At 54.9% G+C, this 144,179-nt stretch overlaps 2 long non-coding RNA genes across 2 annotated transcripts in view; both read left to right on the top strand.

Annotated features, from left to right (window-relative positions):
- The window catches only part of LOC148139361 (uncharacterized), a 6,845-nt gene extending 2,100 nt beyond the window's left edge, over positions 1-4,745 (top strand). The window contains exons 2-3 of the long non-coding RNA XR_015753601.1: positions 457-631; positions 4,432-4,745. This is a non-coding gene — a long non-coding RNA (uncharacterized LOC148139361). The remainder of the gene's footprint in view (positions 1-456; positions 632-4,431) is intronic.
- A 41,441-nt stretch (positions 4,746-46,186) lies between these two features.
- On the top strand, positions 46,187-101,605 carry LOC148139360 (uncharacterized). Its single transcript, XR_015753600.1, has 4 exons — positions 46,187-46,315; positions 53,427-53,529; positions 94,341-94,521; positions 100,916-101,605. It is a non-coding gene; the product is annotated as an uncharacterized LOC148139360 (long non-coding RNA).
- Positions 101,606-144,179: the final 42,574 nt, after the last annotated feature.

The following is a 144,179-nucleotide window of genomic DNA, read 5'->3' as shown; positions in this document are numbered from 1 at the left end:
GCACTGTCGGAGGGTCAGTGCTGAGAGAGTGCCGCACTGTCAGAGGGTCAGTGCTGAGGGAGTGCCACACTGTCGGAGGGTCAGTGATGAGGGTGCGCCGCACTGTCGGAGGGTCAGTGCAGAGGGAGTGCCGCACTGTCGGAGGGTCAGTGCTGAGGGAGTGCCGCACTGTCGGAGGGTCAGTGCTGAGGGAGTGCCGCACTGTCGGAGGGTCAGTGCAGAGGGAGTGTCGCACTGTCGGAGCGCCGACAGAGTGGGAGATTCTCAGAGCGAGGGAAGCAGAGACGGAGAGATCGTGAAACAGTGAGAAAGTAGGGATGGATGGAGCGACAGTGGGAATAGAGGACAGAATGTGGGAGAGAGAGTGGGGGTGGGAGTGAGTGGGAAGTGGGGTTGGAATTGGGATTGTGGTCTAACAGACTGGGATCACTGACCCTGAACCTGTGTCTCCATCAGAGAATGCATCCGCCTCGTACAGGAAATCCGTGTACGATCCCAGTGCTCAGGGCACTTTCCTGGGAGAGTACACCAGCCTGCAGGATCGCCTCCGGACATTTTATGATCGGATGAGAGGGGCGATTCGGGAATTCCTCACCGATTTAAATTTCAGCAACTTTGCAGACAAACTGCGGTGAGTGTGTCTTCCCCGGACCACCCTGTATCATTGCTGAGTGTGTCACATCATTACACCCTGTCCCTCCCTCACCCTGGATTAGTGCTGAGTTTGTTAACACACATTGGGAACACTATGCACTGTTCCAGTCTCCGTATCCCTCAGTTAGACCCACACTCGGAGCACTGTGCACAGTTCCGGTCTCCATATCCCTCAGTCAGACCCACACTCGGAGCACTGTGCACAGTTCCAGTCTCCGTATCCCTCAGATAGACCCACACTCGGAGCACTGTGCACTGTTCCAGTCTCCGTATCCCTCAGTTAGACCCACACTCGGAGCACTGTGCACAGTTCCAGTCTCCGTATCCCTCAGATAGACCCACACTCGGAGCACTGTGCACTGTTCCAGTCTCCGTATCCCTCAGTCAGACCCACACTCGGAGCACTGTGCACAGTTCCAGTCTCCGTATCCCTCAGCTAGACCCACACTCGGAGCACTGTGCACAGTTCCAGTCTCCGTATCCCTGAGTTAGACCCACACTCGGAGCACTGTGCACAGTTCCGGTCTCCATATCCCTCAGTCAGACCCACACTCGGAGCACTGTGCACCGTTCCAGTCTCCATATCCCTCAGTCAGACCCACACTCGGAGCACTGTGCACTGTTCCAGTCTCCGTATCCCTCGGTTAGACCCACACTCGGAGCACTGTGCACAGTTCCAGTCTCAGTATCCCTCAATTAGACCCACACTCGGAGCACTGTGCACTGTTCCAGTCTCTGTATCCCTCAGTTAGACCCACACTCGGAGCACTGTGCACAGTTCCAGTCTCAGTACCCCACAGTCAGACCCACACTCGGAGCACTGTGTACAGTTCCAGTCTCTGTATCCCTCAGTTAGACCCACACTCAGAGCACTGTGCACAGTTCTAGTCTCAGTACCCCACAGTCAGACCCACACTCGGAGCACTGTGCAATGTTCCAGTCTCTGTACCCCTCAGGTAGACCCACTCTCGGAGCACTGTGCACAGTTCCAGTCTCCATATCCCTCAGTCAGACCCACACTCGGAGCACTGTGCAATGTTCCAGTCTCTGTATCCCACAGTCAGACCCACACTCGGAGCACTGTGCACAGTTCCAGTCTCCGTATCCCTCAGGTAGACCCACTCTCGGAGCAGTGTGCACAGTCCAGTCTCTGTATCCCTCAGTTAGACTCACACTCGGAGCACTGTGCACAGTTCCAGTCTCTGTATCCCTCAGTTAGACTCACACTCGGAGCACTGTGCACTGTTCCAGTCTCCGTATCCCTCAGTCAGACCCACACTCGGAGCACTGTGCAATGTTCCAGTCTCCGTATCCCTCAGTTAGACCCACACTCGGAGCACTGTGCACAGTTCCAGTCTCCGTATCCCTCAGTCAGACCCACACTCGGAGCACTGTGCACAGTTCCAGTCTCCGTATCCCTCAGTTAGACCCACACTCGGAGCACTGTGCACAGTTCCAGTCTCTGTATCCCTCAGTCAGACCCACACTCGGAGCACTGTGCACTATTCCAGTCTCCGTATCCCTCTGTTAGACCCACACTCGGAGCACTGTGCACAGTTCCAGTCTCTGTATCTCTCAGTTAGACCCACACGCGGAGCACTGTGTACAGTTCCAGTCTCAGTATCCCTCAGTCAGACCCACACTCGGAGCACTGTGCACAGTTCCAGTCTCTGTATCTCTCAGTTAGACCCACACGCGGAGCACTGTGCACAGTTCCAGTCTCCGTATCCCACAGTCAGACCCACACTCGGAGCACTGTGCACAGTTCCAGTCTCCGTATCCCTCAGTCAGACCCACACTCGGAGCACTGTGCACGGTTCCAGTCTCCATATCCCTCAGTCAGACCCACACTCGGAGCACTGTGCACAGTTCCAGTCTCAGTATCCCACAGTCAGACCCACACTCGGAGCACTGTGCACGGTTCCAGTCTCAGTATCCCTCAGTTAGACCCACACTCGGAGCACTGTGCACAGTTCCAGTCTCCGTATCCCTCAGTCAGACCCACACTCGGAGCACTGTGCACGGTTCCAGTCTCCATATCCCTCAGTCAGACCCACACTCGGAGCACTGTGCACAGTTCCAGTCTCAGTACCCCACAGTCAGACCCACACTCGGAGCACTGTGCACAGTTCCAGTCTCAGTACCCCACAGTCAGACCCACACTCGGAGCACTGCGCACAGTTCCAGTCTCAGTACCCCACAGTCAGACCCACACTCGGAGCACTGTGCACAGTTCTAGTCTCCGTATCCCTCAGTCAGACCCACACTCGGAGCACTGTGCACAGTTCCAGTCTCAGTACCCCACAGTCAGACCCACACTCGGAGCACTGCGCACAGTTCCAGTCTCAGTATCCCACAGTCAGACCCACACTCGGAGCACTGTGCACAGTTCCAGTCTCAGTACCCCACAGTCAGACCCACACTCGGAGCACTGTGCACAGTTCCAGTCTCAGTACCCCACAGTCAGACCCACACTCGGAGCACTGTGCATAGTTCCAGTCTCCGTATCCCTCAGTCAGACCCACACTCGGAGCACTGTGCACAGTTCCAGTCTCAGTACCCCTCAGTCAGACCCACACTCGGAGCACTGTGCACAGTTCCAGTCTCAGTACCCCACAGTCAGACCCACACTCGGAGCACTGTGCATAGTTCCAGTCTCCGTATCCCTCAGTCAGACCCACACTCGGACCACTCTGCACAGTTCCAGTCTCTGTATCCCTCAGTCAGACCCACACTCGGAGCACTGTGCACAGTTCCAGTCTCAGTATCCCACAGTCAGACCCACACTCGGAGCACTGTGCACAGTTCCAGTCTCAGTATCCCTCAGTTAGACCCACACTCGGAGCACTGTGCACAGTTCCAGTCTCCGTATCCCTCAGTCAGACCCACACTCGGAGCACTGTGCACAGTTCCAGTCTCAGTATCTCACAGTCAGACCCACACTCGGAGCACTGTGCACAGTTCCAGTCTCCGTATCCCTCAGCTAGACCCACACTCGGAGCACCGTGCACAGTTCCAGTCTCCGTATCCCTCAGCTAGACCCACACTCGGAGCACTGTGCACTGTTCCAGTCTCCGTATCCCTCTGGTATACACCACTCCGAGCACTGTGCACAGTTCCAGTCTCCGTATCCCTCAGTCAGACCCACACTCGGAGCACTGTGCACAGTTCCAGTCTCCGTATCCCTCAGTCAGACCCACACTCGGAGCACTGTGCACAGTTCCAGTCTCCGTATCCCTCAGTCAGACCCACACTCGGAGCACTGTGCACAGTTCCAGTCTCCGTATCCCTCAGTCAGACCCACACTCGGAGCACTGTGTACAGTTCCAGTCTCCGTATCCCTCAGTCAGACCCACACTCGGAGCACTGTACACAGTTCCGGTCTCCGTATCCCTCAGTTAGACCCACACTCGGAGCACTGTACACAGTTCCGGTCTCCGTATCCCTCAGTTAGACCCACACTCGGAGCACTGTGCACTGTTCCAGTCTCCGTATCCCTCTGGTATACACCACTCCGAGCACTATCTGGTCTCTGTATTCCAATCCAGTCGGAGAGGAGCTTGGCCATCGTGTACATGAACTGGATAGTTTCCTATTGCGACGTGAGCATTGACCATCGCTGAGCTGACCTGCTCTCACACCCTGCCCCCCCCCTCCCCCTCCCTGCCTTGGCAGTGCCTCTTGGGCCTCTTAGTAACCCTGTTGCACAGTGATGCCTCTCCCAGTGGAATTGAGCTCCAAGGTGATGCCAGGAACTAACTCTGGTCTCTGTTACAGGCGATTCGGAGAGCACATGAAGGAAGCTTGGAGGGACCTTTTATTCTCGTGAGGAGCATTGTCTGGGGTTGATTCTCTCACCCTCCCCGCTCAGGAACATTCCGGAAGATCCCCAATGAGTAACATTGCCTTGCAGCTTCACTCTGTCACACTCTCCCAGCTCTCTCTCTCTCTCTCTGTACTGAGTGACACACAGCAGTCACTGTCAGGGTGAGGGCCCCTCCCTGGGGCTGGGCTGGGCTGGACAGCAGCTTTCTCTGTTCCCTGTCCACAGGGAAGTTTAACGGTTTGGAAATTAAAACCTTTTACAATCACCAGCCTCTGAAGTGTCTTCTTCAGTCAGCAGGGAACATTAACGGGAGTGAGATTGCACCAATGTTCATCTGGTGTGAGGGATAGCAGCACGCGCACACTCACACGCAGACATACACTCACACACGCACACACAAACTCTCACACACACACTCACACGCAGACATACACTCACACTCACACACAAACTCTCACATACACACTCACACACACACATACACTCACACACACACTCACACACACACTCACACACGCACACACAAACTCTCACACACACACTCACACGCAGACATATACTCACACTCACACACAAACTCTCACATACACACTCACACGCACACATACACACACACACTCACACACACACAAACTCTCACACACACACTCACACGCAGACACATACACACTCACACGCACACATACACTCACACACACACTCACACACACACACAAACTCTCACACACACACTCACACGCACACATACACTCACACACAAACTCTCACACACACACTCACACGCACATATACACTCACACTCACACACAAACTCTCACACACACACTCACACGCACACATACACGCACACACAAACTCTCACACACACACTCACACGCACACATACACACACACTCACACACAAACTCTCACACACACACTCACACGCACACATACACTCACACACTCACACACAAACTCTCACACACACACATACACACACACACACAAACTCTCACACACACACTCGCACACACACATACACTCACATACAAACTCTCACACACACACTCACACTCACACATACACTCACACACTCACACACAAACTCTCACATACACACTCACACGCACACATACACTCACACACACACTCACACACACACTCACACACAAACTCTCACACACACACTCACACGCAGACATATACTCACACTCACACACAAACTCTCACATACACACTCACACGCACACATACACACACACACTCACACACACACTCACACACACACACACAAACTCTCACACACACACTCACACGCAGACACATACACTCACACACGCACACACAAACTCTCACACACACACTCACGCAGACATACACTCACACTCACACACAAACTCTCACATACACACTCACACGCACACATACACTCACACACACACTCACACACACACTCACATACACACACAAACTCTCACACACACACTCACATGCACACATACACTCACACACAAACTCTCACACACATACTCACACGCACATATACACTCACACTCACACACAAACTCTCACACACACACTCACACGCACACATACACTCACACACTCACACACAAACTCTCACACACACACATACACACACACACACAAACTCTCACACACACACTCGCACACACACATACACTCACATACAAACTCTCACACACACACTCACACTCACACATACACTCACACACTCACACACAAACTCTCACATACACACTCACACGCACACATACACTCACACACACACTCACACACACACTCACACACAAACTCTCACACACACACTCACACGCAGACATATACTCACACTCACACACAAACTCTCACATACACACTCACACGCACACATACACACACACACTCACACACACACTCACACACACACACACAAACTCTCACACACACACTCACACGCAGACACATACACTCACACACGCACACACAAACTCTCACACACACACTCACGCAGACATACACTCACACTCACACACAAACTCTCACATACACACTCACACGCACACATACACTCACACACACACTCACACACACACTCACATACACACACAAACTCTCACACACACACTCACACGCACACATACACTCACACACAAACTCTCACAAAACATACTCACACGCACATATACACTCACACTCACACACAAACTCTCACACACACACTCACACGCACACATACACTCACACACTCACACACAAACTCTCACACACACACTCACACGCACACATACACACACACACACACAAACTCTCACACACACACTCACACTCACACATACACTCACACACTCACACACAAACTCTCACACACACACTCACACATACACTCACACACAAACTCTCACACACACACACTCACACGCACACATACACTCACACACAAACTCTCACACACACACTCACACGCACACATACACTCACACACAAACTCTCACACACACACACTCACACATGCACAAACTCTCACACACAAACTCACACTCACACACTTACAGAGACACAGACACATACTCTCTCACACAAACTCACACAGAGACACAGACACACACAATCTCACACACACACACACACACTCACACACAAACTCACACTCACACACACTCACACAGACACAGACACAGACACACACTCACAGAGACACAGACACACTCACACAATCTCACACACACACAGGCACACCAACACACACACACACCAACACACACCCTCACTCACACACAGTCATACTCACTCACACACAGTCACTCACACTCACTCACACACACTCACACTCACACACACTCACACTCATTCACACACAAACACACACACTCACACATACACTCACACACACACACTCTCACACACACACTCTCACGCACACACACACTCACACACGCACTCACACACAGAGACACAGACACAATCACACACACAGGGAAACAGACACACACACACACTCACACACGCACAGAGACACAGACACACTTACACACACACACCCACACACTTACACACACACAGACACACACTCTCACACACACTCACTCACACTCACACACACTCTCACACACTCACTCACTCACACACACACTCTCACACTCACCCACACACACTCAGACTCACTCTCACATCCATCTATATCGGGGCACACACTCACAGAGCCTGTGCAGAGAGAAAAAGAGTTCACATTTCTGACTCCCCCCAAAGCCCGTATCCCTCAGTTAGACCCACACTCGGTGCACTGTGCACAGTTCCAGTCTCCGTACCCCTCAGTTAGACCCAACTCCCCTCGTGACTCCCCCCAAAGCCTGTCCCACCATCGACAAGGCCCAAGGCAGGAGGGTGAGGGATTACTCCCCACTTGCCCCTGGAGGGGGGCAGCTCCAACAACACTCGAGAAGCTCGACACCATCCAGGGACAAAGCAGCCCCCACACCCACAAACATCCCCTCCCTCCCCCACCGACGCTCAGTAACAGCAGTGTGTACCATCCCCTCCCTCCCCCAACCGACGCTCAGTAACAGCAGTGTGTACCATCCCCTCCCTCCCCCAACCGACGCTCAGTAACAGCAGTGTGTACCATCACCTCCCTCCCCCCCACCGACGCTCTGTAACAGCAGTATGTACCATCCCCTCCCTCCCCCCACCGACACCCAGTAACAGCATTGTGTACCATCCCCTCCCTCCACCCACCGACGCTCAGTAACAGCAGTGTGTACCATCCCCTCCCTCCCCCCACCGACGCTCAGTAACAGCAGTGTGTACCATCCCCTCCCTCCCCCCACCGACGCTCAGTAACAGCAGTGTGTACCATCCCCTCCCTCCCCCCACCGACACCCAGTAACAGCATTGTGTACCATCCCCTCCCTCCCCCACCGACACTCAGTAACAGCAGTGTGTACCATCCCCTCCCTCCCCCCACCGACGCTCAGTAACAGCAGTGTGTACCATCCCCTCCCTCCCCCCACCGACGCTCAGTAACAGCAGTGTGTACCATCCCCTCCCTCCCCCCACCGACACTCAGTAACAGCAGTGTGTACCATCCCCTCCCTCCCCCACCGACGCTCAGTAACAGCAGTGTGTACCATCCCCTCCCTCCCCCACCGATGCTCAGTAACAGCAGTGTGTACCATCCCCTCCCTCCCCCACCGACACTCAGTAACAGCAGTGTGTACCATCCCCTCCCTCCCCCACCGATGCTAAGTAACAGCAGTGTGTACCATCCCCTCCCTCCCACCACCGACGCTCAGTAACAGCAGTGTGTACCATCCCCTCCCTCCCCCCACCGACACTCAGTAACAGCAGTGTGTACCATCCCCTCCCTCCCCCACCGACGCTCAGTAACAGCAGTGTGTACCATCCCCTCCCTCCCCCCACCGACGCTCAATAACAGCAGTGTGTACCATCCCCTCCCTCCACCCACCGACGCTCAGTAACAGCAGTGTGTACCATCCCCTCCCTCCCCCCCCACCGACGCTCAGTAACAGCAGTGTGTACCATCCCCTCCCTCCCCCACCGACGCTCAGTAACAGCAGTGTGTACCATCCCCTCCCTCCCCCCACCGACGCTCAATAACAGCAGTGTGTACCATCCCCTCCCTCCACCCACCGACGCTCAGTAACAGCAGTGTGTACCATCCCCTCCCTCCCCCCCCACCGACGCTCAGTAACAGCAGTGTGTACCATCCCCTCCCTCCCCCCACCGACGCTCAATAACAGCAGTGTGTACCATCCCCTCCCTCCCCCCACCGACGCTCAATAACAGCAGTGTGTACCATCCCCTCCCTCCCCCCACCGACGCTCAATAACAGCAGTGTGTACCATCCCCTCCCTCCCCCCACCGACGCTCAGTAACAGCAGTGTATACAATCCCCTCCCTCCCACCCACCGACGCTCAATAACAGCAGTGTGTACCATCCGCTCCCTCCCCCCACCGACGCTCAATAACAGCAGTGTGTACCATCCCCTCCCTCCCCCCACCGACGCTCAATAACAGCAGTGTGTACCATCCCCTCCCTCCCCCCACCGACACTCAGTAACAGCAGTGTGTACCATCCGCTCCCTCCCCCCACCGACCCTCAGTAACAGCAGTGTGTACCATCCCCTCCCTCCCCCACCGACGCTCAGTAACAGCAGTGTGTACCATCCCCTCCCTCCCCCCACCGACGCTCAGTAACAGCAGTGTGTACCATCCGCTCCCTCCCCCCACCGACCCTCAGTAACAGCAGTGTGTACCATCCCCTCCCTCCCCCACCGACGCTCAGTAACAGCAGTGTGTACCATCCCCTCCCTCCCCCCACCGACGCTCAGTAACAGCAGTGTGTACCATCCCCTCCCTCCCCCACCGACGCTCAGTAACAGCAGTGTGTACCATCCCCTCCCTCCCCCACCGACGCTCAGTAACAGCAGTGTGTACCATCCCCTCCCTCCCCCACCGACGCTCAGTAACAGCAGTGTGTACCATCCGCTCCCTCCCCCCACCGACGCTCAGTAACAGCAGTGTGTACCATCCCCTCCCTCCCCCACCGACCCTCAGTAACAGCAGTGTGTACCATCCCCTCCCTCCCCCCACCGACGTTCAGCAACAGCAGTGTGTACCGTCCCCTCCCTCCCCCCACCGACACCCAGTAACAGCATTGTGTACCATCCCCTCCCTCCACCCACCGACGCTCAGTAACAGCAGTGTGTACCATCCCCTCTCTCCCCCCACCGACGCTCAGTAACAGCAGTGTGTACCGTCCCCTCCCTCCCCCCACCGACACCCAGTAACAGCATTGTGTACCATCCCCTCCCTCCACCCACCGACGCTCAGTAACAGCAGTGTGTACCATCCCCTCCCTCCCCCACCGACCCTCAGTAACAGCAGTGTGTACCATCCCCTCCCTCCCCCCACCGGCACTCAATAACAGCAATGTGTACCATCCCCTCCCTCCCCCACCGACGCTCAGTAACACCAGTGTGTACCATCCCCTCCCTCCCCCCACCGACCCTCAGGAGCAGCGTTGTGTACCGTCCCCTCCTTCCCCCACCGACGCTCAGTAACAGCAGTGTGTACCATCCCCTCCCTCCCCCCCCGACGCACAGTAACAGCGTTGTGTACCATCCCCTCCCTTCCCCACCGACGCTCAGTAACAGCAGTGTGTACCATCCCCTCCCCACCCCCCACCGACGCTCAGTAACAGCAGTGTGTACCATCCCCTACCTCCCCCACCGACGCTCAGTAACAGCAGTGTGTACCATCCCCTCCCCCCACCGACCCTCAGTAACAGCAATGTGTACCATCCCCTCTCTCCCCCATCGACGCTCAGTAACAGCAGTGTGTACCATCCCCTCCCTCCCCCCACCGACCCTCAGTAACAGCAATGTGTACCATCCCCTCTCTCCCCCATCGACGCTCAGTAACAGCAGTGTGTACCGTCTCCTCCCTCCCCCCACCGACCCTCAGTAACAACAGTGTGTACCGTCTCCTCCCTCCCCCCACCGACCCTCAGTAACAACAGTGTGTACCGTCTCCTCCCTCCCCCACCGACGCTCAGTAACAGCAGTGTGTACCATCCCCTCCCTCCCCCCACCGACGCTCAGTAACAGCAGTGTGTACCATCCCCTCCCTCCCCACACCGATGCTCAGTAACAGCAGTGTGTACCATGACCTCCCTCCCCCACCGACGCTCAGTAACAGCAGTGTGTACCGTCCCCTCCCTCCCTCCCCCCACCGACGCACAGTAACAGCAGTGTGTACCATCCCCTCCCTCCCCCCACCGACGCTCAGTAACAGCAGTGTGTACCATCCCCTCCCTCCCCCACCGATGCTCAGTAACAGCAGTGTGTACCATCCCCTCCCTCCCCCCACCGACGCTCAGTAACAGCAGTGTGTACCATCCCCTCCCTCCCCCCACCGACCCTCAGTAACAGCAGTGTGTACCATCCCCTCCCTCCCCCCACCGACCCTCAGTAACAGCAGTGTATACCATCCCCTACCTCCCCACAACGACACCCAGTAACAGCATTGTGTACCATCCCCTCCCTCCACCCACCGACGCTCAGTAACAGCAGTGTGTACCATCCCCTCCCTCCCCCACCGACGCTCAGTACCAGCAGTGTGTACCATCCCCTCCCTCCCCCCACCGACCCTCAGTAACAGCAGTGTGTACCATCCCCTCCCTCCACCCACCGACGCTCAGTAACAGCAGTGTGTACCATCCCCTCCCTCCCCCCACCGACACTCAGTAACAGCAGTGTGTACCATCCCCTCCCTCCCCCCACCGACGCTCAGGAACAGCAATGTGTACCATCCCCTCCCTCCCCCCACCGACCCTCAGTAACAGCAGTGTGTACCATCCCCTCCCTCCCCCCACCGACGCTCAGGAACAGCAATGTGTACCATCCCCTCTCTCCCCCACCGACGCTCAGTAACAGCAGTGTGTACCATCCCCTCCCTCCCCCCCACCGACGCTCAGGAACAGCAATGTGTACCATCCCCTCCCTCCCCCCACCGACCCTCAGTAACAGCAGTGTGTACCATCCCCTCCCTCCCCCCACCGACGCTCAGGAACAGCAATGTGTACCATCCCCTCCCTCCACCCACCGACGCTCAGTAACAGCAGTGTGTACCATCCCCTCCCTCCCCCCACCGACACTCAGTAACAGCAGTGTGTACCATCCCCTCCCTCCCCCCACCGACGCTCAGTAACAGCAGTGTGTACCATCCCATCCTTCCCCCCACCGACGCACAGTAACAGCGTTGTGTACCATCCCCTCCCTCCCCCACCGACGCTCAGTAACAGCAGTGTGTACCATCCCCTACCTCCCCCACCGACCCTCAGTAACAGCAGTGTGTACCATCCCCTCCCTCCCCCCACCGACGCTCAGTAACAGCAGTGTGTACCATCCCCTCCCTCCCCCCACCGACCCTCAGTAACAGCAGTGTGTACCATCCCCTCCCTCCCCCCACCGACGCTCAGTAACAGCAGTGTGTACCATCCCCTCCCCCCACCGACCCTCAGTAACAGCAATGTGTACCATCCCCTCTCTCCCCCATCGACGCTCAGTAACAGCAGTGTGTACCATCCCCTCCCTCCCCCCACCGACGCTCAGTAACAGCAATGTGTACCATCCCCTCCCTCCCCCCCACCGAGGCCCAGTAACAGCAGTGTGCACCATCCCCTCCCTCCCCCACCGACGCTCAGTAACAGCAGTGTGTACCATCCCCTCTCTCCCCCATCGACGCTCAGTAACAGCAGTGTGTACCATCCCCTCTCTCCCCCATCGACGCTCAGTAACAGCAGTGTGCACCATCCCCTCCCTCCCCCACCGACGCTCAGTAACAGCAATGTGTACCATCCCCTCTCTCCCCCATCGACGCTCAGTAACAGCAGTGTGTACCGTCTCCTCCCTCCCCCCACCGACCCTCAGGAACAACAGTGTGTACCGTCTCCTCCCTCCCCCACCGACGCTCAGTAACAGCAGTGTGTACCATCCCCTCCCTCCCCCCACCGACGCTCAGTAACAGCAGTGTGTACCGTCCCCTCCCTCCCCCCACCGACGCTCAGTAACAGCAGTGTGTACCATACCCTCCCTCCCCCCACCGACGCTCAGTAACAGCAGTGTGTACCATCCCCTCCCTCCCCCCACCGACCCTCAGTAACAGCAGTGTGTACCATCCCCTCCCTCCCCCCCACCGACCCTCAGTAACAGCAGTGTGTACCATCCCCTCCCTCCCCCCCACCGACCCTCAGTAACAGCAGTGTGTACCATCCCCTCCCTCCCCCCACCGACGCACAGTAACAGCAGTGTGTACCATCCCCTCCCTCCCCTCACCGACGCTCAGTAACAGCAGTGTGTACCATACCCTCCCTCCCCCCACCGACACTCAGTAACAGCAATGTGTACCATCCCCTCCCTCCCCCACCGACCCTCAGTAACAGCAGTGTGTACCATCCCCACCCTCCCCCCACCGACGCTCAGTAACAGCAGTGTGTACCATTCCCTCCCTCCCCCCACCGACGCTCAGTAACAGCAGTGTGTACCATCCCCTCCCTCACCCCACCGACGCTCAGTAACAGCAGTGTGTACCATCCCCTCCCTCCCCCCACCGACGCTCAGTAACAGCAGTGTGTACCATACCCTCCCTCCCCCCACCGACACTCAGTAACGGCAGTGTGTACCATCCCCTCCCTCCCCCACCGACCCTCAGTAACAGCAGTGTGTACCATCCCCACCCTCCCCCCACCGACGCTCAGTAACAGCAGTGTGTACCATTCCCTCCCTCCCCCCACCGACGCTCAGTAACAGCAGTGTGTACCATCCCCTCCCTCACCCCACCGACCCTCAGTAACAGCAGTGTGTACCATCCCCTCCCTCCCCCCACCGGCGATCAGTAACAGCAGTGTGTACCATCCCCTCCCTCCCCCACGGACCCTCAGTAACAGCAGTGTGTACCATCCCCTCCCTCCCCCACCGACGCTCAGTAACAGCAGTATGTACCATCCCCTCACTCCCCCCCCGACGCTCAGTAACAGCAGTGTGTACCATCCCCTCCCTCCCCCCACCGACCCTCAGTAACAGCAGTGTGTACCATCCCCTCCCTCCCCCACCGACGCTCAGTAACAGCAGTGTGTACCATCCCCTCCCTCCCCCACGGACTCTCAGTAACAGCAGTGTGTACCATCCCCTCCCTCCCCCCCACCGACGCTCAGTAACAGCAGTGTGTACCATCCCCTCCCTCCCCCCACCGACCCTAAGTAACAGCAGTGTGTACCATCCCCTCCCTCCCTCCCCCACCGACGCTCAGTAACAGCAGTGTGTACCATCCCCTCCCTCCCCCCACCGACCCTCAGTAACAGCAGTGTGTACCATCCCCTCCCTCCCCCCGCGACGCTCAGTAACAGCAGTGTGTACCATCCCCTCCCTCCCCCCAACCGACCCTCAGTAACAGCAGTGTGTACCATCCCCTCCCTCCCCCCACCGACGCTCAGTAACAGCAGTGTGTACCATCCCCTCCCTCCCCCCCACCGACGCTCAGTAACAGCAGTGTGTACCATCCCCTCCCTCCCCCCACCGACGCTCAGTAACAGCAGTGTGTACCATCCCCTCCCTCCCCCCACCGACGCTCAATAACAGCAGTGTGTACCATCCCCTCCCTCCCCCCCACCGACGCTCAGTAACAGCAGTGTGTACCATCCCCTCCCTCCCCCCACCGACGCACAGTAACAGCAGTGTGTACCATCCCCGCCCTCCCCCCACCGATGCTCAGTAACAGCAGTGTGTACCATCCCCTCCCTCCCCCCCACCGACGCTCAGTAACAGCAGTGTGTACCATCCCCTCCCTCCCCCCACCGACGCACAGTAACAGCAGTGTGTACCATCCCCTCCCTCCCCCCACCGACGCACAGTAACAGCAGTGTGTACCATCCCCTCCCTCCCCCACCGACGCTCAGTAACAGCAGTGTGTACCATCCCCTCCCTCCCCCCACCGACGCTCAGTAACAGCAGTCTGTACCATCCCCCCCCACCCCACGGACCCTCAGTAACAGCAGTGTGTACCATCCCCTCCCTCCCCCCCCCCCGACGCTCAGTAACAGCAGTCTGTACCATCCCCTCCCTCCCCCCACCGACACTCAGTAACAGCAGTCTGTACCATCCCCTCCCCCCCCACCGACACTCAGTAACAGCAGTGTGTACCATTCCCTCCCTCCCCCCACCGACGCTCAGTAACAGCAGTGTGTACCATCCACTCCCTCCCCCACCGACGCTCAGTAACAGCAGTGTGTACCATCCCCTCCCTCCCCCCACCGACGCTCAGTAACAGCAGTGTGTACCATCCCCTCCCTCCCCCCACCGACACTCAGTAACAGCAGTGTGTACCATCCACTCCCTCCCCCACGGACCCTCAGTAACAGCAGTGTGTACCATCCCCTCCCTCCCCCCACCGACACTCAGTAACAGCAGTGTGTACCATCACCTCCCTCCCCCCACCGACGCTCAGTAACAGCAGTGTGTACCATCCCCTCCCTCACCCCCCCTCCCGCCCCCCCCGACGCTCAGTAACAGCAGTGTGTACCATCCCCTCCCTCCCCCCACCGACGCACAGTAACAGCAGTGTGTACCATCCCCTCCCTCCCCCCCACTGACGCTCAGTAACAGCAGTGTGTACCATCCCCTCCCTCCCCCCACCGACACTCAGTAACAGCAGTGTGTACCATCCACTCCCTCCCCCACGGACCCTCAGTAACAGCAGTGTGTACCATCCCCTCCCTCCCCCCACCGACGCTCAGTAACAGCAGTGTGTACCATCACCTCCCTCCCCCCACCGACGCTCAGTAACAGCAGTGTGTACCATCCCCTCCCTCACCCCCCCTCCCGCCCCCCCCGACGCTCAGTAACAGCAGTGTGTACCATCCCCTCCCTCCCCCCACCGACGCTCAGTAACAGCAGTGTGTACCATCACCTCCCTCCCCCCACCGACGCTCAGTAACAGCAGTGTGTACCATCCCCTCCCTCACCCCCCCTCCCGCCCCCCCCGACGCTCAGTAACAGCAGTGTGTACCATCCCCTCCCTCCCCCCACCGACGCACAGTAACAGCAGTGTGTACCATCCCCTCCCTCCCCCCCACTGACGCTCAGTAACAGCAGTGTGTACCGTCCCCTCCATCCCCCCCCGACGCTCAGTAACAGCAGTGTGTACCATCCCCTCCCTCCCCCCACCGACGCACAGTAACAGCAGTGTGTACCATCCCCTCCCTCCCCCCACCGACGCTCAGTAACAGCAGTGTGTACCATCCACTCCCTCCCCCACCGACGCTCAGTAACAGCAGTGTGTACCATCCCCTCCCCCCCCACCGATGCTCAGTAACAGCAGTGTGTACAATCCCCTCCCACCCCCCACCGACCCTCAGTAACAGCAGTGTGTACCATCCCCTCCCTCCCCCCCCGACGCTCAGTAACAGCAGTGTGTACCATCCCCTCCCTCCCCCCCACCGACGCTCAGTAACAGCAGTGTATACCATCCGCTCCCTCCCCCCCACCCCCCACCGACGCTCAGTAACAGCAGTGTGTACTGTCCCCTTCCTCCCCCCCCGACGCTCAGTAACAGCAGTGTGTACCATCCCCTCCCTCCCCCCACCGACGCTCAGTAACAGCAGTGTGTACCATCCCCTCCCTCCCCCACCGACGCTCAGTAACAGCAGTGTGTACCATCCACTCCCTCCCCCCACCGACGCTCAGTAACAGCAGTGTGTACCATCCCCTCCCTCCCCCCACCGACACTCAGTAACAGCAGTGTGTACCATCCCCTCACTCCCCCCACCGACGCTCAGTAACAGCAGTGTGTACCATCCCCTCACTCCCCCCACCGACGCTCAGTAACAGCAGTGTGTACCATCCCCTCCCTCCCCCACCGACGCTCTGTAACAGCAGTGTGTACCATCCCCTCCCTCCCCCCACCGACGCTCAGTAACAGCAGTGTGTACCATCCCCTCACTCCCCCACCGACGCTCAGTAACAGCAGTGTGTACCATCCCCTCACTCCCCCCACCGACCCTCAGTAACAGCAGTGTGTACCATCCCCTCCCTCCCCCACCGACCCTCAGTAACAGCAGTGTGTACCATCCCCACCCTCCCCCCACCGACGCTCAGTAACAGCAGTGTGTACCATTCCCTCCCTCCCCCCACCGACGCTCAGTAACAGCAGTGTGTACCATCCCCTCCCTCCCCCCACCGGCGATCAGTAACAGCAGTGTGTACCATCCCCTCCCTCCCCCACGGACCCTCAGTAACAGCAGTGTGTACCATCCCCTCCCTCCCCCACCGACGCTCAGTAACAGCAGTATGTACCATCCCCTCACTCCCCCCCCGACGCTCAGTAACAGCAGTGTGTACCATCCCCTCCCTCCCCCCACCGACCCTCAGTAACAGCAGTGTGTACCATCCCCTCCCTCCCCCCACCGACCCTCAGTAACAGCAGTGTGTACCATCCCCTCCCTCCCCCACCGACGCTCAGTAACAGCAGTGTGTACCATCCCCTCCCTCCCCCACGGACTCTCAGTAACAGCAGTGTGTACCATCCCCTCCCTCCCCCCCACCGACGCTCAGTAACAGCAGTGTGTACCATCCCCTCCCTCCCCCCACCGACCCTAAGTAACAGCAGTGTGTACCATCCCCTCCCTCCCTCCCCCACCGACGCTCAGTAACAGCAGTGTGTACCATCCCCTCCCTCCCCCCCCGACGCTCAGTAACAGCAGTGTGTACCATCCCCTCCCTCCCCCCACCGACCCTCAGTAACAGCAGTGTGTACCATCCCCTCCCTCCCCCCACCGACGCTCAGTAACAGCAGTGTGTACCATCCCCTCCCTCCCCCCACCGACCCTCAGTAACAGCAGTGTGTACCATCCCCTCCCTCCCCCCACCGACCCTCAGTAACAGCAGTGTGTACCATCCCCTCCCTCCCCCCACCGACGCTCAGTAACAGCAGTGTGTACCATCCCCTCCCTCCCCCACGGACCCTCAGTAACAGCAGTGTGAACCATCCCCTCCCTCCCCCCACTGACGCTCAGTAACAGCAGTGTGTACCATCCCCTCCCTCCCCCCATCGACGCTCAGTAACAGCAGTGTGTACCATCGCCCCCCTCCCCCACGGACCCTCAGTAACAGCAGTGTGTACCATCCCCTCCCTCCCCCCACCGACGCTCAGTAACAGCAGTGTGTACCATCCCCTCCCTCCCCCCACCGACGCTCAGTAACAGCAGTGTGTACCATCCCCTCCCTCCCCTCACCGACGCTCAGTAACAGCAGTGTGTACCATCCCCTCCCTCCCCCACCGACACTCAGTAACAGCAGTGTGTACCATCCCCTCCCTCCCCCCACCGACGCTCAGTAACAGCAGTGTGTACCATCCCCTCCCTCCCCCACCGACACTCAGTAACAGCAGTGTGTACCATCCCCTCCCTCCCCCCACCGACGCTCAGTAACAGCAGTGTGTACCATCCCCTCCCTCCCCCACCGACGCTCAGTAACAGCAGTGTGTACCATCCCCTCCCTCCCCCCACCGACGCACAGTAACAGCAGTGTGTACCATCCCCTCCCTCCCCCCACCGACGCTCAGTAACAGCAGTGTGTACCATCCCCTCCCTCCCCCCACCGACGCACAGTAACAGCAGTGTGTACCATCCCCTCCCTCCCCCCCACCGACGCTCAGTAACAGCAGTGTGTACCATCCCCTCCCTCCCCCCACCGACGCTCAGTAACAGCAGTGTGTACCATCCCCTCCCTCCCCCACCGACACTCAGTAACAGCAGTGTGTACCATCCCCTCCCTCCCCCCACCGACGCTCAGCAACAGCAGTATGTACAATCCCCTCCCTCCCCCCACCGACGCTCAGTAACAGCAGTGTGTACCATCCCCTCCCTCCCCCACCGACGCTCAGTAATAGCAGTGTGTACCATCCCCTCCCTCCCCCACTGACACTCTGTAACAGCAGTGTGTACCATCCACTCCCTCCCCCACGGACCCTCAGTAACAGCAGTGTGTACCATCACCTCCCTCCCCCCACCGACGCTCAGTAACAGCAGTGAGTACCATCCCCTCCCATCCCACTTACACTCAGTAACAGCAGTGTGTACCATCCCCTCCCTCCCCCACCGACGCTCAGTTACAGCAGTGTGTACCATCCCCTCCCTCCCCCCACCGACGCTCAGTAACAGCAGTGTGTACCATCCCCTCCCTCCCCCCACCGACGCTCAGTAACAGCAGTGTGTACCATCCCCTCCCCCCCCACCGACACTCAGTAACAGCAGTGTGTACCATCCCCTCCCCCCCCCCCCACCGACGCTCAGTAACAGCAGTGTGTACCATCCCCTCCCTCCCCCACCGACGCTCAGTAACAGCAGTGTGTACTATCCCCTCCCTCCCCCCCACCGACGCTCAGTAACAGCAGTGTGTTCCATCCCCTCCCTCCCCCACCGACGCTCAGTAACAGCAGTGTGTACCATCCCCTCCCTCCCCCCCACCGACACTCAGTAACAGCAGTGTGTACCATCCCCTCCCTCCCCCCACCGACCCTCAGTAACAGCAGTGTGTACCATCCCCTCCCTCCCCCACCGACGCTCAGTAACAGCAGTGTGTACCATCCCCTCCCTCCCCCACCGACCCTCAGTAACAGCAGTGTGTACCATCCCCTCCCTCCCCCACCGACACTCAGTAACAGCAGTGTGTACCATGCCCTCCCTCCCCCACCGACGCTCAGTAACAGCAGTGTGTACCATCCCCTCCCTCCCCCACCGACCCTCAGTAACAGCAGTGTGTACCATCCCCTCCCTCCCCCCACCGACGCTCAGTAACAGCAGTGTGTACCATCCCCTCCCTCCCCCCACCGACGCTCAGTAACAGCAGTGTGTACCATCCCCTCCGTCCCCCACCGACCCTCAGTAACAGCAGTGTGTACCATCCCCTCCCTCCCCCCACCGACCCTCAGTAACAGCAGTGTGTACCATCCCCTCCCTCCCCCCACCGACGCTCAGTAACAGCAGTGTGTACCATCCCCTCCCTCCCCCCACCGACCCTCAGTAACAGCGTTGTGTACCATGCCCTCCCTCCCCCACCAACGCACAGTAACAGCAATGTGTACCGTCCCCTCCCTCCCCCCCGACGCACAGTAACAGCAGTGTGTACCATCCCCTCCCTCCCCCACCGACGCTCAGTAACAGCAGTGTGTACAATCCCCTCCCACCCCCCACCGACCCTCAGTAACAGCAGTGTGTACCATCCCCTCCCTCCCCCCCCGACGCTCAGTAACAGCAGTGTGTACCATCCCCTCCCTCCCCCCCACTGACGCTCAGTAACAGCAGTGTGTACCATCCCCTCCCTCCCCCCACCGACGCTCAGTAACAGCAGTGTGTACCATCCCCTCCCTCCCCCACCGACGATCAGTAACAGCAGTGTGTACCATCCCCTCCCTCCCCCACCGACGCTCAGTAACAGCAGTGTGTACCATCCCCTCCCTCCCCCCACCGACGCTCAGTAACAGCAGTGTGTACCATCCCCTCACTCCCCCCACCGACCCTCAGTAACAGCAGTGTGTACCATCCCCTCCCTCCCCCCACCGACACTCAGTAACAGCAGTGTGTACCATCCCCTCCCTCCCCCCACCGACACTCAGTAACAGCAGTGTGTACCATCCCCTCCCTCCACCCACCGACGCTCAGTAACAGCAGTGTGTACCATCCGCTCCCTCCCCCACCGACGCTCTGTAACAGCAGTGTGTACCATCCCCTCCCTCCCCCCACCGACGCTCAGTAACAGCAGTGTGTACCATCCCCTCACTCCCCCCACCGACCCTCAGTAACAGCAGTGTGTACCATCCCCTCCCTCCCCCACCGACGCTCAGTAACAGCAGTGTGTACCATCCCCTCCCTCCCCCCACCGACGCTCAGTAACAGCAGTGTGTACCATCCCCTCCCTCCCCCCACCGACGCTCAGTAACAGCAGTGTGTACCATCCCCTCCCTCCCCCACCGACACTCAGTAACAGCAGTGTGTACCATCCCCTCCCTCCCCCCACCGACGCTCAGCAACAGCAGTATGTACCATCCCCTCCCTCCCCCCACCGACGCTCAGTAACAGCAGTGTGTACCATCCCCTCCCTCCCCCACCGACGCTCAGTAATAGCAGTGTGTACCATCCCCTCCCTCCCCCACTGACACTCTGTAACAGCAGTGTGTACCATCCACTCCCTCCCCCACGGACCCTCAGTAACAGCAGTGTGTACCATCACCTCCCTCCCCCCACCGACGCTCAGTAACAGCAGTGAGTACCATCCCCTCCCATCCCACTTACACTCAGTAACAGCAGTGTGTACCATCCCCTCCCTCCCCCACCGACGCTCAGTTACAGCAGTGTGTACCATCCCCTCCCTCCCCCCACCGACGCTCAGTAACAGCAGTGTGTACCATCCCCTCCCCCCGCACCGACACTCAGTAACAGCAGTGTGTACCATCCCCTCCCCCCCCCCCACCGACGCTCAGTAACAGCAGTGTGTACCATCCCCTCCCTCCCCCACCGACACTCAGTAACAGCAGTGTGTACCATCCCCTCCCTCCCCCCACCGACACTCAGTAACAGCAGTGTGTACTATCCCCTCCCTCCCCCCCACCGACGCTCAGTAACAGCAGTGTGTACCATCCCCTCCCTCCCCCACCGACGCTCAGTAACAGCAGTGTGTACCATCCCCTCCCTCCCCCCCACCGACACTCAGTAACAGCAGTGTGTACCATCCCCTCCCTCCCCCCACCGACCCTCAGTAACAGCAGTGTGTACCATCCCCCCCCTCCCCCACCGACGCTCAGTAACAGCAGTGTGTACCATCCCCTCCCTCCCCCCCACCGACACTCAGTAACAGCAGTGTGTACCATCCCCTCCCTCCCCCCACCGACCCTCAGTAACAGCAGTGTGTACCATCCCCTCCCTCCCCCACCGACGCTCAGTAACAGCAGTGTGTACCATCCCCTCCCTCCCCCACCGACCCTCAGTAACAGCAGTGTGTACCATCCCCTCCCTCCCCCACCGACACTCAGTAACAGCAGTGTGTACCATGCCCTCCCTCCCCCACCGACGCTCAGTAACAGCAGTGTGTACCATCCCCTCCCTCCCCCACCGACCCTCAGTAACAGCAGTGTGTACCATCCCCTCCCTCCCCCCACCGACGCTCAGTAACAGCAGTGTGTACCATCCCCTCCCTCCCCCCACCGACGCTCAGTAACAGCAGTGTGTACCATCCCCTCCGTCCCCCACCGACCCTCAGTAACAGCAGTGTGTACCATCCCCTCCCTCCCCCCACCGACCCTCAGTAACAGCAGTGTGTACCATCCCCTCCCTCCCCCCACCGACGCTCAGTAACAGCAGTGTGTACCATCCCCTCCCTCCCCCCACCGACCCTCAGTAACAGCGTTGTGTACCATGCCCTCCCTCCCCCACCAACGCACAGTAACAGCAATGTGTACCGTCCCCTCCCTCCCCCCCGACGCACAGTAACTGTGTTGTGTACCATCCCCTCCCTCCCCCACCGACGCTCAGTAACAGCAGTGTGTACAATCCCCTCCCACCCCCCACCGACCCTCAGTAACAGCAGTGTGTACCATCCCCTCCCTCCCCCCCCGACGCTCAGTAACAGCAGTGTGTACCATCCCCTCCCTCCCCCCCACTGACGCTCAGTAACAGCAGTGTATACCATCCGCTCCCTCCCCCCCACCCCCGACGCTCAGTAACAGCAGTGTGTCCTGTCCCCATCCTCCCCCCCCGACGCTCAGTAACAGCAGTGTGTACCATCCCCTCCCTCCCCCCACCGACGCTCAGTAACAGCAGTGTGTACCATCCCCTCCCTCCCCCACCGACGATCAGTAACAGCAGTGTGTACCATCCCCTCCCTGCCCCCCACCGACCCTCAGTAACAGCAGTGTGTACCATCCCCTCCCTCCCCCCACCGACGCTCAGTAACAGCAGTGTGTACCATCCCCTCCCTCCCCCCACCGACACTCAGTAACAGCAGTGTGTACCATCCCCTCCCTCCCCCCACCGACACTCAGTAACAGCAGTGTGTACCATCCCCTCCCTCCCCCACCGACGCTCAGTAACAGCAGTGTGTACCATCCCCTCCCTCCCCCCACCGACGCTCAGTAACAGCAGTGTGTACCATCCCCTCACTCCCCCCACCGACCCTCAGTAACAGCAGTGTGTACCATCCCCTCCCTCCCCCCACCGACACTCAGTAACAGCAGTGTGTACCATCCCCTCCCTCCACCCACCGACGCTCAGTAACAGCAGTGTGTACCATCCGCTCCCTCCCCCACCGACGCTCTGTAACAGCAGTGTGTACCATCCCCTCCCTCCCCCCACCGACGCTCAGTAACAGCAGTGTGTACCATCCCCTCCCTCCCCCCACCGACGCACAGTAACAGCAGTGTGTACCATCCCCGCCCTCCCCCCCACCGACGCTCAGTAACAGCAGTGTGTACCATCCGCTCCCTCCCCCACCGACGCTCTGTAACAGCAGTGTGTACCATCCCCTCCCTCCCCCCACCGACGCTCAGTAACAGCAGTGTGTACCATCCGCTCCCTCCCCCACCGACGCTCAGTAACAGCAGTGTGTACCATCCCCGCCCTCCCCCCCACCGACGCTCAGTAACAGCAGTGTGTACCATCCCCTCCCTCCCCCCACCGACGCACAGTAACAGCAGTGTGTACCATCCCCGCCCTCCCCCCCACCGACGCTCAGTAACAGCAGTGTGTACCATCCCCTCACTCCCCCCACCGACCCTCAGTAACAGCAGTGTGTACCATCCCCTCCCTCCCCCACCGACCCTCAGTAACAGCAGTGTGTACCATCCCCTCCCTCCCCCCACCGACGCTCAGTAACAGCAGTGTGTACCATCCCCGCCCTCCCCCCACCGACGCTCAGTAACAGCAGTGTGTACCATCCCCTCACTCCCCCCACCGACCCTCAGTAACAGCAGTGTGTACCATCCCCTCCCTCCCCCACCGACCCTCAGTAACAGCAGTGTGTACCATCCCCTCCCTCCCCCCACCGACGCTCAGTAACAGCAGTGTGTACCATCCCCTCCCTCCCCCCACCGGCGATCAGTAACAGCAGTGTGTACCATCCCCTCCCTCCCCCACCGACGCTCAGTAACAGCAGTATGTACCATCCCCTCACTCCCCCGCCGACGCTCAGTAACAGCAGTGTGTACCATCCCCTCCCTCCCCCACCGACGCTCAGTAACAGCAGTGTGTACCATCCCCTCCCTCCCCCACCGACGCTCAGTAACAGCAGTATGTACCATCCCCTCACTCCCCCGCCGACGCTCAGTAACAGCAGTGTGTACCGTCCCCTCCCTCCACCCACCGACGCTCAGTAACAGCAGTGTGTACCATCCCCTCCCTCCCCCACCGACGCTCAGTAACAGCAGTGTGTACCATCCCCTCCCTCCCCCACGGACTCTCAGTAACAGCAGTGTGTACCATCCCCTACCTCCCCCCCACCGACGCTCAGTAACAGCAGTGTGTACCATCCCCTCCCTTCCCCCCCCCGACGCTCAGTAACAGCAGTGTGTACCATCCCCTCCCTCCCCCCACCGACCCTAAGTAACAGCAGTGTGTACCATCCCCTCCCTCCCTCCCCCACCGACGCTCAGTAACAGCAGTGTGTACCATCCCCTCCCTTCCCCCCCCCGACGCTCAGTAACAGCAGTGTGTACCATCCCCTCCCTCCCCCACGGACCCTCAGTAACAGCAGTGTGAACCATCCCCTCCCTTCCCCCACCGACGCTCAGTAACAGCAGTGTGTACCATCCCCTCCCTCCCCCCACCGACGCTCAGTAAAAGCAGTGTGTACCATCCCCCCCCTCCCCCACGGACCCTCAGTAACAGCAGTGTGTACCATCCCCTCCCTCCCCCCACCGACGCTCAGTAACAGCAGTGTGTACCATCCCCTCTCTCCCCCCACCGACGCTCAGTAACAGCAGTGTGTACCATCCCCTCCCTCCCCCCACCGACGCTCAGTAACAGCAGTGTGTACCATCCCCTCCCTCCCCCCACCGACGCTCAGTAACAGCAGTGTGTACCATCCCCTCACTCCCCCCACCGACGCTCAGTAACAGCAGTGTGTACCATCCCCTCCCTCCCCCCACCGACGCTCAGTAACAGCAGTGTGTACCATCCCCTCCCTCCCCCCACCGACGCTCAGTAACAGCAGTGTGTACCATCCCCTCCCTCCCCCCACCGACGCTCAGTAACAGCAGTGTGTACCATCCCCTCTCTCCCCCCACCGACGCTCAGTAACAGCAGTGTGTACCATCCCCTCCCTCCCCCCACCGACGCTCAGTAACAGCAGTGTGTACCATCCCCTCCCTCCCCCCACCGACGCTCAGTAACAGCAGTGTGTACCATCCCCTCCCCCCCCACCGACGCTCAGTAACAGCAGTGTGTACCATCCCCTCCCTCCCCCCACCGACGCTCAGTAACAGCAGTGTGTACCATCCCCTCCCTCCCCCACCGACACGCAGTAACAGCAGTGTGTACCATCCCCTCCCTCCCCCCACCGACGCTCAGTAACAGCAGTGTGTACCATCCCCTCCCTCCCCCCACCGACGCTCAGTAACAGCAGTGTGTACCATCCCCTCCCTCCCCCCACCGACGCTCAGTAACAGCAGTGTGTACCATCCCCTCCCTCCCCCACCGACGCTCAGTAACAGCAGTGTGTACCATCCCCTCCCTCCCCCACCGACGCTCAGTAACAGCAGTGTGTACCATCCCCTCCCTCCCCCCACCGACGCTCAGTAACAGCAGTATGTACCATCCCCTCCCTCCCCCCACCGACGCTCAGTAACAGCAGTGTGTACCATCCCCTCCCTCCCCCACCGACGCTCAGTAACAGCAGTGTGTCCCATCCACTCCCTCCCCCACGGACCCTCAGTAACAGCAGTGTGTACCATCCCCTCCCTCCCCCACCGACGCTCAGTAACAGCAGTGTGTACCATCCCCTCCCTCCCCCCACCGACGCTCAGTAACAGCAGTGTGTACCATCCCCTCCCTCCCCCACTGACACTCAGTAACAGCAGTGTGTACCATCCCCTCCCTCCCCCCACCGACGCTCAGTAACAGCAGTGTGTACCATCCCCTCCCTCCCCCACCACCGACGCTCAGTTACAGCAGTGTGTACCATCCCCTCCCTCCCCCCCACCGATGCTCAGTAGCAGCAGTGTGTACCGTCCCCTCCCTCCCCCCACCGACGCTCAGTAACAGCAGTGTGTACCATCCCCTCCGTCCCCCACCGACGCTCAGTAACAGCAGTGTGTACCATCCCCTCCCTCCCCCCACCGACGCTCAGTAGCAGCAGTGTGTACCGTCCCCTCCCTTCCCCCCACCGACGCTCAGTAACAGCAGTGTGTACCATCCCCTCCCTCCCCCCACCGACCCTCAGTAACAGCAGTGTGTACCATCCCCTCCCTCCCCCACCGACGCTCAGTAACAGCAGTGTGTACCATCCCCTCCCTCCCCCACCGACGCTCAGTAACAGCAGTGTGTACCATCCCCTCCCTCCCCCACCGACACTCAGTAACAGCAGTGTGTACCATCCCCTCCCTCCCCCCACCGACCCTCAGTAACAGCAGTGTGTACCATACCCTCCCTCCCCCCCACCGACGCTCAGTAACAGCAGTGTGTACCATCCCCTCCCTCCCCCCACTGACCCTCAGTAACAGCAGTGTGTACCATCCCCTCCCTCCCCCCACCGACCCTCAGTAACAGCAGTGTGTACCATCCCCTCCCTCCCCCCACCGACCCTCAGTAACAGCAGGATGTACCATCCCCTCCCTCCCCCCACCGACCCTCAGTAACAGCAGTGTGTACCATCCCCTCCCTCCCCCACCGACGCTCAGTAACAGCAGTGTGTACCATCCCCTCCCTCCCCCCACCGACCCTCAGTAACAGCAGTGTGTACCATCCCCTCCCTCCCCCACCGACGCTCAGTAACAGCAGTGTGTACCATCCCCTCCCTGCCCCCCACCGACCCTCAGTAACAGCAGAGTGTACCATCCCCTCCCTCCCCCACCGACGCTCAGTAACAGCAGTGTGTACCATCCCCTCCCTGCCCCCCACCGACACTCAGTAACAGCAGTGTGTACCATCCCCTCCCTCCCCCCACCGACGCTCAGTAACAGCAGTGTGTACCATCCCCTCCCTCCCCCCACCGACGCTCAGTAACAGCAGTGTGCACCATCCCCTCCCTCCCCCCACCGACGCTCAGTAACAGCAGTGTGTACCATCCCCTCCCTCCCCCCACCGACGCTCAGTAACAGCAGTGTGTACCATCCCCTCCCTCCCCCCACCGACGCTCAGTAACAGCAGTGTGTACCATCCCCTCCCTCCCCCCACCGACGCTCAGTAACAGCAGTGTGTACCATCCCCTCCCTCCCCCCACCGACGCTCAGTAACAGCAGTGTGTACCATCCCCTCCCTCCCCCCACCGACGCTCAGTAACAGCAGTGTGCACCATCCCCTCCCTCCCCCCACCGACGCTCAGTAACAGCAGTGTGTACCATCCCCTCCCTCCCCCCACCGACGCTCAGTAACAGCAGTGTGTACCATCCCCTCCCTCCCCCCACCGACCCTCAGTAACAGCAGTGTGTACCATCCCCTCCCTCCCCCACCGACGCTCAGTAACAGCAGTGTGTACCATCCCTTCCCTCCCCCCACCGACACTCAGTAACAGCAGTGTGTACCATCCCCTCCCTCCCCCCACCGACCCTCAGTAACAGCAGTGTGTACCATACCCTCCCTCCCCCCCACCGACGCTCAGTAACAGCAGTGTGTACCATCCCCTCCCTCCCCCCACCGACCCTCAGTAACAGCAGTGTGTACCATCCCCTCCCTCCCCCCACCGACCCTCAGTAACAGCAGTGTGTACCATCACCTCCCTCCCCCCACCGACCCTCAGTAACAGCAGTGTGTACCATCCCCTCCCTCCCCCACCGACGCTCAGTAACAGCAGTGTGTACCATCCCCTCCCTCCCCCCACCGACCCTCAGTAACAGCAGTGTGTACCATCCCCTCCCTCCCCCACCGATGCTCAGTAACAGCAGTGTGTACCATCCCCTCCCTGCCCCCCACCGACCCTCAGTAACAGCAGTGTGTACCATCCCCTCCCTCCCCCACCGACGCTCAGTAACAGCAGTGTGTACCATCCCCTCCCTGCCCCCCACCGACACTCAGTAACAGCAGTGTGTACCATCCCCTCCCTCCCCCACCACCGACGCTCAGTAACAGCAGTGTGTACCATCCCCTCCCTGCCCCCCACCGACACTCAGTAACAGCAGTGTGTACCATCCCCTCCCTGCCCCCCACCGACACTCAGTAATAGCAGTGTGTACCATCCCCTCCCTCCCCCACCGACGCTCAGTAACAGCAGTGTGTACCATCCCCTCCCTGCCCCCCACCGACACTCAGTAACAGCAGTGTGTACCATCCCCTCCCTCCCCCCACCGACCCTCAGTAACAGCAGTGTGTACCATACCCTCCCTCCCCCCCACCGACGCTCAGTAACAGCAGTGTGTACCATCCCCTCCCTCCACCCACCGACCCTCAGTAACAGCAGTGTGTACCATCCCCTCCCTCCCCCCACCGACCCTCAGTAACAGCAGTGTGTACCATCCCCTCCCTCCCCCCACCGACGCTCAGTAACAGCAGTGTGTACCATCCCCTCCCTCCCCCCACCGACGCTCAGTAACAGCAGTGTGTACCATCCCCTCCCTCCCCCCACCGACCCTCAGTAACAGCAGTGTGTACCATCCCCTCCCTCCCCCACCGACCCTCAGTAACAGCAGTGTGTACCGTCCCCTCCCTCCCCCACTGACCCTCAGTAACAGCAGTGTGTACCGTCCCCTCCCTCCCCCCACCGACGCTCAGTAACAGCAGTGTGTACCATCCCCTCCCTCCCCCACCGACCCTCAGTAACAGCAGTGTGTACCATCCCCTCCCTCCCCCCACTGACACTCAGTAACAGCAGTGTGTACCATCCCCTCCCTCCCCTCACCGACGCTCAGTAACAGCAGTGTGTACCATCCCCTCCCTCCCCCCACCGACGCTCAGTAACAGCAGTGTGTACCATCCCCTCCCTCCCCCACCGACCCTCAGTAACAGCAGTGTGTACCATCCACTCCCTCCCCCCACCGACCCTCAGTAACAGCAGTGTGTACCATCCCCTCCCTCCCCCAATGACCCTCAGTAACAGCAGTGTGTACCGTCCCCTCCCTCCCCCACCGACCCTCAGTAACAGCAGTGTGTACCATCCCCTCCCTCCCCCACCGACGCTCAGTAACAGCAGTGTGTACCATCCCCTCCCTCCCCCACCGACGCTCAGTAACAGCAGTGTGTACCATCCCCTCCCTGCCCCCCACCGACACTCAGTAACAGCAGTGTGTACCATCCCCTCCCTCCCCCACCACCGACGCTCAGTAACAGCAGTGTGTACCATCCCCTCCCTCCCCCCACCGACCCTCAGTAACAGCAGTGTGTACCATCCCCTCCCTCCACCCACCGACGCTCAGTAACAGCAGTGTGTACCATCCCCTCCCTCCCCCCCACCGACGCTCAGTAGCAGCAGTGTGTACCGTCCCCTCCCTCCCCCCACCGACGCTCAGTAACAGCAGTGTGTACCATCCCCTCCGTCCCCCACCGACGCTCAGTAACAGCAGTGTGTACCATCCCCTCCCTCCCCCCACCGACGCTCAGTAGCAGCAGTGTGTACCGTCCCCTCCCTCGCCCCACCGACGCTCAGTAACAGCAGTGTGTACCATCCCCTCCCTCCCCCCACCGACCCTCAGTAACAGCAGTGTGTACCATCCCCTCCCTCCCCCACCGACGCTCAGTAACAGCAGTGTGTACCATCCCCTCCCTCCCCCACCGACGCTCAGTAACAGCAGTGTGTACCATCCCCTCCCTCCCCCACCGACGCTCAGTAACAGCAGTGTGTACCATACCATCCCTCCCCCCCACCGACGCTCAGTAACAGCAGTGTGTACCATCCCCTCCCTCCCCCCACCGACCCTCAGTAACAGCAGTGTGTACCATCCCCTCCCTCCCCCCACCGACCCTCAGTAACAGCAGTGTGTACCATCACCTCCCTCCCCCCACCGACCCTCAGTAACAGCAGGATGTACCATCCCCTCCCTCCCCCCACCGACCCTCAGTAACAGCAGTGTGTACCATCCCCTCCCTCCCCCACCGACGCTCAGTAACAGCAGTGTGTACCATCCCCTCCCTCCCCCCACCGACCCTCAGTAACAGCAGTGTGTACCATCCCCTCCCTCCCCCACCGACGCTCAGTAACAGCAGTGTGTACCATCCCCTCCCTGCCCCCCACCGACCCTCAGTAACAGCAGTGTGTACCATCCCCTCCCTCCCCCACCGACGCTCAGTAACAGCAGTGTGTACCATCCCCTCCCTGCCCCCCACCGACACTCAGTAACAGCAGTGTGTACCATCCCCTCCCTCCCCCACCACCGACGCTCAGTAACAGCAGTGTGTACCATCCCCTCCCTCCCCCCACCGACCCTCAGTAACAGCAGTGTGTACCATCCCCTCCCTCCCCCACCGACGCTCAGTAACAGCAGTGTGTACCATCCCCTCCCTCCCCCCACCGACGCTCAGTAACAGCAGTGTGTACCATCCCCTCCCTCCCCCCACCGACGCTCAGTAACAGCAGTGTGCACCATCCCCTCCCTCCCCCCACCGACGCTCAGTAACAGCAGTGTGTACCATCCCCTCCCTCCCCCCACCGACGCTCAGTAACAGCAGTGTGTACCATCCCCTCCCTCCCCCCACCGACCCTCAGTAACAGCAGTGTGTACCATCCCCTCCCTCCCCCACCGACGCTCAGTAACAGCAGTGTGTACCATCCCTTCCCTCCCCCCACCGACACTCAGTAACAGCAGTGTGTACCATCCCCTCCCTCCCCCCACCGACCCTCAGTAACAGCAGTGTGTACCATACCCTCCCTCCCCCCCACCGACGCTCAGTAACAGCAGTGTGTACCATCCCCTCCCTCCCCACACCGACCCTCAGTAACAGCAGTGTGTACCATCCCCTCCTCCCCCCACCGACCCTCAGTAACAGCAGTGTGTACCATCCCCTCCCTCCCCCCACCGACCCTCAGTAACAGCAGTGTGTACCATCCCCTCCCTCCCCCACCGACGCTCAGTAACAGCAGTGTGTACCATCCCCTCCCTCCCCCCCACCGACGCTCAGTAACAGCAGTGTGTACCATCCCCTCCCTCCCCCCACCGACCCTCAGTAACAGCAGTGTGTACCATCCCCTCCCTCCCCCACCGACGCTCAGTAACAGCAGTGTGTACCATCCCCTCCCTGCCCCCCACCGACCCTCAGTAACAGCAGTGTGTACCATCCCCTCCCTCCCCCACCGACGCTCAGTAACAGCAGTGTGTACCATCCCCTCCCTGCCCCCCACCGACACTCAGTAACAGCAGTGTGTACCATCCCCTCCCTCCCCCACCACCGACGCTCAGTAACAGCAGTGTGTACCATCCCCTCCCTGCCCCCCACCGACACTCAGTAACAGCAGTGTGTACCATCCCCTCCCTGCCCCCCACCGACACTCAGTAATAGCAGTGTGTACCATCCCCTCCCTCCCCCACCGACGCTCAGTAACAGCAGTGTGTACCATCCCCTCCCTGCCCCCCACCGACACTCAGTAACAGCAGTGTGTACCATCCCCTCCCTCCCCCCACCGACCCTCAGTAACAGCAGTGCGTACCATACCCTCCCTCCCCCCCAGAGACGCTCAGTAACAGCAGTGTGTACCATCCCCTCCCTCCACCCACCGACCCTCAGTAACAGCAGTGTGTACCATCCCCTCCCTCCCCCCACCGACCCTCAGTAACAGCAGTGTGTACCATCCCCTCCCTCCCCCCACCGACGCTCAGTAACAGCAGTGTGTACCATCCCCTCCCTCCCCCCACCGACCCTCAGTAACAGCAGTGTGTACCATCCCCTCCCTCCCCCACCGACCCTCAGTAACAGCAGTGTGTACCGTCCCCTCCCTCCCCCACTGACCCTCAGTAACAGCAGTGTGTACCGTCCCCTCCCTCCCCCCACCGACGCTCAGTAACAGCAGTGTGTACCATCCCCTCCCTCCCCCACCGACCCTCAGTAACAGCAGTGTGTACCATCCCCTCCCTCCCCCCCCGACACTCAGTAACAGCAGTGTGTACCATCCCCTCCCTCCCCCCACCGACCCTCAGTAACAGCAGTGTGTACCATCCCCTCCCTCCCCCACTGACCCTCAGTAACAGCAGTGTGTACCGTCCCCTCCCTCCCCCACCGACCCTCAGTAACAGCAGTGTGTACCATCCCCTCCCTCCCCCACCGACGCTCAGTAACAGCAGTGTGTACCATCCCCTCCCTCCCCCCACCGACCCTCAGTAACAGCAGTGTGTACCATCCCCTCCCTCCCCCACCGACGCTCAGTAACAGCAGTGTGTACCATCCCCTCCCTCCCCCCACCGACCCTCAGTAACAGCAGTGTGTACCATCCCCTCACTCCCCCACCGACGCTCAGTAACAGCAGTGTGTACCATCCCCTCCCTCCCCCCACCGACGCTCAGTAACAGCAGTGTGTACCATCCCCTCCCTCCCCCCCACCGACCCTCAGTAACAGCAGTGTGTACCATCCCCTCCCTCCCCCACCGACGCTCAGTAACAGCAGTGTGTACCATCCCCTCCCTCCCCCCACCGACCCTCAGTAACAGCAGTGTGTACCATCCCCTCCCTCCCCCACCACCGACGCTCAGTAACAGCAGTGTGTACCATCCCCTCCCTCCCCCCACCGACCCTCAGTAACAGCAGTGTGTACCATCCCCTCCCTCCCCCACCGACGCTCAGTAACAGCAGTGTGTACCATCCCCTCCCTCCACCCACCGACGCTCAGTAACAGCAGTGTGTACCATCCCCTTCCTTCTCCCACCGACGCTCAGTAACAGCAGTGTGCACCATCCCCTCCCTCCCCCCACCGACGCTCAGTAACAGCAGTGTGCACCATCCCCTCCCTCCCCCCACCGACGCTCAGTAACAGCAGTGTGTACCATCCCCTCCCTCCCCCCACCGACGCTCAGTAACAGCAGTGTGTACCATCCCCTCCCTCCCCCCACCGACCCTCAGTAACAGCAGTGTGTACCATCCCCTCCCTCCCCCAACGACGCTCAGTAACAGCAGTGTGTACCATCCCTTCCCTCCCCCCACCGACACTCAGTAACAGCAGTGTGTACCATCCCCTCCCTCCCCCCACCGACCCTCAGTAACAGCAGTGTGTACCATACCCTCCCTCCCCCCCACCGACGCTCAGTAACAGCAGTGTGTACCATCCCCACCCTCCCCCCACCGACCCTCAGTAACAGCAGTGTGTACCATCTCCTCCCTCCCCCCACCGACCCTCAGTAACAGCAGTGTGTACCATCCCCTCCCTCCCCCCACCGACCCTCAGTAACAGCAGTGTGTACCATCCCCTCCCTCCCCCCACCGACCCTCAGTAACAGCAGTGTGTACCATCCCCTCCCTCCCCCACCGACGCTCAGTAACAGCAGTGTGTACCATCCCCTCCCTCCCCCACCGACGCTCAGTAACAGCAGTGTGTACCATCCCCTCCCTCCCCCACCGACGCTCAGTAACAGCAGTGTGTACCATCCCCTCCCTCACCCACCGACGCTCAGTAACAGCAGTGTGTACCATCCCCTCCCTGCCCCCCACCGACACTCAGTAACAGCAGTGTGTACCATCCCCTCCCTCCCCCCCACCGACGCTCAGTAACAGCAGTGTGTACCATCCCCTCCCTCCCCCCACCGACGCTCAGTAACAGCAGTGTGTACCATCCCCTCCCTCCCCCCACCGACGCTCAGTAACAGCAGTGTGTACCATCCCCTCCCTCCCCCCACCGACGCTCAGTAACAGCAGTGTGTACCATCCCCTCCCTCCCCCCACCGACGCTCAGTAACAGCAGTGTGTACCATCCCCTCCCTCCCCCACCGACGCTCAGTAACAGCAGTGTGTCCCATCCCCTCCCTCCCCCCACCGACGCTCAGTAACAGCAGTGTGTACCATCCCCTCCCTCCCCCCACCGACGCTCAGTAACAGCAGTGTGCACCATCCCCTCCCTCCCCCCACCGACGCTCAGTAACAGCAGTGTGTACCATCCCCTCCCTCCCCCCACCGACGCTCAGTAACAGCAGTGTGTACCATCCCCTCCCTCCCCCCACCGACCCTCAGTAACAGCAGTGTGTACCATCCCCTCCCTCCCCCACCGACGCTCAGTAACAGCAGTGTGTACCATCCCTTCCCTCCCCCCACCGACCCTCAGTAACAGCAGTGTGTACCATCCCCTCCCTCCCCCCACCGACCCTCAGTAACAGCAGTGTGTACCATCCCCTCCCTCCCCCCACCGACACTCAGTAACAGCAGTGTGTACCATACCCTCCCTCCCCCCCACCGACGCTCAGTAACAGCAGTGTGTACCATCCCCTCCCTCCCCACACCGACCCTCAGTAACAGCAGTGTGTACCATCCCCTCCCTCCCCCCACCGACCCTCAGTAACAGCAGTGTGTACCATCACCTCCCTCCCCCCACCGACCCTCAGTAACAGCAGTGTGTACCATCCCCTCCCTCCCCCACCGACGCTCAGTAACAGCAGTGTGTACCATCCCCTCCCTCCCCCCACCGACCCTCAGTAACAGCAGTGTGTACCATCCCCTCCCTCCCCCACCGACGCTCAGTAACAGCAGTGTGTACCATCCCCTCCCTGCCCCCCACCGACGCTCAGTAACAGCAGTGTGTACCATCCCCTCCCTGCCCCCCACCGACACTCAGTAACAGCAGTGTGTACCATCCCCTCCCTCCCCCACCACCGACGCTCAGTAACAGCAGTGTGTACCATCCCCTCCCTCCCCCCACCGACGCTCAGTAACAGCAGTGTGCACCATCCCCTCCCTCCCCCACCGATGCTCAGTAACAGCAGTGTGTACCATCCCTTCCCTCCCCCCACCGACACTCAGTAACAGCAGTGTGTACCATCCCCTCCCTCCCCCCACCGACCCTCAGTAACAGCAGTGTGTACCATACCCTCCCTCCCCCCCACCGACGCTCAGTAACAGCAGTGTGTACCATCCCCTCCCTCCCCCCACCGACCCTCAGTAACAGCAGTGTGTACCATCCCCTCCCTCCCTCCCACCGACGCTCAGTAACAGCAGTGTGTACCATCCCCTCCCCCCCCCCCCACCGACGCTCAGTAACAGCAGTGTGTACCATCCCCTCCCTCCCCCCACCGACCCTCAGTAACAGCAGTGTGTACCATCCCCTCCCTCCCCCCACCGACCCTCAGTAACAGCAGTGTGTACCATCCCCTCCCTCCCCCCACCGATGCTCAGTAACAGCAGTGTGTACCATCCCCTCCCTCCCCCACCGACGCTCAGTAACAGCAGTGTGTACCATCCCCTCCCTCCCCCACCGACGCTCAGTAACAGCAGTGTGTACCATCCCCTCCCTCCCTCCCACCGACGCTCAGTAACAGCAGTGTGTACCATCCCCTCCCTCCCCCACCGACGCTCAGTAACAGCAGTGTGTACCATCCCCTCCCTCCCCCCACCGACCCTCAGTGACAGCAGTGTGCACCATCCCCTCCCTCCCCCCACCGACGCTCAGTAACAGCAGTGTGTACCATCCCCTCCCTCCCCCCACCGACGCTCAGTAACAGCAGTGTGTACCATCCCCTCCCTCCCCCCACCGACGCTCAGTAACAGCAGTGTGTACCATCCCCTCCCTCCCCCCACCGACGCTCAGTAACAGCAGTGTGTACCATCCCCTCCCTCCCCCCACCGACGCTCAGTAACAGCAGTGTGTACCATCCCCTCCCTCCCCCCACCGACGCTCAGTAACAGCAGTGTGTACCATCCCCTCCCTCCCCCCACCGACCCTCAGTAACAGCAGTGTGTACCATCCCCTCCCTCCCCCCACCCACACTCAGTAACAGCAGTGAGTACCATCCCCTCCCTCCCCCCACCCACACTCAGTAACAGCAGTGTGTACCATCCCCTCCCTCCCCCCCACCGACCCTCAGTAACAGCAGTGTGTACCATCCCCTCCCTCCCCCCACCGACGCTCAGTAACAGCAGTGTGTACCATCCCCTCCCTCCCCCCCACCGACGCTCAGTAACAGCAGTGTTGTACCAGCTACAAGACCCACTGTAGAAACTCACCAAAGACCCTCAGGCAGCACCTTCCAAACCCACGGCCACTTCCATCTAGAAGGACAAGGGGCAGCAGGTACATGGGAACACCACCCCCTGCAAGTTCCCCTCCCCTCACCTTCCCGACTTGGAAATATAAAGGCCGTTCCTTCCTGGGTCAGAATCCTGGGATTCCCTCCCTCAGGGACATTGTGGGTCTCCCCACAGCACATGGACTGCAGCGGGTCAAGGAGGCAGCTCACCCCCACCTTCTCAAGGGGGGGGGCAACTAGGGACAGGGGGGCAATAAATACTGTTCTCAGACGGAAACACCCACATCCTGCAAGTGAAATTAAAAAACTGCGTGCTGTTTTAAATACAGTGATTACTGCATTTGACTGTGCACTAACACTCAGGTCAAATGTTCAACTCCAGAGAATGTTCAGTCTGTGGAATAACTTCATCAGTTATTTGTATTTTTTTAAAAAGTTACCGGACATATTGTCGTCCAGAGACGAGAGTGCGGTGCTGGAAAAGCACAGCCGGTCAGGCAGCATCCGAGGAGCAGGAGAATCAATGTTTCGGGCAAAAGCCCTTCATCGGGAGCCACCTCATTCCTGATGAAGGGCTTATGCCCGAAACGTCGATCCTCCTGTCCCTCGGATGCTGCCTGGCCTGCTGTGCTTTTCCAGCACCGCACGCTCGACTCTGGCTCTCCAGCTCCTACTCACTCTCCCCACGCTGCAGTCCAGCAGCGAGGCTGGTCTTGTGTCAGTTCACCGCGTTTGGGGAATCCCTGGGGCCAGATGCCACCGTTAGCAGACGTTTCCAAGGGCTACGTACAGGTGTGACGGGCTGAATGGCCTCTTCCCATATCCTTTGAGGGAGCAGAGTTGTTGGAAATACAGCCTTGGGTCCACGCGAGGGAGCGCTGACACCAGATTCTCAGCTCCCTCCCTCTCCCTCTCGCCCGGACTCTGTCTGTCTGTCTGTCTGTCTGCTGTTCCTGCTCCCCCCACCCTGCCCCTGCAGCACCCTCTCATCCTGTTCCATGATTTCTGTTTTCGCTCTCGCTCTCCTCAGCTGAGTGAGCCCCGGGCTCTGCCACCCCTTTGATCTGTAATCCGGTGATTACTGGATTCAGTGAACAGTAAGACAGGGTTTAATTAGAGGCTCTCTCTGACATCGCGAAGTGAAAACAATCACAGGTTCCTGCACGACTTCGAGGGGGGAAGCAGACAATGTTTACCCGATATTTTGGGCACCAGGGTGGCCCAGTGGTTAGCACTGCTGCCAGGGACCCCGGTTCGATTCCAGCCTCGGGTGACTGTGTGGAGTTTGCATATTCTCCCCGTGTCTGCCTGGGTTTCCTCCCACAGTCCAAAGAAGTGCAGGTTAGGGTGGATTGGCCATGGGAAATTGTCCCATAGTGCTCAGGGAGGTGCAGGTTAGTGTGGATTGGCCATGCTAAATTGTCCCATAGTGCTCTGGGATGTGCAGGTTAGGGTGGATTGGCCATGCTAAATTGTCCCATAGTGCCCAGGGATGTGCAGGTTAGGGTGGATTGGCCATGCTAAATTGTCCCATAGTGCCCAGAGGTGTGCAGGTTAGGGTGGATTGGCCATGCTAAATTGTCCCATAGTGTCCAGGGATGTGCAGGTTAGGGTGGATTGGCCATGCTAAATTGTCCCATAGTGCCCAGGGATGTGTAGGTTAGGGAGGATTGGCCATGCTAAATTGTCCCATAGTGCCCAGGGATGTGTAGGTTAGGGAGGATTGGCCATGCTAAATTGTCCCATAGTGCCCAGGGATGTGCAGGTTAGGGTGGATTGGCCATGCTAAATTGTCCCATAGTGCCCAGGGATGTGCAGGTTAGGGTGGATTGGACATGCTAAATTGTCCCAGAGTGCCCAGGGATGTGTAGGTTAGGGAGGATTGGCCATGCTAAATTGTCCCATAGTGTCCTGGGATGTGCAGGTTAGGGTGGATTGGCCATGCTAAATTGTCCCATAGTGCCCAGGGATGTGTAGGTTAGGGAGGATTGGCCATGCTAAATTGTCCCATAGTGCCCAGGGATGTGCAGGTTAGGGTGGATTGGCCATGCTAAATTGTCCCATAGTGCCCAGGGATGTGTAGGTTAGGGAGGATTGGCCATGCTAAATTGTCCCATAGTGCCCAGGGATGTGCAGGTTAGGGTGGATTGGCCATGGGAAATTGTCCCATAGTGTCCAGGGATGTGTAGGTTAGGGAGGATTGGCCATGCTAAATTGTCCCATAGTGCCCAGGGATGTGTAGGTTAGGGAGGATTGGCCATGCTAAATTGTCCCATAGTGCCCAGGGATGTGCAGGTTAGGGTGGATTGGCCATGCTAAATTGTCCCATAGTGCCCAGGGATGTGTAGGTTAGGGAGGATTGGCCATGCTAAATTGTCCCATAGTGCCCAGGGATGTGCTGGTTAGGGTGGATTGGTCATGGGGAATTGTCCCATAGTGCCCAGGGATGTGCAGGTTTGGGCGGATTGGCCATGGGGAATTGTCCCATAGTGCCCAGGGAGGTGCAGGTTAGGGTGGATTTGTCATGGGGAATTGTCCCATAGTGCCCAGGGAGGTGCAGGTTAGGGTGGATTGGTCATGGGGAATTGTCCCATAGTGCCCAGGGAGGTGCAGGTTAGGTGTATTAGGGGTAAACATAAGGTCAGAGGAATGGGTCTCCTGAGAAGGGCAGTGTGGACGTGTTGAGTCGAAGGGTCTGTGTCCACACTGTAGGAATCCTATGAAGAAAACACTACATTTTGCGTTCTGATCTATTTCCCTGAAGTACTTTGGTGAGGTAGGATTTAGTGCACAAAACAATACCGTTCACTGTCTCTCGGTACAATGTGTCAATAAGAAAAGACATTTGGATAAGGACATGAACAGGAAAGGGTTGGAGGGAGGTGGGTCAGGAGCAGGCAGCTGGGGCTAGTTTCGTTTGGGACCATAGACTGGTTGGACCAAAGTGTCTGTTTCCGTGCTGGAGGACTCTGACCCTAAATCAAATCAAATATCAAATTCCTTTTTGAAAACAGTTTGGTCTCAGTTGCTTTCTTTGGCAGGGGTTCCCATGGACTCCCACTCTCTGGGTGAAATTGTTTCTCCTCATCTCAGTCCCACCCTGTACTCTTAGACTTTAACCCCCCCACCCCGGTTCTGGACACCCCTAGGCAAAAGGGAACAGCCTCCCTCTGTCTAACCCGGTTAGAATGTTCGAGATTTCCCCCCTCATTCTTATCCACGGACTCCCCAATCCCATTGGATATAGCCTTAACTGGTTAAACCTCTTCTCATACATCAGTCCTGACATCTCAAGAATCAGTCCGCCAGAGAAATTTGACAAGACCGAAGGTTGCGAGTGGTGCTACAGAAATGCAGGTCAATCTCCCTTCCTCTCTTTCTCCCTCTCCCTCTCCCTCCCTCCCTCTCTCTGTCTCTCTCTCTCTCTCCTGGACCACATCACCCCTCACACACACACACACACACACACACGATGCTGCTGCCAAAAACAACTCGTTTTGTCGCTGGTGTGGGATCTTGCTGTGCGCCCCAGTCCTCTTTTCTTTACAGCAATAATGGGCGAACAGCTTTAAGCGACCGAGCATGGTCTTCAGGGAAGGGGCAGTGAAGACACTGGGCAGTGTAGGCCTCAGGCCTCAGAGTACCAATTTCCTCAGCCCTGTCTTGGTCCAGAAATGCCTCCATGTTGAATTAAATGCCATGAGGTGCCTCAACTTGAATGTTACTCGCAGGCAGTGAGGTAACGAGCCTCTCCATGCCAACGATTAGCTCTTGGAGACACGGTTTTAAGATGAAGAATTCTCCCTTTTGAAATGGACAATTGAGTTGAGCTGATTTATCTTCTCTCTCAGGAGGTCAGGAGTCTACAAAACGCTCTTCCCCAGAGACTAGGTCGGTGAAAATATTCCAGGTGGCCTTAGGACCCCATGGTTACGGTGAGGGAGGTGTGTGGGTAGAGGGAGCGAGAAGACAGGGAAATGCAGCGAACACCACATCAGATGATAGAGCAGGGTGAAAGGTCCAAACACCCTCCTTCTCTGGCCCTTGTGTCCCTCTAACACTGAGAACTTTCCTTTTTAAATTCGGGGGCCTGTAATCGGGGACGGAGTGGGCTGGGAGAACGAACACTCTGAAGCCTGAGGCCTACTCCCATCACTCCCTCCTGGAGGACTGTGTTCAGTCATTGATGGGCTGGGGCAGCCACAAGGTCAGGGAGAATTCATCCCTTTCTTCTGAGAGCTTGTAATCTGTTTTATACATTAAAAAGAAAAAAAGGCTATTTGCGAGGGGTGTACTTAAAGGCGGATGAGAAACTGGTGTCCCAGCCCTAGGGCCGTCCTGCAATCATTGAGCACCAACGATAATTAGGGAGAGCGATTTAAGTGGCATTGCCAAATTATGAGGCCCAATACAGTCGATGGGCTTTCATTAATGGGATAAATATAACTGTATTGTGCGTCTTTCTGACCCTGGGTCACGCAGCCTGTGACGCACTCTGACTGTGAACAAACACCTCAATCTCTTGTCCAGATTTGGCCGTGGATTTACCACCATAAGGAGCCTGACTGTAGGCCGGAATCATTAAAATCTGACAGAATCACACCACCGCATCCGACTCCCTCAAACTCTCGGTATCCTGGACACATCAGGAGCTGAGGGACTCCATCAGGAAGTGGCCCCCGCTGTATCTGCATTATCCAGTTCACCTCCAGGGAGCTCATCAGCTGTGGAAGTCCTCACCCAGCTTGTTGTTATCTACAGCCGGCACAATCCCAGCTCACTCCGGCCTGCCCAGCAGAATTCTGCTCCTCCGTCACTCATAGAATCCATGGACTCCCTACAGTGTGGAAACAGGCCCTTCGGCCCAATAAGTCCACACTGATCCTCCGAAGGGTAATCCACCCAGACCCATTCCCCAATTACTCTACATTTACCCCTGACTAATCCACCCTAACCTGCACATCCCTGGACACTATGGGACAATTTCCCATGGCCAATCCACCCTAACCTGCACACCCCTGGGCACTATGGGACAATGTAGCATGGCCAATCCACCCTAACCTGCACATCCCTGGGCACTATGGGACAATTTAGCATGGCCAATCCACCCTAACCTGCACATCCCTGGGCACTATGGGACAATTTAGCATGGCCAATCCACCCTAACCTGCACATCCCTGGGCACTATGAGACAATTTAGCAGGGCCAATCCACCCTAACCTGCACATCCCTGGGCACTATGGGACAATTTAGCATGGCCAATCCACCCTAACCTGCACATCCCTGGGCTCTATGGGACAATTTCCCATGGCCAATCCACCCTAACCTGCACATCCCTGGGCACTATGAGACAATTTAGCATGGCCAATCCACCCTAACCTGCACATCCCTGGGCTCTATGGGACAATTTCCCATGGCCAATCCAACCTAACCTGCACATCCCTGGACACTATGGGACAATTTAGCATGGCCAATCCACCCTAACCTGCACATCCCTGGGCACTATGGGACAATTTAGCATGGCCAATCCACCCTAACCTGCACATCCCTGGGCTCTATGGGACAATTTCCCATGGCCAATCCACCCTAACCTGCACATCCCTGGACACTATGGGACAATTTAGCATGGCCAATCCACCCTAACCTGCACATCCCTGGGCTCTATGGGACAATTTCCCATGGCCAATCCACCCTAACCTGCACATCCCTGGACACTATGGGACAATTTAGCATGGCCGATCCACCCAAGCCTGCACATCCCTGGGCACTATGGGACAATTTAGCATGGCCAATCCACCCTAACCTACACATCCCTGGGCTCTATGGGACAATTTCCCCTGGCTAATCCACCCTAACCTGCACATCCCTGGGCACTATGGGACAATTTAGCATGGCCAATCCACCCGAACCAGCACATCCCTGGGCACTATGGGACAATTTCCCATGGCCAATCCACCCGAACCAGCACATCCCTGGGCACTATGGGACAATTCCCCATGGCCAATCCACCCTAACCTGCACATCCCTGGACACTATGGGACAATTTCCCATGGCCAATCCACCCGAACCAGCACATCCCTGGGCACTATGGGACAACTTAGCATGGCCAATCCACCCTAACCTGCACATCCCTGGACACTATGGGACAATTTAGCATGGCCAATCCACCCTAACCTACACATCCCTGGGTACTATGGGACAATTTAGCATGGCCAATCCACCCTAACCTGTACATCCCTGGACACTATGGGACAATTTAGCATGGCCAATCCACCCTAACCTGTATATCCCTGGGCACTATGGGACAATTTAGCATGGCCAATCCACCCTAACCTGTACATCCCTGGGCACTATGGGACAATTTAGCATGGCCAATTCCTCCCTAACCTGCACCTCTTTCGAATATGGGAGGAAACTGGAGCACTCGGAGGAAACCTACACAGACACGGGGAGAATGTGCAAACTCCACACAGACAGTCGGCCGAGGGTGGAATTGAACCTGGGACCCCGATGCTGGGAGGTAGCAGTGCCAACCATTGAGCCACCGTGCCACCCTGCCTGGTAATTTTAGCTTCTTGACTCCGAAATCGGACTCACTTCAGGCCTCCATCATGCCCATCACCCCTCTCATGCACTGGTCTACAATGTCCACTGGGCTGTCACTAAACTTACTGACAATCCCTCCTGAGTCATCCCTCCCTATCTCTGTAACCCCCTCCAGCCCCTACACCCCCTCCCTATCTCTGTAACCCCCTCCAGCCCCTACACCCCCTCCCTATCTCTGTAACCCCCTCCAGCCCCTACACCCCCTCCCTATCTCTGTAACCCCCTCCAGCCCCTACACCCCCTCCCTATCTCTGTAACACCCTCCAGCCCCTACACCACCTCCCTATCTCTGTAACCACCTCCAGCCATACACCACCTCCCTATCTCTGTAACCCCCTCCAGCCCCTACACCCCCTCCCTATCTCTGTAACCCCCTCCAGCCCCTACACCCCCTCCCTATCTCTGTAACACCCTCCAGCCCCTACAACACCTCCCTATCTCTGTAACCACCTCCAGCCATACACCACCTCCCTATCTCTCTAACCCCCTCCAGCCCCTACTTCCCCTCCCTATCTCTGTAACCCCCTCCAGCCCCTACACCCCCTCCCTATCTCTGTAACCCCCTCCTGCCCCTATACCCCCTCCATATCTCTGTAACCCCCTCCAGCCCCTACACCCCTCCCTATCTCTGTAACCCTCTCCAGCCCCTACACCCCCTCCCTATCTCTGTAACCCCCTCCAGCCCCTACACCTCTCCCTATTTCTGTAACCCCCTCCAGCCCCTACACCCCCTCCCTATCTCTGTAACCCCCTCCAGCCCCTAAACCTCCTCCCTATCTCTGTAACCCCCTCCAGCCCCTACACTCCCTCCCTATCTCTGTAAGCCCCTCCAGCCCCTACACTCCCTCCCTATCTCTGTAACCCCCTCCAGCCCCTACACACCCTCCCTACCTCTGTAACCACCTCTTGCCCCTACACACCCTCCCTACCTCTGTAACCCCCTCCTGCCCCTACACCCCCTCCCTATTTCTGTAACCCCCTCCAGCCCCTACACCCCCTCCCTATCTCTGTAACCCCCTCCAGCCCCTACACTCCCTCCCTATCTCTGTAACCCCCTCAAGCCCTTACACACCCTCCCTACCTCTGTAACCCCCTCCAGCCCCTACATACCCTCCCTACCTCTGTAACCCCCTCCAGCCCCTACACACCCTCCCTACCTCTGTAAACCCCTCCAGCCCCTACACACCCTCCCTACCTCTGTAACCCCCTCCAGCCCCTACACCCCCTCCCTACCTCTGTAACCCCCTCCAACCCCTACACCCCCTCCCTACCTCTGTAACCCCCTCCAGCCCCTAAACACCCTCCCTATCTCTGTAACCCCCTCCAGCCCCTACACCCCCTCCCTATCTCTGTAACCCCCTCCAGCCCCTACACCCCCTCCCTATCTCTGTAACCCCCTCCAACCCCTACACCCCTCCCTATCTCTGTAACCCCCTCCATCCCCTACACCCTCTCCCTATCTCTGTAACCCCCTCCATCCCCTACACCCTCTCCCTATCTTTGTAACCCCCTCCAGCCCCTACACCCCTCCCTATCTCTGTAACCCCCTCCAGCCCCTACACCCCCTCCCTATCTCTGTAACCCCCTCCAGCCCCTATCCTCCCTCCCTACCTCTGTAACCCCCTCAAGCCCCTACACCCCTCCCTACCTCTGTAACCCCCTCCAGCCCCTACACCCCTCCCTATCTCTGTAGCCCCCTCCAGCCCCTACACCCCCTCCCTATCTCTGTAACCCCCTCCAGCCCCTACACCCCCTCCCTATCTCTGTAACCCCTTCCAGCCCCTACACCGTCTCCCTATCTCTGTAACCCCCTCCAGCCCCTACACCCCCTCCCTATCTCTGTAACCCCCTCCAGCCCCTACACCCCCTCCCTATCTCTGTAACCCCCTCCAGCCCCTACACCGTCTCCCTATCTCTGTAACCCCCTCCAGCCCCTACACCCCCTCCCTATCTCTGTAACCCCCTCCAGCCCCTACACCCCTTCCCTACCTCTGTAACCCCCTCCAGCGCCTACACCCCCTCCCTATCTCTGTAACCCCCTCCAGCCCCTACACCCCCTCCCTATCTCTGTAACCCCCTCCAGCCCCTACACCCCTTCCCTACCTCTGTAACCCCCTCCAGCGCCTACACCCCCTCCCTATCTCTGTAACCCCCTCCAGCCCCTACACCCCCTCCCTATCTCTGTAACCCCCTCCTGCCCCTATACCCCCTCCCTATCTCTGTAACCCCCTCCAGCACCTACACCCTCTCCCTACCTCTGTAACCCCCTCCAGCCCCTACACCCCCTCCCTATCTCTGTAACCCCCTCCAGCCCCTACACCCCCTCCCTACCTCTGTAACCCCCTCCAGCCCCTACACCCCCTCCCTATCTCTGTAACCCCCTCCAGCCCCTACACCCCCTCCCTATCTCTGTAACCCCCTCCTGCCCCTATACCCCCTCCCTATCTCTGTAACCCCCTCCAGCACCTACACCCTCTCCCTATCTCTGTAACCCCCTCCAGCCCCTACACCCCCTCCCTACCTCTGTAACCCCCTCCAGCCCCTACACCCCCTCCCTATCTCTGTAACCCCCTCCAGCCCCTACACCCCCTCCCTACCTCTGTAACCCCCTCCAGCCCCTACACCCCCTCCCTATCTCTGTAACCCCCTCCAGCCCCTACACCCCCTCCCTACCTCTGTAACCCCCTCCAGCCCCTACACCCACCTCCCTATCTCTGTAACCCCCTCCAGCCCCTACACCCCCTCCCTATCTCTGTAACCCCCTCCAGCCCCTACACCCCCTCCCTATCTCTGTAACCCCCTCCAGCCCCTATACCCCCTCCCTACCTCTGTAACCCCCTCCAGCCCCTACACCCACCTCCCTATCTCTGTAACCCCCTCCAGCCCCTACACCCCCTCCCTATCTCTGTAACCTCCACCAGCCCCTACACCCCCTCCCTATCTCTGTAACCCCCTCCAGCCCCTACACCCACCTCCCTATCTCTGTAACCTCCTGTAACCCTGAGTTTGAAACACACACACACACGGGAGATGTTTTTCCCTCCTGGAACGTTCCGGGGAAAACATGTAATTGAGCTTCAAAGAGACGGCTGTGGGAAGAGGCAGATGGAGCCCAGTATTATCGTGGAGCCAGACACACGCTGGAATGGACCCAGCATTGAGATGAAGCCCTTTATTTCAGGGTGTGCACTCTTCCCCGAGACAGGGAGCACAGCAACATGTGACTGCTCCCAACACTCGCCAAGCCCAGGGCTCGCTCGCTCTCTCTCTCATTTTCCATCTCGGTAATTGGTAATAATTATTATTGACAGTGGCACATCAGATATATAACCGTGGGGACTCAGACTGAGCAGATGGTGCCTGGATTCCTACAGCAACAACCATGTGAGTTATCCACGGCTTGTTACCCTTCTCTCTGTCTCTCTCTGTCTCTGTCTCTCTCTCTCTCTGTCTCTGTCTCTGTCTCTCTGTCTCTCTTTCTCTCTCTCTCTCTCTGTCTCTGTCTCTCTCTCTCTGTCTCTTTTTCTCTCTCTCCCTCGCTCTCTCTGTCTCTCTCTCACTCTCTCTCTCTCTCCCTCACTTTTTCTCTGACTCTCTCTCTCTCTCCCGCACTCTCTCTGTCTCTCTCACCTCTCTCTCTCTCTCCCTCTCCCTCGCTCTCTCTCTCTGACTCTTTCTCTCTCTCTGTCTCTCCCTCTATCTCTCTGTCTCCCCTGCACCATCTCCCTGCCTGTATTCCAGATGAAGGGCTTTTGCCCGAAACGTCGACTCTCCTGCTCCTCGGATGCTGCCTGACCTGCTGTGCTTTTCCAGCACGTCTCTAATCTTGATTCTGATCTCCAGCATCGGCAGTACCCACTTCTGTCTGGCGGTAGTGTACTTACTTCTGAGCTAGGGGATCAGGGGATCAGGTCCCACCTGGTCCAGAGGAGCGACATACTGTCGCTGCGCAGAATGTCACTGGGATAGGATCTGAGCTACAGGGAGAGGCTGAATGGACTGGGGCTGTTTTCCCTGGAGCGTCGGAGGCTGAGGGGTGACCTTATAGAGGTTTACAAAATTATGAGGGGCATGGATAGGATAAATAGGCAAAGTCTTTTCCCTGGGGTGGGGGAGTCCAGAACTAGAGGGGCATAGGTTTAGGGTGAGTAGGGAAAGATATAAAAGAGACCTAAGGGGCAACTTTTTCACCCAGAGGGTGGTGCGTGTATGGAATGAGCTGCCAGAGGATGTGGTGGAGGCTGGTACAATTACAGTATTTAAAAGGCACCTGGATGGGTATATGAATAGGAAGGGTTTGGAGGGATATGGGCCGGGTGCTGGCAGGTGGGACTAGATTGGGTTGGGATATCTGGTCAGCATGGACGGGTTGGGCCGAAGGGTCTGTTTCCGTGCTGTGACTTTTTCAGAGAACGCTGGGGCTTTAGTTGGTGGGGAGCAGGGTCAGGGGGGACATTGGATGGGGGCTTTTGGAATCCCTGGGGTGTTGAGGGTGTTCCCAATCGAGAAAGGCCCTGTCTCTGTGGAGGTGGGGTAACAGGAGGGTCACTCACCTGAGAGACAAGGGTTTGGAGAGAGAGGGACCACAGGAGGGGATGGGAAAGGGGGGAGAGTGATCTGGGAGTGAAAGGGAGTGGGGAGAGGGGAATGTGGGAAGGGGTAAACTTTACAGGGGCGTGGAGGAGAAACCCCAAGGGGCTGGGTGGAGATAGATCTCTCAGAGAGCTAGTCCAGAGCCGATGGGAGGATTGGCCTTGGTGTGCGCTGGGTAGGGAATGCTGGATCCCACATGGTGAGAAGGTGAGAGGGATTTCTCGGACACAGCTTCAGTCTCCTGTTTGACCCACTGTGGGTCGGTGCAGTTCTCTGTCTCTCTCGCTCCCTCTCTCTCTCTCTCTGTCTCTCTGTCTCTCTCTGTCTCTCTCTCTGTCTCTCTGTCTCTCTCTCTCTCAATCTCTCCGTCTCTCTCTGTCTCTCTCTCTGTCTCTCTGTCTCTCTCTCTCTATCTCTCCGTCTCTCTCTGTCTCTCTCTGTCTCTCCGTCTCTCTCTCTCTCTCCCTCTCTGTCTCTCTCTCTGTCTCCCTCTCTGTCTCTCTCTCTCTCTGTCTCTCTCTCTGTCTCTCCGTCTCTCTCTGTCTCTCTCTCTGTCTCCCTCTCTCTCTCTCATTCTCCCTCTCCTTCTGTCTCTCTCTCTCTCTCTCTCTGAGTCTCTCTCTCTGTCTCTCTCTCTGTCTCCCTCTCTCTGTCTCATTCTCCCTCTCCTTCTGTCTCTCTCTCCCTCTCCTTCTGTCTCTCTCTCTACCTCTCTCTCTGTCTCATTCTCCCTCTCTCTCTGTCTCATTCTCCCTCTCCTTCTGGCTCTCTCTGTCTCTCTCTCTCTCTCTTCCTCTCTGTCTCATTCTCCCTCTCCCTCTGTGTGTGTCCCTCTCTGTCTCATTCTCCCACTCCCTCTGTCTCTCTCTGTCTCTCTCTCTCTCTGTCTCATTCTCCCACTCCCTCTGTCTCTCTCTCTCTCTCTGTCTCATTCTCCCACTCCCTCTGTCTCTCTCTCTCTCTGTCTCATTCTCCCTCTCCTTCTGTCTCTCTCTCTCCCTCTCTCTCTGTCTCATTCTCCCTCTCTCTCTGTCTCATTCTCCCTCTCCTTCTGGCTCTCTCTGTCTCTCTCTCTCTCTCTTCCTCTCTGTCTCATTCTCCCTCTCCCTCTGTGTGTGTCTCTCTCTGTCTCATTCTCCCACTCCCTCTGTCTCTCTCTGTCTCTATTTCTCACAGTCTCCTGTGCTCACTTTCTCTCTCTCTCTGTCACTGATCTCTCTCTCTCTGTCACTGATCTCCCTCTCGCTCTGTCACTGATCTCTCTCTCTCTCTCTGTCACTGATTAGATTAGATTACATTACAGTGTGGAAACAGGCCCTTCGGCCCAACAAGTCCACACCGACCCGCCGAAGCGCAACCCACCCATACCCCTACATTTACCCCTTACCTAACACTACGGGCAATTTAGTATGGCCAATTCACCTGACCCTGCACATCTTTGGACTGTGGGAGGAAACCGGAGCACCCGGAGGAAACCCACGCAGACACAGGGAGAACGTGCAAACTCCACACAGTCTCTCTCTCTGTCACTGATCTCTCTCTCTCTGTCACTGATCTCTCTCTCTGTGTGTCACTGATCTCTCTCTCTCTCTCACTGATCTCTCTCTCTCTCTCACTGATCTCTCTCTCTCTGTCACTGATCTCTCTCTCTGTGTCACTGATCTCTCTCTCTCTGTCACTGATCTCTCTCTCTGTGTCACTGATCTCTCTCTCTCTCTCACACTGATCTCTCTCTCTCTGTCACTGATCTCTCTCTGTGTCACTGATCTCTCTCTCTGTGTCACTGATCTCTCTCTCTCTGTCACTGATCTCTCTCTCTGTCACAGATCTCTCTATCTCTCTCTGTCATTGATCTCTCTCTCTCTGTGTCACTGATCTCTCTCTCTCTCTGTCACTGATCTCTCTCTCTCTCACTGATCTCTCTCTCTCTTACTGATCTCTCTCTCTCTCTGTCACTGATCTCTCTCTGTGTCACTGATCTCTCTCTGTGTCACTGATCTCTCTCTCTCTGTCACTGATCTCTCTCTCTGTCACTGATCTCTCTCTCTCTCACTGATTTCTCTCTCTCACTCTCTGACACTGATCTCTCTCTCTGTCACTGATCTCTCTCTCTCTGTGTCACTGATCTCTCTCTCTCTGTCACTGATCTCTCTCTCTGTCACTGATCTCTCTCTCTCTCACTGATTTCTCTCTCTCACTCTCTGACACTGATCTCTCTCTCTGTCACTGATCTCTCTCTCTCTGTGTCACTGATCTCTCTCTCTGTCACTGATCTCTCTCTCTCTGTCACTGATCTCTCTCTCTGTGTCACTGATCTCTCTCTCTCTCTCTGTCACTGATCTCTCTCTCTCTCTCTCTCTGTCACTGAACTCTCTCTCTCTGTCACTGATCTCTCTCTCTCTCTGTCACTGATCTCTCTCTCTCTGTCACTGATCTCTCTCTCTCTGTGTCACTGATCTCTCTCTCTCTGTCACTGATCTCTCTCTCTCTCTGTCACTGATCTCTCTCTCTCTCTGTCACTGATCTCTCTCTCTCTGTCACTGATCTCTCTCTCTCTCTGTCACTGATCTCTCTCTCTCTGTGTCACTGATCTCTCTCTCTCTGTCACTGATCTCTCTCTGTGTCACTGATCTCTCTCTCTCTGTCACTGATCTCTCTCTGTCACTGATCTCTCTCTCTCTGTCACTGATCTCTCTCTCTGTCACTGATCTCTCTCTCTCTCTCTGTCACTGATCTCTCTCTCTGTCACTGATCTCTCTCTCTCTGTGTCACTGATCTCTCTCTCTGTCACTGATCTCTCTCTCTCTGTGTCACTGATCTCTCTCTCTCTGTCACTGATCTCTCTCTCTCTCTCTGTCACTGATCTCTCTCTCTCTGTGTCACTGATCTCTCTCTCTCTGTCACTGATCTCTCTCTCTCTGTGTCACTGATCTCTCTCTCTGTCATTGATCTCACTCTCTCTCTGTCACTGATCTCTCTCTCTCTCTCTGTGTCACTGATCTCTCTCTCTATCACTGATCTCTCTCTCTCTCTCTGTCACTGATCTTTCTTTCTCTGTCACTGATCTCTCTCTCTGTCACTGATCTCTCTCTGTCACTGATCTTTCTCTCTCTGTCACTGATCTCTCTCTCTGTCACTGATCTCTCTCTCTCTGTGTCACTGATCTCTCTCTCTCTGTCACTGATCTCTCTCTCTCTCTGTCACTGATCTCTCTCTCTCTGTCACTGATCTCTCTCTCTCTCTGTCACTGATCTTTCTCTCTGTGTCACTGATCTCTCTCTCTCTGTCACTGATCTCTCTCTCTGTGTCACTGATCTCTCTCTCTGTCACTGATCTCTCTCTCTCTCTGTCACTGATCTCTCTCTCTCTGTCACTGATCTCTCTCTCTGTGTCACTGATCTCTCTCTCTGTCACTGATCTCTCTCTCTGTCATTGATCTCTCTCTCTCTCTCTGTCACTGATCTCTCTCTCTCTCTCTCTGTCACTGATCTCTCTCTCTCTGTCACTGATCTCTCTCTCTTTCTCTGTCACTGATCTCTCTCTCTCTGTCACTGATCTCTCTCTCTCTCTCTCTCTGTCACTGATCTCTCTCTCTCTGTCACTGATCTCTCTCTCTCTCTCTGTCACTGATCTCTCTCTCTCTCTGTCACTGATCTCTCTCTCTCTCCCTGTCACTGATCTCTCTCTCTCTCTGTCACTGATCTCTCTCTCTCTGTCACTGATCTCTCTCTCTCTGTCACTGATCTCTCTCTCTCTCTCTGTCACTGATCTCTCTCTCTGTCACTGATCTCTCTCTCTCTCTCTGTCACTGATCTCTCTCTCTGTCACTGATCTCTCTCTCTCTCTCTGTCACTGATCTCTCTCTCTCTGTCACTGATCTCTCTCTCTCTCTGTCACTGATCTCTCTCTCTCTGTCACTGATCTCTCTCTCTTTCTCTGTCACTGATCTCTCTCTCTCTGTCACTGATCTCTCTCTCTCTCTCTCTCTCTGTCACTGATCTCTCTCTCTCTCTCTGTCACTGATCTCTCTCTCTCTCTCTGTCACTGATCTCTCTCTCTGTCACTGATCTCTCTCTCTGTGTCACTGATCTCTCTCTCTCTGTCACTGATCTCTCTCTCTCTCCCTGTCACTGATCTCTCTCTCTCTCCCTGTCACTGATCTCTCTCTCTCTGTCACTGATCTCTCTCTCTCTGTCACTGATCTCTCTCTCTCTGTCACTGATCTCTCTCTCTCTCTCTCTGTCACTGATCTCTCTCTCTCTGTCACTGATCTCTCTCTCTGTCACTGATCTCTCTCTCTCTCTCTGTCACTGATCTCTCTCTCTCTGTCACTGATCTCTCTCTCTCTGTCACTGATCTCTCTCTCTCTGTCACTGATCTCTCTCTCTGTCACTGATCTCTCTCTCTCTCTGTCACTGATCTCTCTCTCTCTGTCACTGATCTCTCTCTCTCTGTCACTGATCTCTCTCTCTCTCTCTGTCACTGATCTCTCTCTCTGTCACTGATCTCTCTCTCTCTCTCTCTCTGTCACTGATCTCTCTCTCTCTGTCACTGATCTCTCTCTCTCTCTCTGTCACTGATCTCTCTCTCTGTCACTGATCTCTCTCTCTCTCTCTCTCTGTCACTGATCTCTCTCTCTCTCTGTCACTGATCTCTCTCTCTGTCACTGATCTCTCTCTCTCTCTCTCTCTGTCACTGATCTCTCTCTCTCTGTCACTGATCTCTCTCTCTCTCTCTGTCACTGATCTCTCTCTCTCTGTCACTGATCTCTCTCTCTCTCTCTGTCACTGATCTCTCTCTCTCTGTCACTGATCTCTCTCTCTCTCTCTCTCTGTCACTGATCTCTCTCTCTGTCACTGATCTCTCTCTCTGTCACTGATCTCTCTCTCTCTCCCTGTCACTGATCTCTCTCTCTCTCTCTCTGTCACTGATCTCTCTTTTGCTCGGTCTGTGATCTGTTAAGGGTGGCACGGTTGCTCAGTGGTTAGCACTGCTGCCTCACGGCACCAGGGACCCTGGTTCGATTCCAGCCTTCGGGCGACTGTCTGTGTGGAGTTTGCCCATTCTCCCCGTGTCTGCGTGGGTTTGATCCCACGGTCCAAAGATGTGCCGGTCAGGTGAATTGGCCGTGGGAAATTGCCCGTAGTGTTAGGTGAAGGGGTAAATGTAAGGGAATAGGTCTGGGTGGGTTGTGCCTCGGAGGGTGTGGACTTGTTGGGCCGAAGGGCCTGTTTCCACACTGTAGGGAATCTAGAACTGATCTCGGTCTCTCTCTCTCTCACTCACTCACTTTCTCTCTCTCTCTCTCACACACACACACTTTCTCTCACTCTTTCTCCCTCTCACACTGTCTCTCTATCTCTCTCTCTCTCTCCCTCTCTCTAACTCACACTCTCTCTCGGCCTCTTTCTCTGTCCCTCTCTATCACTCACTCTTTCTCTCTCTCCCTCTCACCCTCTCTCCCTCTTTCTTTTTCTCTCTCTCTCCCTTCCTCTCTCTCTCTCTCTCCATCTCCCATTCACTGAGTAACCCTTCTCCCCCTCAGTTGGGAATGTGACCTGTTTTGCTTGAAGTGCATTTGGGATAAATTTCCAGAGTTTAGGACTATCTGAGGTGGCCGGTATTTCTGCGTGGTAATTATTTCTTGGGGGTTTGGGGGTAGGGGGGTGGTTTTAATGGACAGCAGGCAGAGAGGTTGACAGGGTCTGTCAGCAAACACGTCAAGCTCAGGCTTCGGGCCTAGTTTAACCGAGGCCTAGCTGGGACCCCTGAAAATTAGCCTGAGCGTTCGCTTGAGGGTAAGAGGGGCATCATGCAGCACCTTCGGCCCCTCTGGAAAGGGCTGTGGGTCATCACTGGTGATAGACTCTCTCTCTGATCACCTAGGCCTTTCTCTTTTCAGAATTAACAAGGCCGAACAAAATTGACTTCCTGAGGATTTCCAATCATGAAGCTGACACTGATCGCCCTAGCTGTGTCTGTCGCCCTGTTAGCTACTCTTACTGGTAAGCAGAGTTATAGAGAGATATAGCACGGAAACAGGCCCTTCGGCCCAACATCTCCATGCCAACCAGACAACAGGAATGAGGGGAGAGAGGGAGAGAGAGAGGGTGTGATACAAGAATGGGGCAGAGAGAGAGAGAGCGATACAGGAATGAGGGGAGAGAGAGAGGGTGTGATACAGGAATGGGGGAGAGAGAGAGAGCGATACAGGAATGAGGGGAGAGAGAGGGTGTGATACAGGAATGGGGGGGAGAGAGAGAGAGAGATACAGGAATGAGGGGAGACAGAGAGCGATACAGGAATGAGGGCAGAGAGAGAGCGATACAAAAATGAAGGGAGAGAGAGAGCGCGATACAGGAATGAGGGGAGAGAGAGAGAGAGTGATACAGGGATGAGGGGAGAGAGACAGAGAGCGATACAGGAATGAGGGGACAGAGAGAGTGAAGCAGGGATGACGGGAGAGAGAGAGCGATGCAGGAATGAGGGGAGAGATAGAGAGAGTGATACAGGAATGTGGGGAGAGAGAGAGCACAATACAGGAATGAGGGGAGAGAGAGCGTGAGACAGGAATGAGGGCAGAGAGAGAGAGCGATACAGGAATGAGGGGAGAGAGAGAGAGAGTGATACAGGGATGAGGGGAGAGAGACAGAGAGCGATACAGGAATGAGGGGACAGAGAGAGTGAAGCAGGGATGACGGGAGAGAGAGAGCGATGCAGGAATGAGGGGAGAGAGAGAGAGAGTGATACAGGAATGTGGGGAGAGAGAGAGCACAATACAGGAATGAGGGGAGAGAGAGCGCGAGACAGGAATGAGGGCAGAGAGAGAGAGCGATACAGGAATGAGGGGAGAGAGAGAGAGATACAGGAATGAGGTGAGAGAGAGCGATAGAGGAATGAGGGAAGAGAGCGCGATACAGGAATGAGGAGAGAGAGAGAGAGCGATACAGGAATGAGGAGAGAGAGAGAGAGTGATACAGGTATGAGGGGACAGAGAGAGAGCGATACAGGAATGTGGGGAGAGAGAGTGAGACAGAGAGTGATACAGGAATGAAGGGACAGAGAGAGAGAGCGATGCAAGAATGTGAGAAGAGAGAGCGATACAGGAATTTGGGGAGAGAGAGCAATACAGGAATGAGGGGAGAGAGAGAGCAACACAGGAATGAGGAGAGAGAGAGTGAAACAGGAATGAAGCGAGAGAGAGGGAGAGAGAGAACGATACAGGAATGAGGAGAGAGAGAGTGATACATGAATGAGGGGAGAGAGAGTGAGTGATACAGGAATGAGGGGAGAGAGAGAGAGATACAGGAATGAGGGGAGAGAGAGACAGAGCGATGCAGGAAAGAGGGGAGAGAGAGAGAGAGATACAGGAATGAGGGGCGAGAGAGACAGAGCGATGCAGGAAAGAGGGGAGAGAGAGAGAGATACAGGAATGAGGGGAGAGAGAGACAGAGCGATGCAGGAAAGAGGGGAGAGAGAGAGAGAGATACAGGAATGAGGGGCGAGAGAGACAGAGCGATGCAGGAAAGAGGGGAGAGAGAGAGTGATACAGGAATGAGGGGAGAGAGAGAGCGATACAGGAATGAGGGGAGAGAGAGAGCGATACAGGGATGAGGGGAGAGAGAGCGCGATACACGGATGAGGGGAGAGAGGGAGAGAGAGTGATACAGGAATGAGGGGAGTGAGAGAGAGCAATACAGGAATGAGGGGAGAGAGAGAGAGTGATACAGGAATGAGGGGAGAAAAAGAGAGAGATACAGGAATGAGGGGAGAGAGAGAGAGAGAGAGAGAGCGATACAGGAATGAGGGGAGAGAGAGAGCGATACAGGAATGAGGGGCGGGAGAGAGAGAGAGCGATACAGGAATGTGGGGAGAGAGAGAGAGCGATACAGGAATGTGGGGAGAGAGAGAGTGATACAGGAATGAGGGGAGAGAGAGAGAGAGAGCGATACAGGAATGAGGGGAGAGAGAGAGAGAGTGATACAGGAATGAGGGGAGAGAGAGAGCGATACAGGAATGAGGGGAGACAGAGAGAGAGATACAGGAATGAGGGGAGAGAGAGAGAGCGATACAAGAATGAGGGGAGAGAGAGAGAGAGTGATACAGGAATGTGGGGAGAGAGAGACAGAGCGATGCAGGAAAGAGGGGAGAGAGAGAGAGTGATACAGGAATGAGGGGAGAGAGAGAGCGATACAGGAATGAGGGGAGAGAGAGAGCGATACAGGGATGAGGGGAGAGAGAGCGCGATACACGGATGAGGGGAGAGAGGGAGAGAGAGTGATACAGGAATGAGGGGAGTGAGAGAGAGCAATACAGGAATGAGGGGAGAGAGAGAGAGTGATACAGGAATGAGGGGAGAAAAAGAGAGAGATACAGGAATGAGGGGAGAGAGAGAGAGAGAGAGAGAGCGATACAGGAATGAGGGGAGAGAGAGAGCGATACAGGAATGAGGGGAGAGAGAGAGAGAGAGCGATACAGGAATGAGGGAAGAAAGAGAGCGATGCAGGAATGAGGGGCGGGAGAGAGAGAGAGCGATACAGGAATGTGGGGAGAGAGAGAGAGCGATACAGGAATGTGGGGAGAGAGAGAGTGATACAGGAATGAGGGGAGAGAGAGAGAGAGAGCGATACAGGAATGAGGGGAGAGAGAGAGAGAGTGATACAGGAATGAGGGGAGAGAGAGAGCGATACAGGAATGAGGGGAGACAGAGAGAGAGATACAGGAATGAGGGGAGAGAGAGAGAGCGATACAAGAATGAGGGGAGAGAGAGAGCGATACAGGAATGAGGGGAGAGAGAGAGCAATACAGTTATGAGGGGGGGGAGAGAGAGAGAGAGAGAGATACAGGAATGAGGGGAGAGAGAGTGAGAGCGATACAGGAATGTGGGGAGAGAGGGAGCGAGACAGGAATGAGGGGAGAGAGAGAGTGTTACAGGAATGAGGGGAGAGGGAGAGAGAGATACAGGAATGAGGGGAGAGAGAGAGAGAGCGATACAGGAATGAGGGGAGAGAGAGAGTGATACAGGAATGAGGGGAGAGAGAGAGTGATACAGGAATGAGGGGAGAGGGAGAGAGAGATACAGGAATGTGGGGACAGAGAGAGAGATACAGGAATGAGGGGAGAGAGAGAGAGAGATACAGGAATGAGGGGAGAGAGAGAGAGTGATACAGGAATGAGGGGAGAGAAAGTGCGATACAGGAACGTGGGGAGAGAGAGAGTGATACAGGAATGAGGGGAGAGAAAGAGAGAGAGCGATACTGGAATGAGGGGAGTGAGAGAGCGATACAGAAATGAGGGGAGAGAGGGAGAGATACAGGAATGAGGGGAGAGAGAGCGATACAGGAATGAGGGGAGAGAGAGAGAGCGATACAGGAATGAGGGGAGAGAGAGAGCGATACAGGAGTGTGGGGAGAGAGAGAGTGATACAGGAATCTGGGGAGAGAGAGCGATACAGGAATGAGGGGAGAGAGAGAGAGAGCGATACTGGAATGAGGGGAGAGAGAGAGCGATACAGAAATGAGGGGAGAGAGAGCGATACAGGAATGAGGGGAGAGAGAGAGAGCGATACAGGAATGAGGGGAGAGAGAGCGATACAGGAATGAGGGGAGAGAGAGAGAGCGATACAGGAATGAGGGGAGAGAGAGCGATACAGGAATGAGGGGAGAGAGAGAGAGCGATACAGGAATGAGGGGAGAGAGAGCGATACAGGAATGAGGGGAGAGAGAGAGAGCGATACAGGAATGAGGGGAGAGAGAGAGCGATACAGGAATGAGGGGAGAGAGAGAGCGATACAGGAGTGTGGGGAGAGAGAGAGCGATACAGGAATGTGGGGAGAGAGAGCGATACAGGAATGTGGGGAGAGAGAGCGATACAGGAATGAGGGGAGAGAGAGAGAGCGATACAGGAATGAGGGGAGAGAGAGCGATACAGCAATGAGGGGAGAGAGAGCGATACAGGAATGAGGGGAGAGAGAGCGATACAGGAATGAGGGGAGAGAGAGAGAGCGATACAGGAATGAGCGGAGAGAGAGAGAGATACAGGAATGTGGGGAGAGAGAGAGAGCGATACAGGAATGAGGGGAGAGAGAGAGATGGAGAGATACAGGGATCAGGGGGGAGAGAGAGAGCGAAACAGGAATGAGGAGAGAGAGAGAGTGATACAGGAATGAGGGGAGAGAGAAAGTGATACAGGAAGGAGGGGAGAGAGAGAGAGAGAGATACAAGAATAAGGGGAGAGAGAGAGAGCGATACAGGAATGAGGGGAGAGAGAGAGAGATACAGGAATAAGGGGAGAGAGAGAGAGCGATACAGGAATGAGGGGAGAGAGAGAGAGAGGAGAAAGTGAGGTCTGCAGACGCTGGAGATCAAAGTTGAAACTTTATTGCTGGAACAGCACAGCAGGTCAGGCAGCATCCAGGGAACAGGAGATTCGACGTTTCGGGCACAGGCCCTTCTTCAGGAATGAGCAGAGAGTGTTCAGCAGGAGAAGATAAAAGGTAGGGAGGAGGGACTTGGAGGAGGGGCGTTGGAAATGTGATAGGTGGAAAGAGGTCAAGGTGAGGGTGATAGGTCGGAGTAGGATGGAGGCGGAGAGGTCAAGAAGAAGATTGCAGGTCAGGAAGGCGGTGCCGGGCTGGAGGGATCCGGCTGAGACAAGGTGGGGGGAGGGGGGATGAAGAAACTGGTGAAGTCCAAGTTCATCCCCTGCGGTTGGAGGGTTCCCAGTCGGAAGATAAGACGCTCCTCCTCCGACCGTCGCGTTGTTGTGGTTTGGCGGTGGATGAGTCCAATGACCTGCATATCCTCGGTGGAGTGGGAGGGGGAGTTGAAATGCTGTGCTACAGGGTGATTGGGTTGGTTCGTCCGGGTGGCCCAGAGGTGCTCTCTGAATCGCTCCGCAAGTAGGCGGCCTGTCTCCCCAATATAGAGGAGGCCACACCGGCTGCAGCGGATGCAGTAGATGATGTGGGTGGAGGTGCAGGTGAATCTGTGGCGGATATGGAAGTTTCCCCTGGGGCCTTGGAGAGAAGTGAGGGGGGAGGTGTGGGCGCAAGTGTTGCACCTCCTGCGGTTGCAAGGGAAGGTGCCGGGAGTGGTGGTTGGGTCGGTGGGGGGTGTGGATCTGACAAGGGAGTCGCGGAGGGAGTGGTCTCTACGGAAAGCTGATAGGGGAGGGGAGGGAAATATATCCCTGGTGGTGGGGTCCATTTGGAGGTGGCGGAAGTGACGGCGGATGATGCGCTGTACATGGAGATTGGTGGGGTGGTAGGTGAGGACCAGTGGGGTTCTGTCCTGGTGGCGGTTGGAGGGGCGGGGCTCAAGGGCGGAGGAGCGGGAAGTGGAGGAGATGCGGTGGAGGGCACCGTCGACCACGTCGGGGGGGAAATTGCGGTCCTTGAAGAAGGAGGCCATCTGTGTTGTACGTATTTTGAACTGGTCCTCCTGGGAGCAGATGCGGCGGAGACGAAGGAATTGGGAGAATGGGATGGCGTTTTTACAGGGGGCAGGATGGGAGGAGGTGTAGTCCAGGTAGCTGTGGGAGTCGGTCAGTTTATAGTAGATGTCCGTGTTGATTCGGTCGCCTGAGATAGAAACAGAAAGGTCTAGGAAGGGGAGGGAGGAGTCTGAGACGGTCCAGGTGAATTTGAGGTCGGGGTGGAAGGTGTTGGTAAAGTGGATGAACTGTTCAACCTCCTCGTGGGAGCACGAGGTAGCGCCGATACAGTCATCAATGTAGCGGAGGAAAAGGTGGGGGGTGGGGCCAGTGTAGCTGTGGAAGATGGATTGTTCCACATATCCTACGAAGAGGCAGGTATAGCTGGAGAGAGAGAGCGATACAGAAATGAGGGAGGAGAGAGAGAGAGCGATACAGGAATGAGGGGAAAGAGAGAGCGATACAGAAATGAAGGGAAAGAGAGAGCGATACAGGAATGAAGGGAAGAGAGAGCGCGATACAGGAATGAGGGGAGAGAGAGAGAGCGATACAGGAATGAGGGGAAAGAGAGAGCGATACAGGAATGAAGGGAAGAGAGAGAGCGATACAGGAATGAGGGGAGAGAGAGAGATACAAGAATGAGGGGAGAGAGAGAGAGTGATACAGGGATGAGGGGAGAGAGAGACAGTGATACAGGAATAGGGAGAGAGAGAGCGATACAGGAATGAGGGGAGAGAGAGAGAGAGAGAGCGATACAGGAATGAGGGGAGACAGAGAGAGATACAAGAATGAGGGGAGAGAGAGAGAGAGATACAGGAATGAGGGGAGAGAGAGAGAGAGAGATACAAGAATGAGGGGAGAGAGAGAGAGCGATAAAGGAATGAGGGGAGAGAGAGAGAGTGATACATGAATGAGGGGAGAGAGAGAGAGAGAGAGTGATACAGGAATGAGGGGAGAGAGACAGCGATACAGGAATGAGGGAAGAGAGAGAGTGATACAGGAATGAGTGGAGGGATAGAGGGAGCGATACAGGAATGAGGGGAGAGAGAGAGAGCGATTCAGGAATGAGGGGAGAGAGAGAGAGATGGAGAGATACAGGAATGAGGGGAGAGAGGGAGATGGAGAGATACAGGAATGAGGAGAGAGAGAGAGAGAGAGTGATAGAGGAATGAGGGGAAAGAGAGAGCGATACAGGAAAGAAGGGAAGAGAGAGAGCGATACAGGAATGAGGGGAGAGAGAGAGAGCGATACAGGAATGAGGGGAAAGAGAGAGCGATACAGGAATGAGGGGAGAGAGAGAGAGAGCGATACAGGAATGAGGGGAGATTGAGAGATACAGGAATGAGGGCAGAGAGAGTGATACTGAAATGAGGGGTGAGAGAGAGACCGATACAGGAATGAGGGGAGAGAGAGAGAGATACAGGAATGAGGGGAGGGGGAGTGCGATACAGGAATGAGGAGAGAGAGGGAGCGATACAGGAATGAGGGGAGAGAGAGAGCGATACTGCGATGAGGGGAGGGGGAGAGGGAGTGATACAGGAATGACGGGAGAGAGAGAGCGATACTGGGATGAGTGGAGGGAGAGGAAGAGTGATACAGGAATGAGGGGAAAGAGAGAGAGCGATACAGGAATGAAGGGAGAGAGAGCGATACAGGAATGAGGGGAGAGAGAGAGCGATACAGGAATGAGGGGAGAGAGAGAGAAATACAGGAATGAGGGGAGAGAGACAGCGATACAGGGATGAGGGGAGAGAGAGAGCGATACAGGAATGAGGGGAGAGAGAGAGTGATACAGGAATGAGAGGAGAGAGAGCGATACAGGGATGAGGGGAGAGAGAGAGTGATACAGGAATGAGGGGAGAGAGAGTGATACAGGAATAGGGAGAGAGAGAGGGCGATACAGGAATGAGGGTAGAGAGAGAGAGAGCGATACAGGAATGAGGGTAGAGAGAGAGAGATACAAGAATGAGGGGAGAGAGAGAGAAATACAGGAATGTGGGGAGAGAGAGCGATACAGGAATAGGGAGAGAGAGAGGGCGATACAGGAATGAGGGTAGAGAGAGAGAGAGCGATACAGGAATGAGGGTAGAGAGAGAGAGATACAAGAATGAGGGGAGAGAGAGAAAGATACAGGAATGAGGGGAGAGAGAGAGAAAGATACAGGAATGAGGGGAGAGAGAGAGAGATACAAGAATGAGGGGAGAGAGAGAGAAAGATACAGGAATGAGGGGAGAGAGAGAGAAAGATACAGGAATGAGGGGAGAGAGAGAGAGATACAGGAATAAGGGGAGAGAGAGAGGTACAGGAATGAGGGGAGAGAGAAGGCGATACAGGAATGAGGGGAGAGAGAGAGAGAGAGATACAGGAATGTGGGGAGAGAGAGAGATACAGGAATGAGGGGAGAGAGAGAGAGAGATGCAGGAATGTGGGGAGTGAGAGAGCGATACAGGAATGTGGGGAGAGAGAGAGCGATACAGGAATGAGGGGAGAGAGAGAGAGAGATGCAGGAATGTGGGGAGAGAGAGAGCGATACAGGAATGAGGGGAGAGAGAGAGAGATACAGGAATGTGGGGAGTGAGAGAGAGCGATACAGGAATGAGGGGAGAGAGAGAGGGAGAGACACAGGAATGTGGGGAGAGAGAGAGAGCAATACAGGAATGAGGGGAGAGAATGAGAGATACAGAAACGAGGTGAGAGAGAGATACAAGAATGAGAGGAGAGAGAGAGGGAGAGGTACAGGAATGAGGGGAGAGAGAGAGAGAGATGCAGGAATGTGGGGAGAGAGAGAGCGATACAGGAATGAGGGGAGAGAGAGAGAGATACAGGAATGTGGGGAGTGAGAGAGAGCGATACAGGAATGAGGGGAGAGAGAGAGGGAGAGACACAGGAATGTGGGGAGAGAGAGAGAGCAATACAGGAATGAGGGGAGAGAATGAGAGATACAGAAACGAGGTGAGAGAGAGATACAAGAATGAGAGGAGAGAGAGAGGGAGAGGTACAGGAATGAGGGGAGAGAGAGAGCGATACAGGAATGAGGGGAGAGAGAGAGGGAGATACAGGAATGAGGGGAGGGGGAGAACGATACTGGAATGAAGGGAGAGAGAGGGAGAGAGATACAGGAACGAGGGGCGAGACAGAGAGCGCGATACAGGAATGAGGGGAGCGAGAGAGACAGAGAGAGAGCGAGACAGGAATGAGGGGAGAGAGAGACAGAGAGAGCGAGACCGGAATGAGGGGAGAGAGAGAGCGATACAGGAATGAGGGGAGAGAGAGAGAGAGATACAGGAATGAGGGGAGAGAGAGAGAGCAAGACAGGAATGAGGGGAGAGAGAGATACAGGGATGAGGGGAGACAGAGTGAGCGATACAGGAATGAGGGGAGAGAGAGCGATACAGGAATGAGGGGAGAGAGAGAGAGCGATACAGGAATGAGGAGAGAGAGAGAGTGATACAGGAATGAGTGGAGGGATAGAGGGAGTGATACAGGAATGAGGGGAGGGAGAGAGAGCGATACAGGAATGAGGAGAGAGAGAGAGAGGGAGATACAGGAATGAGGGGAGGGGGAGAACGATACTGGAATGAGGGGGGAGAGAGGGAGAGAGATACAGGAACGAGGGGCGAGACAGAGAGAGAGATACAGGAACGAGGGGCGAGACAGAGAGCGCGATACAGGAATGAGGGGAGTGAGAGAGACAGAGAGAGAGCGAGACAGGAATGAGGGGAGAGAGAGACAGAGAGAGCGAGACCGGAATGAGGGGAGAGAGAGAGCGATACAGGAATGAGGGGAGAGAGAGAGAGAGAGATACAGGAATGAGGGGAGAGAGAGCGAGACAGGAATGAGGGGAGAGAGAGAGTGATACACGAATGAGTGGAGGGATAGAGGGAGTGATACAGGAATGAGGGGAGGGAGAGAGAGCGATACAGGAATGAGGGGAGAGAGAGAGAGCGATTCAGGAATGAGGGGCGAGAGAGAGATGGAGAGATACAGGAATGAGGGGAGAGAGAGAGATGGAGTGATACAGGAATGAGGGGAGAGAGAGAGAGAGTGATACAGGAATGAGGGGAAAGAGAGAGCGATACAGAAATGAAGGGAAAGAGAGAGCGATACAGGAATGAAGGGAAGAGAGAGCGCGATACAGGAATGAGGGGAGAGAGAGAGAGCGATACAGGAATGAGGGGAAAGAGAGAGCGATACAGGAATGAAGGGAAGAGAGAGAGCGATACAGGAATGAGTGGAGAGAGAGAGTTATACAGGAATGAGGGGAGAGAGAGAGAGTGATACAGGAATGAGGGGAGAGAGAGAGAGTGATACAGGAATAGGGAGAGAGAGAGCGATACAGGAATGAGGGGAGAGAGAGAGAGAGAGAGCGATACAGGAATGAGGGGAGAGACAGAGAGAGATACAAGAATGAGGGGAGAGAGAGAGAGAGAGAGAGTGATACAGGAATGAGGGGAGAGAGACAGCGATACAGGAATGAGGGAAGAGAGAGTGATACAGGAATGAGTGGAGGGATAGAGGGAGCGATACAGGAATGAGGGGAGAGAGAGAGAGCGATTCAGGAATGAGGGGAGAGAGAGAGAGAGATGGAGAGAAACAGGAATGAGGGGAGAGAGGGAGATGGAGAGATACAGGAATGAGGAGAGAGAGAGAGAGAGAGTGATAGAGGAATGAGGGGAAAGAGAGAGCGATACAGGAAAGAAGGGAAGAGAGAGAGCGATACAGGAATGAGGGGAGAGAGAGAGAGCGATACAGGAATGAGGGGAAAGAGAGAGCGATACAGGAATGAAGGGAGGAGAGAGAGAGCGATACAGGAATGAGGGGAGAGAGAGAGAGCGATACAGGAATGAGGGGAGAGAGAGAGAGTGCTACAGGAATGAGAGAAGAGAGAGAGAGAGCGATACAGGAATGAGGGGAGAGAGAGAGAGATACAAGAATGAGGGGAGAGAGAGAGAGCGATACAGGAATGTGAGGAGAGAGAGAGAGTGATACAGGAATGAGGGGAGAGAGAGAGAGTGATACAGGAATGAGGGGAGAGAGAGAGAGTGATACAGGATTAGGGAGAGAGAGCGCGATACAGGAATGAGGGGAGAGAGAGAGAGCGATACAGGAATGAGGGGAGAGAGATACAGGAATGAGGGGAGAGAGAGAGAGAGATACAAGAATGAGGGGAGAGAGAGAGAGTGATACATGAATGAGGGGAGAGAGAGAGAGAGAGAGACAACGATACAGGAATGAGGGGAGAGAGACAGTGATTCAGGAATGAGGGAAGAGAGACAGTGATACAGGAATGAGGGGAGAGAGAGAGCGATTCAGGAATGAGGGGAGAGAGAGCGCGATTCAGGAATGAGGAGAGAGAGAGAGCGATTCAGGATTGCGGGGAGAGAGAGAGATACAGGAATGAGGGGACAGAGAGATACAGGAATGAGGGGAGAGAGAGAGAGCGATACAGGAATGAGGGAAGAGAGAGAGAGAGCAATACAGGAATGAGGGAAGAGAGAGTACAGGAATGAGGGGAGATAGAGAGAGAGAGAGTGATACTGGAATGAGGTGAGAGAGAGTGATACAGGAATGAGGGGAGAGAGAGAGTGAGAGAGTGATACAGGAATGAGGGAAGAGAGAGAGATACAGGAATGAGGGGGGAGAGAGAGAGATACATGAATGAGGGGAGAGAGAGAGAGAAATACAGGAATGAGGGGAGAGAGAGAGATTGATACAGGAATGAGGGGAGAGAGAGAGAGAGAGAGAGTGATACAGGAATGAGGGAAGAGAGAGAGATACAGGAATGAGGGGAGAGAGAGAGCGATTCAGGAATGAGGGGAGAGAGAAAGGGAGATACAGGAATGAAGGGAGAGAGAGAGAGAAATACAGGAATGAGGGGAGAGAGAGAGCTACAGAGGAATGAGGGGAGAGAGAGAGTGATACAGGAATGAGGGGAGATAGAGAGAGCGATACAGGAATGAGGGGAGAGAGAAAGGGAGATACAGGAATGAAGGGAGAGAGAGCGATACAGGAATGAGGGGAGAGAAAGAGAGATACAGAAACGAGGGGAGAGAGAGAGATACAAGAATGAGAGGAGAGAGAGAGAGAGGGAGAGGTATAGGAATTGAGGGGAGAGAGATCGATACAGGAATGAGGGGAGAGAGAGAGTGATACAGGAATGAGGGGAAAGAGAGAGCGATACAGGAATGAGGGGAGAGAGAGCACGATTCAGGAATGAGGAGAGAGAGAGAGCGATTCAGGATTGCGGGGAGAGAGAGAGAGAGATACAGGAATGAGGGGACAGAGAGATACAGGAATGAGGGGAGAGAGAGAGCGATTCAGGAATGAGGGGAGAGAGAGAGATTGAGAGATACAGGAATGAGGGGGGAGAGAGAGAGAGAGTGATACAGGAATGAGGGGAGAGAGAGAGATACAGGAATGAGGGGAGAGAGAGATACAGGAATGAGGGGAGAGAGAGCGATACAGGAATGAGGGAAGAGAGAGAGAGAGAGCAATACAGGAATGAGGGAAGAGAGAGTACAGGAATGAGGGGAGATAGAGAGAGAGAGTGATACAGGAATGAGGTGAGAGAGAGTGATACAGGAATGAGGGGAGAGAGAGAGGGAGTGATACAGGAATGAGGGGAGAGAGAGAGATTGATACAGGAATGAGGGGAGAGAGAGAGAGAGAGTGATACAGGAATGAGGGAAGGGAGAGTGATACAGGAATGAGGGGAGAGAGAGAGAGATACATGAATGAGGGGAGAGAGAGAGAGAAATACAGGAATGAGGGGAGAGAGAGAGAGAGCGATACAGGAATGAGGGGAGATAGAGAGAGAGTTACAGGAATAAGGGGAGAGAGAGATACAGGAATGAGGAGACAGAGAGAGCGATACAGGAATGAGGGAAGAGAGAGAGATACAGGAGTAAGGGGAGAGAGAGATACAGGAATGAGGGAAGAGAGAGAGAGATACAGGAATGTGGGGAGAGAGAGAGAGCGATACACGAATGAGGGGAGAGAGAGAGAGATACAGGAATGTGGGGAGAGAGAGAGAGCGATACAGGAATGAGGGGGGAGAGAGAGAGATATAGGAATGTGGGGAGAGAGAGAGAGAGAGAGAGCGATTGAGGGAGGAGAGAGAGAGAGATACAGGAATGAGGGGAGAGAGAGAGCTATAGAGGAATGAGGGGAGAGAGAGAGAGAGCGATACATGAATGAGGGGAGAGAAAGAGAGATACAGAAACGAGGGGAGAGAGAGAGATACAAGAATGAGAGGAGAGAGAGAGGGAGAGGTACAGGAATGAGGGGAGAGAGAGAGCGATACAGGAATGAGGGAAGAGAGAGAGATACAGGAATGAAGGGAGAGAGAGAGAGTGAGCGATACAGGAATGAGGGGAGAGAGAGAGAGATACAGGAATAAGGGGAGAGAGAGATACAGGAATGAGGGAAGAGAGAGAGATACACGAATGAGGGGAGAGAGAGAGAGATACAGGAATGTGGGGAGAGGGAGAGAGAGATACAGGAATGAGGGGTGAGAGAGAGAGAGATACAGGAATGAGGGGAGAGAGAGAGCGATACAGGAATGAGGGGAGATAGAGAGAGCGATACAGGAATGAGGGGAGAGAGAGAGGGAGAGACACAGGAATGTGGGGAGAGAGAGAGAGAGCGATACAGGAATGAGGGGAGAGAAAGAGAGATACAGAAACGAGGGGAGAGAGAGAGATACAAGAATGAGAGGAGAGAGAGAGAGAGAGGGAGAGGTATAGGAATGAAGGGAGAGAGATCGATACAGGAATGAGGGGAGAGAGAGAGCTATAGTGGAATGAGGGGAGAGAGAGAGCGATACAGGAATGAGGGGAAAGAGAGAGCGATACAGGAATGAGGGGAGAGAGAGCACGATTCAGGAATGAGGAGAGAGAGAGAGCGATTCAGGATTGCGGGGAGAGAGAGAGAGAGATACAGGAATGAGGGGACAGAGAGATACAGGAATGAGGGCAGAGAGAGTGATTCAGGAATGAGGGGAGAGAGAGAGATTGAGAGATACAGGAATGAGGGGAGAGAGGGAGAGAGTGATACAGGAATGAGGGGAGAGAGAGAGATACAGGAATGAGGGGAGAGAGAGAGATACAGGAATGAGGGGAGAGAGAGAGATACAGGAATGAGGGGAGAGAGAGCGATACAGGAATGAGGGGAGAGAGAGAGAGAGAGAGAGAGCAATACAGGAATGAGGGAAGAGAGAGTACAGGAATGAGGGGAGATAGAGAGAGAGAGAGTGATACAGGAATGAGGTGAGAGAGAGTGATACAGGAATGAGGGGAGAGAGAGAGTGAGTGATACAAGAATGAGGGGTAAGAGAGAGATTGATACAGGAATGAGGGGAGAGAGAGAGAGAGAGAGAGAGTGATACAGGAATGAGGGAAGAGAGAGAGATACATGAATGAGGGGAGAGAGAGAGAAATACAGGAATGTGGGGAGAGAGAGAGTGAGCGATACAGGAATGAGGGGAGAGAGAGAGTGAGTTACAGGAATGAGGGGAGAGAGAGAGAGAGTTACAGGAATAAGGGGAGAGAGAGATACAGGAATGAGGGGAGAGAGAGCGATACAGGAATGAGGGAAGAGAGAGAGCGATACAGGAATGAGGGAAGAGAGAGAGATACAGGAGTAAGGGGAGAGAGAGATACAGGAATGAGGGAAGAGAGAGAGCTACAGGAATGAGGGGAGAGAGAGAAAGAGCTACAGGAATGTGGGGAGAGAGAGAGAGAGCTACAGGAATGAGGGGAGAGAGAGAGAGATACGGGAATGTGGGGAGAGAGAGAGAGCGATACAGGAATGAGGGGAGAGAGAGAGAGAGATGCAGGAATGTGGGGAGAGAGAGAGAGCGATACAGGAATGAGGGGGGAGAGAGAGAGATATAGGAATGTGGGGAGAGAGAGAGAGAGAGAGAGCGATTGAGGGAGGAGAGAGAGAGAGATACAGGAATGAGGGGAGAGAGAGAGCTATAGAGGAATGAGGGGAGAGAGAGAGGGAGATACAGGAATGAAGGGAGAGAGAGAGTGATACAGGAATGAGGGGAGAGAGGGAGATGGAGAGATACAGGAATGAGGAGAGAGCGAGAGAGAGAGTGATACAGGAATGAGGGAAGAGAGAGAGATACAGGAATGAGGGGAGAGAGAGAGAGATACATGAATGAGGGGAGAGAGAGAGAGAAATACAGGAATGAGGGGAGAGAGAGAGCTACAGAGGAATGAGGGGGGGAGAGAGTGATACAGGAATGAGGGGAGATAGAGAGAGCGATACAGGAATGAGGGGAGAGAGAGAGGGAGATACAGGAATGAAGGGAGAGAGAGAGTGATACAGGAATGAGGGGAGATAGAGAGAGCGATACAGGAATGAGGGGAGAGAGAGAGGGAGATACAGGAATGAAGGGAGAGAGAGAGCGATACAGGAATGAGGGGAGAGAAAGAGAGATACAGAAACGAGGGGAGAGAGAGAGATACAAGAATGAGAGGAGAGAGAGAGAGAGAGGGAGAGGTATAGGAATGAGGGGAGAGAGATCGATACAGGAATGAGGGGAAAGACAGAGCGATACAGGAATGAGGGGAGAGAGAGCACGATTCAGGAATGAGGAGAGAGAGAGAGCGATTCAGGATTGCGGGGAGAGAGAGAGAGAGATACAGGAATGAGGGGACAGAGAGATACAGGAATGAGGGCAGAGAGAGCGATTCAGGAATGAGGGGAGAGAGAGAGATTGAGAGATACAGGAATGAGGGGAGAGAGGGAGAGAGTGATACAGGAATGAGGGGAGAGAGAGAGATACAGGAATAAGGGGAGAGAGAGAGATACAGGAATGAGGGGAGAGAGAGATACAGGAATGAGGGGAGAGAGAGCGATACAGGAATGAGGGCAGAGAGAGAGAGAGAGAGAGAGCAATACAGGAATGAGGGAAGAGAGAGTACAGGAATGAGGGGAGATAGAGAGAGAGAGAGTGATACAGGAATGAGGTGAGAGAGAGTGATACAGGAATGAGGGGAGAGAGAGAGTGAGTGATACAGGAATGAGGGGAGAGAGAGAGATTGATACAGGAATGAGGGGAGAGAGAGAGTGAGTGATACAGGAATGAGGGGTGAGAGAGAGATTGATACAGGAATGAGGGGAGAGAGAGAGAGAGAGAGAGAGTGATACAGGAATGAGGGAAGAGAGAGATACAGGAATGAGGGGAGAGAGAGAGAAATACAGGAATGTGGGGAGAGAGAGAGTGAGCGATACAGGAATGAGGGGAGAGAGAGAGAGTTACAGGAATGAGGGGAGAGAGAGAGAGAGTTACAGGAATAAGGGGAGAGAGAGATACAGGAATGAGGGGAGAGAGAGAGCGATACAGGAATGAGGGAAGAGAGAGAGATACAGGAGTAAGGGGAGAGAGAGATACAGGAATGAGGGAAGAGAGAGAGCTACAGGAATGAGGGGAGAGAGAGAGAGAGATGCAGGAATGTGGGGAGAGAGAGAGAGCGATACAGGAATGAGGGGGGAGAGAGAGAGATATAGGAATGTGGGGAGAGAGAGAGAGAGAGAGAGAGAGAGCGATTGAGGGAGGAGAGAGAGAGAGATACAGGAATGAGGGGAGAGAGAGAGCTATAGAGGAATGAGGGGAGAGAGAGAGGGAGATACAGGAATGAAGGGAGAGAGAGAGTGATACAGGAATGAGGGGAGAGAGGGAGATGGAGAGATACAGGAATGAGGAGAGAGAGAGAGAGTGATACAGGAATGAGGGGAAAGAGAGAGCGATACAGGAAAGAAGGGAAGAGAGAGAGCGATACAGGAATGAGGGGAGAGAGAGAGAGCGATACAGGAATGAGGGGAAAGAGAGAGCGATACAGGAATGAAGGGAGGAGAGAGAGAGCGATACAGGAATGAGGGGAGAGAGAGAGAGCGATACAGGAATGAGGGGAGAGAGAGAGAGTGCTACAGGAATGAGAGGAGAGAAAGAGCGATACAGGAATGAGGGGAGAGAGAGAGAGTGCTACAGGAATGAGAGGAGAGAGAGAGAGAGCGATACAGGAATGAGGGGAAAGAGAGAGCGATACAGGAACGAGGGGAAAGAGAGAGCGATACAGGAATGAGGGGAGAGAGAGCACGATTCAGGAATGAGGAGAGAGAGAGCGCGATTCAGGATTGCGGGGAGAGAGAGAGATACAGGAATGAGGGCAGAGAGAGAGATACAGGAATGAGGGGAGAGAGAGATACAGGAATGAGGGGAGAGAGAGAGAGAGAGAGAGAGCAATACAGGAATGAGGGAAGATAGAGTACAGGAATGAGGGGAGATAGAGAGAGAGAGAGTGATACAGGAATGAGGTGAGAGAGAGTGATACAGGAATGAGGGGAGAGAGAGAGAGTGAGTGATACAGGAATGAGGGGTAAGAGAGAGATTGATACAGGAATGAGGGGAGAGAGAGAGAGAGAGAGAGTGATACAGGAATGAGGGAAGAGAGAGAGATACATGAATGAGGGGAGAGAGAGAGAAATACAGGAATGTGGGGAGAGAGAGAGTGAGCGATACAGGAATGAGGGGAGAGAGAGAGTGAGTTACAGGAATGAGGGGAGAGAGAGAGAGAGTTACAGGAATAAGGGGAGAGAGTGATACAGGAATGAGGGGAGAGAGAGCGATACAGGAATGAGGGAAGAGAGAGAGCGATACAGGAATGAGGGAAGAGAGAGAGATACAGGAGTAAGGGGAGAGAGTGATACAGGAATGAGGGGAGAGAGAGCGATACAGGAATGAGGGAAGAGAGAGAGCGATACAGGAATGAGGGAAGAGAGAGAGATACAGGAGTAAGGGGAGAGAGAGATACAGGAATGAGGGAAGAGAGAGAGCTACAGGAATGAGGGGAGAGAGAGAAAGAGCTACAGGAATGTGGGGAGAGAGAGAGAGAGCTACAGGAATGAGGGGAGAGAGAGAGAGATACGGGAATGTGGGGAGAGAGAGAGAGCGATACAGGAATGAGGGGAGAGAGAGAGAGAGATGCAGGAATGTGGGGAGAGAGAGAGCGATACAGGAATGAGGGGGGAGAGAGAGAGATATAGGAATGTGGGGAGAGAGAGAGAGAGAGAGAGAGAGAGCGATTGAGGGAGGAGAGAGAGAGAGAAATACAGGAATGAGGGGAGAGAGAGAGCTATAGAGGAATGAGGGGAGAGAGAGAGGGAGATACAGGAATGAAGGGAGAGAGAGAGTGATACAGGAATGAGGGGAGAGAGGGAGATGGAGAGATACAGGAATGAGGAGAGAGCGAGAGAGAGAGTGATACAGGAATGAGGGAAGAGAGAGAGATACAGGAATGAGGGGAGAGAGAGAGAGATACATGAATGAGGGGAGAGAGAGAGAGAAATACAGGAATGAGGGGAGAGAGAGAGCTACAGAGGAATGAGGGGGGGGAGAGAGTGATACAGGAATGAGGGGAGATAGAGAGAGCGATACAGGAATGAGGGGAGAGAGAGAGGGAGATACAGGAATGAAGGGAGAGAGAGAGTGATACAGGAATGAGGGGAGATAGAGAGAGCGATACAGGAATGAGGGGAGAGAGAGAGGGAGATACAGGAATGAAGGGAGAGAGAGAGCGATACAGGAATGAGGGGAGAGAAAGAGAGATACAGAAACGAGGGGAGAGAGAGAGATACAAGAATGAGAGGAGAGAGAGAGAGAGAGGGAGAGGTATAGGAATGAGGGGAGAGAGATCGATACAGGAATGAGGGGAAAGACAGAGCGATACAGGAATGAGGGGAGAGAGAGCACGATTCAGGAATGAGGAGAGAGAGAGAGAGCGATTCAGGATTGCGGGGAGAGAGAGAGAGAGAGATACAGGAATGAGGGGACAGAGAGATACAGGAATGAGGGCAGAGAGAGCGATTCAGGAATGAGGGGAGAGAGAGAGATTGAGAGATACAGGAATGAGGGGAGAGAGGGAGAGAGTGATACAGGAATGAGGGGAGAGAGAGATACAGGAATAAGGGGAGAGAGAGAGATACAGGAATGAGGGGAGAGAGAGATACAGGAATGAGGGGAGAGAGAGCGATACAGGAATGAGGGCAGAGAGAGAGAGAGAGAGAGAGCAATACAGGAATGAGGGAAGAGAGAGTACAGGAATGAGGGGAGATAGAGAGAGAGAGAGTGATACAGGAATGAGGTGAGAGAGAGTGATACAGGAATGAGGGGAGAGAGAGAGTGAGTGATACAGGAATGAGGGGAGAGAGAGAGATTGATACAGGAATGAGGGGAGAGAGAGAGTGAGTGATACAGGAATGAGGGGTGAGAGAGAGATTGATACAGGAATGAGGGGAGAGAGAGAGAGAGAGAGTGATACAGGAATGAGGGAAGAGAGAGATACAGGAATGAGGGGAGAGAGAGAGAAATACAGGAATGTGGGGAGAGAGAGTGAGCGATACAGGAATGAGGGGAGAGAGAGAGAGAGTTACAGGAATGAGGGGAGAGAGAGATACAGGAATGAGGGGAGAGAGAGAGCGATACAGGAATGAGGGAAGAGAGAGAGATACAGGAGTAAGGGGAGAGAGAGATACAGGAATGAGGGAAGAGAGAGAGCTACAGGAATGAGGGGAGAGAGAGAGAGAGATGCAGGAATGTGGGGAGAGAGAGAGAGCGATACAGGAATGAGGGGGGAGAGAGAGAGATATAGGAATGTGGGGAGAGAGAGAGAGAGAGAGAGAGAGAGAGCGATTGAGGGAGGAGAGAGAGAGAGATACAGGAATGAGGGGAGAGAGAGAGCTATAGAGGAATGAGGGGAGAGAGAGAGGGAGATACAGGAATGAAGGGAGAGAGAGAGTGATACAGGAATGAGGGGAGAGAGGGAGATGGAGAGATACAGGAATGAGGAGAGAGAGAGAGAGTGATACAGGAATGAGGGGAAAGAAAGAGCGATACAGGAAAGAAGGGAAGAGAGAGAGCGATACAGGAATGAGGGGAGAGAGAGAGAGCGATACAGGAATGAGGGGAAAGAGAGAGCGATACAGGAATGAAGGGAGGAGAGAGAGAGCGATACAGGAATGGTGGAGAGAGAGAGAGCGATACAGGAATGAGGGGAGAGAGAGAGAGTGCTACAGGAATGAGAGGAGAGAGAGAGAGAGCGATACAGGAATGAGGGGAGAGAGAGAGAGTGCTACAGGAATGAGAGGAGAGAGAGAGAGAGCGATACAGGAATGAGGGGAAAGAGAGAGCGATACAGGAACGAGGGGAAAGAGAGAGCGATACAGGAATGAGGGCAGAGAGAGCACGATTCAGGAATGAGGGGAGAGAGAGCACGATTCAGGAATGAGGAGAGAGAGAGCGATTCAGGATTGCGGGGAGAGAGAGAGAGAGATACAGGAATGAGGGGACAGAGAGATACAGGAATGAGGGCAGAGAGAGCGATTCAGGAATGAGGGGAGAGAGAGAGATTGAGAGATACAGGAATGAGGGGAGAGAGGGAGAGAGTGATACAGGAATGAGGGGAGAGAGAGAGATACAGGAATGAGGGGAGAGAGAGAGATACAGGAATGAGGGGAGAGAGAGAGATACAGGAATGAGGGGAGAGAGAGATACAGGAATGAGGGGAGAGAGAGCGATACAGGAATGAGGGCAGAGAGAGAGAGAGAGAGAGAGAGCAATACAGGAATGAGGGAAGAGAGAGTACAGGAATGAGGGGAGATAGAGAGAGAGAGAGTGATACAGGAATGAGGTGAGAGAGAGTGATACAGGAATGAGGGGAGAGAGAGAGTGAGTGATACAGGAATGAGGGGTGAGAGAGAGATTGATACAGGAATGAGGGGAGAGAGAGAGAGAGAGAGTGATACAGGAATGAGGGAAGAGAGAGAGATACATGAATGAGGGGAGAGAGAGAGAAATACAGGAATGTGGGGAGAGAGAGAGTGAGCGATACAGGAACGAGGGGAGAGAGAGAGTGAGTTACAGGAATGAGGGGAGAGAGAGAGAGAGTTACAGGAATAAGGGGAGAGAGAGATACAGGAATGAGGGGAGAGAGAGCGATACAGGAATGAGGGAAGAGAGAGAGCGATACAGGAATGAGGGAAGAGAGAGATACAGGAATGAGGGGAGAGAGAGAGAAATACAGGAATGTGGGGAGAGAGAGAGTGAGCGATACAGGAATGAGGGGAGAGAGAGAGAGAGTTACAGGAATGAGGGGAGAGAGAGAGAGAGTTACAGGAATAAGGGGAGAGAGAGATACAGGAATGAGGTGAGAGAGAGAGATACATGAATGAGGGGAGAGAGAGAGAAATACAGGAATGTGGGGAGAGAGAGAGTGAGCGATACAGGAATGAGGGGAGAGAGAGAGTGAGTTACAGGAATGAGGGGAGAGAGAGAGAGAGTTACAGGAATAAGGGGAGAGAGCGATACAGGAATGAGGGAAGAGAGAGAGCGATACAGGAATGAGGGAAGAGAGAGAGATACAGGAGTAAGGGGAGAGAGAGATACAGGAATGAGGGAAGAGAGAGAGCTACAGGAATGAGGGGAGAGAGAGAAAGAGCTACAGGAATGTGGGGAGAGAGAGAGAGAGCTACAGGAATGAGGGGAGAGAGAGAGAGATACGGGAATGTGGGGAGAGAGAGAGAGCGATACAGGAATGAGGGGAGAGAGAGAGAGAGATGCAGGAATGTGGGGAGAGAGAGAGAGCGATACAGGAATGAGGGGGGAGAGAGAGAGAGATAGGAATGTGGGGAGAGAGAGAGAGAGAGAGAGAGAGCGATTGAGGGAGGAGAGAGAGAGAGAAATACAGGAATGAGGGGAGAGAGAGAGCTATAGAGGAATGAGGGGAGAGAGAGAGGGAGATACAGGAATGAAGGGAGAGAGAGAGTGATACAGGAATGAGGGGAGAGAGGGAGATGGAGAGATACAGGAATGAGGAGAGAGCGAGAGAGAGAGTGATACAGGAATGAGGGAAGAGAGAGAGATACAGGAATGAGGGGAGAGAGAGAGAGATACATGAATGAGGGGAGAGAGAGAGAGAAATACAGGAATGAGGGGAGAGAGAGAGCTACAGAGGAATGAGGGGGGGGAGAGAGTGATACAGGAATGAGGGGAGATAGAGAGAGCGATACAGGAATGAGGGGAGAGAGAGAGGGAGATACAGGAATGAAGGGAGAGAGAGAGTGATACAGGAATGAGGGGAGATAGAGAGAGCGATACAGGAATGAGGGGAGAGAGAGAGGGAGATACAGGAATGAAGGGAGAGAGAGAGCGATACAGGAATGAGGGGAGAGAAAGAGAGATACAGAAACGAGGGGAGAGAGAGAGATACAAGAATGAGAGGAGAGAGAGAGAGAGAGGGAGAGGTATAGGAATGAGGGGAGAGAGATCGATACAGGAATGAGGGGAAAGACAGAGCGATACAGGAATGAGGGGAGAGAGAGCACGATTCAGGAATGAGGAGAGAGAGAGAGAGCGATTCAGGATTGCGGGGAGAGAGAGAGAGAGAGATACAGGAATGAGGGGACAGAGAGATACAGGAATGAGGGCAGAGAGAGCGATTCAGGAATGAGGGGAGAGAGAGAGATTGAGAGATACAGGAATGAGGGGAGAGAGGGAGAGAGTGATACAGGAATGAGGGGAGAGAGAGATACAGGAATAAGGGGAGAGAGAGAGATACAGGAATGAGGGGAGAGAGAGATACAGGAATGAGGGGAGAGAGAGCGATACAGGAATGAGGGCAGAGAGAGAGAGAGAGAGAGAGCAATACAGGAATGAGGGAAGAGAGAGTACAGGAATGAGGGGAGATAGAGAGAGAGAGAGTGATACAGGAATGAGGTGAGAGAGAGTGATACAGGAATGAGGGGAGAGAGAGAGTGAGTGATACAGGAATGAGGGGAGAGAGAGAGATTGATACAGGAATGAGGGGAGAGAGAGAGTGAGTGATACAGGAATGAGGGGTGAGAGAGAGATTGATACAGGAATGAGGGGAGAGAGAGAGAGAGAGAGTGATACAGGAATGAGGGAAGAGAGAGATACAGGAATGAGGGGAGAGAGAGAGAAATACAGGAATGTGGGGAGAGAGAGTGAGCGATACAGGAATGAGGGGAGAGAGAGAGAGAGTTACAGGAATGAGGGGAGAGAGAGAGAGAGTTACAGGAATAAGGGGAGAGAGAGATACAGGAATGAGGGGAGAGAGAGAGCGATACAGGAATGAGGGAAGAGACAGAGATACAGGAGTAAGGGGAGAGAGAGATACAGGAATGAGGGAAGAGAGAGAGCTACAGGAATGAGGGGAGAGAGAGAGAGAGATGCAGGAATTTGGGGAGAGAGAGAGAGCGATACAGGAATGAGGGGGGAGAGAGAGAGATATAGGAATGTGGGGAGAGAGAGAGAGAGAGAGAGAGAGAGCGATTGAGGGAGGAGAGAGAGAGAGATACAGGAATGAGGGGAGAGAGAGAGCTATAGAGGAATGAGGGGAGAGAGAGAGGGAGATACAGGAATGAAGGGAGAGAGAGAGTGATACAGGAATGAGGGGAGAGAGGGAGATGGAGAGATACAGGAATGAGGAGAGAGAGAAAGAGTGATACAGGAATGAGGGGAAAGAAAGAGCGATACAGGAAAGAAGGGAAGAGAGAGAGCGATACAGGAATGAGGGGAGAGAGAGAGAGCGATACAGGAATGAGGGGAAAGAGAGAGCGATACAGGAATGAAGGGAGGAGAGAGAGAGCGATACAGGAATGAGGGGAGAGAGAGAGAGCGATACAGGAATGAGGGGAGAGCGAGAGAGTGCTACAGGAATGAGAGGAGAGAGAGAGAGAGCGATACAGGAATGAGGGGAGAGAGAGAGAGTGCTACAGGAATGAGAGGAGAGAGAGAGAGAGCGATACAGGAATGAGGGGAAAGAGAGAGCGATACAGGAACGAGGGGAAAGAGAGAGCGATACAGGAATGAGGGCAGAGAGAGCACGATTCAGGAATGAGGGGAGAGAGAGCACGATTCAGGAATGAGGAGAGAGAGAGAGCGATTCAGGATTGCGGGGAGAGAGAGAGAGAGATACAGGAATGAGGGGACAGAGAGATACAGGAATGAGGGCAGAGAGAGCGATTCAGGAATGAGGGGAGAGAGAGAGATTGAGAGATACAGGAATGAGGGGAGAGAGGGAGAGAGTGATACAGGAATGAGGGGAGAGAGAGAGATACAGGAATGAGGGGAGAGAGAGAGATACAGGAATGAGGGGAGAGAGAGAGATACAGGAATGAGGGGAGAGAGAGATACAGGAATGAGGGGAGAGAGAGAGAGCGATACAGGAATGAGGGCAGAGAGAGAGAGAGAGAGAGAGCAATACAGGAATGAGGGAAGAGAGAGTACAGGAATGAGGGGAGATAGAGAGAGAGAGAGTGATACAGGAATGAGGTGAGAGAGAGTGATACAGGAATGAGGGGAGAGAGAGAGTGAGTGATACAGGAATGAGGGGTGAGAGAGAGATTGATACAGGAATGAGGGGAGAGAGAGAGAGAGAGAGTGATACAGGAATGAGGGAAGAGAGAGAGATACATGAATGAGGGGAGAGAGAGAGAAATACAGGAATGTGGGGAGAGAGAGAGTGAGCGATACAGGAACGAGGGGAGAGAGAGAGTGAGTTACAGGAATGAGGGGAGAGAGAGAGAGAGTTACAGTAATAAGGGGAGAGAGAGATACAGGAATGAGGGGAGAGAGAGCGATACAGGAATGAGGGAAGAGAGAGAGCGATACAGGAATGAGGGAAGAGAGAGAGATACAGGAGTAAGGGGAGAGAGAGATACAGGAATGAGGGAAGAGAGAGAGCTACAGGAATGAGGGGAGAGAGAGAAAGAGCTACAGGAATGTGGGGAGAGAGAGAGAGAGCTACAGGAATGAGGGGAGAGAGAGAGAGATACGGGAATGTGGGGAGAGAGAGAGAGCGATACAGGAATGAGGGGAGAGAGAGAGAGAGATGCAGGAATGTGGGGAGAGAGAGAGAGCGATACAGGAATGAGGGGGGAGAGAGAGAGATATAGGAATGTGGGGAGAGAGAGAGAGAGAGAGAGAGAGCGATTGAGGGAGGAGAGAGAGATACAGGAATGAGGGGAGAGAGAGAGCTATAGAGGAATGAGGGGAGAGAGAGAGGGAGATACAGGAATGAAGGGAGAGAGAGAGTGATACAGGAATGAGGGGAGAGAGGGAGATGGAGAGATACAGGAATGAGGAGAGAGCGAGAGAGAGAGTGATACAGGAATGAGGGAAGAGAGAGAGATACAGGAATGAGGGGAGAGAGAGAGAGATACATGAATGAGGGGAGAGAGAGAGAGAAATACAGGAATGAGGGGAGAGAGAGAGCTACAGAGGAATGAGGGGGGGGAGAGAGTGATACAGGAATGAGGGGAGATAGAGAGAGCGATACAGGAATGAGGGGAGAGAGAGAGGGAGATACAGGAATGAAGGGAGAGAGAGAGTGATACAGGAATGAGGGGAGATAGAGAGAGAGCGATACAGGAATGAGGGGAGAGAGAGAGGGAGATACAGGAATGAAGGGAGAGAGAGAGCGATACAGGAATGAGGGGAGAGAAAGAGAGATACAGAAACGAGGGGAGAGAGAGAGATACAAGAATGAGAGGAGAGAGAGAGAGAGAGGGAGAGGTATAGGAATGAGGGGAGAGAGATCGATACAGGAATGAGGGGAAAGACAGAGCGATACAGGAATGAGGGGAGAGAGAGCACGATTCAGGAATGAGGAGAGAGAGAGAGCGATTCAGGATTGCGGGGAGAGAGAGAGAGAGATACAGGAATGAGGGGACAGAGAGATACAGGAATGAGGGCAGAGAGAGCGATTCAGGAATGAGGGGAGAGAGAGAGATTGAGAGATACAGGAATGAGGGGAGAGAGGGAGAGAGTGATACAGGAATGAGGGGAGAGAGAGATACAGGAATGAGGGGAGAGAGAGAGATACAGGAATGAGGGGAGAGAGAGATACAGGAATGAGGGGAGAGAGAGCGATACAGGAATGAGGGCAGAGAGAGAGAGAGAGAGAGAGAGCAATACAGGAATGAGGGAAGAGAGAGTACAGGAATGAGGGGAGATAGAGAGAGAGAGAGTGATACAGGAATGAGGTGAGAGAGAGTGATACAGGAATGAGGGGAGAGAGAGAGTGAGTGATACAGGAATGAGGGGAGAGAGAGAGATTGATACAGGAATGAGGGGAGAGAGAGAGTGAGTGATACAGGAATGAGGGGTGAGAGAGAGATTGATACAGGAATGAGGGGAGAGAGAGAGAGAGAGAGAGAGAGTGATACAGGAATGAGGGAAGAGAGAGATACAGGAATGAGGGGAGAGAGAGAAATACAGGAATGTGGGGAGAGAGAGAAATACAGGAATGTGGGGAGAGAGAGAGTGAGCGATACAGGAATGAGGGGAGAGAGAGAGAGAGTTACAGGAATGAGGGGAGAGAGAGAGAGAGTTACAGGAATAAGGGGAGAGAGAGAAATACAGGAATGTGGGGAGAGAGAGAGTGAGCGATACAGGAATGAGGGGAGAGAGAGAGAGAGTTACAGGAATGAGGGGAGAGAGAGAGAGAGTTACAGGAATAAGGGGAGAGAGAGATACAGGAATGAGGGGAGAGAGAGAGCGATACAGGAATGAGGGAAGAGAGAGAGATACAGGAGTAAGGGGAGAGAGAGATACAGGAATGAGGGAAGAGAGAGAGCTACAGGAATGAGGGGAGAGAGAGAGAGAGATGCAGGAATGTGGGGAGAGAGAGAGAGCGATACAGGAATGAGGGGGGAGAGAGAGAGATATAGGAATGTGGGGAGAGAGAGAGAGAGAGAGCGATTGAGGGAGGAGAGAGAGAGAGATACAGGAATGAGGGGAGAGAGAGAGCTATAGAGGAATGAGGGGAGAGAGAGAGGGAGATACAGGAATGAAGGGAGAGAGAGAGTGATACAGGAATGAGGGGAGAGAGGGAGATGGAGAGATACAGGAATGAGGAGAGAGAGAGAGAGTGATACAGGAATGAGGGGAAAGAGAGAGCGATACAGGAAAGAAGGGAAGAGAGAGAGCGATACAGGAATGAGGGGAGAGAGAGAGAGCGATACAGGAATGAGGGGAAAGAGAGAGCGATACAGGAATGAAGGGAGGAGAGAGAGAGCGATACAGGAATGAGGGGAGAGAGAGAGAGCGATACAGGAATGAGGGGAGAGAGAGAGAGTGCTACAGGAATGAGAGGAGAGAGAGAGCGATACAGGAATGAGGGGAGAGAGAGAGAGTGCTACAGGAATGAGAGGAGAGAGAGAGAGAGCGATACAGGAATGAGGGGAAAGAGAGAGCGATACAGGAACGAGGGGAAAGAGAGAGCGATACAGGAATGAGGGGAGAGAGAGCACGATTCAGGAATGAGGAGAGAGAGAGAGCGATTCAGGATTGCGGGGAGAGAGAGAGATACAGAAATGAGGGGACAGAGAGATACAGGAATGAGGGGAGAGAGAGAGCGATTCAGGAATGAGGGAAGAGAGAGAGATACAGGAATGAGGGCGAGAGAGAGAGTGAGCGATACAGGAATGAGGGGAGAGAGAGAGAGAGATACAGGAATAAGGGGAGAGAGAGATACAGGAATGAGGGAAGAGAGAGAGATACAGGAATGAGGGGAGAGAGAGAGAGATACAGGAATGTGGGGAGAGGGAGAGAGAGATACAGGAATGAGGGGTGAGAGAGAGAGATACAGGAATGAGGGGAGAGAGAGAGCGATACAGGAATGAGGGGAGATAGAGAGAGCGATACAGGAATGAGGGGAGAGAGAGAGGGAGAGAGAGAGAGAGAGCGATTGAGGGAGGAGAGAGAGAGAGATACAGGAATGAGGGGAGAGAGAGAGCTATAGAGGAATGAGGGGAGAGAGAGAGGGAGATACAGGAATGAAGGGAGAGAGAGAGTGATACAGGAATGAGGGGAGAGAGGGAGATGGAGAGATACAGGAATGAGGAGAGAGAGAGAGAGTGATACAGGAATGAGGGGAAAGAGAGAGCGATACAGGAATGGGGGGAGAGAGAGAGAGCGATACAGGAATGAGGGGAAAGAGAGAGCGATACAGGAATGAAGGGAGGAGAGAGAGAGCGATACAGGAATGAGGGGAGAGAGAGAGAGCGATACAGGAATGAGGGGAGAGAGAGAGAGTGCTACAGGAATGAGAGGAGAGAGAGAGAGAGCGATACAGGAATGAGGGGAGAGAGAGAGAGATACAGGAATGTGAGGGGAGAGAGAGAGAGTGCTACAGGAATGAGAGGAGAGAGAGAGAGAACGATACAGGAATGAGGTGAAAGAGAGAGCGATACAGGAACGAGGGGAAAGAGAGAGCGATACAGGAATGAGGGGAGAGAGAGCACGATTCAGGAATGAGGAGAGAGAGAGAGCGATTCAGGATTGCGGGGAGAGAGAGAGATACAGGAATGAGGGGACAGAGAGATACAGGAATGAGGGGAGAGAGAGAGCGATTCAGGAATGAGGGAAGAGAGAGAGATACAGGAATGAGGGCGAGAGAGAGAGTGAGCGATACAGGAATGAGGGGAGAGAGAGAGAGAGATACAGGAATAAGGGGAGAGAGAGATACAGGAATGAGGGAAGAGAGAGAGATACAGGAATGAGGGGAGAGAGAGAGAGATGCAGGAATGTGGGGAGAGGGAGAGAGAGATACAGGAATGAGGGGTGAGAGAGAGAGATACAGGAATGAGGGGAGAGAGAGAGCGATACAGGAATGAGGGGAGATAGAGAGAGCGATACAGGAATGAGGGGAGAGAGAGAGGGAGAGACACAGGAATGTGGGGAGAGAGAGAGATACAAGAATGAGAGGAGAGAGAGAGAGGGAGTGGTATAGGAATGAGGGGAGAGAGATCGATACAGGAATGAGGGGAGAGAGAGCGATACAAGAATGAGGGGAAAGAGAGAGCGATACAGGAATGAGGGGAGAGAGAGAGAGAGATACAGGAATAAGGGGAGAGAGAGATACAGGAATGAGGGAAGAGAGAGAGATACAGGAATGAGGGGAGAGAGAGAGAGATACAGGAATGTGGGGAGAGGGAGAGAGAGATACAGGAATGAGGGGAGAGAGAGAGAGCAATACAGGAATGAGGGGAGAGTGGGCACGATACAGGAATGAGGAGAGAGAGAGAGTGATATAGGAATGAGGGGAGAGAGAGCGATACAGGAATGAGGGGAGAGAGAGCTATAGTGGAATGAGGGGAGAGAGACAGCGATACAGGAATGAGGGGAGAGAGAGATACAGGAATGAGGGGAGAGAGAGAGAGCAATACAGGAATGAGGGGAGAGTGGGCACGATACAGGAATGAGGAGAGAGAGAGAGTGATATAGGAATGAGGGGAGAGAGAGCGCGATACAGGAATGAGGGGAGAGAGAGATACAGGAATGAGGGGAGAGAGAGAGATACAGGAATGAGAGGAGAGAGAGATACAGGAATGAGGGGAGAGAGAGAGAGCGATACAGGAATGAGGGAAGAGAGAGAGAGAGCAATACAGGAATGAGGGAAGAGAGAGTACAGGAATGAGGGGAGATAGAGAGAGAGAGAGTGATACAGGAATGAGGTGAGAGAGAGTGATACAGGAATGAGGGGAGAGAGAGAGATTGATACAGGAATGAGAGGAGAGAGAGAGAGAGCGATACAGGAATGAGGGGAAAGAGAGAGCGATACAGGAACGAGGGGAAAGAGAGAGCGATACAGGAACGAGGGGAAAGAGAGAGCGATACAGGAATGAGGGGAGAGAGAGCACGATTCAGGAATGAGGAGAGAGAGAGAGCGATTCAGGATTGCGGGGAGAGAGAGAGATACAGAAATGAGGGGACAGAGAGATACAGGAATGAGGGGAGAGAGAGAGCGATTCAGGAATGAGGGAAGAGAGAGAGATACAGGAATGAGGGCGAGAGAGAGAGTGAGCGATACAGGAATGAGGGGAGAGAGAGAGAGAGATACAGGAATAAGGGGAGAGAGAGATACAGGAATGAGGGAAGAGAGAGAGAGTGAGCGATACAGGAATGAGGGGAGAGAGAGAGAGAGATACAGGAATAAGGGGAGAGAGAGATACAGGAATGAGGGGAGAGAGAGAGAGTGCTACAGGAATGAGAGGAGAGAGAGAGAGAGCGATACAGGAATGAGGGGAAAGAGAGAGCGATACAGGAACGAGGGGAAAGAGAGAGCGATACAGGAATGAGGGGAGAGAGAGCACGATTCAGGAATGAGGAGAGAGAGAGAGCGATTCAGGATTGCGGGGAGAGAGAGAGATACAGAAATGAGGGGACAGAGAGATACAGGAATGAGGGGAGAGAGAGAGCGATTCAGGAATGAGGGAAGAGAGAGAGATACAGGAATGAGGGCGAGAGAGAGAGTGAGCGATACAGGAATGAGGGGAGAGAGAGAGAGAGATACAGGAATAAGGGGAGAGAGAGATACAGGAATGAGGGAAGAGAGAGAGATACAGGAATGAGGGGAGAGAGAGAGAGATACAGGAATGTGGGGAGAGGGAGAGAGAGATACAGGAATGAGGGGTGAGAGAGAGAGATACAGGAATGAGGGGAGAGAGAGAGCGATACAGGAATGAGGGGAGATAGAGAGAGCGATACAGGAATGAGGGGAGAGAGAGAGGGAGAGAGAGAGAGAGAGCGATTGAGGGAGGAGAGAGAGAGAGATACAGGAATGAGGGGAGAGAGAGAGCTATAGAGGAATGAGGGGAGAGAGAGAGGGAGATACAGGAATGAAGGGAGAGAGAGAGTGATACAGGAATGAGGGGAGAGAGGGAGATGGAGAGATACAGGAATGAGGAGAGAGAGAGAGAGTGATACAGGAATGAGGGGAAAGAGAGAGCGATACAGGAATGGGGGGAGAGAGAGAGAGCGATACAGGAATGAGGGGAAAGAGAGAGCGATACAGGAATGAAGGGAGGAGAGAGAGAGCGATACAGGAATGAGGGGAGAGAGAGAGAGCGATACAGGAATGAGGGGAGAGAGAGCACGATTCAGGAATGAGGAGAGAGAGAGAGCGATTCAGGATTGCGGGGAGAGAGAGAGATACAGGAATGAGGGGACAGAGAGATACAGGAATGAGGGGAGAGAGAGAGCGATTCAGGAATGAGGGAAGAGAGAGAGATACAGGAATGAGGGCGAGAGAGAGAGTGAGCGATACAGGAATGAGGGGAGAGAGAGAGAGAGATACAGGAATAAGGGGAGAGAGAGATACAGGAATGAGGGAAGAGAGAGAGATACAGGAATGAGGGGAGAGAGAGAGAGATGCAGGAATGTGGGGAGAGGGAGAGAGAGATACAGGAATGAGGGGTGAGAGAGAGAGATACAGGAATGAGGGGAGAGAGAGAGCGATACAGGAATGAGGGGAGATAGAGAGAGCGATACAGGAATGAGGGGAGAGAGAGAGGGAGAGACACAGGAATGTGGGGAGAGAGAGAGATACAAGAATGAGAGGAGAGAGAGAGAGGGAGTGGTATAGGAATGAGGGGAGAGAGATCGATACAGGAATGAGGGGAGAGAGAGCGATACAAGAATGAGGGGAAAGAGAGAGCGATACAGGAATGAGGGGAGAGAGAGAGAGAGATACAGGAATAAGGGGAGAGAGAGATACAGGAATGAGGGAAGAGAGAGAGATACAGGAATGAGGGGAGAGAGAGAGAGATACAGGAATGTGGGGAGAGGGAGAGAGAGATACAGGAATGAGGGGAGAGAGAGAGAGCAATACAGGAATGAGGGGAGAGTGGGCACGATACAGGAATGAGGAGAGAGAGAGAGTGATATAGGAATGAGGGGAGAGAGAGCGATACAGGAATGAGGGGAGAGAGAGCTATAGTGGAATGAGGGGAGAGAGACAGCGATACAGGAATGAGGGGAGAGAGAGATACAGGAATGAGGGGAGAGAGAGAGAGCAATACAGGAATGAGGGGAGAGTGGGCACGATACAGGAATGAGGAGAGAGAGAGAGTGATATAGGAATGAGGGGAGAGAGAGCGCGATACAGGAATGAGGGGAGAGAGAGATACAGGAATGAGGGGAGAGAGAGAGATACAGGAATGAGAGGAGAGAGAGATACAGGAATGAGGGGAGAGAGAGAGAGCGATACAGGAATGAGGGAAGAGAGAGAGAGAGCAATACAGGAATGAGGGAAGAGAGAGTACAGGAATGAGGGGAGATAGAGAGAGAGAGAGTGATACAGGAATGAGGTGAGAGAGAGTGATACAGGAATGAGGGGAGAGAGAGAGATTGATACAGGAATGAGAGGAGAGAGAGAGAGAGCGATACAGGAATGAGGGGAAAGAGAGAGCGATACAGGAACGAGGGGAAAGAGAGAGCGATACAGGAACGAGGGGAAAGAGAGAGCGATACAGGAATGAGGGGAGAGAGAGCACGATTCAGGAATGAGGAGAGAGAGAGAGCGATTCAGGATTGCGGGGAGAGAGAGAGATACAGAAATGAGGGGACAGAGAGATACAGGAATGAGGGGAGAGAGAGAGCGATTCAGGAATGAGGGAAGAGAGAGAGATACAGGAATGAGGGCGAGAGAGAGAGTGAGCGATACAGGAATGAGGGGAGAGAGAGAGAGAGATACAGGAATAAGGGGAGAGAGAGATACAGGAATGAGGGAAGAGAGAGAGAGTGAGCGATACAGGAATGAGGGGAGAGAGAGAGAGAGATACAGGAATAAGGGGAGAGAGAGATACAGGAATGAGGGGAGAGAGAGAGAGTGCTACAGGAATGAGAGGAGAGAGAGAGAGAGCGATACAGGAATGAGGGGAAAGAGAGAGCGATACAGGAACGAGGGGAAAGAGAGAGCGATACAGGAATGAGGGGAGAGAGAGCACGATTCAGGAATGAGGAGAGAGAGAGAGCGATTCAGGATTGCGGGGAGAGAGAGAGATACAGAAATGAGGGGACAGAGAGATACAGGAATGAGGGGAGAGAGAGAGCGATTCAGGAATGAGGGAAGAGAGAGAGATACAGGAATGAGGGCGAGAGAGAGAGTGAGCGATACAGGAATGAGGGGAGAGAGAGAGAGAGATACAGGAATAAGGGGAGAGAGAGATACAGGAATGAGGGAAGAGAGAGAGATACAGGAATGAGGGGAGAGAGAGAGAGATACAGGAATGTGGGGAGAGGGAGAGAGAGATACAGGAATGAGGGGTGAGAGAGAGAGATACAGGAATGAGGGGAGAGAGAGAGCGATACAGGAATGAGGGGAGATAGAGAGAGCGATACAGGAATGAGGGGAGAGAGAGAGGGAGAGAGAGAGAGAGAGCGATTGAGGGAGGAGAGAGAGAGAGATACAGGAATGAGGGGAGAGAGAGAGCTATAGAGGAATGAGGGGAGAGAGAGAGGGAGATACAGGAATGAAGGGAGAGAGAGAGTGATACAGGAATGAGGGGAGAGAGGGAGATGGAGAGATACAGGAATGAGGAGAGAGAGAGAGAGTGATACAGGAATGAGGGGAAAGAGAGAGCGATACAGGAATGGGGGGAGAGAGAGAGAGCGATACAGGAATGAGGGGAAAGAGAGAGCGATACAGGAATGAAGGGAGGAGAGAGAGAGCGATACAGGAATGAGGGGAGAGAGAGAGAGCGATACAGGAATGAGGGGAGAGAGAGAGAGTGCTACAGGAATGAGAGGAGAGAGAGAGAGAGCGATACAGGAATGAGGGGAGAGAGAGAGAGATACAGGAATGTGAGGGGAGAGAGAGAGAGTGCTACAGGAATGAGAGGAGAGAGAGAGAGAACGATACAGGAATGAGGTGAAAGAGAGAGCGATACAGGAACGAGGGGAAAGAGAGAGCGATACAGGAATGAGGGGAGAGAGAGCACGATTCAGGAATGAGGAGAGAGAGAGAGCGATTCAGGATTGCGGGGAGAGAGAGAGATACAGGAATGAGGGGACAGAGAGATACAGGAATGAGGGGAGAGAGAGAGCGATTCAGGAATGAGGGAAGAGAGAGAGATACAGGAATGAGGGCGAGAGAGAGAGTGAGCGATACAGGAATGAGGGGAGAGAGAGAGAGAGATACAGGAATAAGGGGAGAGAGAGATACAGGAATGAGGGAAGAGAGAGAGATACAGGAATGAGGGGAGAGAGAGAGAGATGCAGGAATGTGGGGAGAGGGAGAGAGAGATACAGGAATGAGGGGTGAGAGAGAGAGATACAGGAATGAGGGGAGAGAGAGAGCGATACAGGAATGAGGGGAGATAGAGAGAGCGATACAGGAATGAGGGGAGAGAGAGAGGGAGAGACACAGGAATGTGGGGAGAGAGAGAGATACAAGAATGAGAGGAGAGAGAGAGAGGGAGTGGTATAGGAATGAGGGGAGAGAGATCGATACAGGAATGAGGGGAGAGAGAGCGATACAAGAATGAGGGGAAAGAGAGAGCGATACAGGAATGAGGGGAGAGAGAGAGAGAGATACAGGAATAAGGGGAGAGAGAGATACAGGAATGAGGGAAGAGAGAGAGATACAGGAATGAGGGGAGAGAGAGAGAGATACAGGAATGTGGGGAGAGGGAGAGAGAGATACAGGAATGAGGGGAGAGAGAGAGAGCAATACAGGAATGAGGGGAGAGTGGGCACGATACAGGAATGAGGAGAGAGAGAGAGTGATATAGGAATGAGGGGAGAGAGAGCGATACAGGAATGAGGGGAGAGAGAGCTATAGTGGAATGAGGGGAGAGAGACAGCGATACAGGAATGAGGGGAGAGAGAGATACAGGAATGAGGGGAGAGAGAGAGAGAGCAATACAGGAATGAGGGGAGAGTGGGCACGATACAGGAATGAGGAGAGAGAGAGAGTGATATAGGAATGAGGGGAGAGAGAGCGCGATACAGGAATGAGGGGAGAGAGAGATACAGGAATGAGGGGAGAGAGAGAGATACAGGAATGAGAGGAGAGAGAGATACAGGAATGAGGGGAGAGAGAGAGAGCGATACAGGAATGAGGGAAGAGAGAGAGAGAGCAATACAGGAATGAGGGAAGAGAGAGTACAGGAATGAGGGGAGATAGAGAGAGAGAGAGTGATACAGGAATGAGGTGAGAGAGAGTGATACAGGAATGAGGGGAGAGAGAGAGATTGATACAGGAATGAGGGGAGAGAGAGAGAGAGAGTGATACAGGAATGAGGGAAGAGAGAGAGATACAGGAATGAGGGGAGAGAGAGAGAGATACATGAATGAGGGGAGAGAGAGAGAGATACATGAATGAGGGGAGAGAGAGAGAGAAATACAGGAATGAGGGGAGAGAGAGAGCTACAGAGGAATGAGGGGGGAGAGAGAGTGATACAGGAATGAGGGGAGAGAGAGAGGGAGATACAGGAATGAAGGGAGAGAGAGAGTGATACAGGAATGAGGGGAGAGAGGGAGATGGAGAGATAAAGGAATGAGGAGAGAGAGAGAGAGAGAGTGATACAGGAATGAGGGGAGAGAGAGAGCTACAGAGGAATGAGGAGGGAGAGAGAGTGATACAGGAATGAGGGGAGATAGAGAGAGCGATACAGGAATGAGGGGAGAGAGAGAGGGAGATACAGGAATGAAGGGAGAGAGAGAGTGATACATGAATGAGGGGAGAGAGGGAGATGGAGCGATACAGGAATGAGGAGAGAGAGAGAGAGAGAGTGATACAGGAATGAGGGGAAAGAGAGAGCGATACAGGAAAGAAGGGAAGAGAGAGAGCGATACAGGAATGAGGGGAGAGAGAGAGAGCGATACAGGAATGAGGGGAGAGAGAGAGCGATACAGGAATGAAGGGAGGAGAGAGAGAGCGATACAGGAATGAGGGGAGAGAGAGAGAGCGATACAGGAATGAGGGGAGAGAGAGAGTTATACAGGAATGAGAGGAGAGAGAGAGAGAGCGATACAGGAATGAGGGGAGAGAGAGAGAGATACAGGAATGAGGGGAGGGAGAGAGAGAGATACAAGAATGAGGGGAGAGAGAGAGGGAGAGAGATACAGGAATGTGAGGAGAGAGAGAGTGATACAGGAATGAGGGGAGAGAGAGAGTGATACAGGAATGAGGGGAGAGAGAGAGAGTAATACAGGAATAGGGAGAGAGAGCGCGATACAGGAATGAGGGGAGAGAGAGATACAGGAATGAGGGGAGAGAGAGAGATACAGGAATGAGAGGAGAGAGAGATACAGGAATGAGGGGAGAGAGAGAGAGCGATACAGGAATGAGGGAAGAGAGAGAGAGAGCAATACAGGAATGAGGGAAGAGAGAGTACAGGAATGAGGGGAGATAGAGAGAGAGAGCGTGATACAGGAATGAGGTGAGAGAGAGTGATACAGGAATGAGGGGAGAGAGAGAGATTGATACAGGAATGAGGGGAGAGAGAGAGAGAGAGTGATACAGGAATGAGGGAAGAGAGAGAGATACAGGAATGAGGGGAGAGAGAGAGAGATACATGAATGAGGGGAGAGAGAGAGAGATACATGAATGAGGGGAGAGAGAGAGAGAAATACAGGAATGAGGGGAGAGAGAGAGCTACAGAGGAATGAGGGGGGAGAGAGAGTGATACAGGAATGAGGGGAGAGAGAGAGGGAGATACAGGAGTGAAGGGAGAGAGAGAGTGATACAGGAATGAGGGGAGAGAGGGAGATGGAGAGATAAAGGAATGAGGAGAGAGAGAGAGAGAGAGTGATACAGGAATGAGGGGAGAGAGAGAGAGATACAGGAATGAGGGGAGAGAGAGAGAGATACAAGAATGAGGGGAGAGAGAGAGAGTGATACATGAATGAAGGGAGAGAGAGAGAGAGAGAGACAGCGATACAGGAATGAGGGAAGAGAGAGAGTGATACAGGAATGAGGGGAGAGAGAGAGCGATTCAGGAATGAGGGGAGAGAGAGCGCGATTCAGGAATGAGGAGAGAGAGAGAGATTGAGAGATACAGGAATGAGGGGAGAGAGAGAGAGTGATACAGGAATGAGGGGAGAGAGAGCGATACAGGAATGAGGGGAGAGAGAGAGATACAGGAATGAGGGGAGAGAGAGATACAGGAATGAGGGGAGAGAGAGAGAGCGATACAGGAATGAGGGAAGAGAGAGAGAGAGAGAGCAATACAGGAATGAGGGAAGAGAGAGTACAGGAATGAGGGGAGATAGAGAGAGAGAGAGTGATACTGGAATGAGGTGAGAGAGAGTGATACAGGAATGAGGGGAGAGAGAGAGTGAGTGATACAGGAATGAGGGGAGAGAGAGAGATTGATACAGGAATGAGGGGAGAGAGAGAGAGAGAGAGAGTGATACAGGAATGAGGGAAGAGAGAGAGATACAGGAATGAGGGGAGAGAGAGAGAGATACATGAATGAGGGGAGAGAGAGAGAGAAATACAGGAATGAGGGGAGAGAGAGAGCTACAGAGGAATGAGGGGAGAGAGAGAGTGATACAGGAATGAGGGGAGATAGAGAGAGCGATACAGGAATGAGGGGAGAGAGAGAGGGAGATACAGGAATGAAGGGAGAGAGAGAGCGATACAGGAATGAGGGGAGAGAAAGAGAGATACAGAAACGAGGGGAGAGAGAGAGATACAAGAATGAGAGGAGAGAGAGAGGGAGAGGTACACGATTGAGGGGAGAGAGAGAGCAATACAGGAATGAGGAGAGAGAGCTATAGAGGAATGATGGGAGAGAGAGAGAGCGATACAGGAATGAGGGGAGAGAGAAAGAGCAATACAGGCATGAGGGAGAGAGAGAGAGTGATATAGGAATGAGGGGTGAGAGAGCGATACAGGAATGAGGGGAGAGACTGAGCTATAGAGGAATGAGGAGAGAGAAAGAGAGATACAGAAACGAGGGGAGAGAGAGAGATACAAGAATGAGAGGAGAGAGAGAGGGAGAGGTACAGGAATGAGGGGAGAGAGAGAGCGATACAGGAATGAGGGGAGAGAGAGAGCAATACAGGAAGGAGGAGAGAGAGAGAGCTATAGAGGAATGAGGGGAGAGAGAGAGAGCGATACAGAAACGAGGGGAGAGAGAGAGATACAAGAATGAGAGGAGAGAGAGAGGGAGAGGTACAGGAATGAGGGGAGAGAGAGAGCGATACAGGAATGAGGGGAGAGAGAGAGTGATACAAGAATGAGGGGAGAGAGAGAGCTATAGAGGAATGAGGGGAGAGAGAGCGATACAGGAATGAGGGGAGAGAGAGATAGAGGAATGAGGGGAGAGAGGGAGAGCGATACAGGAATGAGGGGAGAGAGAGCGATACAGGAATGAGGGGAGAGAGAGCGCTATAGAAGAATGAGGGGAGAGAGAGCGATACAGGAATGAGGGGAGAGAGAGCGATACAGGAATGAGGGGAGAGAGAGGGAGAGAGATACAGGAATGAGGGGAGAGAGAGCGATACAGGAATGGGGGGAGAGAGAGTGAGTGATACAGGAATGAGAGGAGAGAGCGATACAGGAATGAGGGGAGAGAGAGTGAGTGATACAGGAATGAGGGGAGAGAGAGCGATACAGGAATGAGGGGAGAGAGAGAGAGAGCACGATACAGGAATGAGGGGAGAGGGAGAGTGATACAGGAATGGGGAGATATAGAATGGACAAGATGCAACAGGGGAATGTAATGAAGAGATGAAGAGATGGGTAGAGATAGAGAAATAAATAAAGCATATATACACGAGATTCATGTGACTAAGTTGTTGAGTCTATTAAACAGGTTTTATTTCAATTAATAAACCAAGATAGATTTACCTCAGTGTCTGATAAACCATAACCTCACAGGGATATTCAAGAGAAGTTATACCAATCAAATAATCTTCTTCCAAACCTCAAAATTCAAAATTGTTATCGGCTCCAGAAATGGTACAGAGCCTGGAGCATGATTCGGCTTCAAAACCGTGACAGAACAGGCCTCAAGCTCCAGACACTGGGACTGAACAGGCCTCAGGCTCCAGAAACTGTGACCAAATAGGCCCCAGGCTCAAGAAACTGTCATAGAACAGGCCTCAGGCTCCAGAAACTGTCATAGAACAGGCCTCAGGCTCAAGAAACTGTGATCAAACAGGCCTCAGGCTCCAGAAACTGTCATAGAACAGGCCTCAGGCTCCAGAAACTGTCATAGAACAGGCCTTAGGCTCCTGAACTGTGACAGAATGAGCCTTAGGAATGAAAATTGTGACAGAAAGTTCCCCAGGGATGAAACCTGGCAGAACATACCCCAGGCCCCATGATTATGACAGACCCTCAGCCTTGAACCACCGCAGGCCCCAGGCCTCAACCTCCAATCCCCAGGACCTGGCCCTCAGTCTGATGTATCATCCTGTCAGTTGATGGAAATACAAGCCAAGAGACTGTTGACAATGCCTGGGGAGGAGAGGCTAGAAACTGGCTCATTCCAGGATAATAATATTTGATCAAGGACACTCCCATGCAGAAAGCGTTCCAAAATCTGTCATGACCAACATTTCTAATCAAAGCACCCAATCAGGCGTTCCTCCTGCTGAGCTTAGCCAGTAATTAGAGAGGAATTCAACCTCTGAAGCTGCTGGTAGTAGTGACTCCCTTTGATGTTTCCCCTCAGCGGTACAGCACAAGCTGTCTGTGATATTTCTGACAGGAAACATCCACCAGCTGTTCAGGAACATCTCACTGGAACAAAGAAGATTTACATCCTGGGAGAGAGCATCAATGGGACAGAGATAATACCCGACTTCAGACTGCACAAAGTTAGCATTGTCCCCTCCCAGGGCAGGGACAGCACGGGGTTAGATACAGGGTAAAGCTCCCTCTACACCGTCCCCCCATCAAACACTCTCAGGGCAGGGACAGCACGGGGTTAGATACAGGGTAAAGCTCCCTCTACACTGTCCACCCATCAAACACTCTCAGGACAGGGACAGCACGGAGTGAGATACAGGGTAAAGCTCCCTCTACACTGTCCCCCCATCAAACACTCCCAGGGACAGGGACAGCACGGAGTGAGATACAGGGTAAAGCTCCCTCTACACTGTCCCCCCATCAAACACTCTCAGGGCAGGGACAGCACGGGGTTAGATACAGGGTAAAGCTTCCTCTACACTGTCACCCCATCAAACACTCCCAGGGACAGGGACAGCACAGGGTTAGATACAGAGTAAAGCTCCCTCTACACTGTCACCCCATCAAACACTCCCAGGACAGGGACAGCACGGGGTTAGATACAGAGTAAAGCTCCCTCGACACTGTCCCCCCTATCAAACACTCCCAGGGCAGGTTCTGAATGGGGTTAGATACAGAGTAAAGCTCCCTCTACACTGTCCCCCATCAAACACCCCCAGGGCAGGTTCTGAATGGGGTTAGATACAGAGTAAAGCTCCCTCTACACTGTCCCCCATCAAACACCCCCAGGGCAGGTTCTGAATTGGGTTAGATACAGAGTAAAGCTCCCTCTACACTGTCCCCCCATCAAACACGCCCAGGGACAGGGACAGCATAGGGTTAGATACAGAGTAAAGCTCCCTCTACACTGTCCCCCCATCAAACACGCCCAGGGACAGGGACAGCATGGGGTTAGATACAGAGTAAAGCTCCCTCTACACTGTCCCTCATCAAACACTCCCAGGACAGGGACAGCACGGGGTTAGATACAGAGTAAAGCTCCCTCTACACTGTCCCTCATCAAACACTCCCAGGGACAGGGACAGCACGGGGTTAGATACAGAGTAAAGCTCCCTCTACACTGTCCCTCATCAAACACTCCCAGGGACAGGGACAGCACGGGGTTAGATACAGAGTAAAGCTCCCTCTACACTGTCCCTCATCAAACACTCCCAGGGACAGGGACAGCACGGGGTTAGATACAGAGTAAAGATCCCTCTACACTGTCCCTCATCAAACACTCCCAGGGACAGGGACAGCACGGGGTTAGATACAGAGTAAAGCTCCCTCTACACTGTCCCTCATCAAACACTCCCAGGGACAGGGACAGCACGGGGTTAGATACAGAGTAAAGCTCCCTCTACACTGTCCCTCATCAAACACTCCCAGGGACAGGGACAGCACGGAGTGAGATACAGAGTAAAGCTCCCTCTACACTGTCCCCCATCAAACACTCCCAGGGCAGGGTCAGAATGGCGAATCTGCAGTCAAACCCTAGTTCCTCCAATAGAGGACCCCACCTCGACAGAGTTTGGCGTGCCGTATAAAATCATTACTCCCTTTGGGAAATTGGTTTTCTTCCAGCCTGGTCCTGACAAATGTAAAAAAAATCTTCCCATCTCCTTCAGACAACATCACTCACCCGGTGTTTCCTTGTGATGGTGTTAAAGACCTGTGTAATCCCGTGGGGTTATATATAAATGAAAAAGGTTGCTGGAGATGGGGTTGTGGGGGAGGGGAGAGGGAAGGAGGGCAGGAGGTTGAGGGGTAGTGAGGATTGATGGTAACAGAGCCCCATGTTCTCTCACACCTCCCTGTCCCAGAGAGCACACCCACAGCAGGCCCAGACTTGCAGAATGTGACAGCGCCCACCCCAGCAGCCTCCATGGTGGAACGTTTCCTGGCCTTCCAGGACCATGTCCGTAACTGGGCCAATCAGCTCAGCGAGAAGACACGCTCGGCCTTCCAGAAACTCCAGGTCCAAGAGGTCCATAGGGCCATGAGGTGAGCACATCCTCCTTCACTCCATCCCCACACTCACTCCATCTCCCTCCATCCCCACACTCACTCCATCACCCTCCCGCTCCATCCCCACACTCACTCCATCACCCTCCCCCTCCATCCCCATACTCACTCCATCACCCTCCCCCTCCATCCCCACACTCACTCCATCACCCTCCCCCTCCATCCCCACACTCACTCCATCACCCTCCCCCTCCATCCCCAAACTCACTCCATCACCCTCTCCCTCCATCCCCACACTCACTCCATCACCCTCTCCCTCCATCCCCACACTCACTCCATCACCCTCCCCCTCCATCCCCAAACTCACTCCATCACCCTCTCCCTCCATCCCCACACTCACTCCATCGCCCTCCTCCTCCATCCCCACACACACTCCATCACCCTCCCCCTCCATCCCCACACAAATCACCCTCTCCCTCCATCCCCACACTCACTCCATCACCCTCCCCCTCCATCCCCACACTCACTCCATCACCCTCTCCCTCCATCCCCACACAAATCACCCTCTCCCTCGATCCCCACACTCACTCCATCACCCTCTCCCTCCATCCCCACACTCACTCCATCACCCTCTCCCTCCATCCCCACACTCACTCCGTCACCCTCTCACTCCATCCCCACACTCACTCCATCACCCTCCCCATCCATCCCCACACTCACTCCATCGCCCTTCCCCTCCATCCCCACACTCACTCCATCAACCTCTCCCTCCATCCCCACACTCATCACCCTCCCCCTCCATCCCCACACTCACTCCATCACCCTCTCCCTCCATCCCCACACTCACTCCATCACCCTCTCCCTCCATCCCCACTCTCCCTCCATCCCCACTCTCCCTCCATCACCCTCCCCCTCCATCCCCACACTCACTCCATCACCCTCCCCCTCCATCCCCACACTCACTCCATCGACCTCCCCTCCATCCCCACACTCACTCCATCACCCTCTCCCTCCATCCCCACACTCACTCCATCACCCTCTCCCTCCATCCCCACACTCACTCCATCACCCTCTCCCTCCATTGCCCTCTCCCTCCATTCCCATTCTCCCTCCATCCCCACACTCACTCCATCACCCTCTCCCTCCATCCCCACTCTCCCTCCATCCCCACACTCACTCCATCACCCTCCCCCTCCATCCCCACACTCACTCCATCACCCTCCCCCTCCATCCCCACACTCACTCCATCGACCTCCCCCTCCATCCCTACACTCACTCCATCTCCCTCCATCCCCACACTCACTCCATCACCCTCTCCCTCCATCCCCACACTCACTCCATCACCCTCCCCCTCCATTCCCCCACTCACTCCATCACCCCCCACGGGGTGTGTGGGGGGTGAGGGTGATGTTGTGGGTGTTGGGGATGTGTGGGGGGTGAGGGTGATGTTGTGGGTGTTGGGGGGGTATGGAGGGTGAGGGTGATGTTGTGGGTGTTGGGGGTGTGTGTGGGGTGAGGGTGATGTTGTGGGTGTTGGGGGGGAGCTGCTGTGTGTCCGTACAGAGTGTGTGACGCCAGTCTCATTGCTTCGGTCGGGAGAAATTGCCGCGATACTGTCTCCCTCCCCTCAGGGTCATAGGTTTAGGGTGAGAGGGGAAGGACATAAAACAGACCTAAGGGGTCACCATCCAGATGCCTCTTAAAGGGTGTATTTGTCCCAGCCTCCACCACATCCTCTGGCAGCTCATTCCATACACGTACCACCCTCTGCGTGAAACAGTTGCCCCCTAGGTCTCTTTTATATCTTTCCCTTCTCACCCTAAACCTATGCCCCTCTAGTTCTGGACTCCCCCACCCCAGGGAAAAGACTTTGCCCATTTATCCTATCCATGCCCCTCATAATTTTGTAAACTCGATAAGGTCACCCCTCAGCCTCCGACGCTCCAGGGAAAACAGCCCCAGCCTGTTCAGCCTCTCCCTGTAGCTCAAATCCTCCAACCCTGGCAACATCCTTGTAAATCTTTTCTGAACCCTTTCAAGTTTCACAACATCTTTCCGATAGGAAGGAGACCAGAATTGCACGCAATATTCCAACAGTGGCCTAACCAATGTCCTGTACAGCCGCAACATGACCTCCCAATTCCTGTACTCAATACTCTGACCAATAAAGGAAAGCATACCAAACGCCTTCTTCACTATCCTATCTACCTGCGACTCCACTTTCAAGGAGCTATGAACCTGCACTCCAAGGTCTCTTTGTTCAGGAACACTCCCTAGGATCTTACCATTAAGTGTATAAGTCCTGCTAAGATTTGCTTTCCCAAAATGCAGCACCTCGCATTTATCTGAATTAAACTCCATCTGCCACTTCTCAGCCCATTGGCCCATCTGGTCCAGATCCTGTTGTAATCTGAGGTAATCCTCTTCACTGTCCACTACACCTCCAATTTTGGTGTCATCTGCAAACTTACTAACTGTACCTCTTATGCTCGCATCCAAATCATTTATGTAAATGACAAAAAGTAGAGGGCCCAGCACCGATCCTTGTGGCACTCCACTGGTCACAAGCCTCCAGTCTGAAAAACAACCCTCCACCACCACCCTCTGTCTTCTACCTTTGAGCCAGTTCTGTATCCAAATGGCTAGTTCTCCCTGTATTCCATGAGAGCTAACCTTGCTAATCAGTCTCCCATGGGGAACCTTGTCGAATGCCTTACTGAAGTCCATATAGATCACATCTACAGCTCTGCCCTCATCAATCCTCTTTGTTACTTCCTCAAAAAACTCAATCAAGTTTGTGAGACATGAATTCCCATGCACAAAGCCATGTTGACTATCCCGAATCAGTCCTTGCCTTTCCAAATACATGTACATCCTGTCCCTCAGGATTCCCTCCAACAACTTGCCCACCACCGAGGTCAGGCTCACCGGTCTATAGTTCCCTGGCTTGTCCTTACCGCCCTTCTTAAACAGTGGCACCACGTTTGACAACCTCCAGTCTTCCGGCACCTCACCTGTGACTATCGATGATACAAATATCTCAGCAATAGGCCCAGCAATCACTTCTCTGGCTTCCCATGGAGTCCTCGGGGACACCTGATCAGGTCCTGGGGATTTATCCACTTTTAACCATTTCAAGACATCCAGCACTTCCTCCTCTGTAATCTGGACATTTTGCAAGATGTTACCATCTATTTCCCTACAGTCTATATCTTTAATATCCTTTTCCACAGTAAATACTGATGCAAAATGTTCATTTAGCATCTCCCCCATTTTCTGTGGCTCCGCAGAAAGGCCGCCTTGCTGATCTTTGAGGGGCCCTATTCTCTCCCGAGTTACCCTTTTGTCCTTAATATATTTGTAAAAACCCTTTGGATTCTCCTTAATTCTATTTGACAAAGCTATCTTATGTCCTCATTTTGTCCTCCTGATTTCCCTCTTAAGTGTACTCCTACTTCCTTTATACTCTTCTAAGCATTCACTCAATCTATCCTGCCTGTACCTGACATATGCTTCCTTCTTTTTATTAACCAAACCCTCAATTTCTTTAGTCATCCAGCATTCCCTATACCTACCAGCCTTCCCTTTCATCCTAACAGGAATATACTTTCTCTGGAATCTTGTTATCTCATTTCTGAAGGCTTCCCATTTTCCAGCCGTTGCTTTACCTGCGAACATCTGTCCCCAATCAGCTTTTGAAAGTTCTTGCCTAATACCGTCAAAATTGGCCTTTCTCCAATTTAGAACTTCAACTTTTAGATCTGGTCTATACTTTTCCATCATTATTTTAAAACAAATAGAATTATGGTCGCTGGCCCCAAAGTGTTCCCCCACTGACACCTCAGTCACCTGCCCTGCCTTATTTCCCAAGAGTAGGTCAAGTTTTGCACCTTCTCTAGTGGGTACATCCACATACTGAATCAGAAAATTGTCTTGTACGCACTAAGAAATTCCTCACCATCTAAACCTTTAACACCATGGCAGTCCCAGTCTATGTTTGGAAAGTTAAAATCCCCTACCATAACTACCCTATTATTCTTACAGATAGCTGAGATCTTACAAGTTTGTTTCTCAATTTCCCTCTGACTATTCGGGGGTCTATAATACAATCCCAATAAGGTGATCATCCCTTTCTTATTTCTCTGTTCCACCCAAATAACTTCCCTGGATGTATTTCCGGGAATATCCTCCCTCAGCACAGCTGTAATGCTATCCCTTATCAAAAATGCCATTCCCCCTCCTCTCTTGCCTCCCTTTCTATCCTTCCTATAGCATTTGTATCCTGGAACATTAAGCTGCCAATCCTGCCTATCCCTGAGCCATGTTTCCATAATTGTTATGATATCCCAGTCCCATGTTCCTAATCCATGCCCTGAATTCATCTGCCTTCCCTGTTAGGCCCCTTGCATTGAAATAAATGCAGTTTAATTTATTAGTCCTACATTGTCCCTGCCTGCCCTGACTGTTTGACTCACTTCCGTTCTCAGCTGTACCCGTCTCAGATCAATCTCTGTCCTCACTATCTCCCTGGGTCCCACCCCCACCTTACTCGTTTAAATCCTCCCAAGCAGTGCTAGCAAATTTCCCTGCCAGTATATTAGTCCCCTTCCAATTTAGGTGCAATCCGTCCTTCTTGGACAGGTCATTTCTACCCTAAATGTGATTCCAATGATCCAAAAATGTGAATCCTTCTCCCATACACCAGCTCCTCAGCCATGCATTCATCTGCTCTACCCTCCTATTCCTTTACTAGCTCGTAGCACTGGGAGTAATCCAGATATTACTACCCTTGAGGACCTCCTTTTTAAATTTCTGCCTAACTCTCTGTAATCTTCCTTCAGAATCTCAACCTTTTCCCTTCCTATGTTGTTCGCTCCAATGTGGACAATGACCTCCTGCTGGCCCCTCTCCCCCCGTGAGAACATTCTGCACCCTCTCTGAGACATCCTTGATCCTGGCACCAGGATTCTGACTTTTCTCTGCTGTTGGGGGGAAGCGGGCAATGAGTTGGCAGCGGGGGGACTGAGGGCGATTCTGAGACCCTGCCCCCTTCCCGAGTAAAGCTCTCGGCTTAGAGAGCCATGGGCCAATCTGCTCGGTTGTTGAACAGTCCCATTGAAACGATTGGTTCGCCAGCCTCCAACTGTCCCACCTGTTTGTTTCTAACAATGTCCCCTTCCTTTTCGGGGACTTCCTGAATGGGTTTCCTTCGAAATTCATCTTTTAGCAAACACAACAGGAAAAATGTCCCGCCACCAAGTCAGAACGTAATCCCAGTGGGAAACTCTCCCAACGTACTGTGTCTTAGTGAGATCGTAATCCCAGTGGGAAACCCTCCCAACGCACTGTGTCTTAGTGAGATCGTAATCCCAGTGGGAAACCCTCCCAACGCACTGTGTCTTAGTGAGGTCGTAATCCCAGTGGGAAACCCTCCCAACGCACTGTGTCTTAGTGAGATCGTAATCCCAGTGGGAAACCCTCCCAATTCACTGTGTCTTAGTGAGATCGTAATCCCAGTGGGAAACCCTCCCAATTCACTGTGTCTTAGTGAGATCGTAATCCCAGTGGGAAACCCTCCCAACGCACTGTCTCTGGTGAGTCAATTCAAAAGTTTTGATGGGTCAATTAAAAATGTCAAAACCAATAGATTTTTGAGTGACGTGGATTTGGGAAAATGGATTTCAGGAGGTGAGATGGAGTTAAGATACGTGAGTGTGTGTGTGTGAGTGTGAGTGTGAATGTGAGTGTGTGAGTGTGAATGTGAGTGTGTGAGTGTGTGTGAGTGTGTGTGTGTGTGTGTGTGTGTGAGAGAGAGTGTGAGGGTGTGAGTGTGTGTGAGTATGTGTGTGAGAGTGTTAGGGTGTGAGTGTGTGTGAGTGTGTCAGTGCGTGTGCGTGTGAGTGTGTGTGAGTGTGTGTGTGTGTCAGTGCGTGTGAGTGTGTGTGAGTGTGTGTGTGTGTCAGTGCGTGTGCGTGTGTCTGAGTGTGATTGTGTGTGTGTGTGTATATGTGTGTGTGTGTGAGTGTGTGTGTGTGAATGTGTGTGTGTGAGTGTGTGTGTGTGAGTGTGTGTGTGATTGTGAGTGTGTGTGTGTGTGATTGTGAGTGTGTGATTGTGTGTGTGATTGTGTGTGTGATAGTGAGTGTGTGTGTGTGATTGTGTGTGTGATTGTGAGTGTGTGTGTGTGAGTGTGTGTGTGAGTGTGTGTGTGAGTGTGTGTGTGAGTGTGAGTGTGAGTGTGAGTGTGATTGTGTGAGTGTGTGTGTGTGAGTGTGTGTGTGTGTGTGTGAGTGTGTGTGTGTGTGTGTGTGTGAGTGTGTGTGTGAGAGTGTGGAGAAAAGGAAGCCGCTCTGAGGGGCTGAATGGCCTCCTGAGGTGTGTTTGGTGCTGGATCCCTGTAACACCCCCCGGTCCCTCTCTCTCTCTGTTCTAGCTCCTGGTTCTCCAGCATCGGGAAGAATATCGGAGGATTCGGGAAGAAAGCAAAATGAAGGCTAGGAAAAGGGCGCGCGCATTCCCCACCCCATCCCCCCCGGTGGGCCCCCTCCCGCAGCCCCTCCCCCTCCCCCTCCCGGAGGGCCCCCTTCCCCTCACGCAGCCCCTCCCCCTCCCCCTCCCGGAGGGCCCCGTCGCTGTCCCCCTCCCCGTTCCCCACCTCCTCCCCATCACCACCCCCCTCCCCCACCCCAACCCCACCGCCCTGCCCTGGTACCACACGCCTGACCCCTTCTCCAGTTAACCACCGCGCGCGACCCTTCACCCCTCGAGGGTCCTCTTCGCCCATTCCCCGCCCCACAGCCCCCATCGGCAACCCCGCGGGGAGACACCACCCGCCCCTGCAAGAGAGGACCCCTCCCACCCGCTCCCACCCCAGAATCCGGGCCAAACCGCACAGGAAGAGCCCATTCCACATCGTCCGCCTCCCGTCTCGCACTGAGGTCAAGGTGGCACGCAGTCATCTCTATGTTTAGACTCCGCAGGGAGCGGCTGCTCCACGATACCCATCTCCAGCATCCATCCCGACCGGGTCACAGCTCCAGCTCTCGCCGTCTTGCTCGCTAATCCTGTACAGTGTCTCTCAGTTGTTGAAAAATTCCATTAAAACCATGTGTTTGACCAGCCACTGTCTGTCTCTTCAGTTTGTGTGAAACATTTACCTCAGCGAGTTCTGACAATGTCCCTTCCCTTCGGCGGAACGCTCGGAACGGTGTGTTTGCAAATTCATCAACGTTTTAGCAACATCGCAAACACAGCAGGAACCATTCCCAGCTCACTGTGTCTGAGTGAGACTGTAAACACAGCAGGAAGGATTCCCAGCTCACTGTGTCTGAGTGAGACAGTAAACACAGCAGGAACCATTCCCAGCTCACTGTGTCTGAGTGAGACTGTAAACACAGCAGGAACCATTCCCAGCTCACTGTGTCTGAGTGAGACAGTAAACACAGCAGGAACCATTCCCAGCTCACTGTGTCTGTGTGAGACAGTAAACACAGCAGGAACCATTCCCAGCTCACTGTGTCTGTGTGAGACAGTAAACACAGCAGGAACCATTCCCAGCTCACTGTGTCTGAGTGAGACTGTAAACACAGCAGGAAGGATTCCCAGCTCACTGTGTCTGAGTGAGACAGTAAACACAGCAGGAACCATTCCCAGCTCACTGTGTCTGAGTGAGACAGTAAACACAGCAGGAACCATTCCCAGCTCACTGTGTCTGAGTGAGACAGTAAACACAGCAGGAACCATTCCCAGCTCACTGTGTCTGAGTGAGACAGTAAACACAGCAGGAACCATTCCCAGCTCACTGTGTCTGAGTGAGAGTGGAAACACAGCAGGAACCATTCCCAGCTCACTGTGTCTGAGTGAGACTGTAAACACAGCAGGAACCATTCCCAGCTCACTGTGTCTGAGTGAGACAGTGAACACAGCAGGAACCATTCCCAGCTCACTGTGTCTGAGTGAGACAGTAAACACAGCAGGAAGGATTCCCAGCTCACTGTGTCTGAGTGAGACAGTAAACACAGCAGGAACCATTCCCAGCTCACTGTGTCTGAGTGAGACTGTAAACACAGCAGGAACCATTCCCAGCTCACTGTGTCTGAGTGAGACAGTAAACACAGCAGGAACCATTCCCAGCTCACTGTGTCTGTGTGAGACAGTAAACACAGCAGGAACCATTCCCAGCTCACTGTGTCTGTGTGAGACAGTAAACACAGCAGGAACCATTCCCAGCTCACTGTGTCTGAGTGAGACTGTAAACACAGCAGGAAGGATTCCCAGCTCACTGTGTCTGAGTGAGACAGTAAACACAGCAGGAACCATTCCCAGCTCACTGTGTCTGAATGAGACAGTAAACACAGCAGGAACCATTCCCAGCTCACTGTGTCTGAGTGAGACAGTAAACACAGCAGGAACCATTCCCAGCTCACTGTGTCTGAGTGAGACAGTAAACACAGCAGGAACCATTCCCAGCTCACTGTGTCTGAGTGAGAGTGGAAACACAGCAGGAACCATTCCCAGCTCACTGTGTCTGAGTGAGAGTGGAAACACTGTAGGAACCATTCCCAGCTCACTGTGTCTGAGTGAGACAGTAAACACAGCAGGAACCATTCCCAGCTCACTGTGTCTGAGTGAGACAGTGAACACAGCAGGAACCATTCCCAGCTCACTGTGTCTGAGTGAGACAGTAAACACAGCAGGAACCATTCCCAGCTCACTGTGTTTGAGTGAGAGTGGAAACACTGTACGAACCATTCCCAGCTCACTGTGTCTGAGTGAGACAGTAAACACAGCAGGAACCATTCCCAGCTCACTGTGTCTGAGTGAGAGTGGAAACACAGCAGGAACCATTCCCAGCTCACTGTGTCTGAGTGAGAGTGGAAACACTGTAGGAACCATTCCCAGCTCACTGTGTCTGAGTGAGACAGTAAACACAGCAGGAACCATTCCCAGCTCACTGTGTCTGAGTGAGACAGTAAACACAGCAGGAAGGATTCCCAGCTCACTGTGTCTGAGTGAGACAGTAAACACAGCAGGAACCATTCCCAGCTCACTGTGTCTGAGTGAGACAGGAAACACAGCAGGAACCATTCCCAGCTCACTGTGTCTGAGTGAGACAGTAAACACAGCAGGAACCATTCCCAGCTCACTGTGTCTGAGTGAGACAGTAAACACAGCAGGAACCATTCCCAGCTCACTGTGTCTGAGTGAGACTGTAAACACAGCAGGAACCATTCCCAGCTCACTGTGTCTGAGTGAGACAGTAAACACAGCAGGAACCATTCCCAGCTCACTGTGTCTGAGTGAGACTGTAAACACAGCAGGAACCATTCCCAGCTCACTGTGTCTGAGTGAGACAGTAAACACAGCAGGAACCATTCCCAGCTCACTGTGTCTGAGTGAGACTGTAAACACAGCAGGAAGGATTCCCAGCTCACTGTGTCTGAGTGAGACAGTAAACACAGCAGGAACCATTCCCAGCTCACTGTGTCTGAGTGAGACAGTAAACACAGCAGGAACCATTCCCAGCTCACTGTGTCTGAGTGAGACAGTAAACACATCAGGAAGGATTCCCAGCTCACTGTGTCTGAGTGAGACTGTAAACACAGCAGGAACCATTCCCAGCTCACTGTGTCTGAGTGAGACTGTAAACACAGCAGGAACCATTCCCAGCTCACTGTGTCTGAGTGAGACAGTGAACACAGCAGGAACCATTCCCAGCTCACTGTGTCTGAGTGAGACAGTAAACACATCAGGAAGGATTCCCAGCTCACTGTGTCTGAGTGAGACAGTAAACACAGCAGGAACCATTCCCAGCTCACTGTGTCTGAGTGAGACAGTAAACACAGCAGGATCTATTCCCAGCTCACTGTGTCTGAGTGAGACTGTAAACACAGCAGGAACCATTCCCAGCTCACTGTGTCTGAGTGAGACAGTAAACACAGCAGGAACCATTCCCAGCTCACTGTGTCTGAGTGAGACTGTAAACGCAGCAGGAACCATTCCCAGCTCACTGTGTCTGAGTGAGACAGTAAACACAGCAGGAAGGATTCCCAGCTCACTGTGTCTGAGTGAGACAGTAAACACAGCAGGAACCATTCCCAGCTCACTGTGTCTGAGTGAGACAGTAAACACAGCAGGAAGGATTCCCAGCTCACTGTGTCTGAGTGAGACAGTAAACACAGCAGGAACCATTCCCAGCTCACTGTGTCTGAGTGAGACAGTAAACACAGCAGGAACCATTCCCAGCTCACTGTGTCTGAGTGAGACAGTAAACACAGCAGGAAGGATTCCCAGCTCACTGTGTCTGAGTGAGACAGTAAACACAGCAGGAACCATTCCCAGCTCACTGTGTCTGAGTGAGACTGTAAACGCAGCAGGAACCATTCCCAGCTCACTGTGTCTGAGTGAGACAGTAAACACAGCAGGAAGGATTCCCAGCTCACTGTGTCTGAGTGAGACAGTAAACACAGCAGGAACCATTCCCAGCTCACTGTGTCTGAGTGAGACAGTAAACACAGCAGGAACCATTCCCAGCTCACTGTGTCTGAGTGAGACAGTAAACACAGCAGGAACCATTCTCAGCTCACTGTGTCTGAGTGAGACTGTAAACACAGCAGGAACCATTCCCAGCTCACTGTGTCTGAGTGAGAGTGGAAACACAGCAGGAAGGATTCCCAGCTCACTGTGTCTGAGTGAGACAGTGAACACAGCAGGAACCATTCCCAGCTCACTGTGTCTGAGTGAGACTGTAAACACAGCAGGAACCATTCCCAGCTCACTGTGTCTGAGTGAGACAGTAAACACAGCAGGAACAATTCCCAGCTCACTGTGTCTGAGTGAGAGTGGAAACACAGCAGGAAGGATTCCCAGCTCACTGTGTCTGAGTGAGACTGTAAACACAGCAGGAACCATTCCCAGCTCACTGTGTCTGAGTGAGACTGTAAACACAGCAGGAAGGATTCCCAGCTCACTGTGTCTGAGTGAGACAGTAAACACAGCAGGAACCATTCCCAGCTCACTGTGTCTGAGTGAGACAGTGAACACAGCAGGAACCATTCCCAGCTCACTGTGTCTGAGTGAGACTGTAAACACAGCAGGAACCATTCTCAGCTCACTGTGTCTGAGTGAGACTGTAAACACAGCAGGAACCATTCCCAGCTCACTGTGTCTGAGTGAGACAGTAAACACAGCAGGAACCATTCCCAGCTCACTGTGTCTGAGTGAGACTGTAAACACAGCAGGAAGGATTCCCAGCTCACTGTGTCTGAGTGAGACAGTGAACACAGCAGGAAGCATTCCCAGCTCACTGTGTCTGAGTGAGACAGTAAACACAGCAGGAACCATTCCCAGCTCACTGTGTCTGAGTGAGACAGTAAACACAGCAGGAACCATTCCCAGCTCACTGTGTCTGAGTGAGACAGTAAACACAGCAGGAACCATTCCCAGCTCACTGTGTCTGAGTGAGACAGTAAACACAGCAGGAACCATTCCCAGCTCACTGTGTCTGAGTGAGACAGTAAACACAGCAGGAACCATTCCCAGCTCACTGTGTCTGAGTGAGACAGTAAACACAGCAGGAACCATTCCCAGCTCACTGTGTTTGTGAGTGGAGCTGGTGATGTGATGGTCCTCTTTCAGGTGTCGTGTCCCAAGAGCCCACCTGATGTTCCTGTTTGAATCCCAACATGGGAGAGAGCACAATTTGAGTTCAATAACTGTCTGAAATTCAGAATCCAGTGATTCCATAGCGTCTTGTTGGAATTTGCCACCTGTGTCTCTTTGGAAAGGAAAATGCTCTTGTGATATAAAAGAGACCTACGGGGTAATGTTTTCACACAGAGGATGGTACGTGTATAGAATGAGCTGCCAGAGGAAGTGGTGGAGGCTGGTACAATTACAGCATTTAAAAGGCATCTGGATGGGTATATGAATAGGAAGGGTTTGGAGGGATATGGGCCGGGTGCTGGCAGGTGGGACTAGACTGGGTTGGGATATCTGGGTTAGCATGGACAGGTAGGGCCGAAGGGCCTGTTTCCGTGCTGTTCATCTCTCTGACTCTGTAAGTGTTGGGAAGTTCCTTGTGTCTCTCTGATCCTGCTCGGAGATGGACTATTTCCTTTCCTCTGAAAATGTGTTGCTGGAAAAGCGCAGCAGGTCAGGCAGCATCCAGGGAACAGAAGAATCGACCTTTCGGGCATGAGCCCTTCTTCAGGAATGAGGAAAGTGTGTCCAGCGGCTAAGATAAAAGGTAGGGAGGAGGGACTTGGGGGAGGGGCGTTGGAAATGCGATAGGTGGAAGGAGGTCAAGGTGAGGGTGATAGGCCGGAGTGGGGTGGGGGCGGAGAGGTCAGGAAGAAGATTGCAGGTTAGGAAGGCGGTGCTGAGTTCGAGGGATTTGACTGAGACAAGGTGGGGGGAGGGGAAATGAGGAAACTGGAGAAATCTGAGTTCATCCCTTGTGGTTGGAGGGTTCCGAGGCGGAAGATGAGTCGCTCTTCCTCCAGCCATCGTGTTACTATGGTCTGGCGATGGAGGAGTCCAAGGACCTGGATGTCCTTGGTGGAGTGGGAGGGGGAGTTGAAGTGTTGAGCCATGGGGTGGTTGGGTTGGTTGGTCCGGGTGTCCCAGAGGTGTTCTCTGAAACGTTCCGCAAGTAGGCGGCCTGTCTCCCCAATATAGAGGAGGCCACATCGGGTGCAGCGGATGCAATAAATGATGTATGTGGAGGTGCAGGTGAATCTGTGGCGGATATGGAAGGATCCCTTGGGGCCTTGGAGGGAAGTGAGGGGGGAGGTGTGGGCGCAAGTTTTGCATTTCTTGCGGTTGCAGGGGAAGGTGCCAGGAGTGGAGGTTTGGTTGGTGGGCCTGACGAGGGAGTCACGGAGGGAGTGGTCTTTCTGGAACACTGATAGGGGAGGGGAGGGAAATATATCCCTGGTGGTGGGGTCCGTTTGGAGGTGACGGAAGTGACGGCGGATGATGCGCTGTACATGGAGATTGGTGGGGTGGTAGGTGAGGACCAGTGGGGTTCTGTCCTGGTGGCGGTTGGAGGGGCGGGGCTCAAGGGCGGAGGAGCGGGAAGTGGAGGAGATGCGGTGGAGGACTCCTGACCACCCAACCCCCCCCACCCAGCATTAAAGAATTGGAAACGCACAATGTACCAGTGTCTTACCCGCCCCTCTGGGCAATTAGGGAGGGGTAATAACTGCTGCGCCTAGTCAGTGCCACCCTCACCCTGAGTGAATTCAACGGAAACCATATTGCGTTGTCATGCCCATATAGCCTGGGCTTTCAGAAGAGTGTGAAACACAACTAAAGTGGGGGGCGAACGCCTCTAACCTTTCCCTTTCACGCCTTGACCCTTCCAGAGTTGCATCCATGGCCCCTCTCCCCTCCCAGCAGAGACTGGAAGGGTGCAGTCTCACCACCAACAACCCCATTGCCATGGAGGGACGCCCACTCCCCCTTCCTGCTCGTTCCCCTCGCTCTCTGTGCCCCCTCACGGCACTCCAGCTGGTGGTCATTGCCCAAGCAGTCGTGGATCGTCCCATGGGGCACGGGACAACAGGATTCACTCCCCAAATTCATCCCAACGTTGACCCTCCAACCCCGGCAGCATCCTTGGAAATCTTTTCGGAATCCCTCCCTTCAGGTAACAGGGATACTGAGAATTGCACACTTCTTTAACCAATCCCATTGTCCTTCAGATAGAACCAGGAGCTGAGGTTGACCATTCGGCCACTCCAGCCTGCTAGCCCAGTCAATACCATTATGGCCACTCTCACCTCACTCCCTGCCCCCTTCCAAATGATCCTGCAACCCCGTTACTGGTTAAAAACCCAATTGTCTCCCCCTTAAATGTACTCTGTGTTGCAGCCTCCATCGCATTCTGGGGGGGTGGGGGGGTTGGTGGTTAGTGGGGGTGAGTCCCACAGATTTCCTCACCCTTTGGGAGAAGCCATTCATCCACATCTCTGTTTTACGTTGGTCTTAATCCAAAGACAATAACCTTTCATTCCCGATAGCCCCCCATGAGGACACACCCTCCCTATGCCAGCTCTCTTACAGAGTCATACAGCAGGAAACAGACCCTTCAGCCCTACCTGTCCATGCCGACCAGATATTCCAACCCAACCTAGTCCCACCTGCCAGCACCTGGCCCATATCCCCCCAAACCCTTCCTATTCATATGCCCATCCAAATGCCTCTTAAATGTTGCAATTGTACCAGCCTCCACCACATCCTCTGGCAGCTCATTCTACACACGTACCACCCTCTGTGTGATAAAGTTGCCCCTTAGGTCTCTTTTATATCTTTCCCCTCTCACCCTAAACCTATGCCCCTCTAGTTCTGGACTCCCTGACCCCAGGGAAAATACTTTGTCTATCTATCCTATCCGTGCCCCTCATAATTTTGTAAACCTCTATAAGGTCACCCCTCAGCCTCCGGCGCTCCAGGGAAAACAGCCCCAGCCTGTTCAGCCTCTCCCTGTAGCTCAAACCCTCCAACCCTGGCAACATCCTTGTAAAACTTTTCTGAACCCTTTCAAGTTTCACAACACCCTTCCTTCAGCAGGGAGACCAGAATTGCACGCAATATTCCAACAGTGGCCTAACCAATGTCCTGTACAGCCGCAACATGACCTCCCAACTCCTGTACTCAATACTCTGACCAATAAAGGAAAGCATACCAAACGCCTTCTTCACTATCCTATCTACCTGTGACTCCACTTTCAAGGAGCTATGAACCTGCACTCCAAGGTCTCTTTGTTCAGCAACACTCCCTAGGACCTTACCATTAAGTGTATAAGTCCTGCTAAGATTTGCTTTCCCAAAATGCAGCACATCGCATTTATCTGAATTAAACTCCATCTGCCACTTCTCAGCCCATTGGCCCATCTGGTCCAGATCCTGTTGTAATCGGAGGTAACCCTCTTCACTGTCCACTTTATCTCCAATTTTGGTGTCATCTGCAAACTTACTAACTGTACCTCTTATGCTCACATCCAAATCATTTATGTAAATGACAAAAAGTAGAGGGCCCAGCACCGATCCTTGTGGCACTCCACTGGTCACAGGCCTCCAGTCTGAAAAACAACACTTCACTACCACCCTCTGTCTTCTACCTTTGAGCCAGTTCTGTAGCCAGATGGCTAGTTCTCCCTGTATTCCATGAGATCTAACAGTGCAGGATAATATAAGATTTACCCTACCTCAATCTGATCCGCTCTCGTCCTTCTACACCCCAGAGCCAGACCGAACTGCTCGCTCTCTCTTCACAAGATGATTTCTTCGTCGCTGGAATCAACCTCATGAACTTGCTCTGTACTGCCTCTGATATAACCACAGTCCTCTGTCCGTAAACGGTGCAAGGCTGTACAACGGAGTGCAGAAACAAGAAGAGCTGAAAATGTGTTGCTGGAAAAGCGCAGCAGGTCAGGCAGCATCCAGGGAACAGGAGAATCGACGTTTCGGGCATAAGCCCTTCGTCAGGAATGCCCGAAACGTCGATTCTCCTGTTCCCTGGATGCTGCCTGACCTGCGCTGTTCCAGCAACACATTTTCAGCTCTGATCTCCAGCATCTGCAGACCCCGCTTTCTCCTCAAAGAAACAAGAAGGGCCCTTGTCCATTTACAGCAACACCTCCCAGTGTTTATTCTTTAAGCCTTGCCTATTACCTGCTGTACCAGTGTACAGAGGAACCTCGATTATCCAAAGGAGTTAGGCCTGGAGTATTGGGTTTGGGTAATCGAATGTTCGGACAATACAGTTTACCCAAGTATTGTTGGGATTGTCTGAAGTTCGGATAATCGCTGTTACTCTGCATTTCATACAAAGATACCCAGATTCCTCTGCACTGAAGTTTCCCTCCACCTAGATCAAAAACTGCCTTTCTATTCCCTCCTCCCCACCGGCTAAAATTATTAACCTCACACTCATCCACGTTAAACTCTGTCTGCTGTACTTTGGCCCACCCACCTGTCCATATCCACTGGCAAATTTCTTATTTGCAAATTTTCTTTCCCCTCCCCGCTTCCCAACCTCAGGGGGTGAGATGTAACGAAGGCATTCCAGACTCCGCAACGCGGTGGGAAACCTTTAATTAAAGTCTCAGCCTCCTGCCTGATAACCCACTTTTAAATGAGATGAACCTGAGCCGTGGAAAATAAAAACACTTTGAACTCGAGTGATGAGGCCTGGAGTTAAGATTCACCCAGTAATTCTTGTGCGGTTTAATTACCGCAGAGTCTGTCTCACGTCTCCTGCCTTTGTCAGGGGAGTCTGGGGGAGGTGGGGGGGAGGATGTGGTGCTCTGTGAGCCCACGCTCCACGGTCTGTTCCCCGGGACGCGCAGATATTGTCTGCACCTGGAGCACCACCGAACCGGTTAAAGGTGCTCATCGGCCTGCCCGAAACTTGCTGGTCTCCCAGAGCAGGGAGGTGACCCCTGACCCAATGCTGCAGACTGGCAGGTCCAGGACTATGTGCTGAGGGAGGCGCTACATCAATGCAGATACTGCCAAGCAGTGGCGGGGAAAGACTGAGGTCTCTCTGCTGAAGGGAACTGGGTTTGAAAAATGTGGCGCTGGAAAAGCACAGCAGGAATTCCCTTCTTCAGGAATCGTGCCCGAAACGTCGATTCTCCTGCTCCTCGGATGCTGCCTGGCCTGCTGTGTTTTTCCAGCACCGCATTTTTCAACTCTGGCACTCCAGCATCTGCAGACCTCACTTTCTCCTGAAGGGAACTGGGGGGGTCTGTTCAGTTATTGGGCCCACCCGGTGCCTCAAATTTGGGTAAATAGAGTCTGGTTCGATATCGAGATATATCAATCGAAATGTATAAATATCGATCGAGAAAGTTTTGATCTTGCAAGGAATGGAGGGATACAGGGAGAGTGCGGGTAAGTGGAGCTGCCCAGCAGTCATGATGGAATTGGGGAGTGCACTTAATGGGCCGAAAGGCCTTAACTACGCTCCTGTGGGTCAGAGTTCGCTCAATAAAGTCCAACATCTGATTCCTTACAGAACTGAACTGTGCACAGACACAAAGATATATTTTATGAATACAGTATATCTTTGAAGTGTAAAAGGAGGATTCTGTAAATTGATAGCAGCGTGTTTTTTTGAAGACAGCCCGTATAGCGCAGGGGGCACACTCTGACGCACACCCCCGTCAGAGGGGCTACCGAAGACAGGATTGTGGGAACTCAAGAGAAGGCAAGCTAATCTCTCCACCGTCTCCCCCCCACCCCCCCCCCCCCCGTCTCGTTCACGGCTTCATTGCAACACGCTTTGAGCGACACGAACAATTTGCGTTGATATAGCGCCTCTGATGCAGCAGGACCTCCGAGGAGGACCGGACAGCATTTGATAACCGGCCACACGGGGAGTGGTCTAGCACGGGAGAGCGAGAGCAAATCGGTCAGTTTTTGAGGGGCTGGACTGAATGAAAAAGCGAGACGGAGAGAGAGAGAGAGAGGGAGGAAGTGGAGATGTTTAAGGAGGGGGTTAACTGAGCTCAGGATACCCCTCCCCGTCCCCGGGGCAGCTGAACATACGGCGCCCAATGGCTGAGCGATGGGAAGGAGGGGATGCACCAGACACCAGGATTGGGGGGGGGTTACAGAGATAGGGAGGGGGTGTAGGGGCTGGAGGGGGTTACAGAGATAGGGAGGGGGTGTAGGGGCTGGAGGGGGTTACAGAGATAGGGAGGGGGTGTAGGGGCTGGAGGGGGTTACAGAGATAGGGAGGGGGAGTAGGGGCTGGAGGGGGTTACAGAGATAGGGAGGGTGTAGGGGCTGGAGGGGGTTACAGAGTTAGGGAGGGGGAGGGGGTGTAGGGGCTGGAGGGGGTTACACAGATAGGGAGGGTGTAGGGGCTGGAGGGGGTTACAGAGATAGGGAGGGGGAGGGGGTGTAGGGGCTGGAGGGGGTTACAGAGATAGGGAGGGGGAGGGGGTGTAGGGGCTGGAGGGGGTTACACAGATAGGGAGGGTGTAGGGGCTGGAGGGGGTTACAGAGATAGGGAGGGGGAGGGGGTGTAGGGGCTGGAGGGGGTTACAGAGATAGGGAGGGGGTGTAGGGGCTGGAGGGGGTTACAGAGATAGGGAGGGGGTGTAGAGGCTGTAAGGGGTTACAGAGATAGGGAGGGGGAGTAGGGGCTGGAGGGGGTTACAGAGATAGGGACAGGTGTAGGGGCTGGAGGGGGTTACAGAGAGAGGGAGGTGGTGTAGGGTCAGGAGGGGGTTCCAGAGATAGGGAGGGCGTGTAGGGACTGTCGGGGATTACAGAGATAGGGAGGTGGTGTAGGGACTGTTGGGGGTTACAGAGATAGGGAGGGGGTGTAGGGACCGGAGGGGGTTACAGAGATAGGGAGGGGGGGTAGGGACTGGAATGGGTTACAGAGATAGGGAGGGGGTGTAGGGGCTGGAGGGGGTTCCAGAGATAGGGAGGGAGTGTAGGGGCTGGAGGTGGTTACTGAGATAGGGAGGGGGTTTAGGGGCTGGAGGTGGTTACAGAGATAGGGAGGCGGTGTAGGGGCTGGAGGTGGTTACAGAGATAGGGAGGGAGTGTAGGGGCTGGAGGTGGTTACAGAGATAGGGAGGGGGTTTAGGGGCTGGAGGGTGTTACAGAGATAGGGAGGGGGTGTAGGGGCTGGAGGGGGGTGACAGAGATAGGGAGGTGGTGTAGGGGCTGGAGGTGGTTACAGAGATAGTGAGGGGGTGTAGGGATTGTCGGGGGTTACAGAGATAGGGAGGGAGTGTAGGGGCTGGAGGTGGTTACAGAGATAGGGAGGGGGTGTAGGGATTGTCGGGGGTTACAGAGATAGGGAGGGAGTGTAGGGGCTGGAGGTGGTTACAGAGATAGGGAGGGGGTCCAGGGGATTGTAATGTGCAGAGAAAACAGAAATGTTGTGGGTGAAAGGATTTCTGAGGTTGCTGTTGATGTGAAGCCTGGAGATGGTTACTGGGACATGTGGTAACTGGCACTGGAGAAATGATTCGAAATGGGAATTATGAAATGGCAGCTAGTGATGATAGCACCCTGCACAGACTGGGAGACAGCCATTGACCGCGATTCAACTACACTCCATTCACTACTAAACGGCCGCTTGTATTGACCTGCGGGAGTTTAATAAAGGCTTCAATCATATATACACACACTGCAATTTCCACAGCACCTAATAATAACTCCCACAGATAATCACAGAGCAGCAGGAAGCTCGACACAGACAGAGAATAAATTACTGGAAAGAACATCAAACACAAGGCTGAGCAACTCGCGACGTCAGGGTCATGTACACTTGGCTGATGGGAAACACAACAACGAGGTGAAACACAGACACACTTAACTTCAAAACAGACAGTAACAGGGAGGAAACAGAGCTCTCACTGTGTGTGTCTCAGTGACACGGTGGGTGATTCCCTCTCTCACTGTGTCTCAGTGACACGGTGGGGGATTCCCTCTCTCACTGTGTGTGTCTCAGTGACACGGTGGGGGATTCCCTCTCTCACTGTGTGTATCTCAGTGACACGGTGGGGGATTCCCTCTCTCACTGTGTCTCAGTGACACGGTGGGGGATTCCCTCTCTCACTGTGTGTGTCTCAGTGACACGGTGGGGGATTCCCTCTCTCACTGTGTGTGTCTCAGTGACACGGTGGGGGATTCCCTCTCTCACTGTGTGTGTCTCAGTGACAGGGTGAGGGATTCCCTCTCTCACTGTGTGTGTCTCAGTGACACGGTGGGGGATTCCCTCTCTCACTGTGTGTGTCTCAGTGACACGGTGGGGGATTCCCTCTCTCACTGTGTGTGTCTCAGTGACACGGTGGGGGATTCCCTCTCTCACTATGTGTGTCTCAGTGACACGGTGGGGGATTCCCTCTCTCACTGTGTGTGTCTCAGTGACACGGTGGGGGATTCCCTCTCTCACTGTGTGTGTCAGTGACACGGTGGGGGATTCCCTCTCTCACTGTGTGTGTCTCAGTGACACGGTGGGGGATTCCCTCTCTCACTGTGTGTGTCTCAGTGACACGGTGGGGGATTCCCTCTCTCACTGTGTGTGTCTCAGTGACACGGTGGGGGATTCCCTCTCTCACTGTGTGTGTCAGTGACACGGTGGGGGATTCCCTCTCTCACTGTGTGTGTCTCAGTGACACGGTGAGGGATTCCCTCTCTCACTGTGTGTGTCTCAGTGACACGGTGGGGGATTCCCTCTCTCACTGTGTGTGTCTCAGTGACACGGTGGGGGATTTCCTCTCTCACTGTGTGTGTCTCAGTGACAGGGTGGGGGATTCCCTCTCTCACTGTGTCTCAGTGACACGGTGGGGGATTCCCTCTCTCACTGTGTGTGTCTCAGTGACACGGTGGGGGATTTCCTCTCTCACTGTGTGTGTCTCAGTGACACGGTGGGGGATTCCCTCTCTCACTGTGTCTCAGTGACACGGTGGGGGATTCCCTCTCTCACTGTGTGTGTCTCAGTGACACGGTTGGGGATTCCCTCTCTCACTGTGTGTGTCTCAGTGACACGGTGGGGGATTCCCTCTCTCACTGTGTGTGTCTCAGTGACAGGGTGGGGGATTCCCTCTCTCACTGTGTGTGTCTCAGTGACACGGTGAGGGATTCCCTCCCTCACTGTGTGTGTCTCAGTGAGACGGTGGGGGATTCCCTCACTCACTGTGTGTGTCTCAGTGACACGGTGGGGGATTCCCTCTCTCACTGTGTGTGTCTCAGTGACACGGTGAGGGATTCCCTTTCTCACTGTGTGTGTCTCAGTGACACCGTGGGGGATTCCCTCTCTCACTGTGTGTGTCTCAGTGACACGGTGGGGGATTCACTCTCTCACTGTGTGTGTCTCAGTGACACGTTGCGGGATTCCCTCTCTCACTGTGTGTGTCTCAGTGACACGGTGGGGGATTCCCTCTCTCACTGTGTGTGTCTCAGTGACAGGGTGGGGGATTCCCTCTCTCACTGTGTCTCAGTGACACGGTGGGGGATTCCCTCTCTCACTGTGTGTGTCTCAGTGACAGGGTGGGGGATTCCCTCTCTCACTGTGTGTGTCTCAGTGACACGGTGGGGGATTCCCTCTCTCACTGTGTCTCAGTGACACGGTGGGGGATTCCCTCTCTCACTGTGTGTGTCTCAGTGACACGGTGGGGGATTCCCTCTCTCACTGTGTGTGTCTCAGTGACACGGTGGGGGATTCCCTCTCTCACTGTGTCTCAGTGACACGGTGGGGGATTCCCTCTCTCACTGTGTGTGTCTCAGTGACACGGTGGGGGATTCCCTCTCTCACTGTGTGTGTCTCAGTGACACGGTGGGGGAATCCCTCTCTCACTGTGTCTCAGTGACACGATGGGGGATTCCCTCTCTCACTGTGTGTGTCTCAGTGACACGGTGGGGGATTCCCTCTCTCACTGTGTGTGTCTCAGTGACACGGTGGGGGATTCCCTCTCTCACTGTGTGTGTCTCAGTGACACGGTGGGGGATTCCCTCTCTCACACTGTGTGTCTCAGTGACACGGTGGGGGATTCCCTCTCTCACTGTGTGTGTCTCAGTGACACGGTGGGGGATTCCCTCTCTCACCGTGTGTGTCTCAGTGACACGGTGGGGGATTCCCTCTCTCACTGTGTGTGTCTCAGTGACTCGGTGGGGGATTCCCTCTCTCACCGTGTGTGTCTCAGTGACACGGTGGGGGATTCCCTCTCTCACTGTGTGTGTCTCAGTGACACGGTGGGGGATTCCCTCTCTCACTGAGTGTGTCTCTGTGACACGGCCGGGGATTCCCTCTCTCACTGTGTGTGTCTCAGTGACACGGTGGGGGATTCCCTCTCTCACTGTGTGTGTCTCAGTGACACGGTGGGGGATTCCCTCTCTCACTGTGTCTCAGTGACACGGTGGGGGATTCCCTCTCTCACTGTGTCTCAGTGACACGGTGGGGGATTCCCTCTCTCACTGTGTGTGTCTCAGTGACACGGTGGGGGATTCCCTCTCTCACTGTGTGTGTCTCAGTGACACGGTGGAGGATTCCCTCTCTCACTGTGTGTGTCTCAGTGACACGGTGGGGGATTCCCTCTCTCACTGTGTGTGTCTCAGTGACACGGTCGGGGATTCCCTCTCTCACTGTGTCTCTGTGACACGTTGGGGGATTCCCTCTCTCACTGTGTCTCAGTGACATGGTGGGGGATTCCCTCTCTCAGTGTGTGTGTCTCAGTGACACGGTGAGGGATTCCCTCTCTCACTGTGTGTGTCTCAGTGACACGGTGGGGGATTCCCTCTCTCACTGTGTGTGTCTCAGTGACACGGTCGGGGATTCCCTCTCTCACTGTGTCTCAGTGACACGTTGGGGGATTCCCTCTCTCACTGTGTCTCAGTGACATGGTGGGGGATTCCCTCTCTCACTGTGTGTGTCTCAGTGACACAGTGAGGGATTCCCTCTCTCACTGTGTGTGTCTCAGTGACACGGTGGGGGATTCCCTCTCTCACTGCGAGTGTCTCAGTGACACGGTGGGGGATTCCCTCTCTCACTGTGTGTGTCTCAGTGACACGGTGGGGGATTCCCTCTCTCACTGTGTCTCAGTGACACGGTGGGGGATTCCCTCTCTCACTGTGTCTCAGTGACACGGTGGGGGATTCCCTCTCTCACTGTGTGTGTCTCAGTGACACGGTGGGGGATTCCCTCTCTCACTGTGTGTGTCTCAGTGACACGGTGGGGGATTCCCTCTCTCACTGTGTCTCAGTGACACGGTGGGGGATTCCCTCTCTCACTGTGTCTCAGTGACACGGTGGGGGATTCCCTCTCTCACTGTGTGTGTCTCAGTGACACGGTGGGGGATTCCCTCTCTCACTGTGTGTGTCTCAGTGACACGGTGGGGCATTCCCTCTCTCACTGTGTGTGTCTCAGTGACACGGTGAAGGATTCCCTCTCTCACTGTGTCTCAGTGACACGGTGGGGGATTCCCTCTCTCACTGTGTCTCAGTGACACGGTGGGGGATTCCCTCTCTCACTGTGTCTCAGTGACACGGTGGGGGATTCCCTCTCTCACTGTGTCTCAGTGACACGGTGGGGGATTCCCTCTCTCACTGTGTGTGTCTCAGTGACACGGTGGGGGATTCCCTCTCTCACTGTGTCTCAGTGACACGGTGGGGGATTCCCTCTCTCACTTTGTGTGTCTCAGTGACACGGTGAGGGATTCCCTCTCTCACTGTGTGTGTCTCAGTGACGCGGTGGGGGATTCCCTCTCTCACTGTGTGTGTCTCAGTGACACGGTGGGGGATTCCCTCTCTCACTGTGTGTGTCTCAGTGACACGGTGGGGGATTCCCTCTCTCACTGTGTGTGTCTCAGTGACACGGTGGGGGATTCCCTCCCTCACTGTGTCTCAGTGACACGGTGGGGGATTCCCTCTCTCACTTTGTGTGTCTCAGTGACACGGTGGGGGATTCCCTCTCTCACTGTGTGTGTCTCAGTGACGCGGTGGGGGATTCCCTCTCTCACTGTGTGTGTCTCAGTGACACGGTGGGGGATTCCCTCTCTCACTGTGTGTGTGTCAGTGACACGGTGGGGGATTCCCTCTCTCACTGTGTGTGTCTCAGTGACACGGTGGGGGATTCCCTCTCTCACTGTGTGTGTGTCAGTGACACGGTGGGGGATTCCCTCTCTCACTGTGTGTGTCTCAGTGACACGGTGGGGGATTCCCTCTCTCACTGTGTGTGTGTCAGTGACACGGTGGGGGATTCCCTCTCTCACTGTGTGTGTCTCAGTGACACGGTGGGGGATTCCCTCTCTCACTGTGTGTGTCTCAGTGACACGGTGGGGGATTCCCTCTCTCACTGTGTCTCAGTGACACGGTGGGGGATTCCCTCTCTCACTGTGTGTGTCTCAGTGACACGGTGGGGGATTCCCTCTCTCACTGTGTGTGTCTCAGTGACACGGTGGGGGATTCCCTCTCTCACTGTGTGTGTCTCAGTGACACGGTGAGGGATTCCCTCTCTCACTGTGTGTGTGTCAGTGACACGGTGGGGGATTCCCTCTCTCACTGTGTGTGTCTCAGTGACACGGTGGGGGATTCCCTCTCTCACTGTGTGTGTCTCAGTGACACGGTGGGGGATTCCCTCTCTCACTGTGTGTGTCTCAGTGACGCGGTGGGGGATTCCCTCTCTCACTGTGTCCCAGTGACACGGTGGGGGATTCCCTCTCTCACTGTGTGTGTCTCAGTGACACGGTGGGGGATTCCCTCTCTCACTGTGTGTGTCTCAGTGACACGGTGGGGGATTCCCTCTCTCACTGTGTCTCAGTGACACGGTGGGGGATTCCCTCTCTCACTGTGTGTGTCTCATTGACACGGTGGGGGATTCCCTCTCTCACTGTGTGTGTCTCAGTGACACGGTGTGGGATTCCCTCTCTCACTGTGTGTGTCTCAGTGACACGGTGGGGGATTCCCTCTCTCACTGTGTGTGTCTCAGTGACACGGTGGGGGATTCCCTCTCTCACTGTGTGTGTCTCAGAGACACGGTGGGGGATTCCCTCTCTCACTGTGTGTGTCTCAGTGACACGGTGGGGGATTCCCTCTCTCACTGTGTGTGTCTCAGTGACACGGTGGGGGATTCCCTCTCTCATTGTGTGTGTCTCAGAGACACGGTGGGGGATTCCCTCTCTCACTGTGTCTCAGTGACACGGTGTGGGATTCCCTCACTCACTGTGTGTGTCTCAGTGACGGGGTGGGGGATTCCCTCTCTCACTGTGTGTGTCTCAGAGACACGGTGGGGGATTCCCTCTCTCACTGTGTCTCAGTGACGCGGCGGGGGATTCCCTCTCTCACTGTGTGTGTCTCAGTGACGCGGTGTGGGATTCCCTCTCTCAATGTGTGTGTCTCAGTGACACGGTGGGGGATTCCCTCACTCACTGTGTCTCAGTGACACGGTGTGGGATTCCCTCTCTCACTGTGTGGGTCTCAGTGACACGGTGGGGGATTCCCTCTCTCACTGTGTGTGTCTCAGAGACACGGTGGGGGATTCCCTCTCTCACTGTGTCTCAGTGACGCGGCGGGGGATTCCCTCTCTCACTGTGTGTGTCTCAGTGACGCGGTGTGGGATTCCCTCTCTCAATGTGTGTGTCTCAGTGACACGGTGGGGGATTCCCTCACTCACTGTGTCTCAGTGACACGGTGTGGGATTCCCTCTCTCACTGTGTGTGTCTCAGTGTCACGGTGGGGGATTCCCTCTCTCACTGTGTGTGTCTCAGTGACACGGTGAGGGATTCCCTCTCTCACTGTGTGTGTCTCAGTGACACGGTGGGGGATTCCCTCTCTCACTGTGTGTGTCTCAGTGACACGGTGGGGGATTCCCTCTCTCACTGTGTCTCAGTGACACGGTGTGGGATTCCCTCACTCACTGTGTGTGTCTCAGTGACACGGTGGGGGATTCCCTCTCTCACTGTGTGTGTCTCAGTGACACGGTGGGGGATTCCCTCTCTCACTGTGTCTCAGTGACACGGTGTGGGATTCCCTCTCTCACTGTGTGTGTCTCAGTGACGCGGTGGGGGATTCCCTCTCTCACTGTGTGTGTCTCAGAGACACGGTGGGGGATTCCCTCTCTCACTGTGTCTCAGTGACACGGTGGGGGATTCCCTCTCTCACTGTGTGTGTCTCAGTGACGCGGTGGGGGATTCCCTCTCTCACTGTGTGTGTCTCAGTGACGCGGCGGGGGATTCCCTCTCTCACTGTGTCTCAGTGACACGGTGGGGGATTCCCTCTCTCACTGTGTGTGTCTCAGTGACACGGTGGGGGATTCCCTCTCTCACTGTGTCTCAGTGACGCGGGGGGGGGTTCCCTCTCTCACTGTGTCTCAGTGACACGGTGGGGGATTCCCTCTCTCACTGTGTCTCAGTGACACGGTGGGGGATTCCCTCTCTCACTGTGTGTGTCTCAGTGACACGGTGGGGGATTCCCTCTCTCACTGTGTGTGTCTCAGTGACACGGTGAGGGATTCCCTCTCTCACTGTGTCTCAGTGACACGGTGGGGGATTCCCTCTCTCACTGTGTGTGTCTCAGTGACACGGTGGGGGATTCCCTCTCTCACTGTGTGTGTCTCAGTGACACGGTGGGGGATTCCCTCTCTCACTGTGTCTCAGTGACACGGTGGGGGATTCCCTCTCTCACTGTGTGTGTCTCAGTGACACGGTGGGGGATTCCCTCTCTCACTGTGTCTCAGTGACACGGTGGGGGATTCCCTCTCTCACTGTGTGTGTCTCAGTGACACGGTGGGTGATTCCCTCTCTCACTGTGTGTGTCTCAGTGACACGGTGGGTGATTCCCTCTCTCACTGTGTGTGTCTCAGTGACACGGTGGGGGATTCCCTCTCTCACTGTGTCTCAGTGACACGGTGGGTGATTCCCTCTCTCACTGTGTGTGTCTCAGTGACACGGTGGGGGATTCCCTCTCTCACTGTGTGTGTCTCAGTGACACGGTGGGTGATTCCCTCTCTCACTGTGTGTGTCTCAGTGACACGGTGGGGGATTCCCTCTCTCACTATGTGTGTCTCAGTGACACGGTGGGGGATTCCCTCTCTCACTGTGTCCCAGTGACACGGTGGGGGATTCCCTCTCTCACTGTGTGTGTCTCAGTGACACGGTGGGGGATTCCCTCTCTCACTGTGTGTGTCTCAGTGACACGGTGGGGGATTCCCTCTCTCACTGTGTGTGTCTCAGTGACACGGTGGGGGATTCCCTCTCTCACTGTGTGTGTCTCAGTGACACGGTGTGGGATTCCCTCTCTCACTGTGTGTGTCTCAGTGACACGGTGGGGGATTCCCTCTCTCACTGTGTGTGTCTCAGTGACACGGTGTGGGATTCCCTCTCTCACTGTGTGTGTCTCAGTGACACGGTGTGGGATTCCCTCTCTCACTGCGAGTGTCTCAGTGACACGGTGGGGGATTCCCTCTCTCACTGTGTGTGTCTCAGTGACACGGTGGGGGATTCCCTCCCTCACTGTGTGTGTCTCAGTGACACGGTGGGGGATTCCCTCTCTCACTGTGTGTGTCTCAGTGACACGGTGGGGGATTCCCTCTCTCACTGTGTGTGTCTCAGTGACACGGTGGGGGATTCCCTCTCTCACTGTGTGTGTCTCAGTGACACGGTGGGGGATTCCCTCTCTCACTGAGTCTAAGGGACACAGTGGGGGATTCCCTCTCTCACTGTGTGTGTCTCAGTGACACGGTGGGGGATTCCCTCTCTCACTGTGTGTGTCTCAGTGACACGGTGGGGGATTCCCTCTCTCACTGTGTGTGTCTCAGTGACACGGTGTGGGATTCCCTCTCTCACTGTGTGTGTCTCAGTGACACGGTGGGGGATTCCCTCTCTCACTGTGTGTGTCTCAGTGACACGGTGGGGGATTCCCTCTCTCACTGTGTCTCAGTGACACGGTGGGGGATTCCCTCTCTCACTGTGTGTGTCTCAGTGACACGGTGAGGGATTCCCTCTCTCACTGTGTGTGTCTCAGAGACACGGTGGGGGATTCCCTCTCTCACTGTGTCTCAGTGACACGGTGTGGGATTCCCTCACTCACTGTGTGTGTCTCAGTGACAGGGTGGGGGATTCCCTCTCTCACTGTGTCTCAGTGACACGGTGTGGGATTCCCTCACTCACTGTGTGTGTCTCAGTGACGCGGTGGGGGATTCCCTCTCTCACTGTGTGTGTCTCAGAGACACGGTGGGGGATTCCCTCTCTCACTGTGTCTCAGTGACGCGGCGGGGGATTCCCTCTCTCACTGTGTGTGTCTCAGTGACGCGGTGTGGGATTCCCTCTCTCAATGTGTGTGTCTCAGTGACACGGTGAGGGATTCCCTCTCTCACTGTGTGTGTCTCAGAGACACGGTGGGGGATTCCCTCTCTCACTGTGTCTCAGTGACACGGTGTGGGATTCCCTCACTCACTGTGTGTGTCTCAGTGACACGGTGAGGGATTCCCTCTCTCACTGTGTGTGTCTCAGAGACACGGTGGGGGATTCCCTCTCTCACTGTGTCTCAGTGACACGGTGTGGGATTCCCTCACTGACTGTGTGTGTCTCAGTGACACGGTGGGGGATTCCCTCTCTCACTGTGTCTCAGTGACACGGTGTGGGATTCCCTCTCTCACTGTGTGTGTCTCAGTGACGCGGTGGGGGATTCCCTCTCTCACTGTGTGTGTCTCAGAGACACGGTGGGGGATTCCCTCTCTCACTGTGTCTCAGTGACGCGGCGGGGGATTCCCTCTCTCACTGTGTCTCAGTGACACGGTGGGGGATTCCCTCTCTCACTGTGTGTGTCTCAGTGACACGGTGGGGGATTCCCTCTCTCACTGTGTGTGTCTCAGTGACACGGTGGGGGATTCCCTCTCTCTCTGTGTCTCAGTGACACGTTGGGGGATTCCCTCTCTCACTGTGTCTCAGTGACACGGTGGGGGATTCCCTCTCTCACTGTGTGTGTCTCAGTGACACGGTGGGGGATTCCCTCTCTCACTATGTGTGTCTCAGTGACACGGTGGGGGATTCCCTCTCTCACTGTGTCCCAGTGACACGGTGGGGGATTCCCTCTCTCACTGTGTGTGTCTCAGTGACACGGTGGGGGATTCCCTCTCTCACTGTGTGTGTCTCAGTGACACGGTGTGGGATTCCCTCTCTCACTGCGAGTGTCTCAGTGACACGGTGGGGGATTCCCTCTCTCACTGTGTCTCAGTGACACGGTGGGGGATTCCCTCTCTCACTGTGTGTGTCTCAGTGACACGGTGGGGGATTCCCTCTCTCACTATGTGTGTCTCAGTGACACGGTGGGGGATTCCCTCTCTCACTGTGTCCCAGTGACACGGTGGGGGATTCCCTCTCTCACTGTGTGTGTCTCAGTGACACGGTGGGGGATTCCCTCTCTCACTGTGTGTGTCTCAGTGACACGGTGTGGGATTCCCTCTCTCACTGTGTGTGTCTCAGTGACACGGTGTGGGATTCCCTCTCTCACTGTGTGTGTCTCAGTGACACGGTGTGGGATTCCCTCTCTCACTGTGTCTCAGTGACACGGTGGGGATTCCCTCTCTCACTGTGTGTGTCTCAGTGACACGGTGGGGGATTCCCTCTCTCACTGTGTGTGTCTCAGTGACACGGTGTGGGATTCCCTCTCTCACTGTGTGTGTCTCAGTGACACGGTGTGGGATTCCCTCTCTCACTGCGAGTGTCTCAGTGACACGGTGGGGGATTCCCTCTCTCACTGTGTGTGTCTCAGTGACACGGTGGGGGATTCCCTCCCTCACTGTGTGTGTCTCAGTGACACGGTGGGGGATTCCCTCTCTCACTGTGTGTGTCTCAGTGACACGGTGGGGGATTCCCTCTCTCACTGTGTGTGTCTCTGTGACACGGTGGGGGATTCCCTCTCTCACTCTGTGCGTCTCAGTGACACGGTGTGGGATTCCCTCTCTCACTGTGTGTGTCTCAGTGACACGGTGGGGGATTCCCTCTCTCACTGTGTGTGTCTCAGTGACACGGTGGGGGATTCCCTCTCTCACTGAGTCTAAGTGACACGGTGGGGGATTCCCTCTCTCACTGTGTGTGTCTCAGTGACACGGTGGGGGATTCCCTCTCTCACTGTGTGTGTCTCAGTGACACGGTGGGGGATTCCCTCTCTCACTGAGTCTAAGGGACACAGTGGGGGATTCCCTCTCTCACTGTGTGTGTCTCAGTGACACGGTGGGGGATTCCCTCTCTCACTGTGTGTGTCTCAGTGACACGGTGGGGGATTCCCTCTCTCACTGTGTGTGTCTCAGTGACACGGTGTGGGATTCCCTCTCTCACTGTGTGTGTCTCAGTGACACGGTGGGGGATTCCCTCTCTCACTGTGTGTGTCTCAGTGACACGGTGTGGTATTCCCTCTCTCACTGTGTGTGACTCAGTGACACGGTGGGGGATTCCCTCTCTCACTGTGTGTGTCTCTGTGACACGGTGGGGGATTCCCTCTCTCACTGTGTGTGTCTCAGTGACACGGTCTGGGATTCCCTCTCTCACTGTGTGTGTCTCAGTGACACGGTGGGGGATTCCCTCTCTCACTGTGTGTGTCTCAGTGACACGGTGGGGGATTCCCTCTCTCACTGAGTCTAAGTGACACGGTGGGGGATTCCCTCTCTCACTGTGTGTGTCTCAGTGACACGGTGGGGGATTCCCTCTCTCACTGTGTGTGTCTCAGTGACACGGTGGGGGATTCCCTCTCTCACTGTGTGTGTCTCAGTGACACGGTGGGGGATTCCCTCTCTCACTGTGTCTCAGTGACACGGTGGGGGATTCCCTCTCTCACTGTGTGTGTCTCAGTGACGCGGTGGGGGATTCCCTCTGTCACTGTGTCTCAGTGACACGGTGGGGGATTCCCTCTCTCACTGTGTGTGTCTCAGTGACACGGTGGGGGATTCCCTCTCTCACTGTGTGTGTCTCAGTGACACGGTGGGGGATTCCCTCTCTCACTGTGTCTCAGTGACACGGTGGGGGATTCCCTCTCTCACTGTGTGTGTCTCAGTGACACGGTGGGGGATTCCCTCTCTCACTGTGTGTGTCTCAGTGACACGGTGTGGGATTCCCTCTCTCACTGTGTGTGTCTCAGTGACACGGTGTGGGATTCCCTCTATCACTGTGTGTGTCTCAGTGACACGGTGTGGGATTCCCTCTCTCACTGCGAGTGTCTCAGTGACACGGTGGGGGATTCCCTCTCTCACTGTGTGTGTCTCAGTGACACGGTGGGGGATTCCCTCTCTCACTGTGTGTGTCTCAGTGACACGGTGTGGGATTCCCTCTCTCACTGTGTGTGTCTCAGTGACACGGTGGGGGATTCCCTCTCTCACTGTGTGTGTCTCAGTGACACGGTGTGGGATTCCCTCTCTCACTGTGTGTGTCTCAGTGACACGGTGTGGGATTCCCTCTCTCACTGCGAGTGTCTCAGTGACACGGTGGGGGATTCCCTCTCTCACTGTGTGTGTCTCAGTGACACGGTGGGGGATTCCCTCCCACACTGTGTGTGTCTCAGTGACACGGTGGGGGATTCCCTCTCTCACTGTGTGTGTCTCAGTGACACGGTGGGGGATTCCCTCTCTCACTGTGTGTGTCTCAGTGACACGGTGGGGGATTACCTCTCTCACTGTGTGTGTCTCAGTGACACGGTGGGGGATTCCCTCTCTCACTGAGTCTAAGGGACACAGTGGGGGATTCCCTCTCTCACTGTGTGTGTCTCAGTGACACGGTGGGGGATTCCCTCTCTCACTGTGTGTGTCTCAGTGACACGGTGGGGGATTCCCTCTCTCACTGTGTGTGTCTCAGTGACACGGTGTGGGATTCCCTCTCTCACTGTGTGTGTCTCAGTGACACGGTGGGGGATTCCCTCTCTCACTGTGTGTGTCTCAGTGACACGGTGGGGGATTCCCTCTCTCACTGTGTCTCAGTGACACGGTGGGGGATTCCCTCTCTCACTGTGTGTGTCTCAGTGACACGGTGAGGGATTCCCTCTCTCACTGTGTGTGTCTCAGAGACACGGTGGGGGATTCCCTCTCTCACTGTGTCTCAGTGACACGGTGTGGGATTCCCTCACTCACTGTGTGTGTCTCAGTGACAGGGTGGGGGATTCCCTCTCTCACTGTGTCTCAGTGACACGGTGTGGGATTCCCTCACTCACTGTGTGTGTCTCAGTGACGCGGTGGGGGATTCCCTCTCTCACTGTGTGTGTCTCAGAGACACGGTGGGGGATTCCCTCTCTCACTGTGTCTCAGTGACACGGCGGGGGATTCCCTCTCTCACTGTGTGTGTCTCAGTGACGCGGTGGGGGATTCCCTCTCTCACTGTGTGTGTCTCAGAGACACGGTGGGGGATTCCCTCTCTCACTGTGTCTCAGTGACACGGTGTGGGATTCCCTCTCTCACTGTGTGTGTCTCAGTGACGCGGTGGGGGATTCCCTCTCTCACTGTGTGTGTCTCAGAGACACGGTGGGGGATTCCCTCTCTCACTGTGTCTCAGTGACGCGGCGGGGGATTCCCTCTCTCACTGTGTCTCAGTGACACGGTGGGGGATTCCCTCTCTCACTGTGTGTGTCTCAGTGACACGGTGGGGGATTCCCTCTCTCACTGTGTCCCAGTGACACGGTGGGGGATTCCCTCTCTCACTGTGTGTGTCTCAGTGACACGGTGGGGGATTCCCTCTCTCACTGTGTGTGTCTCAGTGACACGGTGTGGGATTCCCTCTCTCACTGCGAGTGTCTCAGTGACACGGTGGGGGATTCCCTCTCTCACTGTGTGTGTCTCAGTGACACGGTGTGGGATTCCCTCTCTCACTGCGAGTGTCTCAGTGACACGGTGAGGGATTCCCTCTCTCACTATGTGTGTCTCAGTGACACGGTGGGGGATTCCCTCTCTCACTGTGTCCCAGTGACACGGTGGGGGATTCCCTCTCTCACTGTGTGTGTCTCAGTGACACGGTGGGGGATTCCCTCTCTCACTGTGTGTGTCTCAGTGACACGGTGTGGGATTCCCTCTCTCACTGTGTGTGTCTCAGTGACACGGTGTGGGATTCCCTCTCTCACTGTGTGTGTCTCAGTGACACGGTGTGGGATTCCCTCTCTCACTGTGTCTCAGTGACACGGTGGGGATTCCCTCTCTCACTGTGTGTGTCTCAGTGACACGGTGGGGGATTCCCTCTCTCACTGTGTGTGTCTCAGTGACACGTGTGGGATTCCCTCTCTCACTGTGTGTGTCTCAGTGACACGGTGTGGGATTCCCTCTCTCACTGCGAGTGTCTCAGTGACACGGTGGGGGATTCCCTCTCTCACTGTGTGTGTCTCAGTGACACGGTGGGGGATTCCCTCCCTCACTGTGTGTGTCTCAGTGACACGGTGGGGGATTCCCTCTCTCACTGTGTGTGTCTCAGTGACACGGTGGGGGATTCCCTCTCTCACTGTGTGTGTCTCTGTGACACGGTGGGGGATTCCCTCTCTCACTCTGTGCGTCTCAGTGACACGGTGTGGGATTCCCTCTCTCACTGTGTGTGTCTCAGTGACACGGTGGGGGATTCCCTCTCTCACTGTGTGTGTCTCAGTGACACGGTGGGGGATTCCCTCTCTCACTGAGTCTAAGTGACACGGTGGGGGATTCCCTCTCTCACTGTGTGTGTCTCAGTGACACGGTGGGGGATTCCCTCTCTCACTGTGTGTGTCTCAGTGACACGGTGGGGGATTCCCTCTCTCACTGAGTCTAAGGGACACAGTGGGGGATTCCCTCTCTCACTGTGTGTGTCTCAGTGACACGGTGGGGGATTCCCTCTCTCACTGTGTGTGTCTCAGTGACACGGTGGGGGATTCCCTCTCTCACTGTGTGTGTCTCAGTGACACGGTGTGGGATTCCCTCTCTCACTGTGTGTGTCTCAGTGACACGGTGTGGGATTCCCTCTCTCACTGTGTGTGACTCAGTGACACGGTGGGGGATTCCCTCTCTCACTGTGTCTCAGTGACACGGTGGGGGATTCCCTCTCTCACTGTGTGTGTCTCTGTGACACGGTGGGGGATTCCCTCTCTCACTGTGTCTCAGTGACACGGTGGGGGATTCCCTCTCTCACTGTGTGTGTCTCAGTGACACGGTGTGGGATTCCCTCTCTCACTGTGTGTGTCTCAGTGACACGGTGGGGGATTCCCTCTCTCACTGTGTGTGTCTCAGTGACACGGTGGGGGATTCCCTCTCTCACTGAGTCTAAGTGACACGGTGGGGGATTCCCTCTCTCACTGTGTGTGTCTCAGTGACACGGTGGGGGATTCCCTCTCTCACTGTGTGTGTCTCAGTGACACGGTGGGGGATTCCCTCTCTCACTGTGTGTGTCTCAGTGACACGGTGGGGGATTCCCTCTCTCACTGTGTCTCAGTGACACGGTGGGGGATTCCCTCTCTCACTGTGTGTGTCTCAGTGACGCGGTGGGGGATTCCCTCTGTCACTGTGTGTGTCTCAGTGACACGGTGGGGGATTCCCTCTCTCACTGTGTCTCAGTGACACGGTGGGGGATTCCCTCTCTCACTGTGTGTGTCTCAGTGACGCGGTGGGGGATTCCCTCTGTCACTGTGTGTGTCTCAGTGACCCGGTGGGGGATTCCCTCTCTCACTGCGTGTGTCTCAGTGACACGGTGGGGGATTCCCTCTCTCACTGTGTGTGTCTCAGAGACACGGTGGGGGATTCCCTCTCTCATTGTGTGTGTCTCAGTGACACGGTGGGGGATTCCCTCTCTCACTGTGTGTGTCTCAGTGACACGGTGGGGGATTCCCTCTCTCACTGTGTGTGTCTCAGTGACACGGTGAGGGATTCCCTCTCTCACTGTGTGTGTCTCAGTGACACGGTGTGGGATTCCCTCTCTCACTGTGTCTCAGTGACACGGTGGGGGATTCCCTCTCTCACTGTGTGTGTCTCAGTGACACGGTGGGGGATTCCCTCTCTCACTGTGTGTGTCTCAGTGACACGGTGGGGGATTCCCTCTCTCACTGTGTGTGTCTCAGAGACACGGTGGGGGATTCCCTCTCTCACTGTGTGTGTCTCAGTGACACGGTGGGGGATTCCCTCTCTGACTGTGTCTCAGTGACACGGTGGGGGATTCCCTCTCTCACTGTGTGTGTCTCAGTGACACGGTGGGGGATTCCCTCTCTCACTGTGTGTGTCTCAGTGACACGGTGGGGGATTCCCTCTCTCACTGTGTGTGTCTCAGTGACACGGTGGGGGATTCCCTCTCTCACTGTGTTTCAGTGACACGGTGGGGGATTCCCTCTCTCACTGTGTGTGTCTCAGTGACACGGTGGGGGATTCCCTCTCTCACTGTGTCTCAGTGACACGGTGGGGGATTCCCTCTCTCACTGTGTGTGTCTCAGTGACACGGTGGGGGATTCCCTCTCTCACTGTGTGTGTCTCAGTGACACGGTGGGGGATTTCCTCTCTCATGTGTGTGTCTCAGTGACACGGTGGGGGATTCCCTCTCTCACTGTGTGTCTCAGTGACACGGTGGGGGATTCCCTCTCTCACTGTGTGTGTCTCAGTGACACGGTGGGGAATTCCCTCTCTCACTGTGTGTGTCCCAGTGACACGGTGGGGGATTCCCTCTCTCACTGTGTCTCAGTGACACGGTGGGGGATTCCCTCTCTCACTGTGTGTGTCTCAGTGACACGGTGGGGGATTCCCTCTCTCACTGTGTCTCAGTGTCACGGTGGGGGATTCCCTCTCTCACTGTGTGTGTCTCAGTGACACGGTGGGGGATTCCCTCTCTCACTGTGTGTGTCTCAGTGACACGGTGGGGGATTCCCTCTCTCACAGTGTGTGTCTCAGTGACACGGTGGGGGATTCCCTCTCTCACTGTGTGTGTCTCAGTGACACGGTGGGGGATTCCCTCTCTCACTGTGTGTGTCTCAGTGACACGGTGGGGAATTCCCCCTCTCACTGTGTCTCAGTGAGACGGTGGGGGATTCGCTCTCTCACTGCGAGCGTCTCAGTGACACGGTGGGGGATTCCCTCTCTCACTGTGTGTGTCTCAGTGACACGGTGGGGGATTCCCTCTCTCACTGTGTGTGTCTCAGTGACAGGGTGGGGGATTCCCTCTCTCACTGTGTGTGTCTCAGTGACACGGTGGGGGATTCCCTTTCTCACTGTGTCTCAGTGACACGGTGGGGGATTCCCTCTCTCACTCTGTGTGTCTCAGTGACACGGTGGGGGATTCCCTCTCTCACTGTGTCTCAGTGACACGGTGGGGGATTCCCTCTCTCACTGTGTGTGTCTCAGTGACACAGTGAGGGATTCCCTCTCTCACTGTGTGTGTCTCAGTGACACGGTGGGGGATTCCCTCTCTCACTGTGTGTGTCTCAGTGACACGGTGGGTGATGCCCTCTCTCACTGTGTCTCAGTGACACGGTGGGGGATTCCCTCTCTCACTGTGTGTGTCTCAGTGACACGGTGAGGGATTCCCTCTCTCACTGTGTGTGTCTAAGTGACACGGTGGGGGATTCCCTCTCTCACTGTGTCTCAGTGACACGGTGGGGGATTCCCTCTCTCACTGTGTGTGTCTCAGTGACACAGTGAGGGATTCCCTCTCTCACTGTGTGTGTCTCAGTGACACGGTGGGGGATTCCCTCTCTCACTGTGTGTGTCTCAGTGACACGGTGGGTGATGCCCTCTCTCACTGTGTCTCAGTGACACGGTGGGGGATTCCCTCTCTCACTGTGTGTGTCTCAGTGACACGGTGGGGGATTCCCTCTCTCACTGTGTCTCAGTGTCACGGTGGGGGATTCCCTCTCTCACTGTGTGTGTCTCAGTGACACGGTGGGGGATTCCCTCTCTCACTGTGTGTGTCTCAGTGACACGGTGGGGGATTCCCTCTCTCACTGTGTGTGTCAGTGACACGGTGGGGGATTCCCTCTCTCTCTCTGTGTCTCAGTGACACGGTGGGGGATTCCCTCTCTCACTGTGTCTCAGTGACACGGTGGGGGATTCCCTCTCTCACTGTGTGTGTCTCAGTGACACGGTGGGGGATTCCCTCTCTCACTGTGTGTGTCTCAGTGACACGGTGGGGGATTCCCTCTCTCACAGTGTGTGTCTCAGTGACACGGTGGAGGATTCCCTCTCTCACTGTGTGTGTCTCAGTGACACGGTGGGGAATTCCCCCTCTCACTGTGTCTCAGTGACACGGTGGGGGATTCCCTCTCTCACTGTGTGTGTCTCAGTGACACGGTGGGGGATTCGCTCTCTCACTGCGAGCGTCTCAGTGACACGGTGGGGGATTCCCTCTCTCACTGTGTGTGTCTCAGTGACACGGTGGGGGATTCCCTCTCTCACTGTGTGTGTCTCAGTGACAGGGTGGGGGATTCCCTCTCTCACTGTGTGTGTCTCAGTGACACGGTGGGGGATTCCCTTTCTCACTGTGTCTCAGTGACACGGTGGGGGATTCCCTCTCTCACTGTGTGTGTCTCAGTGACACGGTGGGGGATTCCCTCTCTCACTCTGTGTGTCTCAGTGACACGGTGGGGGATTCGCTCTCTCACTGCGAGTGTCTCAGTGACACGGTGGGGATTCCCTCTCTCACTGTGTGTGTCTCAGTGACACGGTGGGGGATTCCCTCTCTCACTGTGTGTGTCTCAGTGACACGGTGGGGGATTCCCTCTCTCGCTGTGTGTGTCTCAGTGACACGGTGGGGGATTCCCTCTCTCACTGTGTGTGTCTCAGTGACACGGTGGGGGATTCCCTCTCTCGCTGTGTGTGTCTCAGTGACACGGTGGGGGATTCCCTCTCTCACTGTGTGTGTCTCAGTGACACGGTGGGGGATTCCCTCTCTCACTGTGTTTCAGTGACACGGTGGGGGATTCCCTCTCTCACTGTGTGTGTCTCAGTGACACGGTGGGGGATTCCCTCTCTCACTGTGTGTGTCTCAGTGACACGGTGGGGGATTCCCTCTCTCACTGTGTCTCAGTGACACGGTGGGGGATTCCCTCTCTCACTGTGTGTGTCTCAGTGACACGGTGGGGGATTCCCTCTCTCACTGTGTCTCAGTGACACGGTGGGGGATTCCCTCTCTCACTGTGTGTGTCTCAGTGACACGGTGGGGGATTCCCTCTCTCACAGTGTGTGTCTCAGTGACACGGTGGGGGATTCCCTCTCTCACTGTGTGTGTCTCAGTGACACGGTGGGGGATTCCCTCTCTCACTGTGTGTGTCTCAGTGACACGGTGGGGGATTCCCTCTCTCACTGTGTGTGTCTCAGTGACACGGTGGGGAATTCCCCCTCTCACTGTGTCTCAGTGAGACGGTGGGGGATTCGCTCTCTCACTGCGAGCGTCTCAGTGACACGGTGGGGGATTCCCTCTCTCACTGTGTGTGTCTCAGTGACACGGTGGGGGATTCCCTCTCTCACTGTGTGTGTCTCAGTGACAGGGTGGGGGATTCCCTCTCTCACTGTGTGTGTCTCAGTGACACGGTGGGGGATTCCCTTTCTCACTGTGTCTCAGTGACACGGTGGGGGATTCCCTCTCTCACTCTGTGTGTCTCAGTGACACGGTGGGGGATTCCCTCTCTCACTGTGTCTCAGTGACACGGTGGGGGATTCCCTCTCTCACTGTGTGTGTCTCAGTGACACAGTGAGGGATTCCCTCTCTCACTGTGTGTGTCTCAGTGACACGGTGGGGGATTCCCTCTCTCACTGTGTGTGTCTCAGTGACACGGTGGGTGATGCCCTCTCTCACTGTGTCTCAGTGACACGGTGGGGGATTCCCTCTCTCACTGTGTGTGTCTCAGTGACACGGTGGGGGATTCGCTCTCTCACTGCGAGTGTCTCAGTGACACGGTGGGGGATTCCCTCTCTCACTGTGTGTGTCTCAGTGACACGGTGAGGGATTCCCTCTCTCACTGTGTGTGTCTCAGTGACACGGTGGGGGATTCCCTCTCTCACTGTGTGTGTCTCAGTGACACAGTGAGGGATTCCCTCTCTCACTGTGTGTGTCTCAGTGACACGGTGGGGGATTCCCTCTCTCACTGTGTGTGTCTCAGTGACACGGTGGGTGATGCCCTCTCTCACTGTGTCTCAGTGACACGGTGGGGGATTCCCTCTCTCACTGTGTGTGTCTCAGTGACACGGTGGGGGATTCGCTCTCTCACTGCGAGTGTCTCAGTGACACGGTGGGGGATTCCCTCTCTCACTGTGTGTGTCTCAGTGACACGGTGAGGGATTCCCTCTCTCACTGTGTGTGTCTCAGTGACACGGTGGTGGATTCCCTCTCTCACTGTGTGTGTCTCAGTGACACGGTGAGGGATTCCCTCTCTCACTGTGTGTGTCTCAGTGACACGGTGGGGGATTCCCTCTCTCACTGTGTCTCAGTGACACGGTGGGGGATTCCCTCTCTCACTGTGTGTGTCTCAGTGACACGGTGGGGGATTCCCTCTCTCACTGTGTGTGTCTCAGTGACACGGTGGGTGATGCCCTCTCTCACTGTGTCTCAGTGACACGGTGGGGGATTCCCTCTCTCACTGTGTGTGTCTCAGTGACACGGTGGGGGATTCCCTCTCTCACTGTGTCTCAGTGTCACGGTGGGGGATTCCCTCTCTCACTGTGTGTGTCTCAGTGACACGGTGGGGGATTCCCTCTCTCACTGTGTGTGTCTCAGTGACATGGTGGGGGATTCCCTCTCTCACAGTGTGTGTCTCAGTGACACGGTGGGGGATTCCCTCTCTCACTGTGTGTGTCTCAGTGACACGGTGGGGGATTCCCTCTCTCACTGTGTGTGTCTCAGTGACACGGTGGGGAATTCCCCCTCTCACTGTGTCTCAGTGAGACGGTGGGGGATTCGCTCTCTCACTGCGAGCGTCTCAGTGACACGGTGGGGGATTCCCTCTCTCACTGTGTGTGTCTCAGTGACACGGTGGGGGATTCCCTCTCTCACTGTGTCTCAGTGACACGGTGGGGGATTCCCTCTCTCACTGTGTGTGTCTCAGTGACACGGTGGGGGATTCCCTCTCTCACTGCGTGTGTCTCAGTGACACGGTGGGGGATTCCCTCTCTCACTGTGTGTGTCTCAGTGACACGGTGGGGGATTCCCTCTCACACTGTGTGTGTCTCAGTGACACGGTGGGGGATTCCCTCTCTCACTGCGTGTGTCTCAGTGACACGGTGGGGGATTCCCGCTCTCACTGTGTGTGTCTCAGTGACACGGTGGGGGATTCCCTCTCTCACTGTGTGTGTCTCAGTGACAGGGTGGGGGATTCCCTCTCTCACTGTGTGTGTCTCAGTGACAGGGTGGGGGATTCCCTCTCTCACTGTGTGTGTCTCAATGACACGGTGGGGGATTCCCTTTCTCACTGTGTCTCAGTGACACGGTGGGGGATTCCCTCTCTCACTCTGTGTGTCTCAGTGACACGGTGGGGGATTCGCTCTCTCACTGTGTGTGTCTCAGTGACACGGTGGGGGATTCCCTCTCTCACTGTGTGTGTCTCAGTGACACGGTGGGGGATTCCCTCTCTCACTGTGTGTGTCTCAGTGACACGGTGGGGGATTCCCTCTCTCGCTGTGTGTGTCTCAGTGACACGGTGGGGTATTCCCTCTCTCACTGTGTGTGTCTCAGTGACACGGTGGGGGATTCCCTCTCTCGCTGTGTGTGTCTCAGTGACACGGTGGGGGATTCCCTCTCTCACTGTGTGTGTCTCAGTGACACGGTGGGGGATTCCCTCTCTCACTGTGTTACAGTGACACGGTGGGGGATTCCCTCTCTCACTGTGTGTGTCTCAGTGACACGGTGGGGGATTCCCTCTCTCACTGTGTGTGTCTCAGTGACACGGTGGGGGAATCCCTCTCTCACTGTGTCTCAGTGACACGGTGGGGGATTCCCTCTCTCACTGTGTGTGTCTCAGTGACACGGTGGGGGATTCCCTCTCTCACTGTGTGTGTCTCAGTGACACGGTGGGGGATTCCCTCTCTCACTGTGTGTGTCTCAGTGACACGGTGGGGGATTCCCTCTCTCACTGTGTGTGTCTCAGTGACACGGTGGGGGATTCCCTCTCTCACTGTGTCTCAGTGACACGGTGGGGGATTCCCTCTCTCACTGTGTGTGTCTCAGTGACACGGTGGGGGATTCCCTCTCTCACTGCGTGTGTCTCAGTGACACGGTGGGGGATTCCCTCTCTCACTGTGTCTCAGTGACACGGTGGGGGATTCCCTCTCTCACCGTGTGTGTCTCAGTGACACGGTGGGGGATTCCCTCTCTCACTGTGTGTGTCTCAGTGACACGGTGGGGGATTCCCTCTCACACTGTGTGTGTCTCAGTGACACGGTGGGGGATTCCCTCTCTCACTGTGTGTGTCTCAGTGTCACGGTCGGGGATTCCCTCTCTCACTGTGTGTGTCTCAGTGACACGGTGGGGGATTCCCTCTCTCACTGTGTGTGTCTCAGTGACACGGTGGGGGATTCCCTCTCTCACTGTGTCTCAGTGACACGGTGGGGGATTCCCTCTCTCACTGTGTGTGTCTCAGTGACACGGTGGGGGATTCCCTCTCTCACTGTGTGTGTCTCAGTGACACGGTGGGGGATTCCCTCTCTCACTGTGTCTCAGTGACACGGTGGGGGATTCCCTCTCTCACTGTGTGTGTCTCAGTGACACGGTGGGGGATTCCCTCTCTCACTGTGTCTCAGTAACACGGTGGGGGATTCCCTCTCTCACTGTGTCTCAGTGACACGATGGGGGATTCCCTCTCTCACTGTGTCTCAGTGACACGGTGGGGGATTCCCTCTCTCACTGTGTGTGTCTCAGTGACACGGTGGGGGATTCCCTCTCTCACTGTGTCTCAGTGACACGGTGGGGGATTCCCTCTCTCACTGTGTGTGTCTCAGTGACACGGTGGGGGATTCCCTCTCTCACTGTGTCTCAGTGACACGGTGGGGGATTCCCTCTCTCACTGTGTCTCAGTGACACGGTGGGGGATTCCCTCTCTCACTTTGTCTCAGTGTCACGGTGGGGGATTCCCTCTCTCACTGTGTGTGTCTCAGTGACACGGTGGGGGATTCCCTCTCTCACTGTGTGTGTCTCAGTGACACGGTGGGGGATTCCCTCTCTCACAGTGTGTGTCTCAGTGACACGGTGGGGGATTCCCTCTCTCACTGTGTGTGTTTCAGTGACACGGTGGGGAATTCCCCCTCTCACTGTGTCTCAGTGAGACGGTGGGGGATTCGCTCTCTCACTGCGAGCGTCTCAGTGACACGGTGGGGGATTCCCTCTCTCACTGTGTGTGTCTCAGTGACACGGTGGGGGATTCACTCTCTCACTGTGTGTGTCTCAGTGACACGGTGGGGGATTCCCTCTCTCACTGTGTGTGTCTCAGTGACACGGTGGGGGATTCCCTCTCTCACTGTGTGTGTCTCAGTGACATGGTGGGGGATTCCCTTTCTCACTGTGTCTCAGTGACACGGTGGGGGATTCCCTCTCTCACTCTGTGTGTCTCAGTGACACGGTGGGGGATTCCCTCTCTCACTGTGTGTGTCTCAGTGACACGGTGGGTGATGCCCTCTCTCACTGTGTCTCAGTGACACGGTGGGGGATTCCCTCTCTCACTGTGTCTCAGTGACACGGTGGGGGATTCCCTCTCTCACTGTGTGTGTCTCAGTGACACGGTGGGGGATTCGCTCTCTCGCTGTGTGTGTCTCAGTGACGGGGTGGGGGATTCCCTCTCTCACTGCGAGTGTCTCAGTGACACGGTGGGGATTCCCTCTCTCACTGTGTGTGTCTCAGTGACACGGTGGGGGATTCCCTCTCTCACTGTGTGTGTCTCAGTGACACGGTGGGGGATTCCCTCTCTCGCTGTGTGTGTCTCAGTGACACGGTGGGGGATTCCCTCTCTCACTGTGTGTGTCTCAGTGACACGGTGGGGGATTCCCTCTCTCGCTGTGTGTGTCTCAGTGACACGGTGGGGGATTCCCTCTCTCACTGTGTGTGTCTCAGTGACACGGTGGGGGATTCCCTCTCTCACTGTGTGTGTCTCAGTGACACGGTGGGGGATTCCCTCTCTCACTGTGTCTCAGTGACACGGTGGGGGATTCCCTCTCTCACTGTGTGTGTCTCAGTGACACGGTGGGGGATTCCCTCTCTCACTGTGTGTGTCTCAGTGACACGGTGGGGGATTCCCTCTCTCACTGTGTGTGTCTCAGTGACACGGTGGGGGATTCCCTCTCACACTGTGTGTGTCTCAGTGACACGGTGGGGGATTCCCTCTCTCACTGTGTGTGTCTCAGTGTCACGGTCGGGGATTCCCTCTCTCACTGTGTGTGTCTCAGTGACACGGTGGGGGATTCCCTCTCTCACTGTGTGTGTCTCAGTGACACGGTGGGGGATTCCCTCTCTCTCTGTGTGTGTCTCAGTGACACGGTGGGGGATTCCCTCTCTCACTGTGTCTCAGTGACACGGTGAGGGATTCCCTCTCTCACTGTGTCTCAGTGACACGGTGGGGGATTCCCTCTCTCACTGTGTCTCAGTGACACGGTGTGGGATTCCCTCTCTCACTGTGTGTGTCTCAGTGACACGGTGGGGGATTCCCTCTCTCACTGTGTGTGTCTCAGTGACACGGTGGGGGATTCCCTCTCTCACTGTGTCTCAGTGACACGGTGGGGGATTCCCTCTCTCACTGTGTCTCATTGACACGGTGGGGGATTCCCTCTCTCACTGTGTGTGTCTCAGTGACACGGTGGGGGATTCCCTCTCTCACTGTGTCTCAGTAACACGGTGGGGGATTCCCTCTCTCACTGTGTCTCAGTGACACGATGGGGGATTCCCTCTCTCACTGTGTCTCAGTGACACGGTGGGGGATTCCCTCTCTCACTGTGTGTGTCTCAGTGACACGGTGGGGGATTCCCTCTCTCACTGTGTGTGTCTCAGTGACACGGTGGGGGATTCCCTCTCTCACTGTGTCTCAGTGACACGGTGGGGGATTCCCTCTCTCACTGTGTTTCGGTGACACGGTGGGGGATTCCCTCTCTCGCTGTGTGTGTCTCAGTGACACGGTGGGGGATTCCCTCTCTCACTGTGTGTGTCTCAGTGACACGGTGGGGGATTCCCTCTCTCACTCTGTGTGTCTCAGTGACACGGTGGGGGATTCCCTCTCTCACTGTGTGTGTCTCAGTGACACGGTGGGGGATTCCCTCTCTCACTGTGTCTCAGTGACACGGTGGGGGATTCCCTCTCTCACTGTGTGTGTCTCAGTCACACGGTGGGGGATTCCCTCTCTCACTGTGTGTGTCTCAGTGACACGGTGGGGGATTCCCTCTCTCTCTGTGTGTGTCTCAGTGACACGGTGGGGGATTCCCTCTCTCACTGTGTCTCAGTGACACGGTGAGGGATTCCCTCTCTCACTGTGTCTCAGTGACACGGTGGGGGATTCCCTCTCTCACTGTGTGTGTCTCAGTGACACGGTGGGGGATTCCCTCTCTCACTGTGTCTCAGTGATACGGTGGGGGATTCCCTCTCTCACTGTGTGTGTCTCAGTGACACGGTGGGGGATTCCCTCTCTCACTGTGTCTCAGTGACACGATGGGGGATTCCCTCTCTCACTGTGTCTCAGTGACACGGTGGGGGATTCCCTCTCTCACTTTGTGTCTCAGTGACACGGTGGGGGATTCCCTCTCTCACTGTGTCTCAGTGACACGGTGGGGGATTCCCTCTCTCACTGTGTGTGTCTCATTGACACGGTGGGGGATTCCCTCTCTCACTGTGTGTGTCTCAGTGACACGGTGGGGGATTCCCTCTCTCACTGTGTCTCAGTGACACGGTGGGGGATTCCCTCTCTCATTGTGTGTGTCTCAGTGACACGGTGAGGGATTCCCTCTCTCACTGTGTGTGTCTCAGTGACACGGTGGGGGATTCCCTCTCTCACTCTGTGTGTCTCAGTGACACGGTGGGGAATTCCGTCTCTCACTGTGTGTCAGTGACACGGTGGGGGATTCCCTCTCTCACTGTGTGTGTCTCAGTGACACGGTGGGGGATTCCCTCTCTCACTGTGTGTGTCTCAGTGACACGGTGGGGGATTCCCTCTCTCACTGTGTCTCAGTGACACGGTGGGGGATTCCCTGCCTCACTGTGTGTGTCTCAGTGACATGGTGGGGGATTCCCTCTCTCACTGTGTGTGTCTCAGTGACACGGTGGGGGATTCCCTCTCTCACTGTGTGTGTCTCAGTGACACGGTGGGGGATTCCCTCTCTCACTGTGTGTGTCTCAGTGACACGGTGGGGATTCCCTCTCTCACTGTGTGTGTCTCAGTGACACGGTGGGGCATTCCCTCTCTCACTGTGTCTCAGTGACACGGTGGGGGATTCCCTCTCTCACTGTGTGTGTCTCAGAGACACGGTGGGGGATTCCCTCTCTCAATGTGTGTGTCTCAGTGACACGGTGGGGGATTCCCTCTCTGACTGTGTCTCAGTGACACGGTGGGGGATTCCCTCTCTCACTGTGTGTGTCTCAGTGACACGGTGGGGGATTCCCTCTCTCACTGTGTGTGTCTCAGTGACACGGTGGGGGATTCCCTCTCTCACTGTGTGTGTCTCAGTGACACGGTGGGGGATTCCCTCTCTCACTGTGTGTGTCTCAGTGACACGGTGGGGGATTCCCTCTCTCACTGTGTTTCAGTGACACGGTGGGGGATTCCCTCTCTCACTGTGTCTCAGTGACACGGTGGGGGATTCCCTCTCTCACTGTGTCTCAGTGACACGGTGGGGGATTCCCTCTCTCACTGTGTGTGTCTCAGTGACACGGTGGGGGATTCCCTCTCTCACTGTGTGTGTCCCAGTGACACGGTGGGGGATTCCCTCTCTCACTGTGTCTCAGTGACACGGTGGGGGATTCCCTCTCTCACTGTGTGTGTCTCAGTGACACGGTGGGGGATTCCCTCTCTCACTGTGTCTCAGTGTCACGGTGGGGGATTCCCTCTCTCACTGTGTGTGTCTCAGTGACACGGTGGGGGATTCCCTCTCTCACTGTGTGTGTCTCAGTGACACGGTGGGGGATTCCCTCTCTCACAGTGTGTGTCTCAGTGACACGGTGGGGGATTCCCTCTCTCACTGTGTGTGTCTCAGTGACACGGTGGGGGATTCCCTCTCTCACTGTGTGTGTCTCAGTGACACGGTGGGGAATTCCCCCTCTCACTGTGTCTCAGTGAGACGGTGGGGGATTCGCTCTCTCACTGCGAGCGTCTCAGTGACACGGTGGGGGATTCCCTCTCTCACTGTGTGTGTCTCAGTGACACGGTGGGGGATTCCCTCTCTCACTGTGTGTGTCTCAGTGACAGGGTGGGGGATTCCCTCTCTCACTGTGTGTGTCTCAGTGACACGGTGGGGGATTCCCTTTCTCACTGTGTCTCAGTGACACGGTGGGGGATTCCCTCTCTCACTCTGTGTGTCTCAGTGACACGGTGGGGGATTCCCTCTCTCACTGTGTCTCAGTGACACGGTGGGGGATTCCCTCTCTCACTGTGTGTGTCTCAGTGACACAGTGAGGGATTCCCTCTCTCACTGTGTGTGTCTCAGTGACACGGTGGGGGATTCCCTCTCTCACTGTGTGTGTCTCAGTGACACGGTGGGTGATGCCCTCTCTCACTGTGTCTCAGTGACACGGTGGGGGATTCCCTCTCTCACTGTGTGTGTCTCAGTGACACGGTGGGGGATTCCCTCTCTCACTGTGTGTGTCTCAGTGACACGGTGAGGGATTCCCTCTCTCACTGTGTGTGTCTCAGTGACACGGTGGGGGATTCCCTCTCTCACTGTGTCTCAGTGACACGGTGGGGGATTCCCTCTCTCACTGTGTGTGTCTCAGTGACACAGTGAGGGATTCCCTCTCTCACTGTGTGTGTCTCAGTGACACGGTGGGGGATTCCCCCTCTCACTGTGTGTGTCTCAGTGACACGGTGGGTGATGCCCTCTCTCACTGTGTCTCAGTGACACGGTGGGGGATTCCCTCTCTCACTGTGTGTGTCTCAGTGACACGGTGGGGGATTCCCTCTCTCACTGTGTCTCAGTGTCACGGTGGGGGATTCCCTCTCTCACTGTGTGTGTCTCAGTGACACGGTGGGGGATTCCCTCTCTCACTGTGTGTGTCTCAGTGACACGGTGGGGGATTCCCTCTCTCACTCTGTGTGTCTCAGTGACACGGTGGGGGATTCCCTCTCTCACTGTGTGTGTCTCAGTGACACGGTGGGGGATTCCCTCTCTCACTGTGTGTGTCTCAGTGACAGGGTGGGGGATTCCCTCTCTCACTGTGTGTGTCTCAGTGACACGGTGGGGGATTCCCTTTCTCACTGTGTCTCAGTGACACGGTGGGGGATTCCCTCTCTCACTCTGTGTGTCTCAGTGACACGGTGGGGGATTCCCTCTCTCACTGTGTGTGTCTCAGTGACACGGTGGGGGATTCCCTCTCTCACTGTGTCTCAGTGACACAGTGGGGGATTCCCTCTCTCACTGTGTCTCAGTGACACGGTGGGGGATTCCCTCTCTCACTGTGTCTCAGTGACACGGTGGGGGATTCCCTCTCTCACTGTGTGTGTCTCAGTGACACGGTGGGGGATTCCCTCTCTCACTGTGTGTGTCTCAGTGACACGGTGGGGGATTCCCTCTCTCACTGTGTCTCAGTGACACGGTGGGGGATTCCCTCTCTCACTGTGTGTGTCTCAGTGACACGGTGGGGGATTCCCTCTCTCACTGTGTGTGTCTCAGTGACACGGTGGGGGATTCCCTCTCTCACTGTGTGTGTCTCAGTGACACGGTGGGGGATTCCCTCTCTCACTGTGTCTCAGTGACACGGTGGGGGATTCCCTCTCTCACTGCGAGTGTCTCAGTGACACGGTGGGGATTCCCTCTCTCACTGTGTGTGTCTCAGTGACACGGTGGGGGATTCCCTCTCTCACTGTGTGTGTCTCAGTGACACGGTGGGGGATTCCCTCTCTCGCTGTGTGTGTCTCAGTGACACGGTGGGGGATTCCCTCTCTCGCTGTGTGTGTCTCAGTGACGGGGTGGGGGATTCCCTCTCTCACTGTGTGTGTCTCAGTGACAGGGTGGGGGATTCCCTCTCTCGCTGTGTGTGTCTCAGTGACACGGTGGGGGATTCCCTCTCTCACTGTGTGTGTCTCAGTGACACGGTGGGGGATTCCCTCTCTCGCTGTGTGTGTCTCAGTGACACGGTGGGGGATTCCCTCTCTCACTGTGTGTGTCTCAGTGACACGGTGGGGGATTCCCTCTCTCACTGTGTTTCAGTGACACGGTGGGGGATTCCCTCTCTCACTGTGTGTGTCTCAGTGACACGGTGGGGGATTCCCTCTCTCACTGTGTGTGTCTCAGTGACACGGTGGGGGATTCCCTCTCTCACTGTGTCTCAGTGACACGGTGGGGGATTCCCTCTCTCACTGTGTGTGTCTCAGTGACACGGTGGGGGATTCCCTCTCTCACTGTGTCTCAGTAACACGGTGGGGGATTCCCTCTCTCACTGTGTCTCAGTGACACGGTGGGGGATTCCCTCTCTCACTGTGTGTGTCTCAGTGACACGGTGGGGGATTCCCTCTCTCACTGCGTGTGTCTCAGTGACACGGTGGGGGATTCCCTCTCTCACTGTGTGTGTCTCAGTGACACGGTGGGGGATTCCCTCTCACACTGTGTGTGTCTCAGTGACACGGTGGGGGATTCCCTCTCTCACTGTGTCTCAGTGACACGGTGTGGGATTCCCTCTCTCACTGTGTGTGTCTCAGTGTCACGGTCGGGGATTCCCTCTCTCACTGTGTGTGTCTCAGTGACACGGTGGGGGATTCCCTCTCTCACTGTGTGTGTCTCAGTGACACGGTGGGGGATTCCCTCTCTCACTGTGTGTGTCTCAGTGACACGGTCGGGGATTCCCTCTCTCACTGTGTGTGTCTCAGTGACACGGTGGGGGATTCCCTCTCTCACTGTGTGTGTCTCAGTGTCACGGTCGGGGATTCCCTCTCTCACTGTGTGTGTCTCAGTGACACGGTGGGGGATTCCCTCTCTCACTGTGTGTGTCTCAGTGACACGGTGGGGGATTCCCTCTCTCACTGTGTCTCAGTGACACGGTGGGGGATTCCCTCTCTCACTGTGTGTGTCTCAGTGACACGGTGGGGGATTCCCTCTCTCACTGTGTGTGTCTCAGTGACACGGTGGGGGATTCCCTCTCTCACTGTGTGTGTCTCAGTGACACGGTGGGGGATTCCCTCTCTCACTGTGTGTGTCTCAGTGACACGGTGTGGGATTCCCTCTCTCACTGTGTGTGTCTCAGTGACACGGTGGGGGATTCCCTCTCTCACTGTGTCTCAGTAACACGGTGGGGGATTCCCTCTCTCACTGTGTCTCAGTGACACGGTGGGGGATTCCCTCTCTCACTGTGTGTGTCTCAGTGACACGGTGGGGGATTCCCTCTCTCACTGTGTGTGTCTCAGTGACACGGTGGGGGATTCCCTCTCTCACTGTGTCTCAGTGACACGGTGGGGGATTCCCTCTCTCACTGTGTGTGTCTCAGTGACACGGTGGGGGATTCCCTCTCTCACTGTGTCTCAGTGACACGGTGGGGGATTCCCTCTCTCACTGTGTCTCAGTGACACGGTGGGGGATTCCCTCTCTCACTTTGTCTCAGTGTCACGGTGGGGGATTCCCTCTCTCACTGTGTGTGTCTCAGTGACACGGTGGGGGATTCCCTCTCTCACTGTGTGTGTCTCAGTGACACGGTGGGGGATTCCCTCTCTCACAGTGTGTGTCTCAGTGACACGGTGGGGGATTCCCTCTCTCACTGTGTGTGTCTCAGTGACACGGTGGGGGATTCCCTCTCTCACTGTGTGTGTCTCAGTGACACGGTGGGGAATTCCCCCTCTCACTGTGTCTCAGTGAGACGGTGGGGGATTCGCTCTCTCACTGTGTGTGTCTCAGTGACACGGTGGGGGATTCCCTCTCTCACTGTGTGTGTCTCAGTGACACGGTGGGGGATTCCCTTTCTCACTGTGTCTCAGTGACACGGTGAGGGATTCCCTCTCTCACTGTGTGTGTCTCAGTGACACGGTGGGGGATTCCCTCTCTCACTGTGTGTGTCTCAGTGACACGGTGGGGGATTCCCTCTCTCACTGTGTGTGTCTCAGTGACACGGTGGGGGATTCCCTTTCTCACTGTGTCTCAGTGACACGGTGGGGGATTCCCTC

The sequence above is a fragment of the Chiloscyllium plagiosum genome, unplaced genomic scaffold, assembly GCF_037043375.1.
Source record: "Chiloscyllium plagiosum isolate Xiang-an unplaced genomic scaffold, Cpla_swu_hap1 HiC_scaffold_38, whole genome shotgun sequence".
NCBI lineage: Eukaryota > Metazoa > Chordata > Chondrichthyes > Orectolobiformes > Hemiscylliidae > Chiloscyllium > Chiloscyllium plagiosum.
This window is presented reverse-complemented; position numbering and strand designations above follow the sequence as displayed.